At 52.9% G+C, this 121,896-nt stretch overlaps 2 protein-coding genes across 3 annotated transcripts; both read left to right on the top strand.

The window, feature by feature from the left end:
* The first annotated feature begins 45,963 nt into the window (after positions 1–45,963).
* On the top strand, positions 45,964–110,630 carry SRCIN1 (SRC kinase signaling inhibitor 1). 2 transcript variants are annotated; one of them, XM_030922466.1, is made up of 20 exons: positions 45,964–46,194; positions 72,897–73,198; positions 76,692–76,790; positions 83,602–83,625; positions 87,432–87,627; positions 88,206–88,404; positions 88,837–88,930; positions 89,429–90,297; positions 91,306–91,398; positions 91,634–91,677; positions 91,957–92,144; positions 93,316–93,491; positions 99,489–99,619; positions 99,750–99,897; positions 100,222–100,468; positions 100,965–101,199; positions 102,823–102,977; positions 103,270–103,422; positions 107,998–108,144; positions 108,817–110,630. In XM_030922466.1, exons 1-20 carry the CDS (start codon positions 46,071–46,073, stop codon positions 108,820–108,822), a joined length of 3,630 nt encoding a protein of 1,209 aa, XP_030778326.1. In that variant the 5' UTR covers positions 45,964–46,070; the 3' UTR covers positions 108,823–110,630. The 2 variants fall into 2 exon arrangements, with proteins under 2 accessions (XP_030778326.1, XP_030778327.1); XM_030922467.1 differs by lacking the exons at positions 45,964–46,194; positions 72,897–73,198; positions 76,692–76,790 and adding exons at positions 78,840–78,992; positions 104,082–104,204 and having other exon boundaries at positions 108,817–109,097.
* On the top strand, positions 105,244–107,159 carry LOC104674877. The gene is made up of 2 exons (XM_010379345.1): positions 105,244–105,507; positions 106,509–107,159. Exons 1-2 carry the CDS (start codon positions 105,244–105,246, stop codon positions 107,157–107,159), a joined length of 915 nt encoding a protein of 304 aa, XP_010377647.1.
* Positions 110,631–121,896: the final 11,266 nt, after the last annotated feature.

Below are 121,896 nucleotides of genomic sequence, written 5' to 3' on the forward strand. Positions count from 1 at the left end.
CCCAAGCCTGTAATCCCAGCACTTTGGGAGGCCGAGACGGGTGGATCACGAGGTCAGGAGATCAAGACCATCCTGGCTAACACAGCGAAACCCCGTCTCTACTAAAAAATACAAAAAACTAGCCAGGCGAGTTGGCGGGCACTTGTAGTCCCAGCTACACAGGAGGCTGAGGCAGGAGAATGGCGTAAACCCGGGAGGCGGAGCTTGGAGTGAGCTGAGATCCCACCACTGCACTCCAGCCTGGGCGACAGAGCGAGACTCCGTCTCAAAAAAAAAAAAAAAAAAAAAAGAAGATAAATCTAGGCCACGCACGGTGGCTCACGCCTGTGATCCCAGCACTTTGTGGGGCCAAGGCAGGTGGATCACAAGGTCAGGAGTTCGAGACCAGCCTGGCCAATATGGTGAAACCCCATCTCTACTAAAAACACAAAAAATTAGCCAGGCATGGTGGCAGGTGCCTGTAATCCCAGCTACTCGGGAGGCTGAGGCAGGAGAATGGCGTAAACCCGGGAGGCGGAGCTTGGAGTGAGCTGAGATCCCACCACTGCACTCCAGCCTGGGCGACAGAGCGAGACTCCGTCTCAAAAAAAAAAAAAAAAAAAAAGAAGATAAATCTAGGCCACGCACGGTGGCTCACGCCTGTGATCCCAGCACTTTGTGGGGCCAAGGCAGGTGGATCACAAGGTCAGGAGTTCGAGACCAGCCTGGCCAATATGGTGAAACCCCATCTCTACTAAAAACACAAAAAATTAGCCAGGCATGGTGGCAGGTGCCTGTAATCCCAGCTACTCAGGAGGCTGAAGCAGGAGAATCGCTTGAACCCAGGAGGCAGAGGTTGCAGTGAGCTGAGACTACGCCACTGCATTCTAGCCTGGGCAACAGAACAAGACTCTGTCTCAAAAATAAATAAATAAATAAATAAATAAATAAATATTAATCAGTCAATCAAGCTAGGCCAGACACGGTAGTTCACGCCTGTAATCCCAGCACTTCAGGGGGCTGAGGCAGGTGGATCATTTGAGCTCAGGAGTTCAAGACCAGCCTGGCAAATATGGTGAAACCCCGTCTCTACTAAAAATACAACAATTAGCCAGGTGTGGTGGCACATGCCTGTAATTCCAAATACTCAGGAGGCTGAGGCAGGAGGATCACTTGAACCCAGGAGGCAGAGGTAGCAGTGAGCTGAGATCGAGTCACTGTACTCCAGCCTGGGGGACAGAGTGAAACTGTGTCTCAAAAAAAAAAAGAAAGGCCGGGCGCAGTGGCTCATGCCTGTAATCCTAGCACTTTGGGAGGCCGAGGAGGGCAGATCACGAGGTCAGGAGATCGGGACCATCCTGGCTAACCTTGTGAAACCCCGTCTCTACTAAAAATACAAAAAACTAGCTGGGTGTGGTGGCGGGCACCTGTGGTCCCAGCTGCTTGGGAGGCTGAGGCAGGAGAATGGCGTGAACTCAGGAGGTGGAGCTTGCAGTGAGCCGAGATTGCACCACTGCACTCCAGCTTGGGCAACAGAGCCAGACTCCGTCTCGAAAAAAAAAAAAAAAAAAAAAAAAAAAAAAGAGCTCACACCTGTAATCCCAGCACTTTGGGAGGCTACAGTGGGCGGATCACCTGAGGTTGGGCTTCAAAACCAGCCTGGCCAACACGGTGAAACCCCGTCTCTACTAAAAATACAAAAATTATCTGGGCATGGTGGTAGGTGCCTATAATCCCAGCTACTTGGGAGGCTGACGCATGAGAATCACTTGAACCCTGGAGGCGGAGTTTGTAGTGAGCCGAGATTGTGCCACTGCACTCCAGCCTGGGTGACACAGCAAGACTCCGTCTTGAAAAACAAAACAAAACCAAACAAAAAACAGCAAGATGGTAGATTTTAAATCAACAGTTTAATGATACTTAATACATTTATACAGTTGTGCAACCAAGATGGTAGATTTAAACTCAATCAAATCAATAATTACAATAGATATACATAATCTAGACAACCCAATTAAAAGGCAGATGAAAAAGCAACACCCATCTATATGCTATCTACAAGAAGCTCACTTTAAAAATAAAGACACAAGGCCAGGCACGGTATCTTGTGCCTGAAATCCCAGTAGTTTGGGAGGCTGAGGCAGGCAGATTGCTTGAGCCCAGGAGTTCGAGACCAGCCTGGGCAACATGATGAAAACCCATCTTTACTAAAAATACAAAAAATCAGCCAAGAGTGATGGCGTGTTCCGATAGTACCAGCTACTCGGGAAGCTGAGTCTTGCAATTTGAGGTTGCAGTGAGCCAAGATCATTCCACTGAACTCTAGCCTGGGTGATGGGAGTGAGACCCTATCTCAAAAAAACAAGTAAAAAAAAAAAAAAAGGCACAAATAGATAGAATGTACAAGAATTTGCTAACACTAATCAAAAGAATGCTGGAGGCCAGGGTACGATGGCTCAAGCCTGTAATCCCAGCACTTTGGGAGGCCAAGGCAGGTGGATCACCTGAGGTCGGGAGTTCGAGACCAGCCTGACTAACATGGAGAAACCCCATCTCTACTAAAAATACAAATTTAGTCAGGCATGGTGGCGCATGCCTGTAATCCCAGTTACTCAGGAGGCTGAGACAGGAGAATCACTTGAACTCGGGAGGTGGAGGTTGTGGTGAGCCGAGATCAGGCCATTGAATTCCAGCCTGGGCAACAAGAGGCAAAGTCTGTCTCAAAAAAAAAAAAAGAATGTTGGAGTGGCTATGTTAATAGAGGATAGGCCATGCCAAAATGAATTTAAAGGACTCTTATCTTGTTTAGGTATAACATGCATAAGCAAAGGACACAAATCTTATGTAATAATAAATTTTCCCATAAGTATATGATATAACGTTTCCCAGATTCACAATGCAGAATATTTTTTTTTTCTTTTTTTCGTTTTTGAGACAGGGTCTTGCTCTGTTGCCCAGGCTAGAGTGCAATGGCACGACCTTGGCTCATTGCAACCTCTGCCTCCTGGGTTCAAGCAATTCTCCTGCCTCAGCCTTCTGAGTAGCTAGGATTACAGGTGTGTGCAACCACACCCAGCTAATTTTTTGTATTTTTAGTAGAGATGGGGTTTTGCCATGTTGGCCAGGCTAGTCTTGAACTCCTGACCTCAGCTGATCCTCTCGCCTCAGCCTCCCGAAGAGTTGGGATTACAGGAGTGAGCCAATGCGCTTGACCTAATTTTTGTATTTTTAGTAGAGACGGGGTTTTGCCATGTTGGCCAGGCTTGTCTTGAACTCTTGGGCTTAATCGATCAGCCAGCCTCAGCCTTACAAAATACTGGGATTATAGGCGTGAGCCACCCCACCCAGCACAGAACATTTTCCATCTCCAGAAGGCAACCCCATCCCAAACCTGTCCCTACAGGTAACTGTTTCTGTCTTCTTTTAAAACAGGGTTTTGTTGTTATGTCTGACTCAGTAGCCCAGGCTGGAGTGCAGTGTCATGATCTTGGCTCACTGCAATCTCCCCTCTAGGGTTCAAGTGATTCTCCTGCCTCAGTCTCCCAAGTAGCAGGAATTACAGGTGTGTGCCACTACGCCTGGCCAAATTCTATATTTTTAGTAGGGACGAGATTTCACCATGTTGGCCAGGCTGGCCTTAGCCTCCCAAGTGCTGGGATTACAGGTGTGAGCCACTGCACCTGGCCCACCATAATTTTGTTTTGTTTGTTTTGCTTGTTTGTGGTTTTCTTTTTTTTTTTTTTTTTGCCTGTTATTGAACTTCATAGAAATGGAATTATTATATAGTACATACTCTTTTATATCTGGTTTCTTTCACTCAACAATTATGTCTGTAAGATTCATCCATATTGTTGAATGTATTATAATTATTTTGAGACAAGGTCTCACTCTGTTGCCCAAGTTGGAGTGCAGTGGTGATGGCAGCTCACTGCAGCCTCGACCTCCCAGGGTCAAGCAGTCCTCCCACCTCAGCTGCCTGAGTAGCTGGGACTAGTTAATTAATGTATTTTTTTGGGTACAGACCAGGTTGCAGTTTTGTCATGTTGCCCAGGATGCTCTCGAACTCCTGGGCTGAAGTGACTGTCCCACCTCAGACTCCAGAGTAGCTGGAACCATAGGCATGTGCCAACATGCCCAGCTAATTTTTTTTGGTAGTGATGGCTTCACACTATATTGTCCAGGCTTGTCTCCAGCTCCTGGGCTCAAGCAACCCTCCTGCCTCAGCCTCCCAAAGTGCTGGGAGTACAGGCATGAGCCACTATGCCCCGCCCATTTTCAATGTTGTATGGAATTCCGTTGTGTGACTACAACACAATTTATTTATCCATTGTGCTATTGATGGACATCAGGTTTGTTCTAGTTCTTGGCTATACATGATTTTTGCTGGAAATATACGTTTATGTTTCTTGTGTACTTACCTTAGAGTTGTTAGATAATAAGGTAAGCTTATATTTATCTTTCACAGAAGTTGTCAAAGAGTTTTCCAGAAGAATGACACCAATTTACACTCCCATCATAAATTTTCAGTTTTTCACATTTTAGCCATACTTGTGCAGTATAGGTGTCTCACTGTGGCTGCAATTTGCATTTTCCTGATACCTGGTGATTTGAGTACTTATGTATTTGTTGGATATTTGGATATCTCTTTTGTGAAATGTGTTCAACTGTTTTGCCTATTTTTAAAAAATTAGATTGTTTTACTTTTTAAAATTAGTTAATAGGAGTTGTTTATGTATTCTGTGGTTTGATTTTTCATCTTTATGGTATCTTTTGATGAACAAAGGTTGTTTATTTTAATGAAGTCAAATATATCAACTTTTACTTATGGCTAATGCTTATTGTGTCCTGATCAAGAAATCTTTGCCTACCCCAAGGCCATGAAAATATCCTTCCATAATTTTTCTAGAAGGTTTATTGTTTTTATCTCTTGCACTGAAGTCTATTATACATCTCAAATTAATCTGAGTGTAAGCTTGAAATGGGAGAGCCAAGACTCAATTTTTTTCTCTGTGGATATCCAATTGCTCTAACACTATTTATTGGAAAGATCATTTCCCCACTGAATTGCAGATGGGTCTTTGATGTAAATTAGGTGATGATGTATCTGTAGGTCTGTTTCTGTACTCTATTCTGTACCAGTGGTAGTCTATTTGCCCATTCTTGTGCAAACTACTTATTTTTATTTTTATATTGAGATGGAGTCCACTCTGTCATCCAGGTTGGAGTACAGTGGATCTCCAATCTTGGCTCATTGCAACTTCCGTCTCCTAGGTTCAAGCAATTTTCCTGCCTCAGTCTCTCAAGTAGCTGGGATTACAGTGCACGCCACCATGCCCAGCTAATTTTTGTATGTTTAGTAGAAACGGGGTTTTGCCATGTTGGCAGGCTGGTCTCAAACTCCTGACCTTAGGTGATCCTCCCGCCTCAGCCTTCCAAAGTGCTAGGATTAGAGGCATGAGCCACCGTGCCCGGCCGCTAACTACTTATTATTTTTAACAGTTTATCCACAGATTCTACTGGATTTTCTTTTTCTTTCTTCTTTTTTTTTTTTTTTTTTTGAGACGGAGTCTCGCTCTGTCACCCGGGCTGCAGTACAGTGGCCGGATCTCAGCTCACTGCAAGTTCCGCCTCCCGGGTTTACGCCATTCTCCTGCCTCAGCCTCCGGAGTAGCTGGGACTACAGGCGCCCGCCACCTCGCCCGGCTAATTTTTTTGTATTTTTAGTAGAGATGGGGTTTCACCGTGTTAGCCAGGATGGTCTCGATCTCCTGACCTCGTGATCCGCCCGTCTCGGCCTCCCAAAGTGCTGGGATTACAGGCTTGAGCCACCGCGCCCGGCCTCTACTGGATTTTCTATATACAAAATCATGTTATCTAAATAATTATAGTTTAGCTTTTTCCTTTCCAGTCTTCATATCCTTTTCTTACCTAATTGCATTGATTAAAACCAATAAGATGCTGAGGCTGGGAGCGGTGGCTCACGTCTGTAATCGACAGCACTTTGGGAGGCCGAAGCGGATGGATCACGAGGTCAGGAGATTCAGACCATCCTGGCTAACATGGTGAAACCCCGTCTCTACTAAAAAAAATACAAAAAAAAAAAACTAGCCGGGCGAGGTGGCGGCGCCTGTAGTCCCAGCTACTCGGGAGGCTGAGGCAGGAGAATGGCGTGAACCCGGGAGGCGGAGCTTGCAGTGAGCTGAGATCCGGCCACTGCACTCCAGCCTGGGTGACAGAGCGAGACTCCGTCTCAAAAAAAAAAAAAAAAAAAAAAGAGATGGAGGATCAAGCGATTCTGTTGCCTTGGCCTCCCAAGTAGCTGGGATGACAGGTACCCACTATCACACCGGCTACTTTTTGTATTTTTAGTAGAGACTGGGTTTCACCATGTTGTCCAGGCTGGTCTTGAACTCCTGACCTCAAGTGATCTGCCTGCCTCAGCCTCCCAAAGTACTGGGATCACAGGCGTGAGCCACTGCCCCCGGCCTCAAATATCTTCTTTTGTGAAATGCCTCTTCAAGTCTTGTTTAACTTTAACTAACTTTTTTGAGACAGGGTCTTCTTGCTTTGTCGCCAAGGCTGAAGTGCAGTGGCACAATCATGGCTCAATGCAGCCTTCACCTCCTGGGCCCAAGAGATCCTCCCACCTTAGCTTTCTGAGTAGCTGGGACCACAGGCTCGCACCACCACACCTGACTAATTTTTGTATTTTTTGTAGAGATGGAGTTTTGCCATGTTGCCCAGGCTGGTCTCGAACTCCTGGGCTCAAGCAATCCTCCCACCTCGGCTTCTCAAAGTGCTGGGATTACAAGCATGAGCCACTGCACCCTGCCAAGTCTTTTGCCTTTTAAAAAAGATTGGATTATTTGTCCATTATTGAGTTGTGGAAGTTATTCATTTCTTCTATATATAAGTCCTACATCACATATATGCAGGTGATTATTTTCTCTCATTCGGTATCTTACCTTTTCATTTTACAAATGTATTATTTGATGAATGGAATTTTTAATTTTAAGGAAGTCCAATTGATCATTTTGTTTTCTTTTATGGTTGGTACATTTTTATCCTAAGAAATCTTTGCCTACTCCAAGGCTGCAAAATCTTATGTTTTCTTCCAGGAGATTTATAGTTTCAGCTTTTTACATTTAGGTCCGTGATCTACCTTGAATTAATCTTTGTGAATGGTGTAAGGTGAGAGTTGAGGTCTCTCCACTTGTCGGCACTTTCATTTCCCCGCTGAAGTACCTTGACTCTTTTGTCAAAAATGAATTATTATATATGTGGGTTTGTTTATGAACACGCTTTTCCACTGATGTATTTGCCTCTCCTACACCAATACTATGTTATCTTGATTACTATAGCTTTGTAGTGAGTCTTAAAATCCAATAGTGTAAGTTTTTCAAGTTTGTTCTTTTTCAGAATTGTTTTGTCTCTTCTAGGTCTTCTGTATTTCCATATAAATGATGGAATCAGCTTGTCCATTTCTGTTTTAAAAACCTGCTGAGATTTTGATTGTGATGGCATTGAATCTATAGATCAACATGGAGAGACATGACATCTTAACAATATCGAGTCTATTCTACGAACATGATGCATCTCTCTATGTGTTTAAGTAGTCTGTTATTTCTTCAAGCAACGTTTTTGTATTTTTATAATAGAGGTCTTGCATATATTTTATAAAACTATTAGTGTTTTATGTTTTTTGATATTATTGCCAATGGTGTTTCTAAAATATGATTTTTCAATTATTTGTTGCTGATAGAAATGCAATTGACTTTTTGGTATGTTGACAATGTTGCTAATTTCACTCACTGATTGTAATACAATAGTTTTTGCAGATTCTTCAGGATTTTCTCCGTATATAACCTTGTTGTACAAATGCAGACTTATTTTTCAGACTTTTTTTTTTTTTTTGAGACGGAGTCTCGCTCTGCCCCCAGGCTAGAGTGCAGTGGCGCGATCTCGGCTCACTGCAAGCTCCGCCTCCCGGGTTCACGCCATTCTCCTGCCTCAGCCTCCCGAGTAGCTGGGACTACAGGCGCCCACCGCTACGCTCGGCTAATTTTTTTGTATTTTTAGTAGAGATGGGGTTTCACTGTGTAAGCCAGGATGGTCTCCATCTCCTGACCTCGTGATCCGCCCACCTCGGCCTCCCAAAGTGCTGGGATTACAGGCGTGAGCCACCGCGCCCGGCCATTTTTCAGACTTTATGCCTGTAAGTTGTTTTATTTCTTTATTGAGCTAGCTAGGATAATGTTGAACAGAAGCAATTAGAATACACATCCTTATTTATTTGTTTCTAGTGTTAGCAGCAAAGCTCTCAATATTGTACCATTAAATACGATGTCAATTGTGGGTTTTTTTTTTTTTTTTTGAGATACCATCCATCAAGTAGAGGAAAGTGTTTTTTATTCTAGTTTTCAAAAATCATGAATAATGACTAAATTTTGCCAAATGCTTTTTCTGCATCTATTCAAGTAGTTGTTTAGATTTTTTACTTTATTTTGTTAATGTGATGAGTTACATTTTTTGGTATATTAAATTTACTTTGCCTTACTGGACAAAACTGCATTTGGTCATTATTATGAGTTATCTTTTTAAAAAATGTATACTGGCTGGGCACAGTAGCTCACACCTGTAATCCCAGCACTTTGAGAGGCCAAGGTGGGTGGATCACTTGAGCTCAGGAGTTCGAGACCACCCTGGACAACATAGTGAGACCTTGTCTCTGCAAAAAATATAAAAATTAGCCAAGGCTGGAGGATTGCTTGAGCCCAGGAGTTTGAGACCATTCTGGGCAACATAGAGAGATACTGTCTCTCTAAAAAATAAAAAAATTGGCCAGGTGTGGTGACATACTTGTATAGTCCCAGCTACTAGGGAAGCTGAAGTGGAAGGATTACCTGAGCCCAGGAGGTCAAGGTGGCAGTGAGGGGCGATCGCACCACTGCACTCCAGCCTGAGTAATAGAGTGAGACCTTGCCTCCAAAATAATAGTAACAATTTAAAAAACTTCAAAATATAAAAGTTAAAAATAAATGTATTGCTGAATTTGGTTTGAGATATATACACACACACACATAGATATTTATTTATTTATTTAATTTTTGGATGGAGTTTTGCTCTTGTTGCCTAGGCTGGAGTGCAATGGTGCGATCTCGGCTCACTGCAACCTCTTCCTCCTGGGTTGAAGCAATTCTCCTGCCTTGGCCTCCCTAGTAGCTGAGATTACAGGTGCCCACCACCACACCCAGCTAATTTTTATATTTTAGAATAGACGGGGTTTCATCATGTTGGCCAGGCTGGTCTCAAATTCCTGACCTCAAGCAATCCATCTGCCTTGGCCTCCTAAAGTGCTGTGATTATAGGCATGAGCCACTGTGCCCAGCCTGATTTGCTATATTTTGTGTAGGGTTTTGTATATATATTTATGAGAGATCCTGGCCTGTGACTTTCCTTTCTTTGTACTATCCTTGTCAGCTTTTGGTATTACAGTTATGCAAGTCTCAGAAAATGAATTGGGAAGTGTTCCTTTTTTCTCTGTTCTCTGAGTTTGTATAAGATGGTATTATTTCTTCCTTACATGTTTGGAAGAATTGCCTCAGTGAACCCGCCTGGGCTTGAAGTTTTCTCTGTGGGAAGATTTTATTTTATTTTATTTTGTTTATTTATTTTTTTGAGACAGAGTCTCATTCTGTCAGCCAGGCTGGAGTGCAGTGGCATGATCTCGGCTCACTGAAACCTTTGCCTCCCAGGCTCAAGCAATTCTCCTGCCTCAGCCTCCCACGTAGCTGGGATTACAGGCCTGTGCCACCATGCCCAGATAATTTTTGTATTTTTAGTAGAGACGGGGTTTCGCCATGTTGGCCAGGCCGGTCTCGAACCCCTGCCCTCAGGTAATCCGCCCGCCTTGGCCTCCCAAAGTGCTGGGATTACAGACGTGAGCCACCTTGCCCAGCCGGGAAGATTTTAAATTAATTCAACTTCTTTTCTTTTTGAGACAGAGTCTCATATTGTTGTACAGGCTGGAGTGCAGTGACGTGATCTCAGCTCATTGCAACCTCTGCCTCCTGGGTTCGAGCAGTTCTCTGCCTCAGCCTCCCATGTAGCTGGGATTACAGGCACCTGACACTACGCCTGGCTAATTTTTGTATTTTTAGTAGAGACAGGGTTTCACCATGTTGGCCAGATTGGTCTTGAACTCTTGACCTTGTGATCCTGTGATCCACCCGCCTCGGCCTCCCAAAGTGCTGGGATTACAGGCTTGAGCCACCGCGCCCGGCCTTTTTTTTTTTTTTTTTTTGAGACGGAGTCTCACTCTGTCGCCCAGGCTGGAGTGCGGTGGCCAGATCTCAGCTCACTGCAAGCTCCGCCTCCGGGGTTTACGCCATTCTTGCCCGCCACCTCGCCTGGCTAGTGTTTTGTATTTTTTAGTAAAGACAGGGTTTCACCGGGGTAGCCAGGATGGTCTCGATCTCCTGACCTCGTGATCCGCCCGTCTCGGCCTCCCAAAGTGCTGGGATTACAGGCTTGAGCCACTGCGCCTGGCCATGTTTCCCTTTTTATTCCTCTCCTCTCCTCCCCTCCCCTCCCCTCTCCTCCCCTCCTCTCCCCTCCCCTCCCCTCCCCTCCCCTCCCCTCCCCTCTCCTCTCCTCTCCTCTCCTTTCTTTTTTGAGACAGAGTCTCTCTCTGTCACCCAGGCTGGAGTACAATGGCGCGATCTTGGCTCACTGCAAACTCCGCCTCCTGGGTTCAAGCAATTCTCCTGCCTCAGCCTTCCTAGTAGCTGAGATTACAGATGCCCGCCACCACACACACCTAGTTTTTTTGTATTTTTAATAGAGATGGGGTTTCGCCATGTTGGCCAGCCTGGTCTCAAACTCATGACCTCAGGTAATCCACGCCTTGGCTTCCCAAAGTGCTGGGATTACAGGCGTGAGCCACCTCGCCCGGGCTTTTATTTCTAATATTTGCTATTTGTGATCTCTTTCCCTCCTTCTCTTTTTACCTTGATCTTTCCTGCTATTTATTACTTTTAGAGGTCTTTAGTAATTTTAGAGATCTTTCCAAAGAACCAGTATTTGTCTTTGTTGACTTTCTCCATTCTATATTTGTTTCCTATTTTGTTGATTTCTTCTCTTCTCTTTAACATTTTGTTCCAGGCCGGGCTCAGTGGCTCACACCTGTAATCCTAGCACTTTGGGAGGCCGAGGCGGGTGGATCACCTGAGGTTGGGAGTTCGAGACCAGCCTGATCAACATGGAGAAACCCCGTCTCTACTAAAAATACAAAATTAGCTGGGTGTGGTGGCGCATGCCTGTAATCCCAGCTCCTTGAGATGCTGAGGCAGGAGAATCGCTTGAACCCGGGAGGCGAAGGTTGCTGTGAGCTGAGATCGTGCCATTGCTCTCCAGCCTGGGCAACAAGAACGAAACTCCGTCTAAAAACAAAACAAAACAACAACAACAAAAAACAATTTGTTCCTTCTACTTTTGGGGTAAGGGGAGTGTTAAATGCTCTTCTTGTAAAAATTTCTTTTAATGGATGCTTAAATCATTGATTTTTGTTCTTCTATGTATTTAAGTCTATACATTTCTCCTTAAGCATGTTTGGGGCAATATTCCATTATCATTCAGTTCAAAATACTTTATAACTTCCATGGTGGTTTCTTCTTTGACCCCCATGACCTATTTAGAGGCGTATTAATTAATTTCGGAACATTTGGGGAGAATTCTCTAGTTATCTTTTAGTTATCGACTTCCAGCTTAACTTCACTGAGTCCAGAGAACATATTACGCATGATTTCAGGAATTGGAAATTCGTTAACACTTGCTTTATGGTCCAGCATATGGTCAATTTTGTTAAGTGTCAAAATTGGTACTTGAGAAGCATGTGCCTTCTGTAGTTGTTGGTTTCCTCCTGGTTTTTAAAATAATATCCTATAAATGTCAGTTAGGGAAATTTGTTTAATTACATTGTTCAAATCCTCTACTGACTTTTAAAAAATCTACTTGTCTATCAGTTACTGGGAGAGCTGTGTCAAAAATCTCCAACTATGACTGGGAATTTTGGGGATTTCCTATTTCTTCTTCAATTTTTTTTTTTTTTTTTTTTTTTTTTTTTTTTTTTTTTGAGTTAGGTGCTTGCTCTGCCACCCAGGCTGGAAAGCAGTGGCATGATCATGGCTCACTACAGCTCTGAATTCCTGGGCTCCAGGTATCCTCCCATCTCAGCCTCTTGAATAGCTGGGATTACAGGTGCATGCTACCACACCTACCTATTTTTATTTTTAGTCTTTTGTAGAGATGAGGTTCTCACTATGTTGCTTGGGCTGGTCTTGAACTCCTGATCTCAAGAGATCCTGGCACCTTGACCTCTCAAAGCACTGGGATTACAGGCATGAGCCAACACGCCTGGCCTGGTCATTAATTCTGTCAGTTTTTGCTTTATGTATTTTGAGGTTATATTATCAAATGAGTATTTAGAACTGTTATGTTTTCCTGTTAATTGACCCTTTTATGATCATGAAATGTCCCTTTTTGTTTTTGTTTTTCTTTTCTTTGTTGTTTGTTTTTTTAAACAGAGCCTCACTCTGTCACCCAGAATGGAGTGCAATGGTGTGATCTCGGCTCACTGCAACATCCACCTCCTGGGTTCAAGTGATTCTCATGCCTCAATCTCCCAAGCAGCTGGGATTACAGGAGTGCGCCACCATACCTGGCTAATTTTTTTGTAGTTTTAGTAGAGATGGGGTTTCACCATGTTGCCCAAGCTGGTCACAAACTCCTGAGTTCAGGCAATCCACCCGCCTTGGCCTCCCAAATTGCTGGGATTACAGGCATGAGCCACCCAGCCCAGTTCCCTCTTAGTTTTTAGTAATACTTCTTGCCCTAAAGATTACTTTGTCTGATATTAATATAGCTACAACAACTTTATGTTGGTTAGTGCTTGCATTATATCTTTTTTTCGTCCTTTAATTGTAGTATTTACTTATTTATTTTTTATTTTTTGTAGAGATGGGGTTTTGCCATGTTGCCCAGGTTGGTCTTCAGCTCCTGAGCTCAAAGTGGTCTGCCTGACTTGGCCTCCCACAGTGCTGGGATTATGGACATGAGCCACCACACCCAGGCCTCATCCTTTAATTGTAACCCTTCTGTATCCTTATATTGACCACTTGCACCCCCAAAACTGCTGAATTTATATTGAAGATGTGGCTCTTGTAAACTGCATATAATTGGATTATCTAATGCAATCTGACATCTTTTTTCTTTTAATTAGAGGATTTAGCCCCTTTAAATTTCATGTAAATACTAATAGAGTTGGGTTTAATTTACTATATTCTATTTGTTTATTTGTTCCTGTATTTGCAAAGGTCTCTGGTTGCATATGAAGATCTGACTGGAAGAACACACGCACAGAAGCAGGTTAAGAGATTGGAGCAGTTGTCCAGGTGAGTGAAACTGGCATCCTGTATTAGATTCATGGTGGTGAAGATAAGGAGATGTGAACAAATTCGATATTTGGGAGGCAGGAAAAATAGAACTTAGTGATTGTGACCAGGCACAGTGGCTCACACCTGTAATCCTAGCACTTTGGGAGGCCGAGGCAGGCAGATCACTTGAGGTCAGGAGTTTGAGACCAGCCTGGCCAACATGATGAAACCCACTACTCTACAAAAATACAAAAAGTTAGCCAGGTGTGGTGGCATGTGCCTGTAGTCCCAGCTACTTGGGAGGCTGAGGCAGGAGAATTGCCTGAACCCAGGAGGTGGAGGTTGCAGTGAGCTGAGATCGTGTCATTGCACTCCAGCCTGGGCAACAGAGTGAGACTCTGTCTCAAAAAGAAAAAAAAAAAAAAAGCAAAACGTAGTGATTGCCTTTAGAGCAGTGGCCTCCAACCTTTTTGGCACTAGGAACCGGTTTTGTGGAAGACAGTTTTTCCACAGATGATGGGGTGGGAGCTGGTTTTACACTTGATCTTAGCCAGAAGGCTGAGAAGCGATGGGGGGTGGTTTTGGAATGGAACTGTTCCACCTCAGATCATCAGGCATCACTTAGATTCTCACAAGGAGCACGCAAACTAGATCCCTCACATGCCCAATCACAATAGGCTTTCTGTTCCTATGAGAATCTAATGTCGCTGGTGATTTGACAGGGGGCGGAGCTTAGGCGGGAATGCAGGCCAGCCGCTCACCTCCTGCTGTGTGGTCCTGTTCCTAACAGGGCCACAGTCTGTGGCCCGGGGGTTGGGGACTCCTGCTTTAGGGTATAGAGTGAAAGAGTAAAGAATCAAGGAACACTCTCCTATTTCTGGTTTAAGAGGTTTGGTGGATGGCACCCCTATTTATTTTAAAAACCCAGGAGGAGAAACAGAACTAAGGTGAAAGATAATGAGATCGGTTTTGGACTAGTTGATAGCCTACTGGAGAAAGTCCTGGTATCCGTTTCAATATATAGGACTAGAATTTATATCTGAGCTGGAGATATTAATTGAGACCTGCTAAAATATGGGTGGTAATTCAGGCAATGGGAGAGTTAGGGAGTGAGGATAGAAACAGGCCTAGGACGAAAAACTGAGGAACATTTCATAGTTGGGTTGAGCCAAGGAGACTGAGAAGAGGTAGTCAGAGATGTTGAGAGAAGGAAACCAAGAAGGTACAGTATCATGGCCGGGAGCGGTGGCTCACGCCTGCAATCCCAGCACTTTGGGAGGCCAAGTCAGGTGGATCATGAGGTCAGGAGTTCGAGACTAGCCTGGCCAATATGGCAAAACCCCATCTCTACTAAAAATACAAAAATTAGCCAGGTGTGGTGGCACACGTCTATAATCCCAGCTACTCAGGAGGGTGAGACAGGAGAATTGCTTGAACCTGGGAGGTGGAGGTTGCAGTGAGGCAAGAGTACGCCATTGCACTCCAGCCTGGGTGACAGAGTGAGACTCTGTCTCAAAACAAAAACTAAAAACAGAAAACAAAGTACAGTATCCTAGAAGCTGGGAAGAGAGTGTTTTTGTAAAGAGGAAAATGGGTAACTGGTCTCTGCTGCTGAGAGGTCCTATTAGGTAAGGACTAAAACAGGTATGCCACAGCCTGAGGAAGAGTAGTTTGAATGGAGTTAGTGAGGTGGCACCAGGTGGAGTGGGTTATAAAGTAGGAGATGAAGAAATGAAGACAAATAGGCTGGGCCTGGTGGCTCACGCCTGTAATCCCAGCACTTTGAGAGGCCGGGGGTGTGTGGATCACCTGAGGTCAGGAGTTCGAGACCAGCCTGGCCAATATGGTAAAACCCCGCCTCTACTAAAAATACAAACACTAGCTGGGCGTAGTAATCCCAGCTACTTGGGAGGCTACAATTTCAGCTACTTGGGAGGCTATAATCCCAGCTACTTGGGAGGCTGAGGCAGGAGAATCAGTTGAACCCAGGAGGCGGAGGTTGCAGTGAGCTGAGATTGCACCACTGCACTCCAGCCTGGGTGACAGAGCGAAACTCTGTCTCAATTAAAAAAAAAAAAACAAAAGAAATGAAGACAAATTTAGATACTGACATTGGTAAGAATTGGCTAGGTTTTGCCGTGACAATAAACAACCCCCAAGTCTCAGTGGATTGAAGTAGGAATTGGCAAACTTTTCCTGTAAAGGGCCAGCTAGAAAGTATTTTAGGCATTGTAGGTCACAGCTATTGTCATAGACAACAGAGACTATAATCTCTGTCGCAGCTACTCAACTCTGCCATTGTAGTACAGCACTAGGCAGAGACAACATGTAAACAAAAGGGTGCAGCTGTGTTCCCACAAATACTTGTTTACAAAACCAGGCAGCCAGTTGGATTGGCCCCAGGTTGGCAGCAGGTTGGATTTGGGCTGCAGTTGGCTGACCCCTAGGTTAAAGCAACTCTGGTGGTCATTGAAATGTGCTGCTCAGATTTCCTTCAAGGGAACCTGCCACATGGGGCAGAGTGGACTGACAGCCCCGGCTGCTGCCCAGGCGTCCTTCACTGTGTTTGCGTTGAGGTCATGCTTGCCAGAGCTGGTCCTGGCCAGTACTGAGCATGGCAGGGAACAAGGGCTGGCCCATTCCTGTGGGACTTGATCTCCTGTAATAGGCAATCTTGGCTTGGAGACTCTCCCCATCTGCCTGTCTGAAAGTTTCTTAGAATTGTGGTGCAAAAACAAAAATAAAAATAGATAAATAAACGAATAAAGAGGCCAGGCAAGGAGGCTCATGCCTGTAATCCAAGTGCCTTGGGAGGCCGAGGTGGGTGGATTGCTTGAGGCCAGGAGTTTGAGACCAGCCTGGCCAACATGGCAAAACCCCATATCTACTAAAAATATAAAAATTAGCCGGGCTTGTTGGTGGGTGCCTGTAATCCCAGCTACTTGGGAGGCTGAGGCAGGAGAATTGCTTGAACCCAGGAGGTAGAGGTTGCAGTGAATCGAGATCGCGCCACTGCACTCCAGCCTGGGCGACAGAGCGAGACTCCATCTCAAAAAAAGAAAAAGAAATGATATAATGGATTTTGGAGACTCAGAAGCAGAATGGGTGGGGGCCGGGTGAGAGATAAAAAAACTATGTGTTGGGTACAATGTATACTACTCAGTTGAGGGGTCCACCAATCTCGGACTTCACCACTATATAAATCATCCATGTAACCAAAAACGACTTGCACCCCCAAAAGTAATGAATTTTTTAAAAAAGCATTGACCTGGAGGTAACACATATCACTTCTGTCCAACTTTCATTGACCAAACCAAGTTGCGTGGCCATTCCTAACTTGAAGGGAAATTGCATCTTGCTTTATGCCCAGAAGGCAGAGACACAGAAGACTGATGAACTGTCCTAATGACAATTGCAATCACTCCTTTTTTTTTTTTTTTTTTTTTTGGAGAAGGAGTCTTGCTCTGTCGCCCAGGCTAGAGCGCAGTGGCGCAATCTCGGCTCACTGCAACCTCTGCCTCCCGGGTTAAAGCGCTTCTCCTGCCTCAGCCTCCTGAATAGCTGGGATTACAGGCACCCACCACCACACCTGGCTAATTTTTGTATTTTTAGTAGAGATGAGGTTTCACCATCTGGGCCAGGCTGGTTTCGAACTCCTGACCTCATGATACACCTGCCTTGGCCTCCCAAAGTGCTGGGATTACAGGCGTGAGCCACCGGTCCCGGCCCCAGCAATCACTCTCTTTTAAACATTTTAAGGAAGGAGAAGGGGAGATGTTGGAAGTTGTCACTTTGAAGAGCAGGAAGGGAGTTAATCACTGAAGCATAGCCAGGATTGTCAAGCCACGTTCAGGTTCCATATAACATTGAGGACCACCATTTTCTTTGGTACCAGTCTTCTCAGCTATGTGCTTTTCTCTAGTGATGCTCAGCTGCCTGGATGCAGGCACGGTAAAAGCCAAGAGTTGGATTCATCAATTTTTAACACATTATTTTATTTTATTTTATTTATTTTTGAGTCGGAGTCTCACTCTATCACCCAGGCTGGAGTGCACTGGTGTGATCTTGGCTCACTGCAACCTCCACCTCCTGACTCCAAGTGATTCACCTGCCTCAGCCTCCCAAGTAGCTGGACTACAGGTATAAGCCAGCATGCCCAGCTAATTTTTTTGTATTTTTAGTAGAGATGGGGTTTTGCCATGTTGGCCAGGCTGGTCTCGAACTCCTGACCTCAAGTGATCCACTCACCTCAGTCTCCCAAATTGTTGGGATTACAGGTGTGAGCCACTGCACCCCACCTAGATAACATTTTAAAAATACATTGATGCCCCCTCCCATCATGAAAGCAAGGATTTTGTCCGTTTTGTTTAATGCTATGGCCTTAACCTAGAACAGTGATTGGTCAAGACAGGTCCTATTTAAATATTTGTTGAATGAATGATTCAATGCTCTTTAGAAAAATTCAGGCTGGGCGTGGTGGCTCATGCCTGTAATCCAAGCACTTTGGGAGGCTGAGGTGGGAGGATCACTTGAAGCACAGAGTTCAAGACAAACCTGGACAGCACAGCAAGATCCCATCTCTACAAAAAAGAAAAGAAAAGTTCAAATCATAAATATGTGTATAGGTTTAAAAATGGATTCCTTTGGGGCTGGGTGCAGTGACTCATGCCTGTAATCCCAGCACTTTGGGAGGCTGAGGCGGGCAAATCACTTGAGGTCAGGAGTTTGAGACCAGCCTGTCTAACATGGTAAAACCCCATCTCTACTAAAAATAAAAAAATTAGCCAGGTGTGGTGGCTCACACCTGTAATTCCAGCTACACGGGAGGCTGAGGCATGAGTATCGTTTGAATCTGGGAGGAGGAGGTTGCAGTGAGCTGAGATTGCACCACTGCACTGCAGCCTAGGTGACAGAGACTCTGTCTCAAAAAAAAAAAAAAAAAAAAAGCAACAAAACAAAACAAAAAAACACATACAATGGTGGATTCCTTTGGTTCCCATTGCCACTCCCTTAGGGATGACTACTGCTAATAGTGTGTGTGTGCGCGCGTGTGTGTGTGAGGCTGTGGGGTGTGTGTGTCTGTCTGTATTTCCAGACCTTTTCATATGCATAGACATACAGCAGTTCCAACCTTATCCACAGTTTCACTTTCTACAGTTTTAGTTACCCAAGGTCAGTCGAAGTCTGAGAATAGGTGGAATACAGTAAGTATATTGTTACAATTGTGCTATTTTATTAATTGTTGTAAATCTCTTCTTGTGCCTAATTTTATTTTTATTTTTATTTTTATTTTTTTTGAGACAGAGTCTTGTTCTGTCACCCAGGCTAGAGTGCAGTGGCACAATCTCAGCTCACTGCAGCTTCTGCCTCCTGGGTTCAAGTGATTCTGCTGCCTCAGCCTCCCGAGAAGGTGGGACTACAGGCATGTGCCACCATGCCCGGCTAATTTTTGTATTTTTAGTAGAGATGGAGTTTCACCATGTTGGCCAGGCTGGTCTTGAACTCCTGACCTAAGGTGATCCACCAGTCTTGGCCTCCCAAAGTGTGGGATTATAGGTGTGAGCCACTGTGCTTGGTCTCTTGTGCGTAATTTTAAAATTAAACTTTGTCATAGGTTTGTATGTACGGAAAAAACATAGTACATATATGATTTGGTACTATCTACAGTTTCAGGTATCCACTGGGGGTCTTGGTCTATTTTAAAATTAAAAACAAAGGCCGGGTGCGGTGGCTTACACCTGTAATCCCAGCACTTTGGGAGGCCGAGGTGAGTGAATCATGAGGTCAGGAGTTCAAGACTAGCCTGGCCAATATGGTGAAACCCTGTCTCTACTAAAAATACAAAAATTAGCCGGGTGTGGTGGCGCATGTTTGTAATCCCAGCTACTCGGAAGGCTGAGGCAGGAGAATTGCTTGAACCCAGGAGGTGGATGTTGCAGTGAGCCGAGATCACACCATTGCACTCCATTCTGGGTGACAGAGTGAGGCTCTGTTTAAAAAAACAAACAAACAAAAACGAAACAAAACAAAAAGTAAGTAGTATTTCCACATGGTTCTAAGAAACTTTTTCCCCCTCAAGTATTTTATTATTTATTTACTTATTATTTTTTAGACAGGATCTTCTCTGTTGCCCAGGCTGCAATGCAAGGGTGTGATCTCGGCTCACTGCATCCTCGACCTCCTGGGCTCAAGTGATCCTCCCACCTCAGCCTCCTGAGACTACAGGTACACTCCTCCATGCCAGGCTAGTTTTTGTATATTTTGTAGATATGAGATTTCACCAAGTTGCTCGGGCTGGTTTCAAACCCCTGGCCTCAAGCGTTCCTCCTGCCTCGGCCTCCCAAAGTGCTGGGATTACAGGCACGTGCCACAACACCCGGCTAATTTTTGTACTTTTAATAGAGACGGGAGTTTCACCATGTTGGCCAGGCTGGTTTCGAACTCCTGACCTCAAATGATCCGCCCACCTTGGCCTCCCAAAGTGCTGGGATTACAGATGTGAGCCACTGCGCCTGGTCATGGAGGGTGTTTTATTGGCTCATATCACTCAATTCCTAGGGACAACTGACTTCAAGTATAGCTGGGTCCAGGTGCCCAAATTTCGCCTTCATAATCTCTCACCAGCACTTGGATTTCCTTTGTTTTGGCTTCACTCTCAGATCAACTCTTGCATGGAAAGTCAAGACGGCCACACGCCACCTGCTCTTCTTCTCTGGGAGATTGGTTCTCACTTAGATCACATGCCCTACCCCAAACCAATCAGTTTGCTTTAGGTGGGGAATGGATACACTGATTGGTCAAGTCTAAGTCACAGAACTCACCCCTGTAACTGGGAGGCAGAGCCAGCCCCTGCAAACTGCTTGCCAGACAGTAGGAGAGAAGTGGTTTTGCAGACAATCTGCAAAAGGGAAGGGCAGTTGCCGAAATTCTGAAGGGATAATGGGTGCTGGGAAAGCTAAAACAACAGGTTTTTACTAAAAAGGAGTAGCTTTCTCAAAGGGTTTTAACATTTTGGTGAGTACAGATCAATTGCCTCCCAAACTGTCGTACTATTTTGTATATTCGCCAACAATGTTTGAGAGTTCCCTTGTATCTGCGCTCATGTGAACACCAAACATTATCAATTGCATTAATTTTTTACCAACTTAATGGACAAAAATATATCTCTACCAGGTGCAGTGGCTCATGCCTGTAATTCCAACATTTTGGGAGGCTGAGGTGGGAAGGTTGCTTGAGTCCGGGAATACGAGGCCAGCCTGGGCAATATAGCCAGACCCTGTTTCTACAAAAAATAAAAATACAAAAAATTAGCTAGGCTTGGTGGTGTGCACTTGTAGTTCTAGCTACTTGAGAGGTTGAGTACAGGAGATTAAGGCTGCCGTGAGCTATGATCACACCACTGCACTTCAGCCTGGACAATACACTGAGACTCTGTCTCAAAAAAAACAAAAAACATAAATTGTCTTGTCGTTACCTTTGCCCTTTGTCCTGTTGGATTTTCTGACCTTTTCTTACTGATCTGCAGGATCCTTTTGTATATTAGGGATAATAATTAGCAGGTAACTCTATCTGTGCTTTAAATACTGCAAAACTCCCACTTTAGCAGTCACTTTTTTGTTGTTTTTGAGATGGAGTTTCACTTTTGTTGCCCAAGCTGGAGTGCAGTGGCACGATCTTGGCTCGCTGCAACCTCCGACTCCTGGGTTCAAGTGATTCTCCTGTCTCAGCCTCCTGAGTAGCTGGGATTACAGGCATGTTCCACCACGTCAGGCTAATTTTTATATTTTTAGTAGAGACAGGGTTTTACCACGTTGGCCAGGCTGGTCTGGAACTCCTAACCTCAGGTGATCTGCCCGCCTCAGCCTCCCAGAGTGCTGGGATTACAGGCGTGAGCCACCGCCCCCCGCCTAGCATTCACTTTTTTTACTTTATGGTGTCTTTTACTGTAATCAAATATTTTGATATTTTTCATTATAGTTTATGAATTTCATGTCTTATGAAAGTCCTTCTTATCCCCAAATTACAAAAAATGCTCTCCTCCTTCTGGCACTGTCTGATTAAAACAAAACAAAACAAAACAAAAAACCCAAAAAACAAAAAACCAAACCCTCCTGTATTTCTTCCTGGTGCTTTTGTAGTTTAGTTCTTTACATACTGAGTTAATCCATCTGGAATTCATTTTTATGTATAGATCTGACTTAAGTATTTATTTTTCATAGATGGATAGCCACTTGTTCCAGCATGGTTTCTTTTCCTTGCTAGTTTGAAACGCTGTTTTTATCATGTGCTAAATTTCCATGTGGTGGGAGGTGGAGATTGAGAAGTATCTTAAAAGGTAAAACTGAATGAGAGAGTGAGTGGGAGGGAAAGGAGGGATCCAGGGTGACTACTTTTCCTGGCTGAGTGATTGTCTGGAACTGTAGAGTAGGAAGAGGGGCATGAATAGGAAGGTAGGTCAATTTGGGACATGTTGCTTTTGAGGGACTCATGGATATCCAGGACATATTTAATAGAAATACATTAAATACAGATGGCTCATGCCTATAATCCCAGCACTTTTGGAGGCCGAGATGGGCAGATCACTTGAGGTCAGGAGTTCAAGACCAGCCTGGCCAACATGGTGAAACCCCATCTCTACTAAAAATACCAAAATTAGCCAGGCGTGGTGGTGGGCACCTGTAATCCCATCTTCTTGGGAGCCTGAGGCAGGAGAATCACTTGAACCCAGGAGTCAGAGGTTGCAGTGAGCAGAGATCATGCCACTGCACTCCAGCCTGAGCAACAGAATGAGACTCTATCTCGGAAAAATAAAAAATAAAAACAATAGAAATACATGAAAAGCCTTTATGCTAAAATATTCACTACATGAAAAACGTTTTGGAAACTGTTTCTGTACGATGTGTTCTATTGTTATGTTTGCCTATTCATTTACTTGGTTATTTCATAAATATTTGTGAAATAGGAAAATAAATCCTATGCTTGCTGTAATAACAATTGTTTTATGGTACATTTGGATTAGTGGTAATGGAAGTAATTCCCACCTGGTCAATTATCCTTATTTTTAACTACTTTGTTGTTGTTGTTGTTGTTATCGGCATCCATTTACTCTTCCAGATGAATTTTAGAATTATCTTTTCCAGTTTTGGTTAAATAATTCCATTGGAAATTTAAACTGAAGCTGCATTGAATTTATAGAGTAATCTTGGGGAAAATGAGAGCTTTTCCAGAGTGTTCTTCCATTTTGAGAAGATGGCATAGATCTGTCTATTCAGGTCTTCTTGTATGTCCTGGGTAAAGTTTATTCCTGGATATTTCTTTTTTTTTTTTTTTTTTTTTTTGAGACGGAGTCTTGCTCTGCCGCCCAGGCTGGAGTGCAGTGGCCGGCTCTCAGCTCACTGCAAGCTCCGCCTCCCGGGTTCACGCCATTCTCCTGCCTCAGCCTCCCGAGTAGCTGGGACTACAGGCACCCGCCTCGTCGCCCGGCTAGTTTTTCGTATTTTTTAGTAGAGACGGGGTTTCACCGTATTAGCCAGGATGGTCTCGATCTCCTGACCTCGTGATCCGCCCGTCTCGGCCTCCCAAAGTGCTGGGATTACAGGCTTGAGCCACCGCGCCCGGCCATTCCTGGATATTTCATAGCTTTAATTGCTATCACGAATTAGATAATTTTTTCTAATATTTTAAAATTGGTTTTTCTTGGTAAAAAATAAAACTATTGATTTTTGTACATTTTTCTTTTAACTGGCCATTTTACTGAACCTGCCTGTGTGACCTAAATGGCTTCAGTTGAATCTTTGACTTTTCTAACTAGATAATAATGTAATCTGCATGTAGTGATGATTTTGCTCTTTTTGTAGTATTTATATCTCATTTCTTTTCTTAGATTAACTCTTTTATTCGATTCTTGCTTCTTTTTATTTGCTTTTTTATAGCTTTATTGATGAACGATTGACAATACAATAAACTACACATACTTAAAATGTACAATTTGATAAGTTTTCACATATGAACATAGCCTCAAAGCCATCAAGTCAAGATAATGAACATATTTATCACCCCAAAAGTTTCCCCATGCCCCTTTGCTCCCCCCACTCTCCACCCCCTCCCCTCATCTCTAGGCAACCATTGATCTGTTTTCCATCCCTACAGATTAGTTTGCATTTTCTTGATGCAATCATACAGTAGATACTCTTTTTTTTCATTTGTCTTCTTTCACCCTGCATAATACTTTTTTATTATGTGACCGGGCGCGGTGGCTCATGCTTGTAATCTTAGCACTTTGGGAGGCCAAGGTGTGGGGATCACTTGAGGTCAGGAGTTTGTGACCAACCTGGTCAACATGGTGAAACCCCATCTCTACTAAAAATACAAAAATGAACTGAGCGTGGTAGTGCACGCCTGTAATTCCAGCTACTCAGGAGGCTGAGGCAGGAGAATCGCTTGAACCCAGGAGGCAGAGGTTGCAGTGAACTGAAATTGCACCACTGCACTCCATCCTGGGTGACAGAGCAAGACTCTGTCTCAAAACAAAGCAAAACAGATTAGCCGGACATGGTGGCAGGCACCTGTGGTCCCAGCTACTCGGGAGGCTGAGGCAGAATGGCTTGAAGACAGGAATGAAGGTTGCAGTGAACCAAGATCGTGTCACTGCACTCTAGCTTGGGCAACAGAGCGAGACTCTGTCTCAAAAAAACAAAACAAAACAAAACACTGCTAAACTAATTTCCAAAGTGGTAATACCATGTTACATACCCACCAGCAGTGTATGAGTTTCATTTTCTCCTCATTTTCAGCAGCGCTTGATACTGTGCTGTTCCAATAGCGATATCTCATTGTGAAACCATAATTTGCATTTCTCTAATGACTAGTGATGGGCATCTTTCTGTATCCATCTGCATATCTTCTTCTTTGTTGAAGTATCCAAAACCTTGTGCTTTTTTTTTTTTTTTTTTTTCCTGAAACAGGATCTTGTTCTGTTGCCCAGACTGGAGTGCAGTGGTGCAAATGTGGCTCACTGCAGCCTTGACTTCCTTGGCTCAAGGGCTCCTCCCACATCAGCCTCTCAAGTAGCTGGGACTACAGGCATGAGTCACAATGAGCTAGTTTTTAAACTTTTTTTTTTTTTTTTTTTTGAGACAGAGTGTTGCTCTGTCGCCTAGGCTGGAGTACAGTAGAGTGATCTCAGCTCACTACAACATCTGCCTCCCAGGTTCAAGCAATTCTTCTCCCTCAGCCTCCCCAGTAGCTGGGATTATAGGTGCCCGCCACCACGCCTGGCTAATTTTTGTATTTTTTTTAAGTAGAGACAGGGTTTTACCATGTTGACCAGGCTGGTCTCGAACTCCTGACCTCAGGTGATCCACCTGTCTCAGCCTCCCAAAGTGCTAGGATTACAGGTGTGAGCCACCGTGTCCAGCTTAAACATTTTTTTTGTAGAGACAGGATTTCATTATGTTGCTTAGACTCGTCTCTAACTTCTGGGCTCAAGAAATCCTTCTGCCTTGGCCTCCCAAAATGCTGGGATTACAGGTGCGAGTTACCATGCCCGGCCCTTGTACCTATTTATTTATTTATTTGAAAAGGAATATCGCTCTGTCACCCAGGCTGGAGTGCAGTGGCACAATCTCGGCTCACTGCAACCTCTGCCTCCCAGGTTCAAGCGATTCTCCTGCCTCAGCCTCCAAAGTATCTGGAACTACAGGCGCACACCACCACGCCCAGCTAATTTTTGTATTTTTAGTAAAGACGGGGTGTCGCCATGTTGGCCAGGCTAGTCCTAAACTCTTGACCTCCGGTGATCCACCTGCCTCGGCCTCCCCAAGTGCTGGAATTACAGGTGTGAGCCATTGCACCTGTCTCCGTATGGCCATTTTAAATAACGGGTTGTTTTCTTATTATTGGGATTTTAGAGTTCTTTATGTATCCTGGATAAAAGTCCTTTATCCATATATGCTTGCAAATACTCTTTCCCAGTCTGGCTTGTTTTTTTATTCTCTTCCTCTTTCTTTCTTTCTTTCTTTCTTTCTTCTTTTCTGCTTCATTTCTTATTCTTTCTTTAACTTTCGTTCTTTCTTTCTTCTTCCTTCTCTTCTTTCTTTCCTTTCTTCCTTTCTTTTCCTGTCCTTCCTTTCTTCCTTTCTTTCTTTCTTCCTTTTCTTCCTTTCTCTTTCTTTCTCTTCCTTTCTTTCTTCCTTCCTTCCTTCCCTTCCTTCCGTCTTCCTGCCGTCTTTTTTTTTTGTTTTTCCGAGTCTCTCTCATCCCAGGCTGGAGTGCAGGTGCGCGACGGGGGCACTGAAACCTCTGTCTCCCTAGGCAAGGCCCTTCCTCCCCCCAAGAGCTGGATACAGTCACCCACCATCATGCCGGCGATTTGTGTGTTGAAGAGGACAGGCTTCACCATGTTGGCCAGGCTGGTCTTGAACTCCTGACCTCAGGTTATGTGCCCACCTCGGCCTCCCAAAGTGCTGGGATTACAAGCATGACCCATCGCACCTCGCCTTTCCTTTTTTCTTTTTCTTTTTTTTTTTTTAGGCAAGGTTTTGTTCTCTCACCCAAGCTGTGCAGTGGCATGATCGCAGCTCACTGCAGTCTTGAACTTCTGGGCTCAAGTAATCCTCCTGCTTCAGCCTCCTGAGTAGCTAGGACTACAGGTGCATGCCACACCAACCAGCTGACTTACTGTCTATTTATATTTTCTTTGAGACAAGATCTCGCTCTGTTGTCCATGCTGGAGTGCAACAGCATGATCACGGCTCACTGCAGCCTACTTCATGGCTCAAATGATCCTCTTGCCTCAGCCTCCCAAGTAGCTGGGACCACAGGCACATGCTACCATGACTGGCTAATTTTTGTATTTTTGGTAGAGACAAGGTTTCACCATGTTGCCTAGGCTGGGCTCAAATTCCTGAACTCGAGTGACCCAACTGCCTTGGCCTCCCAAAATGCTAGGATTCCAGGCGTGAGTCACTGTATCAGGCGAAAAGACTGTCTTTCTTCCACTAGATTGCCTTTACATCTTTGTTGAAATTCAGTTGAACATATATACATGGATCTGTTTACAAGCCTTGATCTATTTGCCCATCTTGATGCCAATATGACACTGTCTTGATTGTGCTGTCATTTTATAATCATCTTGAAGTAGTAGAAGTCCTCCAATTTGTCCCCTTCTTTTCCAAAATTGTTTTGACTATTCTGAATCTCTTGTGCTTGCTTGCCCTTCTGTCTGTCTGTTCTTTTTGCTGTCTTTATTTCTTCTTTCTTTCCTTTCTTGTCTTACTTTCTTGTTCTTTCTTCTTTCTTTGCTTTCTTTCTTTCCTTTCTTCTTTCTTTTCTTTCTTTTCTGCTTTCTTTCGTCTTTGTTTCGTCGTTTTCGGGCGCGCTTTCTTATTCTTCTGGTTCTTTCTTTGCGTCGTTCTGTCGCTCGGGTCTGTCTCTTCTCCCCTTGCCTTTGCTTCTTCTTTCCCTGTCTCTCTTCCTGGCTATCCTCCATTCCCTTCCTTCCTCGGTGTTCTTCTGTGCTTTCGCTCCTCCGTCCTTTCCTCTCTCGCGTTTCTTCTCTCGTTCTTCTCTTTCTTCTCTCTTCTTTTCTTTCCTTCCTTCTTCCCTGCCTCCCTCCCGCCCTCCTCTCTCCCCTCCCTCCTTCCTTCATTCCTTCCTTCTTGGACCTGCCGTCCTTCTTCCTTCCTTCCTTCCTTCCTTCCTTCCTTCCTCCTCTCTCCTCTCTTTCCTCTCCTTTCCTGCCTCCTTCCTCTCCTTCCTTCTTCCTTCCTTCCTTCCTTTCCTTTCCTTCCAAACGTCTCACTCTGTCACCCAGGCTGGAGTGCAGTGGTGTGATATCGACTCACTGCAACCTCCACCTTCCGGGTTCAAGTGATTCTCATGCCTCAGACTCCTGAGTACTTGGGATTACAGGCGTGTGCCACCGTTCTGGCTAAGTTTTGTATTTTTAGTAGAGAAGGGGTTTCACCATGTTGCCCAGGCTTGTCTTGAACTTCTGACCTCAGGCAATCCACCTGTCTCAGCCTCCCAAAATGCTGGGATTACAGGCATGAGCACTGTGCTTGGTCTCAGTCCCTTGCATTTTTATAAGAATTTTAGAATTAGCTTGTCAATTTCTAAACAAAAAATCTGCTGGAAGTTTGACTGGGATTGTGTTGAATTTATGGATCAGTTTGGGAAGAGTTCACATCTTTTTTTTTTTTTTTTTTTTTTTTTGTAGATGGGGTCTCGCTCTGTTGCCCACGCTGGAGTGCAGTGGGGGATCTCAGCTCCCTGCAAGTTCCCCTCCAGGTTCACGCCATTCTCCTGCCTCAGACCTCGAGTAGCGGGACACAGGTGCCCGCCACCACCCAGCATTTTGTGTATTTTTGTTGAACGGGGTTTCACTGTGTTGCCAGGATGGTCTTGATCTCCTGACCTCGTGATCTGCCCACCAGTCTCCCAAAGTGCTGGGATATTACAAGCGGAGCCACTGCACCCGCAGAGTTTGACATCTTACAGTCTTAAGTACTTCTGGATTCATGAGCATGTATGATTTCTCTATTTTATTCAGTGTCTTTGACTTCCTCTAAGCACGTTTCAATAGTTTTCTGGTATCAAGTCTTGTACATCCTTTGTCAGACTTATCCCTAAATAGTTCATATTTTTTGGATGCTACTATACAGGTTTTTTTTTTTTTAATTTCAATTTCCAATAGTTCACCTTCTAGTATATAGAAATGTAATTGATTTTTATATGTTGACAGAGTCTCGCTCTGTCACCCAGGCTGGAGTGCAATGGTGCAATCTTGGCTCACTGCAACCTCTGTCTCCCGGGTTCAAGTGATTCTCCTGCCTTGGCCTCCTGACTAGCTGGGATTACAGGTGCCTGACACCACACTCTGCTAATTTTTGTATTTTTGGTAGAAACGGGGTTTCACCATGTTGGCCAGGCTGGTCTTGAACTCCTAGCCTCAGGTGATCCACCCGCTTTGGCCTCCCAAAGTGCTGAGATTACAGGCGTGAGCCACTGTGCCCAGCTTCCATCAGATTTTCTGTGTAGAAATTCATGCCATCTGTGAATAATGATCATTTTGCTGCTGCCTTTCAAATCTGATGCCTTTTTCCCTTTCTTACATTGGCTGAACTACAATGCTGACTAGGGATGATATTCAGGTCTTTAATTCCTCTAAGCAAATTTCATAGTTTCTGGTATCAAGTCTTGTATATCCTTTGTTAGACTTATCCCTAAATATTTCATATTTTTTGGGTGTTACTACACAGGGTTTCTTTTTTTTTTAATTTCAATTTCCAATAGTTCACTTGCTAGTATATAGAAATGTAATCGATTTTTATATATTGATCTTATCTCCTACAATCTCGTTAAACTTACTTATTAGTTCTAATAGCCCCTTAACAAATTCCATCAGATTTTCTACACAGAAATTCATGTCATCTGTGAATAATGATCATTTGCTGCTGCCTTTCAAATCTGATGTCTTTTTTCCTTTCTTGCACTGGTTGAACTACAATGCTGACTAGGGATGAAGGGGGTGGGCATCCCTGCCTTATTCCCATGCTGAGATGCAAATCTAGGGCTCTTTGGGGAAAACTCACACTCTTAGTGGAGCCCTCTATGGTGTCATGGATTCTTCGTTAGGTTGTGCTATCAGTATAATCGAATCTGTTTTAAAACCCCAGGATATATTTTTTTGTGTGTCATTTCAAAGGGATTGTCCAGGATGAAGGGGCACACATGCATGCTCAGGGTAGCCATCTCAAATCAGAAGTCCAAATGTTCGGCTTTTGTCAGAGAAGTGTAACCCCGAAAGACAGAGGGTGGGGAATCAAGATGATCTGACAAATCAGGGACTCTGGGCTGACAAGAGAAGAGAGTGGGCTGGGCGTGGTGGCTCACGCCTGTAATCCCAGCACTTTGGGAGGCTGAGGTGGGTGGATCATTTGAGGTCAGGAGTTCGAGAACAGCCTGGCCAACATGGTGAAACCCTGTCTCTATTAAAAATATAAAAATTATCCAGGTGGTTGTGGTGCATGCCTGTAATTCCAGCTACTTGGGAAGCTGAAGCAGGGGAATCACTTGAGCCTACGAGGCGGAGGTTGCGGTGAGCCAAGACCTCACCACTGCACTCCAGTCTGGGTGACAGAGTGAGACCCTGCCTCTTAAAAAAAAAAAAAAAAAAAAGAGTGAAGGCAGAAGGGAGCTGATGGATAGGGACTGCACCTCTGGATCAGTTAATGGGAGATTGAAGAACAGTTGTATGACGAATCGTTGAATAAAGGGAGTGGACGATGCTCCAGAGAGGAAAACATGAGCACATACAGATGGTAACTGTGTCTAGATGGGAACAAGGCTGTGGGTACAGTGGAAAGTGATCAGGCATGTGAAGGTCACAGCACTGAGGGGCTGAGACTTTGAAGTTACCCAGGATATGCTAGGAATTGGAATGTCAAAAGGCTTGAACAAATGAGAGGCAGTACTGCGGGCTCAATGGACAAGGCCACTGTGGGTGGCACAGTGAGGGTGGCACAGATGGATAGAGCAGAGGCTTTTGCAAGAAAAATGACAGAATGATGTTTTGGAAGCAGCAATGGGGAACTAGGAAGGGCCTGATCCCACCTCCCAACAGTGGCCCCACTTCCTGACCCTGAGATTGGGGGTGAAGGAGACTAAGCAGCAGCTGTTCGTGGAAGGGGACAATGTGAGCCACAACGGCCATGGGGAGGTGCCAGACTCTTTCTCCCCAGTCCTGGGGTCCCAGCTCCCCTGCCTCTGGTTACACTTGATGACTGGAGTCCAGCTACGGCCTGGAAGTTGGACACACAGTCCAGGGACTCAGAGCCAAGTGTTTCCATCAGCCTGGAGGTAAAGAAGACAGGGGCTTTGGATGCCGCAGGCAAGTCAGTTCACTTTTCTGAGCCTCACTTTTATCAACTCTAAAATAGAGTTTTATACATGCAGATTGAATTAAATAGAATAATATCCTGAGTGACCCCAAGTATGATTACTTTATGTTCCTAGAGCTAGACCTGAGATTCCTTGTCCTTCTATGAGGAGCTCCTTGATTTTGGCCAGAAGCACAGCCCACCCCTTGGAAGTAAGGAGCTGGAGCCCGATGCTCAGGGCAGCGTCAGGTCCTCAAAGGTGTCCCTTGAACACCTTTGAACACCAGCCCCTTACGGCCTCCGACAGGATGATTTCATCCAGTTCAGGGCAGGACCTGGACGGGGGCTGGGCAGCTGTGAGTCTGCAACAGGACAAGGAGCACAGCTGTGGGTCCTGGAAGGGAGGGGACAGGAGGCAAAGGGTGCATCCGTCCGCCTGACCCAGATGTGGCCAAAAACAGAGCAGGGTTGGGAAGGGCTTTGCTGGTCTCACAGGGGTTGGAGCAGGACTGCTCACCATGGAGGCTGGCAGTGACAGTAATCCATAGCGGCTGCACACTGGGGAGCTTCTTCCGCCTTCTTCCCAATTTCTAGATCCACACGTAGACACACCAGAGAGACTTGCTCAAGCTCCCACAGCCAGAAGGTGGGACTTAGTGGGAGCATTTATGGGGCACGTTCCCTGTGCCTCTAGCCCATTCTCTCAATCCTCATCTTAATGTCCACTTTGGGAGAGCAGGAGATTGTTTCTGTTTCTGGTTGCACCTCAACCACTGAAAGATGACGCTGCTCCTAGTAGGTGCTCAATAAATATTTGTTGAGTGTTGAGAGCATACCAGGCACTGTGCTGAGTGGCTTGTATCTGTGCACTCTCACTAACCCTCCCAGGCCCATTTTACAGATGAAGAAACTGGGAAACACAGAGGCTGAGTGCTCTCAAACATGCCAGTTGCCCCCTCCTGACCAAATAAACTGCCAGAGATACAGGGCTGGAAGGCAGAGTGGGTAGGTGTGAGAAGGGACCTGGCTCTGAATTCTGCCTACATCACAAATTAATTTGTGTCGTCGGGCAAGTCACTTGATGCTCTGAACCTGTTTCTTTTGTTTTGTTTTGTCTTGGAGACAGAGTCTCACTCTGTCACCCAGGCTGGACAGTGTCATGATATCAGCTTACTGCAGCGTCCACCTCCTGGGATCAAGTGATTCTCCTGCCTCAGCCTCCCAAGTAGCTGGGATTATGGGCACCACCACACCCGGCTAATTTTTGTATTTTTAGGAGAGATGGGGTCTCACGATGTTGGCCAGACTGGTCTTGAACTCCTGGCTTCAAGTGATCTGCCCGCCTTGGCCTCCCAAAGTGCTGGGGTTACAGGTATGAGCCATTGCTTGGCCTCAGTTTCTTTATCTAGGTGTAGTTGGGGTTGTAGGGTTGCCATGGGGCCCTGAAGCCCTGGATCTGGTTAGAGACAGTGAGAGGGGGTAAAGGTTGGGGCCCTTCTTAGGAAGGGAGTCGTGGCTCTGATCTGGGAGTGGTAAGAGATGAAGGGGATGTACTGGGCTCTGGAGACACATGAACCCAAATTCTTATGCCACTTACAAGCTGTGGGACCTTGGGGATGGAACCTGAACTTCCTGAGCTTCTATTTCCACATCAATAGAAAGGGGGGAAGCATATGCACCGCTTGGGCTTGTTATGAGGTTACATAAGGCCATGCTGCCAAGTGCCTATAGCAGGTGGTGCTTAGTAAACAAAAGCATGTGGGTGCCCCCTGGGCCAGCCTTTCCAGGAGAATCCCCTGAAATGCATCCCTGACCTGACCTTGGTCCCCTTGAGCTAGTAAGTCTCTAACATCTCTCACTCTCTCTCTCTCTCTTTTTTTTTTAGACAGGGTCTTGCTCTGTGGGTCAGGCGCTGGAGTGCAGTGGTATGATCATGGTTCACTGCAGTCTTGGCCTCCTGGGCTGAAGTGATACTCCCACCTCAGCCTCCCGAGTAGCTGGAACCACCATGCCTGGTTAATTCTTGCATTTTATTTTGTAGAGATGGGATTTTGCTGTGTTGTCCAGGCTGTTCTCAAATTTCTGGGCTCAAGTCATCTGCTTGCCTCGGCCTCCCAGAGTGGTGGGATCACAGACGTGAGCCACCTCACCTGGCTGTCACTAAAACTTCCACAAGGAATTTATTTCTTACATTTGCCTCTCTCCCCAGTCAGGAGAGGTTACCCTGCTAGTGAACTGGAGAAGGATGTGGTCAGGGTGACTGGTGTTCAGAAGAGACATTTACTCAACCTCTGCATCCCTGCCTCTCCCAGGGTGACTCCTCCCTGCCCATAGCTACATGTTCTTCCTGAATCATGTCACTTAAAAGCCTCCGTGGGCACCTGCAGGGCCCACCCGAAGCTCCTTAGCTGGGCATCCACCATTCACAGCTCCTCCAACACTAGCCTGTCCCCTCCCAACCTCTCCTGCTGCTGCTCCCTGGGCAGCCCTCTACCCCTGAGCCATACCGGCTCCTGCGCGCTGACCCCGGCGCGCTGACCCCAGCTTTCCCAACATTCTCCCTTGGCCGGGAACACCCTCCTCCTCTTTTCCACTCAGCAAAATCCTGCTTTGCTTTCAAGGCCCAACTCGGATTTCAGCCACCTCTCCTATAAAGCTTTTCCAGATCCCTCTCCCTGAGGACTGATTGCTCCTTCCTCAGTGCCCCACCCCCAGGCTGGCAGGGCACACTGTTGCAGGGCAGCGGAATGGTGTCCGTAGGTCCCAGCTGTTCTGCTCCCGCTGCTCTGGGAAGAGGACAGACATAGCTGGTCTCCTGTCCCTCCCTATCCTGACTGCTGGATGCCTGGCCCTCCAGAGTCCCCTGTGTACGTCTCCAGCCCCCATCTGGGCTCTGAGCCCCAGAGGTAGCAGGTGTATTCCTCATCCGGCAGGAAGCCTCTGGCTCCACCCTGGTAGGCTGTGTGCGAAGCTATAGTACAGATGGGGTTGTTGAAAATATCCGTGACATATTCCAAACTGGCCTACTTTCCTATCACGAGAGTCTGAGACGGAGACGGGCGAGGACAAGTGAGATGGAAGTTTGGGACCTGTTCCCACCTCCTTCCTCCCTCAGTTCAGTTGTTAGGAGAGGGATTTGCAGCCTCTCCCAGCAGTCCCCACCCTGTTCTGGGGCTGTGTGGCTGGGGTGTTGGCGGAGAGGGTGGCATGGGGGTGTGGGGGTGCAGAAGGCCTAGGGAAGTTGATAGAGCCACCAAGAAAGGAGGCCTGAGTCCCATCTGGGAAGCTTCTGGCCCCAAGAGGCAGGGGAGTGGGGGTCATCTCACTGGACTTAAGGACTGAGGGTCTGGGCTCAAGTCCTGGCTCACCTGTGAGGCCTCAAACAAGTTTCTTAACTTCTCTGGGCTTCAGTTTTCTCATCAGGAAAATGGATTATTCCTAATCCTGGCTTGCCTCCTTGAAGCCTTGATTATGGGGTTGCTTTGAAGACACTAAAGCTCTGGGCCCTGCCTTAAAAATCTGCTTCTCGCCGGGCGCAGTGGCTCATGCCTGTAATCCCAGCACTTTGGGAGGCCGAGGCAGGTGGATCACGAGGTCAGGAGATCGAGATCATCCTGGCTAACACGTTGGAGAAACCCCGTCTCTACTAAAAACACAAAAAAATTAGCCGTCATGGTGGCGGGTGCCTGTAATCCCAGCTACTCGGGAGGCCAAGGCAGGAGAATGGTGTGAATCCGGGAGGCGGAGCTTGCAGTCAACCGAGATCACACCACTGCACTCCAGCCTGGGCGACAGAGCAAGACTCCATCTTAAAATAATAATAATAATAATAATAATAATAATAATAATCTGTTTCTCAGCCTCTCCCTGTCGGCAAGGCTCTGCCCTTGTATGGCAGCTTAAGTGGTCACCTGCTGTGGTCCTCTGCCTCCCAGCAGGTCTGGCTGGGCCTCCACCCTTAATCCTGGTTGAATGATCTCTGAATAGGGAGTCACCCAGCATCCTCCCCCTGGTGCCAGGCCTTCATCATCCTTCCTGCACTGCCAGGAGGTTCACACTTAGAGCTAATTTCAGTCTCTCTTGCTGACATGAAGCCCCTAGAGTGTTCCCTGGCTTGTCTCCTCCCTCACACACACGGTGATCATTATTTTAGTTTCTCCCTTTTCAGATGAAACATGCCCTCCTTCCCTCTGTTTCTCAAGGTGGGCACAATTCTTGAGGCATTTTTAACTCTGATGAAGCGGAACTACTTCTTCTTCTTCTTCTTCTTCCTCCTCCTCCTCCTCCTCCTTCTTCCTCTTCTTCTTTTGTTTTTGCGACAAGGTCTTACTCTATTGCCCAGGCTGGAGTGCAGTGGTGCATTCATCGCTCACTGCAGTGTCCACCCCCTGGGCTCAAGTGACCTTACTGTCTCAGCCCCTTGAGTAGCTGGGATTACAGGTGTGCACCACCACACCTGGCTAATTTTTTTTTTTTAATTTTTAGTTTTTAGAGACGGGGTTTCACAATGTTGCCCAGGCTGGTCTTAAACTTCTGGGCTCAAGAAATTCTCCAGCTTTGTCTTCCCAAAGTGCTAGAATTACAGGTGAAGCTGAGCTTCTTCCTGCTTTCAGGCCCAACTTTGGATTCTATGGAGGCCCTTCTCTGCCTCCGTTTCTCCAGCTGACGCACAAATAGAAAAATGTGGCCAAATCGAGGAAGATTGGTTGCTGTGGATCTGCTAATCAGGGCAAAACTAGAAATAATGATTCATTTGAAACACTTATGGGCCCGGCGTGGTGGCTCACGCGTGTAATCCCAGCACTTTGGGGAGGGCCGATCAGTGATCAGAGAGCAGCATTGTCGAGACCAGCCGGCCAACATGGCGAACCCCATCTCTATTAAAAATACAAAAATTAGCTGGGCGTGGTGGTGGGCACCTGTAATCCCAGTTACTCAGGAGGCTGAGGCAGGAAAATCACTTGAACCTGGGAGGTGGAGGTTGCAGTGAGCCAAGATCAAGACATTGCACTCCAGCCTGGGCAACAGAGAAACACTGTCTCCAAAAAATAAAATTAAATTAAAAATAAGCAAAATGTATTTTTTTTACTTTCCTTCTTTCTTTCTTTCTTTTTTTTTTCTTTGATACAGTGTCTCACTCTGTTGCCAGGCTGGAGTGTAGTGGCGCAATCTTGGCTCAATGCAACCTCTGCCTCTCGGGTTCAAGCGATTCCCCTGCCTCAACCTCCTGAGTAGCTGGGACTACAGGTGTGTGCCACCATGCCCAGCTAATTTTTGTATTTTTAATAGAGATGGGTTTCACCATGTTGGCCAGGATGGTCTGGATCTCTCGACCTCATGAGCTGCCTGCCTCGGCCTCCCAAAGTGTTGGGATTACAGGCATGAGCCACCACACCCAGCCTTTTTTATAGTTCTTAACATGTTAAGATGTCGTTAATTTTTGGCCCCAGTCATATACGAGCAGTTATTGCTGAGAGGGTTGGATCTCCCAGGTGATGAGGTGAAGTCAGGAGTGGGGCAGGGAGTGGGATGGCGCCCTTGCTGAGGGGAGCTCAGAGGGGCCAGCACAGAAGATGGGCAGACACAGAGGAGCAGCCACAGGAGAGGCCCGGGGAGTGGGGTACAAATCACGACAGCAATACCCGGAATCCATGCAGTGAGGTGCTGGACACCCCAGAGGGGGAGAAGCCAGGAGGCATCGGCAGAAAGGACCACAGCTCTGCCTTGGCTAGGAGACAGACGGCCACAAAGAAAGCTACAAGGGTGTTAGGAAAGCCCAGGGGAGTGCAAAGTTCAGCTAGAATATGTTTGTGTGTTTGCTTATGTGTGTAAGGAAGGAAGGGTCTGGAATTTGGAAAGGCTTTACTGAGGAAATGGAATTTGAGCTGGGCTTTGAGGCCAGAGTCAGGTGTCAACAGGTGCAGAGGAAGGAAAGGACAACCCCATGGAGGGGAACAGTATGGGCAAAGACATGGAGTGTGGAGGGAAGATTGTGTGTGTGTGTGTGTGTGTGTGTGTGTGTGTGTGTGTGTTGTGGAAGGCAGCCAGAAACAAGGCTGGAAAGATTAGAGGATGGGGTCATGGAGGACCTGGAATGCCAGTCCTAGTTTATCGAGTAGGTCAGCATTCTCACCAAAGGTGAAAGGGTCCTTAGGGTAGTGCTTCTCAAACTCTGTAATGAAGGACCAACCCTGCCTTTTAAAAAAATTTCCAATGATTGTATACCCATATTTTTGTAAAATACAGTAAAAGTGCTCATGTGCCTAGATGTACAGGCAATCGCTGTAAAGGTTTCTCAATGCTTACTCTCCATTTCTGTTTTCTTGCGAACCACCGGCTGGCACTGGTCTGTGGACCACACTTTGAGTAGCTCTGCCCTAGGGGTCCTTGGATGGGCTGCAGAGGTCAAAGAGGCCCACTTATTTCTTGTAGATGGGAACATATGTTTATTTATTTACAGAGAATGCAAAACTTTTGTTAAGACCTCAAAGGGTTCAGATTCCTATAATCCATTGGTGTGAGAATGGGGAGCCATGGAAGATCTTTGAGCAGAAGGGGCTATAGGAAGCTTTGGAGCAGGGAGGAGCAGTGAACAGCCTGATTCACCCTGGAATTCCTCCCCACTCTGCTGCACCCTGAGCAGGCAGCCCAGGGCCTGGCACGTGGGGAGAGCGCTGTGGGGAATGTGAGATTCCAGAGAGCAGAAGGTTCACTTATGGGGTGATTAAAACAATCTGTGTTAGGCCTGTAATCCCAGCACTTTGGGAGGCCGAGGTAGGCAGATCACCTGAGGTCAGGAGTTCAAGACCAGCCTGGCCAACATGGCGAAACCCCATCTCTACTAAAAATACAAAAATTAACTGGGCATGGTGGCACGTGCCTGTAATCCCGGTTACTCAGGAGGCTGAAGCAGGAGAATCACTTGAACTCGGGAGGCAGAGGTTGCAGTGAGCCAAGATCGTGCCACTGCACTTACAAAAGAAAAAAAAAATCTGTGGTAAAGAAAACCAGAGGACTTTGAAAGCTATGTTTGGAGCAAAGGATCAAGAAGGGGTGGAGCTGCCACTGGGGCAGATGGCACGATGTTAGCTGAAGATGCAAAGCACAGATCACCTGTCTGCCACCTGCTTGGGAGGCAGGAACCTGAAAGGGAAGCCCCCATGGAGTGAGGGCCAGGCAGAGGAAGAGGCTTCGGGGAGCAGCCTGGGGCCAGAAAACATCCCAAGGCCCTACGAGCATCTTCTGAGAGTCCTTGGAGCAGTACCCAGTGTTCCAGCACACCAGGAAAGCCTGTGACTCATGTGGGCACAAGCTCTTGTTCCAAAGAAGATAGGCTGAACTTTTCAGATGGTTCTACTCATTGAATTCCCTGGCAGACTCCTACTTTCATTATTACTTTGTTTTTTGAGGCAAGATTTTCATAGTATATTAATAAAAGTAACCATTATAAAGTGAAAAACTCAGTGGCATTTAGAGCTTTGTTTTTTTTTCTTTTGGGGGGGCGGGGGGGGACGGAGTTTTACTCTTGTTGCCCAGGCTGGAGTGAAATGGCGTGACTTTGGCTCACCGCAACTTCCACCTCCTGGGTTCAAGTGATTCTCGTGCCTCAGCCTCCAGAGTAGCTGGGATAACAGGCTTGCACCACCACACCCGGCTAATTTTGTATTTTTAGTAGAGATGGGGTTTCTCCATGTTGGTCAGGCTGTCTTGAACTCCTGCCTGCCTTGGCCTCCCAAAGTGCTGGGATTACAGACGTGAGCCACCACGCCCAGCTAGTGCTTTCATAATACTTTGCAACCATCAACTCTATATAGTTCCAACACGCTTTCATCACCCCAAATGGAAACCTCATACCCATTAACAGCTGCTGCCTGTTCTCCCATCTCTCCAGGCAAATCTCTGTGGATTTATCTATTCTGAATATTTCATATAAATGGAATCATACAATATATGACTTTTAATGACTGGCTTCTTTCACTTAGCATGATGTTTTGGTGGGGATTGGAGATTTTTTTGTAAAGATAGGGGCTTGCCACATTGCCCAGGCTGGCCTCAAATGCCTAGTCTCAAGGAATTCTCCTGCCTTGGTCTCTCATAACACCGGGATTACGGCCTGAGCCACAGTGCCCAGCCAGCATGTTGTTTTTGAGGTTCATCCATGTTGAAGCATGTATTAGTACTTCATTCCTTTTTATGGATGAATAGTATTCCATTGTATGGATATACCACAATTTGTGTATCCATTCGTCCACTGAAGGACATTTGGGCTGTTGGATCATAGGGTCATTCTATGCTTAAAGAACTGCCAAACTGCTTTCCATAGCTGCTCAACCATTTCACATTCCCATCAGCAATGCGTGAGAATTCTTCCTACTTTCAGCATTAAGTAGGGGAGTGCTATAACCTTGGAAGGCAAGGAGATGGTTACTAGGTGCTAGCAGGGGTAAAACAGATCAGGATAGTACTGGCTCCATTCCCCGCACCTTCTACCACAGTCTTCTAAGGTTGGTTGGTAGGCCTGGGAGGGCAGCTAGCTGGAGGTGGGAGGAGGCTTCCATTTTTTTCCCCAAGACATATGAATCAGATGGTGAAATCTAGAGCCTTAAAGTCAAGCTGGGTGTGGCCCTGCAGGAGTTGGGCTTGTGGTGTACCTGGGCCTCAGTGGCTCATAATATGTCCTCTTAAGGACAGATACAGACTGTACCTTCCTTCTCCTCTCCCTGCCCTGGCCTCATCTTTCTTCTTTTTTCCCTTTCCCTGTCCTAGGCCTTCTTTCACTCTTTCCATTTCTCCTTACATCTCTCCCTCTCTTCTTCTCTCTTTCCTCCCCTCCCACTGCTTCCCCTCTTCTTCCCTTTTCTTCCGTTTTTCTGCACATCTCACCTTCTCTTCATCCCACTTCTGTTTGCCCCATCCCCTCGTCCTCCATCTCTCCACTGCAGCTCCAGTCTCCTCTCTCCCTCCTCCCCCAACTATAGCACTAAGGTAGCAGTTCACTCACCCATCCACCCAGGCAATTCTTTTTTGGTTTGTTTGTTTTTTGAGAAACAGTCATGGTCTGTCGTCCAGGCTGGAGTGCAGTGGTGTGATCTTGGCTCATTGTAAACTCCGCCTCCTAGGTTCAAGTGATTCTCATGCCTCAGCCTCCCGAGTAGCTGGGCTTACAGGTGCATGCCACTACGCCTGGCTAATATTTGTATTTTTAGTAGAGACAGGGTTTCGCCATGTTGGCCAGGCTGGTCTCAACTCCTGATCTCAGGTGATCCACCCGCCTCGGCCTCCCAAAATGCTGCGATTACAGGCGTGAGCCACGGCACCCGGCCCCACTCCGACAATACTTTTTAATTTTTTTTTTGAGGTGGAGTTTCGCTTTTGTTGCCCAAGCTGGAGTGCAATGGTGTGATCTCAGCTCACTGCAACATCTGCCTCCCGGTTTCAAGTGATTCTCCTGCCTCAGTCTCCCAAGTATCTGGGATTACAGGCACCTGGCACCACGCCCAGCTAATTTGTTGTATTTTTAAGAGAAACAGAGTTTCACCATGTTAGCCAGTCTGGTCTCGAACTTCTGACCTCAGGTGATCCTCCTGCCTCGGCTTCCCAAAGTGCTGGGATTACAGGGGTGAGCCACTGCGCCCCGCCCCAACCCGACAATTCTTATGCCTAGGGGACCAAATGGGAAGGGAAGAGGTGGGGAGCTGCACGCATGCTCATGGACTGTAGCCACAAGCCCCTCTCCCCAGTTAGGCCCTGGGAGGTCACCCAGAGTGAGGTGGGTGCTAGGAACCCTCTCCCTTGCCATTATTCTTTCCTCCTACAGAGAAGGGAGATCCACTGGCATCAGCATCACAGAGCATGGATCTGGCACACAGCAGGGGATCAGGGATCCAGTTCCAGTCTCCAGCTTGGGCAACAAAAGTGAAACTCCATCTTAAAATAAATAAATAAATAAATAAATAAATAAATAAATAAATAAATAAATAAAATAATTGTCGGGGTGGGGCACGTCTGTAATCCCAGCACTTTGGGATGCCGAGGAAGGATCACCTGAGGTCAGGAATTCAAGACCAGTCTGCCCAACATGGTGAAACCCAGTCTTTACTAAAAATACAAACATTAGCTGGGCATTGTGGCAGGTGCCTGTAATCCCAGCTACTCGGGAGGCTGAGGCAGGAGAATGACTTGAGCCCACGAGGCAGATGTTGCAGTGAGCCGAGATCGAGCCACTGCACTCCACCCTGGGTGACAGAGTGAGACTCCATCTCAAAAAAAAAAAAAAAAAAAAAAAAAGAAAAAAGAAAAAGACAAAGAAAAGAAAGGAAAAGAAAAAAGAAATGCGAATTCTCAGGCCCCTCCTCAAATCTGTTGAATCTGAGACCTTGGAGGGCGGGCAGCAATCCCTGGTTTAACATGCCCTCTAGGCGACTGGGCTTTTCCAATCACTTTGAGAGCCACTGCCCTACCATAGGGGGAGCCCTGGCTTAGTGAGGGGGGCAAGGTGCCTGACTCAAGGAGCTCCCAGTCTGATGAGACAGATGGAACCTTTGCCATCAGACAGGGAAGAGAGCCTTGTGCTCAGGAAATTCCCACTGGGAGGGGAACACCTCGGCTTTTCACTCCAAGCCCCTACTCTGTTCCCTCCTTGCCAGAAGCATCAGGATAAGGTTCTCTGGAGGAGGCTGGCTACAGCTCCGACCCCAGAGAACCTGACTCCACTTTCTCTCTCCATTCTTCAGAAAGCGGGTTTGATGTGCTAATGAGGGCATCAATTAGGGAGCATCATTAGCATTCATTACAATAACAAGCAGGGAAGGGGGGGATGGTCTTTAGAAATTTACTGTCCCTCCCTCCTCTCCTATGGAGTGGGAGGAGGAACAGGAGGGTGAGGAATGTGAGAAGGGAGGCTTAGGGGCTCTGGAAGACCAGGCTGTGTTCAGAAACCCTCAGATGCAGGCCTGGGGCAGGGGGAAGCACCCTCCTCCTCCTTGGCTCCTCCCCCACCCCTCTTGTGCCCCAGGTGCCACGTCACTGCCCCTGTTTACTTGCCCCAGAATAGGACCAGGTCCCCAGGCCCTCACTGTCTGCAGGCCCCCCTTAGTGGAATGTGGATGGTTCCTTGGGGTCTCATGAAATGCCTGGCCAGACAACAGCCCCACGGACTGGGGGCTTTCTCAAGGATACTCCGCTGGGGGTGCTCCAAAACAGCACAGTGAGCAGTTTGGGGTGTCCCAGCCATTATTTCCACATCACCCTGTGCCTTCTCCTAGAGGCCCAGACGCCCTCTCTGCCCACCCCAAGGCCCACCTCCCTTTACTTGCCCACATGTTTTTCCAGATGCAATCCCTGTTCCTATTGCATCTTGGGGAAGGAGAGGCAAGGCTGAGAATTCTCTCCTCTGGGGTGCACCACCATAACCTGTCTCTTGCAGACTCCCAGGAACAGGTGAGGACTGGGTGGGACGTTTGGGGAGGCAAGGTGAGTGGTTAGGATCTGCTGTTCCAAGCCTCAAACATGCCAGCTGCCCTCTCCCAACCAAATACACTGCCAGAGGCACAGGGGAGGGGGACCAGAGGGAAGTTACCTGTTGAGGAATGAGAGCGGGGGCGGGGTGGTACCTGAGGCATCTCAGGTGGAGGCAGCTGGCAAATTGGTTGTGCCTGGGCACGATGCCAGCTTACAGGAGCAATTCTCGTCTCTCAGCTGAAGTAATACCTGTGTTGCTTTCGCCCTGATCAGTGGAGATGGTGTCCCCAGCCTTCTCTCTCCACCAGGAACCCCTCCTTTTGAGACCTGGTGGGAGGAGGGAAAGGCAACTATTTTTCTTGGGGTCAATGAGGGGTGATGGTACCAGGCCATATGTTCTCTGGCTCCACTTTCGGCCTTGGGACCTTGGGTTCTATTCAGGGAGCTGTATCCCTTCTCACCCCTCTGGGGGACCCATGGAGTCAGCTGGGTGGGGTGGGTGCGGACAAAGCATCTTTGGGGAGGAGAGGGGAGAAGGGTCTCAAATGAGCTGACAGCTATGAAGATGATCAGAAATGCTAAGGATTCATCATTAAAAGGTGAGCTATACAAATTAAAAATATTACATATATCTGATTTAAGCGCCTCACTACGGAGGTGGCCTTCATGATGAGCGAGCTCACCTTAGGGTGGGTAAAAATGGATGCTTCATTCTGCTGACACCTTTGGAACTGCTCCCAATCCCTGGGGGCTGCATCACAGAACATTTCCCACTCCACCCCAAGCCAGTGGGGTTGGGCAGGCAAATCTCCACTTGATGGCACAAGCATCTTTTCAATGGTCAACTAGAGGTAATGCCTCAGGTCATTCTCCCCACAACAGGACCAGACCCCTGTCTCCTTCCTGATTATGACATGGCTACACATCTTAACTCTCAGCCACATTCCTTATCCCAGTTCTCTTCTAACAACTGTATGGTTATGAGACTTTGTGTCCCTGCTGTGGCGGCCCACCGGGTTATGAGATGATGGTGATAGAAGACAGGCGGGGAGCTTTTGCGTAAGGCAGATGCGGGTTTGAATTTCAACTTTGCTGCTCTTACACTGGGCAATTGGCTATATCTCTCTGATAGGGGGTTGAAAGTGCTCACTTCTGTCAGGCTGTTGAAAGGGTTAAATTAGAGATTATGGGAAGAGCACCTGCTGATTTTCTTCCCCTTAGGCACAAAGTGGGGGATGGAAGAAATCTTGTTCCTTGGGGGGAATCTGAGTTGGGGGGAGGTGAAGGGCAGGAGTCCTGTGCAGTCGGTGGGTGGGGAGTCTGAATGGAGGAGCGACGTGTGCCAGAGCTCTGGGCTTCCAGCCGCTTGGGAGGTGGTGTCCGTGTGCTGAGGGGAAGCTACCCCTGCCTCCCCTCAGCCTCCCCCACACACAGCCTGCTGCCTCCCATGCCCATCCTGGGCAGGCAGCCAGGCAGGGCGCTGGATGGATGCCCACTGTGCTCTCAGAGGCCAAAAGATGGGCACCATCCAGTTGGCAGAGGGAGAGGCAGTTGGCCCAGGAGGGAAGAAGTCAGGGTGCCGGCCGCTGGGGTCGTGTGCCCAGACTGTGTGTCCAAGGACACAGCTCTTGGCTGTCTTCCTGATCTGTGCCGCTGGAGCTGGGAAGGGCCTCTCCTCTGGTCCTGGCCCTGGCATCTGAGTTACTGCAATTGGTTATTGATCTCTAAGGGGAATCTGGGACCTTGTCCCTAGCTGGGCATGTGGTTGGCTCAGGGGCAGGCTGGGGGGGTGGACAGGAAATTGGGAGAGCCCAGATTAAGGTTGCAACTGGGTAGACCAGGAAGTGGGGAAACCGGTTTGTCATTTGGGCCACTTGGGGTGGGGTCTCCTCTCCTGGGCTCTCTGCCTGCCTGCCACTCTGCCTGATGGTCCATAGTGAATAGAAGTACTCTGTTCCCTCTCTTGCTCACCTAAACTGCTTTTGGAAACGCCAGAAGTAAATAAAAGGGATAGGGGACTCAGCCCACCTTCTCCTCCCCAAGAAAGCTTGAGAGAGAAGGGACTGGTCAGAGCATCGGAGCGAGGGAGGGAGGGGGCCGCTGGAGCACGAGGTGTCTGTGCGGGCCTGGGTCTGGGTCTGGGTCTGGGTCAGCGCTGGAGAAGTCTGTGGAGCCAACAGGTAGGCCAACGAAGGTGGGACGCGGAGGGACGGGGGACGGCAGGGTGGAGCCGAGCTAGTGCTCTGCCAGCTGCGGTAGAGGCGGCAGTGGCGCCGCCAAGCGAGGCGTGAGCAGGGACCATCGTTGGAGCGTCCTGCCATGGGGTCTCACTGGCCGGAGGGGCGCGGACCACCTCCCTGCTAGCACGCGCGCCTGCAGTTCCCGCGCACGCCTGCAGGAGGGGCCGCAACCCGGAGCCGGGGCCAGGAGGCGGCCCAGCAGGCGGCGCTGGGGAGCCCAGACCCTCTGACTGAGCCGCTTCTAGGCGCAGTGGGGCGAGGGGTCGCGCGGCAGAAACAGAGGAGGATCTAGACGCTCCCGGCATGGGGCGGCTGTTGGTTTCCGAGGTCACCTTGGCTGAAGAGAGCCCCCAGTCTCGCCGCCCCGCCTCTCCACCCAGCCCCGAGAGCCTTTCCATCCCTAGGCGCGCCCGGGCTTGGAGACCCAGGAGTCCTCCACCCTCCAAGTGTTCCCGGTCCCTGGTCAACGTATTTGTCTCCATCGTGGTGCGAAGACTACTTGGGGTGGGAGAAGCAGGTGGCGCGGGAAGGAGAGTGAGCGTGCCTAGCGCCCGGCCCCGGCCGCGCGCTGCGGGATCCCGCCGTGCTGCTGGAGGGAGCGAGAAGGCGCAGTGCCCCTTCCCCTCCCCCGCCTCCGCCGCCCCGGGCGGCCCTTTGTACGTTCCGGCCACACGCGCGCGCCCGCGCCGCGCGCGCGCCCGCCCGCAGTGACACACCCGCGCCGGCCCGCGCGCGCGCACACACACTCACACACACACACACACACTCGCTCTCGCACACTCGGTGACACGCCCGCGCGCGCGCGCGCACCCACACGCCCGGCCGCCGGCGCCCTCCCAGCTGGTCCACCCCGGCGGGGCCCGCGCCCCCGGCCCGCCCGCCTGGCACCGCGCCCCGGGGCTGGGGCCGAGCGAGGAGCCCGCGAGGCGGCGAGAGGGCGAGCGCCAGGCAGGCCGGCCCGGGGCCCCCGCCCCCCGCGCCCCCGCCCGATGGGGAACGCTCCGTCCCAAGGCATGTCCCTGTCTCTCTCCTCCCTAATGTGCCTCCATGCTTAAGTGGAAGGTATTTCTGTTTTCTTTGTGTGTTTTCCCCATCGGCCGGGGGCGGGGGGCGGCGGCCGGGCCGGGGAGGCGGTGGCCGGCGGGGCGAGGGATGCTGGGGTGCAGGTGTGTGGGGGGCAGGGGACCGCTGTGCGCTGGGCTTGGGAGAAGGACCCAGGCGAGAGGAGTGCTGGGACCAGAGAAGGGGGCAGGGTGGGGAGGGCCTCACGACGCCCCGGGGTGGGGGCCAGAGGGGTTCAACTGTAAAGGGGCTTGTATGGAGAGGGGAGGGGTGAGGAGAAGAAGGGGGATGGATGTTGAGCAGGGTGGGGGGAGGGGAGCGTCCATCCGAGGTGGGGGAAGAAGAGGATGCAGGGGGAGGGGAAGGGAATGGAGAAGTGAGGGGTGCATCAAAGGCCTCCCTCCCTCAGCTCCCAGAATGGGGTGCACGGGCTAGGATGGTGGTGGTGGGCCCTTTGCGCCAGCCCCCAGGGACGGAAGGGGATGAGTGAGTTCTGGGGTTGACCGCGTTGCCAGGATACAAGCCCGTATTCCACACACCCCAGCTCCCCGCACCTCGAGGCCCTAGCCCTGGAGACCTCTGAGCCTCAGCAGCAGTTGCAGAAACTGGGGACCAGCTCCCCACTCTACCAGCGAGTAGGGAGGGCCACGAGAGGGAGGGGTTTAGGGAGGGGCTATTTAATCTTAACCCCTCCCCCCGCAGAGGCCAGAGGGCAGGGGAGGGCGCCCCCAGCTGGGGAGGGCATCTAGGGTGAGTGAGAAGATAGGGACTGCAGGCGGCTGAGGGGTGGAGGGTGGGGCTGGGAAGGGGACGCACCACCGTGGCCCACCCTCCCCTCCCACGCACCCCCCTGCTACGTCAGAAGCTCCTGGGCCAGCTCCGAGTCCTGTCGGTGGGGGCAGCAGGATGCTGGTGGAAGCAGAGGGGACAGGCCGGGTGCCTCCGCAGCTCGGCTGTCAGGGCCCGGCGGGGCGTGTGAGGCTGCTGGTGCGCGCCCCCCAGCCCCACGCCTCCCCATGCAGCCCTGGCAGTGCCTCCGGCGCTTTGCCCTGGCCTGGTGGGAGAGGACGGCGGAGGGCAGAGCCCGCTCTCCCAGGGAGGAGCCTGGACCGAGGGACCCTGGGGGCCGAGGGGAGCCAGGTGAGCAGGCGCGGGGAAGTGTGCAAGGAGGGGAATCTTCCCAGCCCCTCTCCTCAAATGTTGTGGGACAAGGAGGTCCTGCAGCACCCCAACTATAAGGAAAGTGGGCTCCCCGAGCTGGGATTGGGGGTTTCTGGCAGCAGCCTTTCAAAAGGAGATGGAGGAGCTGCTGTCTGTTTTGGGGAAGGGAGAAACAGGTGAAGCTTGGGAATGAGGGAAGCTGATCAGACTTCCAGGTTTGTGGGCCTGAATGTTCCTTTGGGTGGGGTTTGAGCACTTTTTGGGGGTCGTCAGGATACCTTCCTCCCGACTCTTGGTCTCTTGGTCTGCGTGACCTTGAGCCAACTGCTTTGCTGTCTAATTCCGTGCCTCAGTTTATCTTATTCCCGTCCCTTTCCCTCTTGTTGGTCTTTAAAAAATTGATGATGCATTTGATGGAGATGGAGATTGTGAGGCTGTCACCACTGGTGGCAGCTATGATGGTGGTGGTTTCTGGTGTGGTTGTATGTGGGGAGCAGCTATGGTGCATTTGAGGGGTTTTGCTGGTTCTGGTTGGTGATGGGCCACTCCGTACAGGTGTCAGGGACACGGAAAGGAACATTCACACAGGAAGGAGTTCTCCAGGCAAGCTGAGAGTTGCTGGGGACGGAGACTTAGCTAGTGGTCTGGGGTAGAAGCAAGGGATGGGGTGAGGGCTCTGGGCATAAGGGGAGGGATTCCAATAATAAGATCCACCACCACTACCCCCCACCCCGCCATCCCCACCCAGACTGCCTGGCACCCAGGCACCATTGGCAGCAAGTGCAAAGGCTTTGCCCTGGCTTCCTGCCACCCTGCCTTGGGGACAAGAGGGTCTTTGTCCAGTCCCCCCCACAACAATTCTTGCTCCTTCCGCCCTTTCCACGATGGTTGGTTCTCTGAGATGACCCTCAAGGCTGGGACGGAGGCACAAATCCCCTTTCTGGCTCCCACTCTCTGTGCCCTGGAGCTCTATCTGCAAAAGGCAACTGTGGTCCTCGGGGAGTGCTGAGTGGAGGGGGATACTCCACTAGGGGAAGGGTCGCTAGAATGAGCCTCTCAAAGAGCTACCCCCACCTCAGGTTTCCCCTGCCCCTCTACTTGCCTCCTTGCCTAATGCAGAGGGTCTGGGGTCTCCGAGGCCTGATCCCTGCTGGGTTCCTGGCGTCTTAAAGATGTGCAGAGTACTGGGTTGGGCACTGGGATGCAGGGCCTCTCTGATGCGCTGTCCCTGTCTCTCTGTCTCTCTCTCTCTCTCTCCCTCTTCCCTGTCTCTCTCCCTCTTCCCTCTCTCGCCAGGGACCCACCCTGGAAAAAGGGTTTAATTAGAACCATTGATTCCTTCTTTGGCTGTGGGCATCGACAGTGTGGTCAGAGCTAGAGGGTGGGGGTGGCATGGCTGCCGTCTGCCCATGCCAACCTTGGCATTCTCTGCCAAAACCCCAGCCCTGGAAGTGCTTGGGAGGGAGGGGGATGGGCTCTTTGAAGTACCCAGTTTGTTGAGCCCCCACCCCCACCCCAGGTTAGGTTTTGGGGAAAGAAGGGAGACAGTGTTGAGGATTTGAACAGAGGGAGCTGAGTTTGGGGCTCAAGGAAGAACAGTTCATGGCGTCTGTCACCCTGGGTAGGGGGCCCGGGGCACATGAAGAGGCAGATGTGGTGGGGGTCGCTCCTGCAAAGGGGCCTGTGGGTGCTGGGCAGGCAGGGAGTTCAGGGGAAGGATACAGGGCTTGCCATAAAAGCTGCTCTTTCGAGGAATCCCAAGCATTTATCTCCTCCAAGCCCTGGCAAGGGGATCTGTTTTCTTCCTTCATTTATGTCCTTGAGGCCCAGAGAGGGACAGAGACTGCCTCAGAGGCCCAGCAGACTTAAGTCTAGCTTTAAGTCTGGTTTCCTGACCTAGGGACCCCTGCTTGGATACAAGCTGCTGAGGGTGAGGCTCCTGGTAGCCGAGGCTCTGGACTCTAGGATTTGTGGGGGGTGGGGGACAGGTTGTGCCCCCCAAGTCCTGGCTGCCTGCTGTGGGTGGGCTGGTGCAGGTGCAGGCTTCAATGAGGCACTTAGATGCTCTTTGAAGAATCCCTCATTGGCTTCCTAGGGCCCATTCGAGCAAAGATAATAAAAATCTGGCCGTCAGCGGGTTTGAGGGCTGTACTCGCTTCCCCTTCTTTCATTCCAAGCTCTGAGAAGCGGAGATGAAGGATTTGGCTGGGAAGCAGTGCCTGCCCCGAGGGAGGAAGGGAGGGAGGCAGTGAAGGAGGGAGGACTGAGTTCCTGGCAGCCAGGGGAGTTTCTGGGGAGGTGGGCAGAGGGGCAGGGGCATGGTCCCTAATTCCTGCCAAGCAGCCTAGAACCTCGGGGTCAGGGTTCCTCTACCGGATACCTGGGCTCCAGAGTGCTCCCCTGGATGCCCTCAGTCTTCGCTCCTCCCCCATCTCCCCTCTGTGCCTTTCCATCTCCCCATTCCTCCCCTGCCGCTCCCTGCCCCTCAATTTCTCCTGCGCTGCCCTTCCTGCTGTGTCTCTCTCTAACCCTGTCTCCCTGTCTCTTCTTCTGCCTCCTCCTTCCTCCCTCTGACCGCCCCTCCCATTGTCTGCCGCCCCTTCCTTTCTCCAGCTCTGGCCCTGCTTTCGAGGACTGTCTGGAAGGTTGAGAAGCCAAGTTGGGGGCGGGGAAGTGTCCTTAGAAGGGATGGGCCTGGGTTAACTATTATGGTCTGTCAGGTGCCATAATTGTCAGAGTCCAGGAAGGGCTGCTGAGCACTTAGGGATGTGTGTGTGTGTGTGTGTGTGTGTGTGTGTGTGTGTGTGTGTGTGTATGTGTTGAGGGCGCCATCCCCCTCCCCACACCACAGCGGGCACCTTGCCCTGACATTGGGCTCTTCCTCCCCTGCCTCAAACACCCCAGGTTCCCTGCTCTTCTCCCCTGCCCCTCGGATTTCTCTTTGCCTACCTCCGGCCTCCCGCCCCTCCACCCATCGGCCCCCCAGGTGCTATGCTGCCCTTGCACTGCCCCTCACACCCACCAGACCGTCTCCAGGTGCAGAGGCGGTAAGGGAGGCATCCAAGAAAGAAACCTCTCAGCTCCATCTCCCACCCATGTCTCTGATGGGCCTGCCTGGAGCCCCATCCACTCCCTGGGGCCCCTTTGCCATGTTGTAAACCCCCCAGCAGAAAGACAAGACCCTGGTGGAAAAAGCACTGCACTAAGTCGAGAGAGCTCATTCTTATCCTTCCTCAGTGCCCAGATGTCTGCGTGACCTTGAGCAAGTCCCTTCCCAGCGCGGGCCTCTTTCCTCACCTGTGAAATGAGGGGGCGTGGGCTGGCTGATCTCCAAGGTCTCTTGTGACATTCCAGCGGTGTTGTGTCTCTCTTCTGGGTGATTTGCATATGCTTTGCATATATTAATGGTGCCTGCTTGAAGGGGGAGGGTGCCGCCCACACCCGGCCTAGAGTCCCACCCACCATTCCAACTCCCCTTGCCCATTGGCCCATGCTTTTGCTGCTCCGATTTCCCAGAGGGGTGAAAGCTGGGCCTGAACATTCCCTGGGGAGGTGAGTCTGGCCCCTATGTTCCAGCCATGCTGGGGGCAGGGTGGGGGGATGACTGTAGTGGAGGGGACCCCTGCCCTCAGCACTCCTGCTGCAAAAGGTCAAAACAGAGAAGCCATGTGGTGGGTGAATTCACCAAAGTTGCCTGTGGCTAGAATAGGGGGTGCAAAACCCCACGGAGGCCTGACCCTGCAGCAGACAGAGGGGCTTGAGGCTGTGCACCCTCCCAGGGCCTGCTAGCCCTCTGCTGGGAGCTTAGCCAGGTGTCAGAGCTCCTCCTCTGGCTTCACCTCCCAGGCTCAACCCATGGCAAGTCCTGCCCTTGTGCCCCTGCCTGCTTTTGCCCATTCCCCTGGGCTCTAGGGATGTGTGTGCTGAAACCTGAGCCTCAGAGATGGTTACTGAGAAGGACTAGGTCATTCATTGCCTCTCTGGGCCCTCTTAGCTACCACACAGAAGTTGGGGCCCAGACCCCCTGCAGGGGTCATGGACATTATGAGGGAGGAGAACCTGCCACCCCAGTCCTGCCCCTACCTCCAGCAGCCCCACCTGACCTCTTGGGGACCTCCCGCAGAGCCTCCTTGCATGCCTTGGTTCCTTTTACTTACATATCTCCCCACTCCTGGGGCAGGGCTGGGTAAAAGTTGATAGCCTGGAGAAGATCATGTAGGCCACTGAGTCATGAGAAGAGTCTCTGAAGACAGGAACAAAAATGCCACCAAGGAGGACTGGGCCAGGGGAAATGCAGCAGGAGAGATCAAGGTTAGACTTAGTCTTAAGGAAGGACCGTCTCAGGGGACAGATTCGTTTCTGATCCTGGAATTTTTGTGAAGATTAAATGAAACAACAGATGAAAACATCCCGCACAGTGCCAGACATATAATAAACAATCAATTTATTGTTGGGATAATAAACAATCAATTATGATGGGATAGGTGACAGACATCTCTGAACCCAGAGAAGATAATAATCCTTAGAGAAGTCTAAGTCTGAGACTTAGTTAGGATTTTGCAGAGGATGAGGACTTGGAGGGGCAATTCCTAGAAAAGCTGTTTCCCCCATACCCAGGCTGCTGCTCCCTCATCCCACCCTTCGGGCCCCACGCATGCACTGGGCTTGGGGCCCAGCCACCCAGGGACACCCTGCCCTCATCCTGTCTGCTGGGGGTGGGCAAACAGAAGGGTGTGGAGGCTGGAAACCTGCTTTTCTCCCCCTGCCTCCATCTCTGCATAGGACAGCTTGAGAGGAAGCAGGCCCACGCTGTAGTAGGAGGAATCAAGGTTAGATAGGAAGATAAACCTCCCAGCATGTGGCCACTCCAGGATGGGAGGCTCTGGTGGTATTTTTGCATCTTTCACCTCAATGACAGTGGTCTGTGAGCACCCGTAGACTAGTGTTGGACCTAGGGGCAGGGGACTGCTCAGCATGACCTTTCACATGACCTTTGGGCATCCTGAGGAGTGTGGCTGGTGTGGTTGCCAGAGTGCAGGGGGGCCCTGCTGGGGAGGGATCCAGTGCTGCGGGAGAGGGAGAAGGGGAGGAGACAGAGAAGCTGCTCCTCTGTTCCTTAGGGCAAAGAGGTAAATTGTAAAGAACAAGCATTGGGCTGGAGTCAGCTTGCCTGTCTCCCCTACTGCTGTGTGACCTTGGCAATTTAGTTGCCCTCTCTGGTGTTCAGTGTCCTTGGTATAAGAAAAGAGGGTGGGACTAGAGGACCTTCAAGCTCCCTTCCAGCGCTCCCAGGCTCTCTCTACCTCCTCTCCCTTGGATAATATTACTTTGCCACATGGAGGGTGGGAAGACTGTTTCCCAGCTTCAGCTAAGAAAAAAAAAATGGAGATTTGGCCCAAGAGAATATTGGAATACATACACATGTACGCACGTACACACACACACACACACACACACACACACACACACACTCATGCCTTACAGACAGTCCCCCTCCTGTTCCGAAGGCACACCTTGCCTACATCTGCCCTCACAGCCCAGAGGATGGAGAAGGGAGTGGCTAGAGGATTCAGCTGTCCTCTGAATTCTAAACTCATTGTTTTCCTCCCACCCCAGCTGAACTGGCTGTGCCACACTCCATTCCATTTGGGGACAACAATCCAGTTCGGGTTTTCTTCCACAAGGCACTTCAAGCTGGTGGCTCAGCTCCCCCACAGCCTTATCCTGGCTCCTGGTAGCCTCGGCCACCTGCCTCGGTTGCCTGCATGTCCTGGTGTGGAGTAACCCAAGACTGGAAGGGAGTTGAGTTTTCTCACCTCTGCAAACACACGCATTCCAGGGCACTGGCTTCTTTTCCATTCCAGCTGGCAGAGCATGCTGGAGACCCCAGACCCAGGGGCCCACAGAGGGGCCCCCAGACTCAGCTTATAGAGAGACCCCAGACCCAGAGACCCCACAGAAAGAGCCTAGCTGTTTCTGTTTGTGCAGAGCTGGGGAGATTGCCAGGGCACATGTTCTGCAGTCTCCCCTCACCCCTAGGATGCATGATAATTGCATACGCAGCAGACGTCACTCCAGGCACCAGCCTCTGCTTCTTATGGGAAGAATGAACGACCCCAGCTCATTGGGAAGGCCTTCCATGGCTCCTTGAAGCCCTTGGGATGGGCCTTGCTGTCTTCTCTCCTGGGCCGTCCCCTGCCTATTCCACCCCACCCAGTGACCAGGCTGGCCTGATGAGTCCCCCATTCTTGTCCCCAGCCCCCTTATCCATGGAAAGTTAGGGCTCTGTGGAAAGGTAAGGGCTGTGGGGACTGCCGCAGACTCTCACTTTGTCCACCCCAGAACTTCTGGGCTCTCTTCTACCTGGGCACTCTGGGAACTTCTGGTTGGTAAAACGAGAAGGGGCTTGTGTGGGGCTTCCTGGAGCTTCTTCTCTCCTGGAAGTGGGAGGGGCAGGAAGGGGCTCTTAGAGAGGCAGATGTCACCTAAAGATGAAGCTCAGGAAATCCCGGACCCGCCTGTCTCCTCAACCTGATGGCTCACTCCAATCCTGGTCCACTGGCAGCCTTAGGTTAGAACAGTCTGCCTCCCACTCTTAGGACAGGACAGAGACAGAAGAGAAATCTTCTCTTCTACCTTGCTGCCCATAGGAGATAATTTCTGCTGGAGCATCCAAAAGAAAGAGGTTAGACTTTAGGCAGAACTTCCCAGAGGCCTCCAAAAGGAAGACAGCCAATGACTGGGGAGGGTAGATAGGAGACAGTTTAGCTACTGGGTCAAGAGCTCAGGGTCTGCAGTCAGACAGCTCTGGGCTGCAATTGCAGCCCTGACAGTCATTTGCTGTGTGGTTTGGGGCAAGTAGCTTCACTCTCTGAAGCTCAGTTTCCGTCTCTGTAGATCGAGGGCATAACAGTGGCTTCCTCACAGAGTGGGTAGTAGGATTATATGAGGTAATTTAGGCAGAGTTCCTGGCACATAGTAGACATTCAATAAATAGTCACATCTTTATCTTCCTCCTCTTCCTGTGTCTGACTGAATGATTGAATAGGGTCCACCCTCCACTGAGGAAAGGGCATACATAAGAAACCTCTTTAGATTTTTCTAAGACCCAGATCCTCAACTCAGCCTGTCTGGGGCTGGGCCCCTGGAGCTGCCACTAAGGGCTGGTGGTAAGAAGGAAGCTGGAGCTCCTGAGCCTTCACTTCTGTGCCTCCCACTGCCTCATCCAGGAAGCCCTCTGGGGCTAGACACATTAGTGAGCATTCTTAATATTTTCTCCCAGTCTGTGTACCAACAGCTGTTTCTCCCTGGGATGTCGACGTTTTAGGTAATCGGTGGGAAAATTGGAACCATGAGATTGGCAGGGGGCTCTGAGAATGCTTGTAGCCAGACGTGTTGTGGGTATGGATGGGTCTGAGCCAGCCAAGGGAGGGCTGTGCCTGAGTGGGTGCGGGCCACAGTGTCTCCAGGCAGGAAAGGTCTTACTGCTGCATGCCTCAGGGTAAAAGGCTAATCGGTATTGCAGCATGAGGGAGGTGGAGTAGGTTTAGAAAGGACTTCCCTGCAGGGTGGGGCATGGTGGACAGCTGCAGGGGACCCTGCCGTGGCAGGTTGAGGGTTGGGGGCGTGGAGGCAGTAGCTAAGTGAAGGACTTCAGGCAGATCTGTGCTCCTAGCACAGTGTGAACCTGTGAGTGCCTTTTGGGTGGGAAATGCCTGTCTCCTCTACTGCAGGCAGGGGAAGCGGGGCTATCTCAGGGTTAGTGCGGACTGGAGCAGATGGGGGTCTCTTAGGCTGGGGAGAGGGTTGTCACCAGGGCAATTATGGCAAGCCTCTCTGACCCTGAAGCCATCAACCTTCCAGAATGGCATAACCTTGCATGAGGGAGGCAGGCGGGCTATCATTTGGGGTCTAGGTTGGGCACCCCAGTAAAGCATCTCCCCCTGTTTCTGGGAGGAGAACCAGGAGTGGCTTGTTGGCTGTCTGTCCTGGGAACCCAGTTCTGGGGACCCCATGTTTTCTGTGTTGTCCTGCTGTTCGTCCCCCTGTCTGTCTCGTACCAGTGTCTCTGCCCCCTCAGTCCCTGCTCTTCCTATGACACCCAATCTCTATCCTGTCTGTCCTGGGGGGCCCCAAAGGGAGAGCTCCTAAGGCTCTGCCTTGCTCTGTACCTGCTTCACCTCCCCCAACCTCATGGCCTGTGGCCCATGGCCCTGCCCCTGCCCCGGCCCACTTTGGGAGCCCCTGCCCTGACCCCTCCTCTCTCCAGCTCCTCTGCTGCAGCCGGGCCTTTCTGGGCATTCATTCACGACTTTCCTCCTTTCCTGTCCCTCACCCAGGGCTCCAGCGTGCGGCGGGAGGGAAGCCTCCAGGACTCTGTTCCCTCTGTTTAAAGTCTCCAGGTTAGTAAGCCAGGAGGAGGGAGGCCCCCCACGATTCCCCCTCCCGCCAGCTCTCTGTAGTCAGATGCTCCTCCCTAGCCTGGAGGGCCAGAAATGGGGAGGGGGCTATCCCTGGTGGGCCCAGCCTTTGCCAGGGGAGGGGGCAGCCGATACCTGACTCTGGGGAGGGCACTTTGGCTGGTAGAGAACATGTCTGTATGTGCACGTGTGTGCATGTCAGTGAGTGTGCGTGTACAAGCACGCGTGCATGTACATGTGTGTGCGGGCTGCAAAGCCACCATGTAAGTTAGGGTTGGGGTGAAGAGGCGGGAATCCTCTGCCGAGGGGGCTTGTGGTCTGGGGAGAGGGATCAGGAGCAAGGGGGCACCTCTTATGGGGGGATGTCCATGTTCCAGCGATGCCCAGAGGGTGGGGGATGGGAGAAGATGGGACCGTTTTGTTTAGCTTACAGTCACATGCAAACTTGTGATCTCATTTCATTTATTCAGTTGTTTGCTTGTTCATCCATTCATCCATTTATTCAATAAAGACTTACTGAAAGCCAGGCGCGGTGGCTCACGCCTGTAATCCCAGCACTTTGGGAGGCCGAGACGGGCGGATCACGAGGTCAGGAGTTCGAGACCGGCCTGGCCAACATGGTGAAACCCTATCTCTACTAAAAATACAAAAATTAGCCTGGTGTGGTGGCGGGCACCTGTAATCCCAGCTACTCAGGAAGCTGAGGCAGGAGAATTGCTTGAACCCAGGAAGCAGAGGTTGCTGTAAGCTGAGATTGTGCCACTGCACTCCAGCCTAGGTAACAGAGCAAGACTCTATCTTGGGGGTAGGGGGAGAAGACTTATTGAACACTTTCCCTGTGCCAGGCACTGGACTAGGCTCAGAGTCTAACAGCAACCGAGGCAGATAGGTTCCTGGATGCTTTGCTTAATTGTTGAGCAAGTAGAGGTTGAAGAGTTGGAAGATTTCCTGGCTGTGGGGGCCTGTCCTCTGTCTATCTGCCCCTGTTCCCCCTGCTGGCAGCTCTTTTGTAACTTTATGTCCCTGTGGAGTGTCCCCTCATAATGTGACCCTGCCAAGCAAGCAGTTACTTGGCCTCCAAGTCCCTGGTGACCTTGATGACTAAGGGTAACATTATTAGGCTGCTCCTGAGGCTGCTTCAGAGGACATCAAAGAGCCTGGCTGGAGGAGGGTGTATGGGCGGGGGAAGCCATCCCTGCCCCCAAATCTGGGCCCAGGACCAGCAGCCTGGAGCACTGGACTTGAGAGTCAGCCTGCCCTGGGTTCAAACCCCCCACTTCAGCCATTTCCTAGGTGTGTGAGCCTGGACGAGCCACTTTCCCTCTCTGAGCCTCAGTGTTTGTACCTATAAAGTGGCACAAGAACACTTCCCAGGCAGCATTTTGAGAAGAGTAAAGAAAAAGTAGTGATGGGGCCGGGCGCGGTGGCTCAAGCCTGTAATCCCAGCACTTTGGGAGGCCGAGACGGGCGGATCACGAGGTCAGGAGATCGAGACCATCCTGGCTAACACAGTGAAACCCCGTCTCTACTAAAAATACAAAAACTAGCCGGGCGAGGTGGCGGGCGCCTGTAGTCCCAGCTACTCGGGAGGCTGAGGCAGGAGAATGGCGTAAACCCGGGAGGCGGAGCTTGCAGTGAGCTGAGATCTGGTCACTGCACTCCAGTCCGGGCGACAGAGCGAGACTCCGCCTCAAAAAAAAAAAAAAAAAAAAAAAGAAAAAGTAGTGATGGGCCCAGACTTGGCCCACAGCAGGGGCTGCCTAATTGCAGGTGCCCTTTGCATCCCCACCTACTGCCCAGGGTTGGGCAGGCTGCACCCTGGGTCCTATCTGGGTGCTGCCCTACCTTCTTAGGAGAGGGGCTATTTTCAGGTTCCATGTCCTCCAGCCCTTCTCCAGTTCTCTGAACTGCTATTCAGCCACAATCTAGGTGGGCAGCTGGGGGAGGCAGCTCTCCTTGCCACTGTGGCTGCCACTGCCTTGATGGCTTTTTAATAACTTTGCTCTGAGACAATCTGCAGAGCGCTCGTTTGTCTGCCTCTTAATTAAAATTACCGTTTTCCTAAAAGAGCAACGACACTGCTCCCCTCCCTCCTCCATCCTCGGCTGCTGCCGGGAGAAGCCAGGAGAACGCGGAGAGACTTGAAATTGGAGCCCTTTTCCTCCTTGCTCGCGTGAGTTACCCGCTTCTCCACACAAACAGTAGAGAGGGCCAAGGCTCAGCCTGCGGGGTGGGCTCAGGGGCAGTGAACCAGGCAGAGGGGGCCGGGGCAAGGGCCTCTGAGATCTGAATGTTCTTCTCTTTCACCCACCCTTTTCTGGAATACCCCCAGTGATGGGAAGCTCAGTACCTTACAAGACTTACTTTCTACCTCTGCAAAAAGGTGAAGCAGCCCCTGTCCTGGCTTTATCAGCCAGAGTGGAATAAGACGTGGATGGCTTTTGAAAGAGTGCTGTGAAGGATTATTGAAATGCCTATTGAGAGTGTAGGGGGTGGGAGTTGGGAGGAGGCCACCATGGTAGTGGACACCAGGGTCAGTCCCTCACTGTTGATTCTGGTTTTGGTTAGAAGAGACCTGTGCTCCCTCTGTGGGCTTTCAGGGGATGGGGCTCATTTAGTCATTGCTGAGTTTTGAGAAAAAAAATCATGACTGGTAATAATGAAAACACTGATGGCCAGTATTTATAGGGTGCTTCCTCAGAGCCAGATGCTAGGTTGTGCACTGTACAAGCGTTAGTTCATTTCACCCTCACAACTGTCCTGTGAGCTCACTGCTGCTGACTGTTTTGTGGGGGAAGAGCCAGACAGACCTGAGGGGTTAAGTAGCATGCCTGAGGTCAGAGAGAGAGTCCCAGTCTCTAACAGGGCAGCCTCAGCCCTACACCCTCCCTTCCACCCCTCGCCCCCCGCCGCCCCGCCTTCACCTGAAGCTTTGTGTGGATCTCACCCCATTCCCTCGTGCACCTTTGCCTCCCTCTGCACTCCGGCAGCAGGGCTCCTCTGTGGCCCAGCGCCGTGGAGAATTCACGCTAAGATTCATCACCTTCCTTCCCCACCCTGTTCCTCCTGAGGAGTCCGTGCTGCAGCCAGGTGGGGGCCCCAGCAGCTCCCTTGGGTCTGGCCTCTTCCCCTGTGGGCCTTTGCCTCTGCGGCTCGGCTCCTCTTCATCACCTCCCACTCCTGCTCCTCCCTGAAATGCTCTTCCCCGGCAACCGCCTCTGGGCTCGCCGCTCTGATCTCCCGGAGCACTGTCAAACCTCTGGTGGCTCCTAATGTAACCTTTCTTGAACAGTCACCAGTTCTGGACATAACTAAGCCCACTAGCCTACTTTTGCTTGTGGGGGCAGCAAACTCAGTACCTTCAGGGGCAGCAAATGAGGGAAGCAATGCATGAGGATGATAGGGAATGGTGGGGACTGTGGTGAGGAGAGGGGTGCCTTCCTGCCTCTGCAGCCTGCTCTTCCTTACCTCACTTCCTGTGCTCCTTAGAGGTATTAAAATTCAAAGAAATAAAACCAAATACTATTAGCCATCCCTGCCTCCCGACAAAAAAAAAAAAAAAAAAAAAAAGCCTGTGCCTCAGTGTAGCCACAGTGTGATCCTTGCTAAATCATCTCATTCATCTTGGCATCCCCATATTGCCTAACACATTAAAGTAGCTGTGTATGAATTGCTTGTTGAATGACTACATGACCACACATGTGCCAGGCACTGTGCTATTACACACCTTATTTCTTCCCGTCTTCACAAGGGAGGCACTATTTTCTCCATTTTGCCATTAGGGAAACTGAGGCCTGGAGGACTGAAATGATTTGTTCAAGGTCACACGTATGGGAAGTGCCCAAGGTGAGATTTGAGCCTTGCCTTGCTGTGTCCTTCTGCCTGTTCTGTTTGGTCATGGGGATGCATACATGGGACACATGGCACCTGCTTTCAGTACCTGCCTCGGGTAACAGGGAGCACTTGTGTGGCTGGTACCACCTGGTTGAAGTCACTGCTCACCTTGGGGAGGCAGGGAGGGGAAGTGAGGACTGCAGAAGCAGGAAGGGTGCAGATGCCCCTCACCCCAGCACACCCCTCCTCCCTCAGCTTCCGGTCCCATCCCAGCAGCCTGGGGATGGTGGCGTGGTGACAGGTGCTGAGCTGCAGAGATGACGGCACTGCTGATTCCCCCATAATTACTGTCTGATGAGACACCAGAATTAGCCACTGCACAAGCATGGGATGCAGACATGGGGCACTTGCAGGGAAGCAGCTGAGGGTGAGGGAGCCTCTCTTTCCAAGCCTGGGGCCCTCTGGCAGCAGAGCAGGGGAGGAGGAAGTAGGTTAGCAAGGAGGAAGCACTGTGTGGTTAATATGCCTCAGATATTATCATGTGGGCTTGTGGTTTTCCAGTTCTCAGAGTGACTGGCTGCCAGACAGGGGCATCCTGGGCCTCAGGCCACTAGCCCGAGAATTCCAGGCAGAGCAGGCTGCCCACTCAGACTCCCGGGCACACCCTTTGGTGTCTAGAGCTGGGGCTCTGAGGGACATAGTTGCTGGGAGATGCTAAGATTCAGACCAGACCCCTTGAGTGACATTAGCAAGGCCAGGCACCAGAAGGTGAATGGAAGTGACTGGAAGGAGCAGTTTCAGCCAACTGGGCCAGGAACTTCACCCCTCCCAGGAGGGAGGAGTCAGGCTGGCCCCTGAGGTCTAAGGCTGGGGGAGGCCTGAGAGTTAGGAGCAGGGGCCGAGGAAGGTACGTTCTGGCCCTGGAACAGGGCTCTTAGGCCCTGAGCATTTGTTTTTCCTGGCAAATGTGCTGTGTGGGCAGGAGGGGCACTAGCGAAGACACTTTAGTAACAGAAGCAGACAGGAGTCACCTGTGCTGCTCAAACCTCATCTGGATCATTAGAGCAGTTCTGAAGGCCACCAGCCAAGAGAGGTGGTGACATAGGGCTTACCCAACAAAGGGCGATACAGATGGCCAGCGGGGCCGCCACACAGGAAAGACCTGAGGGCTCATGACAGAAGGTTCCAGTTCAGGAGCCTCCACTCTGCTCCAAAGGGAGAGGTCATGACCTTCCCCCAGGTTCCCCTGAGGGCCATGGGCACAGACTGTGGCTCATTTTAAGGAAGGAGAAACCCCACAAGATGATTGGTGCTTTGGATGTAATGAGTTCTCCATTCCTGGAAGTATCCAAGACCTGACTGGCTGGAGCTCCTGATTTGCAGTTCTGTCTCTGCACAGCCTGTGGCAGGGGCTGGGAGGGCTTCATATCCAGCGCAGGTACAAGAAGGCTCCAAGGAGGTCTGTGGAAAGGTGGGTCCCCCAGAAAGTCTTTCAGGACTGTGGGACCCCCACTTCCAGCCTGGGTTTCTGTGATCTGGGGGTGGCTCTGCTTCCTCCCTCTCCTCCAGCCCTGGGGAATAGACTCCCCCTAAAAGGACTGGGCAGATGGCGCCCAAGATTAGCTGGGAAGGAGGATTGTTTCAGTGTTCTCTTCTTAGGGTGTAGGACGGACAGAGGGGACCTGTGGGACTCTGACTGAATGGCTTAGATGAGTACTCACAGATGACCTGGTGGCAGAATCCGCATCTTCCTCAGGGGCAACAGGGTGTAGGGGAAAGAAGAAGGACCTGGGCTAAGCACTCCTGCAGTTGAGACCAGCCTCTTCCACTTAACTCTGACCTTGGACAAGTCACTCCTTCCTGAGCCTCAGTTTCTTCACCTGTAAAATAAGGGGTTTGCAACCTCACAAGGTGACTGTGAGAATGAAGAGGATGATGGCTGCACGAGCCCTTTCAGATCATCATGAATATGTGTGGGTGTTCAAGGGTTGTTATAATGGCTGGGCACAGTGGCTCATGCCTGTAATCCCAGCACTTAGGGAGGCCAAGGTGGGCGGATCACCTGAGGTCAGGAGTTTGAGACCAGCCTGGCCAACATAGTGAAACCTTGTCTCTACTAAGAATACAAAAATTAGCCGGGTGTGGTGGCACGGGCCTGTAGTCCCAGCGACTCAGGAAGCTGAGGCAGGAGAATTGCTTGAACCCGGGAGGAGGGGTTTGCAGTGAGCCGAGATTGCACCACTGCACTCCAGCCTGCCAACAGAGCAGGACTGTCTCAAGATAAAGAGTGGTTATCATTTCATGGCTGGTCCATATTTCCCACGGGTTCCAGCAAGCGCGATGCTGGGTTTAAACCTCGTCACTCAAGATGGATGTGTGGATTGGAGAAGGGAGGATGGGAGTCTTTGTGTCTTTCGCAGAAGGGGAGATAGTTTATTTTTCCCCTGCCTTGAAGCCTGTGCTCCACCTTCCCAGATGCTGCTCTGATGGGAGGGCTCAGGTTAGACAACAAAGAGAACTTCCACAAGATGCCCCTGGTATCTGACCAGGCCCTGGCTTCCAAAGACTGCCTAGATCCAGAGTCCAAGCAGGAGACTTGCCAAGTCTCCTACCTTCTCCAAACTGTGAACCGGGCTGCCTTCGCCCCATCCTCCAGAGTCTCTCGGGATACTAATGGGGTGTCCCTAGGGAGAGAGAATCATGGACTGCAGATTCGGCTGTTTGTTCTTAGCTAGCTTGCAGGGTGGCAGATAAATTAACCCATGAGGTGAGAGCTAAGCCTTGGGTCCCAGCAGTTCTGTCCTTCCCCATCAGCAGAGCTGGAAGCTGGGCAAAGGCCCTCCAGCCCCCCTTGCCCTGGTGGAGGCGCTGAGCACCTATAGAGGTGGGATGAGGGCTGGAGGCACCCAGGTCCCAGAGGAGGGTCTCACTCATGAACATCACCCCGTTGGCTAAGCATTGGTCAGAGTGGGGTGGCCTTAAGGTTACTGGGCCGACTCCTCTATTTTAAGACATTGTGTAAACACCTCAGCAAGGGAGCCCCGAACCTAGCAAAGAGGAAAAGGAGCTGGAGATGTCGCCTCCATGAGGGACTCAGGATGGGCAAGTCCCCACTGTCTTTCACCCCAAGCTGGAGATGTATCTACCTGGCACTTTAGCGGGCCCCAGATGCCCTGCATGAGCTGTGTGGACTGGCATGGCACCCTCCCTGTCTTTGTGGCATCTAAGGTGGCAGAGTGGGGCACCCTGGTGGGCCCAGGTATGTAGACCCCTGCATGTAGACTGTCATGAATATGTGTGGGTGTTCAGGAGTGGTTATCATGGCTGGGCACGGTGGCTCATGCCTGTAAGCCCAGCACTTTGGGAGGCCGAGGCAGGTGGATTACCTGAGGTCAGGTGGAGGGTGCAGGTGAGGTAGGCTGTGGCTGGACCCATGTCAGTGAGCAAGTACTGGGCAGGCAGGCGAGGTGCACAGGTTTGACGTAGAAGCATGAGTGAGCAGATGTGTGTGCCTGGGCGATGTGTATGACTGAGGGTGTGCTGGGAACCTGGAGGAACCCTGCTGGTTCTAGCGGCCGAGGGAGCTGTCTGAGTGCTAGGGTCATGGGGCTGGGACAAGGCCTCCTAGGGAGAGCCTCTCCCCATGAAAAGTGGTGTCTCTGAGGAGTATATCAAGAGCATCTGGGCAAGGCTGGGTCTCCTGCCCAACACTGATGAGCCTGTTGATGAGTACTTGGTGTTGAAAATGCTTCCCTATGGGGAGGCAGGGTGGTGGGTGGGGCTGCTACCACTCACTTCCAACAGACTGGAGTCTCTTCCCCTGGAAACAAGATGCTTCCCCCGGGCATGCTTTCAGCCAGAGGTAGCTGCAGGGTGGGGGAAAGATCCCTTTCACACACAGAGGGGCATAGCACTCAGGCTGGAGTGCCCCTTGGGGAGAAGGCGCTCTGGCAGCCTCCTCAGAATGATGGCAGAGCTGAGGACAGGCACCGGCTCCCCTCCCTTTCCACCCTCCAGTGTTCCCTCCTCCCCTCCCCCTTGGCCTGTGTTCCCCTTGGCTGTTTCTCCAAGGAGATGTGGAGCTGACAGGACACCTTCCCTGGGAGCGTGAGCAGCAGAGTTGCCACACAGGAGTTAGCTGGTTAACATAGCGCTGTGTGGGCACATGCCAGGGCTGTTCCCAGCCTTTCCAGCTCCAGCTTCAGACTGGGGGTGACATGCTGCCCTCCATATCTCTGTCCCCTCCCTTCCCAGGGAAGCCAATTAGCCAGATCTTCATTAGAAGCCAAAAATCACAGCCCCACAGTCCTGGGTCTGATAGAACTCTGACAGTTGGTGGAAGGAAATCGGGCTCCGGGGTAGATCAGAAGGAACTGACTGCGCTCACCTGGGGTCTGCAGTCTGCATGCCTGTTGCCTGTTATTAGCTTCTGTTTCTCCTCCTCCTCCTCCTCCTCCTCCTCCTCCTCCTCCTCCTCCTTCTCCTCTTCTTCTTCCTCTTCTTCTTCTCCTCCTCCTCCTCCTCCTCCTCCTCCTTCTCCTCTTCTTCTTCCTCTTCTTCTCCTCCTCCTCCTCCTCCTCCTCCTCCTCCTCCTCCTCCTCCTCCTCCTCCTCCTCCTCCTCCTCCTCCTCCTCCTCCTTCTTCTTCTTCTTCTTCTTCTTCTTCTTCTTCTTCTTCTTCTTCTTCTTCTTCTTCTTCTTCTAGCAAATGAGAGGACTGAGGCTTGAGCGTCCCCTGACCTACTCAAGGGCACATAACTAGTCAGTGGGTGCAGTGGTTTTTGGTAATGTCACAGCTTTGCATGCTGTGTGTGAGAGAGGAGGGATGGGGGGAAGATGGGGGATTGTATCTCTGGAATTCTGGGCAAGGGGCTGACTTGCACATTTTGCAAGGATGGGGAGTCCTGTCTGAATGTGCAGTTGGGATGCCCTGCGGGGACCCTGATTTCTGTGTGGAGAGCATCCCCCTGGGCTGGGGGCATCACTGGGCCGTGGGCCCCAGCTTATCTCCCTGTTGGCCAGCCTGCTGCGGTGTTTCTGTCTTGCTGCTGATCCTTCCTAAGGAGTTTGTTAGTCTATGTCCTCCTGGGGCCCGTGGCCTAGAGAGGGGCTCCCCAGGCAGCTGCTTTCTGGAAAGTGGCATCGTGGAATGGAAAAATCCTTGTCCCTGAGGGCCAGGACCCCTGGGTTCCACTTTGGGCTCTGCCTTCAGCTCCTACAGATTGGGTCAGGCTTATTCTCTGAGCCTTGGTTTCCTGCCTGGGAAAGGCATCTGGCTGGAGAGAGAGCACTGTGGTTTCCCCATCGCAGTGACGGGTAAGGAGGGGGCCACCGCTTCCTGAGAGATGAGAGCTGAGGGGAGGCCCCACGTTACCACCAGGGTCTGAGAGTTGCTGTGCTGTGTGGCCTGGGGCCCTGGGGAAGGGACAAGCAGAAGGAAGCGAGGACTCCACAGTCACGCAGAGCCAGTGCAGTCGGTGGAGGTGGCACCGAGGCCAAGCCTGGGATCTTTGAGTGTCTCCAGAACCCCACCCCACTCCTGATGTGGTTAGTGGGCCTCCTCACCCCACCCAATTCTGCCCTTCTGGGTGGAATGGCCCCTCTGCCATCAGGAGGCCCCAGTCTGAGAGGGGAGGTGAGGGTCCTGCCCTGGGAGTGCCCTGTTCTGTGCAAGTGGACACCGTCAGCCTGGGATGGAAGAGCTGGGCCGGGGAAGGATCCGATGCCCACCCCCCCACTCCCTGGGTGCCCACCCACAGGGAGCTTGACCCCCTCAAATCTGCTCTTCCCATGGAAAGCCCCAGCAGCTCTGCCAGTAGCAGCCAGGGCCCAGGCCACCAACCTCACCGCTCTTCCTAGGCAGGTGTCAGCGCCTTCCCCCAGCCTGGAAGAGGTCCTTTCATTAGATTCCGACTCATTTACCAACTAAGTGACCTTCAGTAGGTTTCAAATCTGCACAAATTGGTTTGTGTTTTTCTGCCTGCACAAAGCTGTGACTGGCAGTACCCCGCACCCTCCCCAGCCTCCCTTTGTAGCCCCATGTCCTGTGGGCTTGTGAGCTGGTGTCTTGACCCTGAGCGCTTCCTGCCCTCCCTTCCCACCAGGGCTATACTCCAGCTCCTACCCCTGCCCAGACAGTGGGTCAGGGGCACACATGTGACAGCCTCTCAGGTCCCCAAGGTCCTCCAGGGCTTCATCATCCCTCATCCCACCTGGATGCCCAGCTTCTGTGGAACTTGGGAAGTGGGTGGCGGGATTCCCTGGGCAGGGGGATGGAAGAACCACAGGGTCATAGGCCACAGTCCTAGTCCCCCTTCTTACCACCACCCCTGGGGAAGGGAGTCCATATGGTGACTCAGGTTAGGTCACTCAACCTCCCTGAGCCTCAGTTTCCCTTGCTGTATGGTGAGAAAAATCGGCCTGCTCCAGACCCTTCTCCATGGTGGCTTTATAGATCAGGGCTGGGAGGTGAGGGGGGGGGCAACAGGTGTGTCACCTGCCAAGAACCACCTGACACCTCCTGCCTTGTCCATCTCCCCCTGCCCCCGTCCACTACAGTGCCCAGGGAGTGAGCAGGGCCCACGCTGGGAGGATGGCCTCGATCCCCCCGGCATCGACCTTTTTCTCTGTCCTACTTGTCACCCTTGGTGGGGAGGGGAGCTGGCGTTCCTTGGAGACAACTTGCCTGGCCTTGCCCCGTGTCCCTAGTGCCCTGCCCCAGTCACCAGGAGTCTTTATTTTCTAGCCATCTCCTCCACGCCTTCAAGTCAGCTCCTTCTCCCAGGCCCTGTCTCAGGCCTTCTGTCCAGTGGGCTCCCTTCCCCCTTCCTCTCTGTCTTCCCTCCTAGTCCAGGCAGACTCTTCCTGAAGTGGAGCCTGACATTCAGGGGGTGGTGCTGGGCTGGCAGGGAGTGGAGATCACTGTAGGGAGGTGCAGAGTTTCTGGCCGCCCCCCCCCCCTTGCCAGGAGCTAGGCAGGAGCCCCCTGTCTCCCATCCTCAGTCCAGCTGCCTCCTTCCCCCCATCGCCCTTCCCCCATCACACGCCTCCATCTCCGAGGCTGTAGTTGGAGTGACAGGGAGACTCAACAGGGCACTGGGTATTAGCAATTTGGGGGGGATATTACACAGGAATGTTTACAGAAAGGCAATTGCCCGGAAAATGACTTTGGTTGCTGTGGTATGGGGCGGAAAAGATGGTTTTAGAAAGCAGACACAGATGGGCTTCTGCTCCAAGGACCCACAGCCAGCCAGCCAGCCAGCAGAGGCTGAGGGGTATGGGGACATGAGGAAGGCAGAGCCAGGGAAATCCAGGGACGGGGAGGCCGATTCCTTCACTAGCAGGGGAAGCAAAGGATCCCCTCCCCTGATCCGGGTTCCCAGAGCCTCTGTCAAGCTTGAGACATATCTAGTCCTGGTTGACCTTTGTCCTCTGGCCTCCAACCTCCAAGCACACAGTGTGCTTCCCTACTGCAGCAGGCACCAGCAGGATGGAGTTGTCAGGCACAATCGAAGGTGGCAGTGCCTCGGGGCTCCTCCTGGGTGACTTGGGCTCCTATAGCATTGGCTGCAGAGGAGGGACTGGGGGAGCCTCATGCTGCCTCATGTGTTTGTGTGTGTTCATGGGTGTGGCCTAAGGCGGGTCCTCCACCCTTCCAGCTGTCTTCATGCTCCCCTCCTGCTGCCCTGCATAGCCCCATGTCCTGTGGGCTTGTGAGCTGGTGTCTTCACCCTCAGCGCTTCCTGCCCTCCCTTCCCACCAGGGCTATACCCCAGCTCCTACTCCTGCCCAGACAGTGGGTCAGGGGCACACATGTGACAGCCTTTCAGGTCCCCAAGGGAGGGGTTTTGTCCAGCCTCCTGATCTCCACAGAGTGGGTTACAGGGACCTGATTTCCAGATCTTGAACTTGGGCCTGGGGAGGACTCATGTCAGGGGCCCCAGAAAGTCCTCTTCTCCCTTTCCTGAGCTGGTGGCTTCGTTCTTCCTCTACTTTGTCCCTTTGCCTCTCTCCTTCCTTCTCCCTCCTTCTCCTCTCCTCTCCCCCTTCTCCTCCTCTGCAGATGACATCATGTGTGCATGTTGCCCAGGGGCGGCCAGAGGACAGAGTAGAGGGTTATATCTGGGGTAAAGATGCCAGTTGGGGACCGGCTTGGTGGCTTATGAGATGGTGTCACTAAGATGTTGGGATCTTAATTCTCATAATGAGTTACAGTGATCTCATGTAAAAGAATGTGGTGGAGGATAAAAATAAATGAGGCTCATAAATAAATGTGGAATTTGGAGTTGTTCAAACAAATGACAACGTCACTCTTCCCAAGCACCTGTGCCGTCCTCCCAGCCGGCCACTGGGGGGCGCCCGCCACTTCCCAGCCACCCCAGCCTCAGGCCACTTTTACCTTCCACGTTTCCCAGACGGGGCAGGCTGAGCCCAGGGTGGCAGAACCTGCCTTCCTCACCCTGCCCTTCCCCTCATTCGGATTCTGGATTTTGCCAGTTCTCGGCATCTTCCCTGTGGCTTGAATCTCGGACTCAAAAAATTTAGTCAGCCTTGCACACTGAGGTTCCTTGGAGAAAGGAGAAGCCCTGAGCCCCTCCTTTATGTCTCTGGCTTCCCCACCCCCATCCCTGGGTTGCAGGGAACCTTCAGCCCAACGCCCCTCCCCCAGGGTACCCTAGCCTTGCTTCCCTTCCCCCAGAGTTCCCTGTCTCCGTATCTCTGTATCGCAATGCCGCATCCTTCTCCCAGGAGAACCCAGCCCTGCTTAAGACCCCTGCCCGGGTCTCTCACGCCCTTCCTGCCTGGAACAGGATGCATTGATCTGTGCAGGGCTGGCCGGTGCCTGGATCTGCTTGCTAGATTGGAATCGATCCCTGTGTCTTTTCCCTGGGCTGCTCAGGTTCAAGGAAAATCAGGGCCACTCCCAGGACTTGCTGGTGGCTGGAACAGGCGAAGGGGTAGCAGAGAGGTCAGGCTGCTGCGGCCCAACAAGCCTATTGCTGCTCAGGAATCTCTTTCATTGAAAACAACCTACTTTCACCCAGCGCGGTGGCTCACGCCTGTAATCCCTGAACTTTGGGAGGTGGAGGCGGGTGGATCACCTGAGGTGAAGCGTCGGAGACCAGCCTGGCCAACATGGTGAAACCCCATCTCTACTAAAAATACAAAAATTAGCTGGGCATGGTGGTGGGCGCCTGTAATCCCAGCTACTCGGAAGGCTGAGGCAGGAGAATGGCTTGAACTCAGGGGCGGAGGTTGCAGTGAGCCAAGATCACACCATTGCACTCCAGCCTGGGCCATAGAATGAAACTCCGTCTCAAAAAAAAAAAAAAAAGAGAAAAAGAAAAGAAAACAACCTACTTTCTCCACCATTGTCTTGCCAGCCTCTCACTCTGTGCCCAAAGGCAGAGTTTAGACATTAACATCCCCATTTTACAAATTAGGTTCTTAGGCTCTGAAAGGGAAGAGATTTGTAGACTGAATAAATGCCTAAATTAACGAGGCTGGGTGTGCTGGCTCATGCCTGTAATCCCAGCACTTTGGGAGGCTGAGGTGGGTGGATGGCTTGAGCTCAGGAGGTGGAGACCAGCCTGGGCAACATGGCAAAACCCCATCTCTACAAAACAAAACAGACCCCCAAAATAAGTTGGGCATGGTGGCACGTGCCTGTAGTCCCAGCTACTCAAGAGACTGAGACTGGAGGATAGCTTGAACCCAGGAGGTCGAGGCTGCACTGAGCCATAATCACGCCACTGCACTCCAGCCTGGGCAACAGAGTGAGACCCTGTCTCAAAAATAAATAAATGGATAACCTGGGATCTCAGAAAAGTTGCTAAAACACCCAGGGTGTCTCTGGCCTGGGTTTTTCTCTCCCAACGTTGATTTCAAGTGCCTGGCCTGCTGAAAGAGTTAAAATCATTCCTGAGTCTTCAGAGCCCCCCAGAAGGCTGGTCACTGACTTCCCTCTCCTAAGGACAGGATGTTCCCCCACCCTCAACCAGAAGCCCAGGTTCATCCTCCCAGCTCAGCTGGGGCCCTGCAGAAAGAAGTTAAAGCTATACAAAGTAGGAAGCCAGGACAGCTAGGCTACCCAGGCACTCCCTTCTCCCGGAGCCTCAGCTTACTTTTTGTGTTATATAAAAGCCAAGGATCTCAAAGGTTCTTAAACAGATTCTAAAGCTTTTCACATCAAAGCTCCTCCTTGCCACCGCCCCTCAGAGAGAGCAGATCATCTCTTCTACCCCCTCCCCTCTCTCTGCCACCCCTTAGTATCTAGCTCCTGCCCGCCTCACCCCAATGGCCCCAATGCCAGAGCACCTGAGGGCTGAGCGGCGGCCTGGAGGAGGCAGTGAGGGGTAGTCCCTGCTCCCCTGTCTGTGCAGGCTGCTCACTAGCCCCTCCCCACTGCCGACTGTGAGATTTGTGGGACTGCAGTCATAAAGTGCAGCTGTGAGCTCCATGCCCTACCCTCTGCCTGCTCCAGCAGCTGGGAGCTGGGACCCCTCCCTGCCATAATCTGCCTGGGAAAACTGGGTGACCTGGGGACCCTCCCACTCCACAGTCACCACCCATCTCAGACTGGTACACTGTTTGCTCCACCTCAGACACACTGAGATCCCCCAGGAGGTAGGGAAGGAGGTGCTGGCATAAAGAGGGGGTAAGAGAGGGGATGAGGAGCTCTTTTGGCTCCAGGAAGGAAGCAGCTGGGAGATGATAATTGGAGACCTGTCCCAATGTTGTCCTAAGCCCTAGGAAGGCAGAGGAGCCTGGCTCTCTGGCATAAGGGGGAAGGGTCCTTCGGGCTCAGGCAGGACTAGGCCTGAACTGTGGAGCTGGATTCCAGCAGCAATGCTATGGCAGAATCCACAAGGCCTGGGCAAATGGAAGGCTCTTGGCATCAGAGGGTCCCCTCCTTCTCACTTGCACCCAATGGACTGCAGACCTCTGGCTGGTGTTGAGGGTGAGTGGAGGAGGAGGAAGGTCAGGGGTTACTGGAGGCAACCCTCTGACTTTGGTTGGAGCTATTTCTCCAGTGCCCAGGGAACCCCCAGCCTTCTCCTGGAAGCTTTATTCAGGCCACTCTCCTTTAGCCACACTTCTGGCCACTGTGGGTTGCCACAAGTACTTCAAGGGCAGGGACTGGGCCCTCGGGAAGATGACCCCAGTGTCCCCAGTCTCACTTAGTCAGGGGTTGTTTCACAAATGGCCATCATATCACGAAACCTTTTGTACTGTACTAATGCAATATATATTTTTGTGGCCGGGCGCGGAGGCTCAAGCCTGTAATCCCAGCACTTTGGGAGGCCGAGACGGGTGGATCATGAGGTCAGGAGATCGAGACCATCCTGGTTAACACGGTGAAACCCCATCTCTACTAAAAAAATTACAAAAAACTAGCCGGGCATGGTGGTGGGCGCCTACAGTCCCAGCTACTTGGGAGGCTGAGGCAGGAGAATGGCGTAAACCCAGGAGACAGAGCTTGCAGTGAGCTGAGATCCGGCCACTGCACTCCAGCCTGGACGACAGAGCAAGACTGCATCTCAAAAAAAAAAAAAATATATATATATATATATATGTATTTTATATATATATATATATATATTTTGTTAGCTCACTTTGAACTTCAAATTTACTTAAAAGGAAACTTTATTTCACTACCATCCCAAGGAACTATATCCATGAAATCACTGGTTTGACCTTATAGTTGGGGCTTTTTCTAATCCTTATGAAAAATAAAGGTTTTTTTTTTTTTTTTTTTTTTTTTAAAGACCTGCGTGTGGTGGCTCACACTTTTTTTTTTTTTTTTTTTTTTTTTTTTTTTTTTTTTTTTGAGGCAGAGTCTCACACTGTCTCCCAGGTTGGAGTGCAGTGGCAAGACCTCGACTCACTGCAACCTCTGCCTCCCAGGTTCAAGCAATTCTCCTGCCTCGGCCTTCCAAGTGGCTGAGATTACAGGCGCCCGCTATCACGCCCAGCTAATTTTTTGTATTTTTAGTAGAGACGGGGTTTCACTATGTTGGTCAAGCTGTCTCGAACTCCTGACCTGCCTTGATTCACCTGCCTTGGCCTCCCAAAGTGCGGGAATTACAGGCATGAGTCACCGTGCCCGGTCCATGGCTCACACTTTTAATCTCAGCACTTTGGGAGGCCAAGGTGGGAGAATCACTTGAGCCCAGGAGATTGAGACCAGCCTGGGCAACATAGCAAGACCCCATCTCTAAAAAAAGGAAAAAATTCACTGGGCATGGTGGCATGCACCTATAGTTCCAGCTGCTTGGGAGGCTGAAGTGGGAGGATCTCTTGAGCCCAGGAGCTTGAAGCTGCAGTGAGCTATGATCACACCATTGCACTTTAAGCTGAGTGCCAGAGTGAGACCCTGTCCCCCCAAAAAAAGAAAAAGGAAGGAAGGAAGAGAAGACATAAAATAATGTTCTTCCCAAAATCATCTCTCATGTACTTGGACCTTAGTTTGGGGAGCACAACAGAGGATGGTGACATGGTGAGAGGGACCACCCCAGATCCAGGGCCATCATGGGGATAGCAGCAGGTCAGTGAGGAAGTCCACACATGCCATGTGGTGCTGTCAGTGTTCACTCCAGAAACAGTCATTGCGGAGAGTGTGGCGGCACATACGTAATAAATACTGAGATCAAATCAGACCTCTACCATTCAGTGTTGCTTTAGGCTTGTCAGTGGACTTCTCTGAGTTTCGGTAGCCGTTTCTGAAATGGGGACCATGATAACATCCCCCTGATGGGGTATAGGGAGGCACGCAGCCATGAGGCAGGTGGTCAGCCCCTGGTGAGCTGCAGCTCTCATGCCCATGGGAGCCCTTCTTCCCTTGGTTCGGTGCAAGGTGCTGGGTTCTCACAGACTCTGTGCCCCTGATGGACACACCCCAGCACACCCAGGGAGGGGTGTGTGTGTGTGTGTGTGTGTGTGTGTGTTGGGGGCAGGTGGCTTTTCTTGAAACCTGGCTGAATCTCCTCTTTCCTCTGTGGCTGGGCAAGGGGTGGCAGACCTGGCAGCTGTCCACAGACCTCCTGACAGTGGATGCTTGGCAGGAGGAAACTTGTGGCAAACCTGGCATTTCCAGCCAGGTCCCCTATTGCCTTGGTCTGCCCTTGGAGGGGCCCTGTGCGTCAGGCCACACAACAGGCAGGAGTGCATGTGTCTGCTGCAGCGCCTGATGCCCCAGTCCTAGGCCACACTTGGAGTGCTGCTTTGGGGCTGGTGGATTGTGGGGCTGGTGGATTGTGGGACTGGGGTGTGCATGAGAGGCTGTGCTTGTCTTCCTATGGACTGACTACTGAGGGGCACAAATCTATGTTTTATGCCCAGGAATATGGCTGAAGTAGGCCCCCAGCAACTTCTTCCACCCCCAAGGGCATGGGTGACCTCTGGAACCCCTGGCCACTGGTCGTTGAGGCTGGAGAGTGTGGGCCAGCAGGGTGACCTCAGGGCTGGTGGGCATTTGGGAAGGGGATTCAGAGTTCCGCGTGGGACCTCAACCCCCGGCCTTCTCTTTCTTTCGCTTCTGTGCTGTCCTTTGTCCCCTGTACGTCTCTTATGGGTCTTAAGCTTGTGTCTGTGTCGGGAGGAGAGACTGAAGAAGGGAGGGGAGAGGTGGGGGGAAAGTCCCTGGGAAGGACTTCAGCTGTTCTGTCTGCTTCCTTTCTCCTTTAAGTTTGTTCAAAATCCATCTCTCACTGTCCTCTCTGTGCCCAGCCTCTCCTGTCTGTCTATCTGTCTGTCTCTGGGGAGGGAAGGGAAAAGGGGTCCCACTGCCCCAGACCCTGGGCTTCCATCTCCATGGGAAACCTCAGAGCGATTTTTGCCCTCATTCTCCCCATGTGTTCCCGCCCTGGCCCTTTTCCCAGCCGGCCCCCAGTCTTGAGAATAAGTATGTCCTGGACCTATGCTAGTCTGAGGGAGGAGGCAGGGCCCCCCCCTACCCAACCTCAAAGGAAGACTACGAGCTCCTTTTCACGTCTTTTAGGGAGCATCTAAAACGCACCCCTCCTTCCTTCACCTGCTGGCACCAGCTTTAGGAGGGGAGGGGGGTTGTGTGGCTGGAGAGGGTCTCAGGTTACCTTCTACCACTTTCATCCAAACTCCCTCCCCTTGGCCTCAAAGGGCGGTACTCCCCCCGCGGTCATTATCGCTCCAAACCCACGGAGGAACAGGAGGTATCCAGCCCTTGTTCCTCACCCCTCCCTGGGGGCCGTAGGCTCACTTTCCACGCCATCCACCCACCTCCCCCTTCAGTCCCTAGTGGGGTGCGGGGCAGCCCCTGCCTCGCGCCAGACGCCTCTCCACTCTCCTTAGTCCCAGGCCCCGCCCCTCCCCGCAGGGACCCCCGGTGGGGGATGGGCAGCCCCAGGCCGGGCGCGCCGTGACCCCGCCATGCCCCTCTCACCTCTCGCAGATCCGGAGCGGAGCAGCCCCCCCATGCTGTCTGCGGACGATGCCGAGTACCCGCGGGAGTACCGGACCCTGGGGGGCGGGGGCGGCGGGGGCAGCGGGGGCCGGCGCTTCTCCAACGTGGGGCTGGTGCACACGTCCGAGCGGCGGCACACGGTGATCGCGGCCCAGAGTCTGGAGGCGCTCAGCGGGCTCCAGAAGGCGGACGCCGACCGCAAGCGTGATGCTTTCATGGACCACCTGAAGAGCAAATACCCGCAGCACGCCCTGGCCCTGCGAGGCCAGCAGGACAGGATGCGAGAGCAGGTGAGTGGGCTCCTGGCTGCGGCTGCGTCCGAGGCCAGCGGGCAGGGGAGGGGGCTGACCCCGTGCTCCGTGCCCCCAGGCTCATTCCAACTCTGGGAGGCATCTGGAGCAGATAGAGAAGGGGAGGAGCTGGGGAGCTGTCCCTCGGGGCAGTGGCTCTGGTTGGCCTTTTCTGGAGCCTGGGGAGGAAAGGGGTGGGGGCTTGACCTCCAGACCTCTGCCTGCAGTCCGGAAAATTGAGAGCATGTGATGGGGCAGAGAGAGCCCAGCCTCTTTGACTCAGGCTGTTCGGGCAGAACTCTTCTGGGAGGAAAGGAGAGGAGGATAGCCTTGGGGACTTGTTCTGTGCCGGAGAGAGTCCATCCTGTGGTGCAAATGAGATGCTGGCCAGGGTCGTCGGCAGCTCTGTGATATGGACTCTAAGAGAGGGTCGGGCTTTGAGAGCCTCAGTGGGCTGGGTGCCGATGTGTCTCCAGTCCCTGCAGCCTGCAAGAATGGAGCCCAGAACTGGAGCATTTGACCTCTTTCCTCCCTGTTCCACCCCGTGGCTTGCTGGGTGACTTGGAGCTGGAGGCCTCCTCTCTCTGTGCCTGGGTATCTCTCCTGCCATCAGTAGGGCTTAGAGAGGAGACACAGCACCTCTCTCTGGACCAGGACCTGTCTCCTTCTATAGCGGATGGGATGGTTCCTTTTTAAACCTCCCCCAGAACCTCGGGGTCCTGAATGCATCTCTCCACCCAAGTATGAGCTTCTTGTCTGTAAGAACATGCTTTCTGGGTCTAGCAGCCTGTGTACAGTTCTGCATTGGTGAGGCGCCTGCATGGTTGATGCATATTGGCTTCTGAGACTCAGCCATTGTCCCCCTGGGTGAAGGGACTGAGGGGAGGGATGCACATCCCATCAGCAGCCTTTCAGTCAAACCTGGGGTTGCGTCAGTCCCTGTCTCCCTTTTCCGGGTTCTACTGGATGTAGTTGAGGATAGGGAGGAGTGTCTCCACTCCCATCCTCACTGCAGGGAACAAGACACATTGGCACATTTCTGGTACCTTATCTGCCCCCTAGTGCCACCTCCAGTTCTGTCTGGCTTTTGCCTTTTCCCAGCTCCAAAGTCCTTCTGGGAGCAGGATGCAGATCAGGATTAGAGAGAGTTGAAGATGAAGATGTGGCCCTCACCCTCAGGGAGCCCCTCTCATTGGGTTCCTGCTGTGTGCACTGGCTTGAGGAGAAGGGCAGGGGCATTTGTCATCTAGCTGGGGAGGGGAACAGTCAGTTGGGAGGTGGTTTAGAGGAGGGAAGATCATAGGCAGGCCTGATCAGGGAAAGCTTCCTGCACTAAACTGGGCTTAGAAAGATGAAAAGCATTTGCATAGGCCTAGAGGAAGAGAATGTTGTTTTAGGAGTGGTGGGGGGGGGGGGCGGTGTGACATGGGCATGGGCCTGAGTTGGTTTGGGAACTGGCCCAGAGGTCCAACTGGCTGGCAAGAAGGCTCAGGTGGGAAGTAGTGGGATGTGTGGGGGCTGAAAAAGTGGGGCAGATGGTGGTGGCTAGGATGGCTGTGGTTGCTTTTGGATGGTGAATAGGAGGGGAGAAGCGGGGCTGGAGGCAGGGGAAGGAGAAGAGGAAGAGTGTATCAGGGATGATGAAGGGGAAAGGGTGGACAGATGGGGGTTGGAAGAAGACCAAGTGTAGGTCTACGGCTAAGCTGCCTGGGCCTAGAAGGCAATGACAGAAACACCTGGGGGACAGGGTATATGCCTTGGAGAGAAATAGGAGGGTTGGAGGGAAATGTTTGGGGGTGGGGGAGAGGAATATATGGAGATGGGTTTGAGGAGTGGGTAGGGCATTCTTGGGGATGCTCTTAAGGCACCAAATGCACTACTCAGGACTCCAGAGAGGCCACAGCTTCAGGAGAGAGTTGAGCACGGTCACAGCAGATATAAAGTGGACCTGGGATGCTGAGTGGCCATCAGGGAGGAATGGGGTCTAAGAAAAGAGAAAGCCCATGATGTTTGGGGAAAGGGGACCAGGAATGTTCTACATCCACGAGGAAGTCCCAGGGGAAAAAAAGCGCTTGGACAAGGGGCCAGCAGGAGGGTGACCAGCCCTTCAGACGTCCAAAAGGATGGGGAGAAACAGACATTGCGACTGACAGGGATCCGTGGGCACAGAGGGTATTGAGAGCTTGTGTCTTGTGATGTGGTAAAGTAATGGTCAATTTCAGGGGTTAGGAAGACTGGGGTTGGTGAAGGATCAGGAGCCCTAGCCACAGACTTACTTTGGGGAGATTGGGCCAGGAAAAGGATGAAAACAGCTGGGTGGAGCTTCCAGGGACAGCAGGCCTGGGAAAGAAGGCATGTCTAAGGGCCTTAACATGTTCTAGCATGTTCACCAGCACAGAGTGTGGAACTCAGTAAATACTTAGGAAATGAATCAAAGCCCAGCCACCCTCAAATTCATTCCTTTCTTCTTTCACTCATTCGTTTCCCCACTTAGAGTGTAAGTGGGCAGGATCTATGGCCCATTCACTTGCAATGGAATGCTTGGTGCCTAAGCATGGTGCCAGCTCAGGCAGTGTTTGTGGAATGAATGAGAGAATGAGGGAGGAATGAATCTAAGGATGCCAAGGGGAAAGAAGGCCATGGGAAACAGGTCCTAGAGGAATCTGGAAGGATGGTCTTAGGTGTGGGGTGGTCTTGGGGAACGAAGCGGGTGGAGTCACTTCCACTAAGATACAGAAAAGAAAGATATGCTGTGGGATAGAAACAGGTCAGGGCAGGCTTCTCCTGCCCAGCGGTTCCTATTTCTGTGAGGTAGGTGTGACACCTTCAGTGAGGAGGGGACGAGAGGTGGGGAAGGGGAGATGGTAAGGAGCAGCTTCCTTGCCAGTGTGCAGAGGGGCATCCAAGAGTTGGACACAAGGCCAGGCACAGTGACTCATGCCTGTAATTCCAGCACTTTGGGAGGCTGAAGCAGGTGGATTGCTTAAGCCCAGGAGTTTGAGACCAGCCTAAGCAACATGGCTATCTCTTAAAAATATATATATATTTTTAATTAGCTGGGCATGGTGGTTCGTCCCTATAGTCCTTGCTACTCAGGAGGCTGAGGTGGGAGGATCACTTGAGCCCAGGAGGTTAAGCCTGCAGTGAGCCGTCATTGTGCCACTGCACTCCAGCCTGGGAGGCAGAGTGAGAACCTGTCTCAAAAAAAATAAAGTGGAGATGAGGATTTCAGGAGTCTGATAGGGAAGGCCCTGCCCTGGGCTCAGGGAACCCCCGGGTCTAACAGAAAAGGCAGACATCCAGAAACAGAGCAGGGCTCTAGTTAGAGAGATACCCAGCCTAAGGAAGGGACTTGCCAGCGTCGCTAGACCCCTCTGCAGTATGAGCTCTGTGCCAAGGCTTGCCCCAGGAATGCCCTTCCCTCCCAGTCACAGTACCCCAGCGGCTCCTGCCCGCTTCCCCTAATGGGGTGTCCCCCGCTTCGCACACACAGGTTGGCGGCTGGACCGTGGACCCCGTGTGCCTCCTCAGCTCCCTCTGCTCCCACCTCCATGGCGACTCCGCCCCCTCCGGGTCTGGCCAGCCGGCCCAGGTGAGTCACCCACCTCCACCCCACCCCCCAAGCCCACGGTGGAGTTTGGCTTTGGGGAGGATTTTTTTTTGGAGGGGGGGTGTTCAGGATTTTTATTTAGCAACATTTTCTCTTTGGTGTAGAAGCCCCTACTTTCAGGAGACTTCTATGCCTCGTACTCACATCTGCCCGATGTCTAATTCCCTGTCACTACCTCCCCAAGCCTGGTTGACTTTGGAGAAGGAATTTTTTGAGGGAAGATACTCAGGATTTTTAAAAAAGTTTTTGTATCCCTTTCTCCTTTAAACGAAGTCCCCTGACCTTGCTCTGTGGGTTTTATGCCCTCCTCCCACTGAGGACCATCTTATTCCCCTCTCTACACCCTCCCCTTCCGTTTCTGAGCAGATCCATCCTTCTCCAGATGTCCCACCATCAGGAAGTTCTGCATGAAGTCTCTCTCTCACCCTTCTTGCTAAGTTCATGGCTTAGTCTCTAATTTTTAAGAAGACTTGGGTATCAAGTCATCTCTTCTGAACTTATTCCCCTCTTCCTCATCAGGCTTCGATGTCCGTTATGGGAAGATAGAACTTAGCTTAGACAGGGGCACGTGTAGGCAGGATACTAGGGGCCTGGGCTCCCAGCTAGGCCTGGACATTGCTATGGGAGAAAAATAGGCATCTGAGGCCCAAAATAGGCATCAGAGTTGCAATGGGGAGGGGACAGCCCAGGGGAGGTCTTGACTTGAGGATGTTCAGCTGTAGGAGGCAGAGGAGGGGTAGTGGCAGGGAATCCAGTGGAAGCAGAGTGCTCAGGTCCTTACACACCCTGCTTCCCCTAGAGGACAAAAAGGCTTGGCTTTTTCAAGGAGAATGAAGAGAAAGAAAATTGTGACCACCTAGGAAATGACAGGCCTTCAGAGGGAGGATGTTTTAGCCGACTGTAACTCAAGTCTAGTAACAGATTGGCATGCTTGGCATCACTCACAGGGCATTCAGCCCAATTTCTTTCCCAGTTCCCAAGCCCCATCTTGGCTGAACTTTGGGGAACAGGAATGTGTCTGCCCTCAAGGCTGGATGGCAAGTGGGACAGACTTGTCCTGAATGGCCAAGTGCATGGTGGAGACCAAAGTGGGGCTAGGACAGGGATGACGATAGGACAGAGGACGATGTGATATGCACAGGCAGGGTTGGGGTGCCTTGGCTGCCCAGAGATCCTCCCCAGATGGAGCATCTTGGGGCTGTGATAGGGGCTGGATGATGGACAGGAGTGAGGCTGGACTGGGTGAGCTCAGTTGTCCCAAGTCAGGGGGCTAGGGGGCTGGGGATTTTGGCCTGTCCACATCTGGGATCTGCTCTGATGGGGGAAAGGGGAGCGCTTGAGCAGACCTTCTCCTGGGGCTCTGTAATTAACCAGGAAAGTGTCTGTGCATAGGATCTTGTCATCACTTGATGCTTATCACACTCCCTGCCCCTAAGGCTGAGTCTGAGGTTCCCTTTTGGCAAGTGCAGGACCAGAGACTTTGGAAAGGCCAGAACCACACAACAGGGCAGGATCAGAGGCCATCTAGGAAACTTAGGCATACTAGGTCTCCCAGACTTGGCTAGGGATTAAGTCAGGGGAGAGTTAAAGGCCAAAGGTGCACAGCGAAGACCCCGCTGGGGAGAAGCTGTGGGCTCTGAAGGTTGAGCAGGAGGCAGAACACTGTCCCCTCCCTGACCCTCCACCAGGCGGGACCTTTAGGGATGGGGGCAGTGAAGAGGATCCTGGGAGGGGACCAGAGGTTGGACTCCAAGCCACAGCCCCTCCCCCGGCTTCCACCAGGCTGTCTAACCTCCCTCCCTCCTGCTGCAACCCGAGTCCCGGGCGCCGGGCCGGCGTATCGGGTGACCGCGGCGACGCAGCCACCAGCCTCCGCCGCTCCTCTGCGGGGCTGCGCCGGCGGGGCCGCGCCGGGGGAGGGGACCGCGAGAGGGGATGTGCACGGCGGCGCGCCGCGCAGCGCCAGGTGGAGTCGCGGTTACCGGGGCGACCGGGGCCCGGGCCGGCACGGCGGCGGCCGCGGCGGCTCTCGCATTGCAGCAAAGGGCACCAGCGGCGGCGGCCGCGGCTGCGGAGGCGGCCGGGGGAGAGAAGAGCCCGGGCGGGTGGGAGTAGGGGCCCTCCCTCCCCCGCCGGACGCAGGACCTGGGGCTAGGGACCCCCCGCGTACACCTGTGGCCGCAGGTAAGGGGGAGCGGCTGTGGGGGCCGGGATCGCAGCCTCGGGTTGGGCGGGGGGCGGGGACACGGAGATGGGGGCCCGCTTCGCGGCACCGAGAGCCATCCAGGGGTGGGGGATGCCCAGGCCATTGCAGGTTCCGGATCCCTGAGAAACGCCTCCTCCCCTCCCCCACTGCATTAGGTGCCTTCGGCGTGGGCCGGCCCCCACTCCAAAATCAGGCTGGCGCCCCCTCCCCCAACCTCGGAAAGTCATGACCTTCCCGGGGTGCGCCCTCGCCCCCATCGTCCCACAGCACCACCCCCCCCCCCCACCCACACACACACTCTGCATTGGGAAGGAGATGAGAGTGTCATCCGCACATCTGGAGGAGAGGGTCGTGCATATACATCGCGGTGGGGGCAGGCGCCCTATGGGGGGCAAGTGGCTTAGCCCCAGCCGGGGGGACGAGTGTTTACACGGATTCGTGTTCATGGGAGTTGGGAGGTGGGTGTGTGCACCGGTGCAGCAGAGCCAGGGGATTAAGGAGCCGGTGCGGACCCGTGGGTTGCTCTCCCTCCTTGGAAGATGCGTGGTCGGGGCTTGAGGTCAAGAAGGGGTCATGCGCTCACTGAGCCTGCTGGGGATGCCTGCCCAGGGGAGGAAAGAGACCTCAGCTGGCTGGGCCAAGCCTCCCCAGGGGCCCTAGCCCCTCCACTCCCAGGGCATGAGGGCTGAGGAGGGAAAGACCCGCAGCAGGGGAAGTAGGAACTCGGCTACCAGTGGCTAGGATGGAGGAGAGAGGAAGGGAGTTAACTCCTTAACTCCCAGAGGGAAGAAGCTGTTTCCTCTTCTCACCAGGAGTTTGAGGACTCCCTGGCCTGACTTCCTGGGGCCTTGAGAGACACTCCCCTCTCCCGTTTCTCAAAGCCTGGTACCTAGGGTCCTATGCTTCCATCTTACCCTCTTAGAACACCTCTCATTTTGCCCCAGCTCCTTTTAAGATTCCTCCTCGGCCAGGCACGGTGGCTCAAGCCTGTAATCCCACCACTTTGGGAGGCCGAGACGGGTGGATCACGAGGTCAGGAGATCGAGACCATCCTGGCTAACATGGTGAAACCCCATCTCTACTAAAAATACAAAAAAAAAAAAAAAAAGATTCCTCCCCACAAGTGGTTGCCCCTGCTGGGGTCTCTCCTACTCACCCCTTTATTTATTTCCCCCTTTCACTGTCTTTTGGGAAGGTGAGACCCCCTCCCTGACTATGGCAGAGGGGGCAGCTTTGGTACTGGAAGATTTGGCTTGGGGTGGACAGCCAGACCTCTCCTGACCCTCCCTGCCCTCTGCCCTCCTGACTGGGGGGTTTCTGGTGTTGGGAAATTCCCAGGGAAAAGGCCCAGAAGGCTGAGCAGTGCTGGGTGCCAGGAGATGGAGGGAGTGGTGCCAGACCTGAGCATTCAGAGATCCCACCCTCCACTCATGGCTCGGTCCTATTTTATTGACATTCATTCATCATCACATACTTGTTGAGCACCTGTATCCACCAGGTACTGTACTGGGCACAGCAGGAGGAACAGACACCCTGGAAAGGGGTGAGGAGGTAAAGGGCGCTGGAAGTTGGAAGGAGAGTGACTAGGAATGTCCCACCTTAAAGAACAGGGGAGGAGCCCTTTGCTCTCAGTCACCCTAGTCTGTCCCATGGGTTAAAATCCTGGAAAGAGACAGAGAAGGGGATGGGTGATATCCCCGGAGGCCTCCCCCACCTCAGTTTATCTCACCAGAGACACTGAGTTGCCAAGAGACTGTGTCTCGTTCCTGGTGGGGCCAACATGAAAGAGGATCATTCTTCCCACTTTCCAGAGGGAGGACAGATGATGGAGGGGCAGGATTCACTCACGTGCTCTACAGATCAGAGCCTGAAGCTCCAGATTTTGATCTCAACATCTCTCATGCATCCAAGTGACCGCCACAAGCGCAGCCCCTCTTCCATCTTTATCCTTTGAGGGGCTTGACTGGTCTTTCCTATGGCACTGATGCCACTCAGTCCTCTCCCTTGGCTGCTGCTAGTGATATGTCCCTTCCAGGTGACTGCCCCATGGATGTGCACAGCCTTGGGACCCTGGGGCAGGCCCACGTGGAGGCCATAGCCAGTGTGGCTGTGGTAGGCCCTGTCCTTATCTCCCTCCCAGGACAACGAGGTGGGCCCCAGTCATCCGAACAAGGTACCCTGAGTCTGATGTGTTGACATTGGTGGCAGGGTGGGAGACAGGACATCTTCTATCTCTTTTGCATCAGAGGTCACCTCCCTGACTCATGATATCTGGGACATGATAGGCATGGGACAGTGACACCCTGACCAGGGGCTTTCTCTTTGTACATGGGTGGCTCTGAGGCCGTGTGTGTGTGTGTGTGCGCGTGGTGTGTGCATTGCTTTGTGTGTGTTTCGATAGCCGGGGTGCATGTCTCACTGTGGGTGGGCACTGTGTCTCTGTTTCTGTGGCTGTGGTGTTTTGAGGGTGAGTTGAATGCTATCAGCACCTCTTGTCCTCTGTGACTGGCTGTGGTGCTTGTGAGAGTGTGTAAGCGAGGCAGGGGCCTGGAGGGAGGGGAACACGTTTGTGTATGAGTGGGGGCGGTCTATGTGTGAATGTCTCTGTCTCTGAGTTTCTGTTTGTTTCCAGGGCTGTTTCTGACTGGGGAGCCCCTCTCTCAGTAGGGGTGTGTGTGTGTGTCGCTCTGGGTGTCTGTGGAGATGTCCTTATCAGAAGATGTGTCTAAGAGTCTGTGCTCAGCTGTGTGTGAGCCTGCATATTGCAGGGAGCTATGGGTGGCCCATGTGTGTGCCACCCGTGCCTGGTGTCATAGTAGTGGTGGGTGAGGGACTCGAGACCTTCTCTGCAGAGCGGTCCATCACCGCTGTCTACAGATGTGACTGTCCTCATAAACCTTCCGGTGCCCTCTGCCTGCCCACTCCCTTTGCTACCCCTCCCCTTCCCCAGGCCACAGTCAGCTGCAGCTGGAGCCTGTTACTTGGCCTCTGGTCTCCCATACCCTCAGTACCTGTGGGCATCCCCTAGCACCACTGGGGGTGGCCTCAGTCCAGAGATGATTCCAGGCATTGGCTGGGACACAGACTACAGACTTTGTTGTCCCCTTCTCCTGCCTGGTATGTGACTGTTTGTTTGTTTGTTTGTTGTTTGTTTTCCAGAGTGAATGTTGGGGGAATGATGGGGATGATGGCGTAGGAGGGGGTCCTGGCAAATGACCCTCTTGGTCCCAGCCCCAGCCCAGTGTCACCCCCACCCCAAAGGTCTGCCTTAGGTAAAGCCTCCAGCCAGAGTGCCCCTCGACTCAGCCCCTGCCACCTCCTCCCTGCCAGGAAAGCATTCAGGTGGCCCAGGACACCCTGTCATGGTGTTTCTTCCCCCACGGGTGCCCTGGATGTCCCTGTCCTCTGCCAGTGGCTCTAAGGCCTGGGGATCTTGTCTGCTCGTGCCAGGCACCCCCGGGCCAGGCCATCTGCTGCCTCCATCTCCCTGCTGAGGCTGGCACCGGTCAGCAGGGTGCCTCGGCTTTGCCAAGAACCAACCCAGCCCCAGGGCTGCTCCTTCCTTGTATTAAGCCATCTGGAAGGGCCTTCTGGTCTCTAGGGAAGGAAGGGCAACCCTCGGTTACTGCACATGAGGGGGACTCTCCAGCTCCCCATTCTAGGGATGCTAAGAGGGATGTGAGGAGCACTCCTCAATCAGCCAGCCAGCCACCATCCCCAGTCTCCCCAACTCCCTTCACTGCCCCCAGCTCCCCAGCCATTGATTGCCCAGTGAGTGAGGTTCCTGGCATCTGGCTGCTCTGCTCTGTAAACTAGATCCATCATGCTGTATAGGCCTCTCTCTCTTGGCCTTGGCCCCTAGTCCCCCTCCTCCGACTTCTGCCCCATTCACCCTGATCCACCCGATCCACCCCTGCCCCGGGTCTAGTTCTCATCCCACTCTGCTCCATTCAGACACTTTCTGCTTGTCCACCCAGAAGTCTAAATACTTTCTCTCAGCAGTTATGGCCACTCATCCTCTGGCCTCAGCCTCCCACTCCCCACCCTTTGCAGCCTAATCTGCTACTTTCCCAGCTGCACCCCAGCCAACGTGGACTAGCGACTTCCCTCAACTCTGTCTCCACTTGTCTGCCCCTGGGCACTTGCCCACACCATACCCCCTGCCCAGCAGGCCTCTCCTCCCAGTCTCCAGCTGCTCATTTTTCCAGACCCATCTCAAATGCCACCTCTTCCAAGCACTGTTCCCTGGCCTGCCATTTCTCTGACCCCATAGCTCAGCTTTGTCACTGCCTCTCTTGTGACTGCCTCATGGGTTTGCTCTATCACCATCCTCTGTGCCTTTTCCCACCGGTAACTCTGTGGGGAGTCACTGTAGCACCTGCTTGGGGCCATCCTGGGTATACCATGGTGTTCCAGGTCTCAGCAGAGAATGGATGTATCAAGCATGACTTCCTTCCTGCTCCTGGGAGGGTGGAGGGCCCTTGTCCTAGGGCTCAGTGCTGAGTTCCAAGGGTCTCTAACCTGCCCCTGCCCCTCTTTTCCCCTCCTGGGCCCCCTCATAACCATCTCTTCTCTTATTTCCATCAGCAGCCAAACTACTGGAGTTTCAAGGTCAGTGTGTGATGCCTCTGCTCCCATGACAACTGCATGTGCTCTCCCTCCCCTGCCGCTGCCTCTCCCTTGCACAGGCTTTGCGCTGGGGTGCGCGTCTGCACGGGCACCTTCTGGTATGGGCGGTGGGCCTTGGGGCTGCAGGCTGTGGCTGCTGCTTTGGGAGAGTCTGGGTTTGCCTGTCAGGGGCTTGGGGATGGAGTGGGAGTTTGGGCCACCCTTGCTGGGGGTCTGAGCTAGAAATGCTCAGTCCCCAGGCATCCCTAGCCCCTGAGGGGCATTTTGGAATGGCATACATTTTCCCTAGCCTGGAGAGACTGCTGGCTCTGAGTTAGGGACCTAGACCCTTGTTGTGGGCCCTCTTCTTTGAATTCATATCTCACCTCCCAGGGAGGCCCTGTAACTGTGATGGGTCCCTCTTCCTTTTCTTACTCTCCACCATGGGGGCTGGTCAGTGCTAAGCGGGAGACTCATAGTCCTACACCCTCAAGCCTTTTATCTAAGTGGAGGGCTAAGCTCAGGGATAGGTACCTTCCTGCCTCCTCCTGAGCTCTGGCCTTTCCAAGCTGAGAGAGCTGTCTGCCCCTCCCAGGGTATCCTGCTGACCCCTTGGGGAGCAGCCTCAGGCACCTGCTTGCCTCCTGGAGTCTCTGGCCTCCCAAGTCCCAGGCATCATGACCGGGTGGGAGGCATCCCACCCAGACTCCCCAGGTGTCTTACTTGCATGCATTCTTCCTAGCACTGCAAGAAGTCCTTGAATCAGAGAATCACGGAGTCAAAGTCACGGTGTCAAGCATAGCCTCTTTGGAGGAGGCAGTTGAGGGTAGTGGTTAAGTGCATGGACCCAAGAGCCAGGCTGCTTGGTGGTGAATTCCATCCAGTGTGCTGCTAACTAGCTTGGTGATCTGGGGCAAGTTACATATCCTGTCAGCCGTGGTTTCTCCTCTGTAGAGTGGAACGACAATGTCTGCATCATGTAATTGTTGTAAAGACAGGAAAAAAAGGCCGGATGTGCTGGCTCATGCCTGTAATCCCAGCACTTTCGGAGGCCGAGGCATGTGGAACGCTTGAGCCCAGGAGTTCGAGACCAGCCTGGGCAATGTAGTGAGAACTTGTTGGCTGAGGAGAGAGGCTGAGGTGGAAGGATCACTTGAGTATGGGAGATTGAGGCTGCAGTGAGCTATGTTCGCACCACTGCGCTCCAGCCTGGGTGACAGAGCAAGGCCGTATCTCAGAAAAAAAAAAAAGAAAGAAAAGAAAGAAAGGAAAGAAAAGAAAGAGAAAAAAAAGAGGGGATGCATGTTCCTGGCAGTGCCTGGCTCCTGGTGAGCCCTACATGGTAGCTCACCTCATTAGCTACTGAATCATGGACTCTGCCTTGATTCTCAAACCTAGAAATCAGAATCGCCTTAGGAACTTGTCAAAAATCTCGAACCCCAGGCTCCAATCCCCAGAGATTCTGGTTCAGTGAATATGGGGTCCTGGAAAGGGTATTTTAAAAAGCTCCCAAGTGACTCCTAGTCTATGGACAACCTCTGGGAATCTCAGATCCATGAGCACTCACTCCCTGAAGCACCCTGGTGATAGGCGCTCTCTACCTCCCATGGCGACCCCTGTCCTATCTTTGGAGAGTTCTGCTTGACTCACTGTTTTGTTCTTCTGCCATCTCCCTTACAGTGGGGAAGTCCTTCTGGATGTTTCACTTTCCTCTGCCCTATTGTCTCAGCCCAAGGATGGAGAGAAGTGGCAGCAGGTTTTCCCTCCTCTCGAGAGGGTTTTCTGTACAGGCTGTGAGAATGGAAAGATGCCCATGGGGCCAGGAAGTGGTGGAGCAGGGAATGTGGGCATCTCTTCTTCCAGGGTTTTGGTTTCTGCCTTCTTGGCAGGCAGCAACCCCCAGGATCCCTGCCCTGCCTCCCTTCATTTGGACCCCTGTTCCACCTCCTTACTGGCACCTCACTGGTGTCCCCCCTGCCACCATGGCCACCCCCTACTCTTCATCATTGCTGGCTGCCTCATGCTGCCTGAATTCTGTAGCCCCTCATCTGCACCAGCCTGGCAACCACTGACCTTTTAGTTGCCAGGCAACCCCATGACCACTAGACCAGACCTGGTTCCCCACACTGCTGCAGAGCTCCCCGCCCTTCAGCTGGGATGAAGGTGAGACAGAGGGGTGTGGGCTGGCACTGGTGGTCAGCCTAGAGCTGAGCCATAGCCTCTCGGTCACAAGCACAAGTGGCCCCTCCCTGCTGCCCCCAGCCTGTTTCTATGCTGCCTTCCTCCTGCCAAGACCCACACCCACCCAGTGGTCAAGGCATTGTGCCTGAGAGGGGAAGCTTCCTGATCCTCACATCTGATCTATTATGGTCCCCAAACCCTCAAGGCCACCTTGGGTACAGCTGGGATACTGCCCATCAGAAGACGATGCTCTCCCTTTAAGAGTGCTAATCCAATTGGAACATTAAATTGAGTTAATATGAAGATGGAGATTAATTAGGGGTAAATCAGGAACTGGGGAGAGAGGGAGCTGAAGAGGAGAATAAATGATTCCTTTTTAGAGATATTTTATTGTTGTCTTTTTTTTAATTATAAAAGGAATCTATTCACACAGTTTTGTAGAGAAATCTATAAAGTAAAAAAAGAAAATTGTCAACCCTGAGATAACCAGTGTTAATGGTTTTGAGTGATTTGTTGTTAAAAATAGACAATTTGTTTTACAAAAAAATATAATTGGGCAACATTATTTCTTGACAGTATATGTATATGTAATACATATGTGTATATAATGCACATAACATGAAAAGATGTAGATCGGATTCATTACCTCACTCCTTGTATCAGTTTCTGTACAACCACCAGATTTCTTGCCCAGGGACTAGGGCAGAATGTCAGGGGCTGTGGTCCTGAGTGACATCCCCAGGTTTCAGCCAAAAGTAGGCTCTTAAAGTGTGGTTGAAATAATCCTGACTCCTCCTCCCCCACGGAGAGAGCCATCAAGCTATCCTTTGACATCCTTCCCTACCCCCAGCCAGATACCAGCCTCAGCTACAGCTTCAGAGAAGTGGCTGCTGTCTCTCAGAGGGTCCTGGGGGAGGCTGGCTGGCTGTGTGGCAGCATGTGCCCTGCAAGGAGGGGCTGAGGCCTGGCACATGTGTCATGTGTGCATGTGTGTCACATCAGACTTAACATGTGCATTGTGGGCACTGGGCAGGTCATCTCAAATCCAGGTCCAGCTGGCTTTGAGGAGTTTGGGATAGTTTTCTCAGTCACCCTAAATCAAGGACATTCCCTCTGTCCAGCTCTGTCAGGGTCTGCATCCCCTCAAAGCTGGGATCCTGGGGTCCCAACTCTCTTTGCTTTCTCCCTGGGCCCTGCTTCCCACCCCCACCCCCACCCTCTGAACTCCATGAAGAATAAATTATCCGCTCACAAACCCACCACTTAATTAATGTCTGGAACTAATTCCCCAATTTGCTCAACTATTCTGCTGCTCACCTCGGTAACAAATTGGTGTTGTTGTTCTTCGGAAGCCTGAAATAGCAGCCGTGCCCATGACTCCCACTCACATGGCCTCTTGTCTGTCTTCCCAGGGTGCCTGGGTCCTTTGCCCACTCCTTACCTGCCAGGTGTCCCAGGGAGGCCAAGGCTGGGAGAGACTGGGGAACTCTCTTTTGGCCATGCCAGGAGTCTGTAATCTGTTTGGGTGTCGCTGGCTGGCAGGACCTTCCCAGGCCTGGATATGGGCAGTGACAAGTAAAGGGGGGGTGCTCATCCTTGATTCCTGTCGCCCTGCCTGGCCCCTGCAGACCCGCAGCTCACGCCACACTCAGGGAGCCCAGCCCGGGCTGGCAGACCAGGCGGCAAAGCTGTCCTACGCCTCGGCCGAGTCGCTGGAGACCATGTCGGAGGCCGAGCTGCCCCTGGGTTTCAGCAGGATGAACCGCTTCCGACAGAGCCTGCCTCTTTCCCGCTCCGCCAGCCAGACCAAGCTGCGCTCCCCAGGTACTGCCCGCCCGGTCCACCCTCCCTCCCGGCACAGGCTCCTCCCTCTGCTCTTCACTCCCTAGAGCCCCCTCCTCCCCTGCAGCATGCCACCTCGCCTCAAGCTCTGCTCTCTCTCCACCAGCAACCCCAGCTCTCTCCATCTCTCTCTTGCCCTCAGCACCCCCACCCGACCCCTTTTCCTCCAAGCCTCCTGTCTCCCTCCTGCTTCCTTTTCTGTCCCTTTCTTTCATCCCTCCCTTCTCTCCCATCTCCCTTCTCTAACTCTCTCCAACCTCTCTATCAGCTCACTTCCTCTCAGTTTCCGTCCCACCTGCTCCTACCCCCACTTCCATTTCCTTGTCCAAATTCCTCCAACTGCTTGGAGTCCAGTGAGTGCCTTGAGAGGCCGGAGACCCGGCCTGGCGCCCCCGCCGGCAGCATGAGAGGTGCCTGGGTGCACCTGCACTCGGGGGCGGCGTCTGGCCTCAGACCCTGCCGCTGCGGGGCTGGCGCAGCTCCCGAAAGCTCCCCGAGTTCTCCTGGAGGGCGGCGTGGAGACGGCGGCAGTGACAGCGAGGGCGGTGTCTCCTTCGCAGGGGTGCTGTTCCTGCAGTTCGGGGAGGAGACTCGGCGCGTGCACATCACGCACGAGGTCAGCAGCCTGGACACGCTGCACGCACTCATCGCGCATATGTTCCCGCAGAAGCTCACCATGGGCATGCTTAAGTCGCCCAATACCGCCATCCTCATCAAAGACGAGGCTCGCAACGTCTTCTACGAGCTGGAGGACGTCCGGTGGGCGTAGCCCCAGGGGGATGCGGGAGGGCTTTCCCACACTCCTCCTCTGCCGGGTGCTGGACCCCGCCGGCCCTTCCCCAGCTCCTTCCTGACCGGATCTCAGCCTTTCCCCTCCCCTCCCAGAGCCCTACCGCCCCGCCCCCTTCCTGGGCCATCTCATCCCCACCCCCTCTCTAAATCATCCACCCCCGCTGGTTCCCTTTGCTTCGAGCTAACCTGAAAATGGCGCCTGAGACCAGGAAGAGGCCGGGGTGGAGGTTGCTCGGGGTGTGTGCTTGTGGCAGGCAACCTGAGCAAAGGATTTAGGAAAGAGTTGGGGCTCCCGGTGCCTCTGGCCACCCCTCTTCTCTTGGCCTGGAGAAGCCACCCCTTCTCATTGTGCACGGCTGGGGGAATGGGTGGTGACCCCTGTCTCCCCGCCTCTCCTAGGGACATCCAGGACCGCAGTATAATCAAGATCTATAGGAAGGAGCCCCTCTACGCTGCCTTCCCTGGCTCACACCTCACCAACGGGGACCTCCGGGTATGGCTGGGCATGCCCAGGGCATTGGGGAGGCTGGGCACATGGGGTCCAGGGGAGCAGGGTCTGGGGAGTTGTCATCGGGAACCAGGGCCAGTTTTGGAGAAGGGAGCATAGGGGCTGAGGGATTAGGGAAGAGCCGCTCTCCCACCTGCTACTTTCCTCTCCATTCCGGGCCTGTCCACTTGAGATTTTGCTAATTTGCCTCCAGATATTCTAAGGCCTCTCTCAGGAGCTGGAGCCACCGCTTCCCCTTCTACTTCCCACCCCTCACGGTAGCTGAGCTGAAGGTTACCCCTCTGGTGCCTCTTCATCAGCCACCTTTTCCGCCATGCTGGAAACCCTGATGGGGAAGTGGCCCTAGACGCAGCAGGATGGAGGGAGGGCTGAGACCTGAAGGGACTTCCTAAGCGTCAGGGAGGAGATGCTGGCTGCTCAAGCAAGGGGCAGGGGTGTTCTTGGTGACCAGCCCCGTGGGGTTCCGGGCTGTCTTCTGCGCAGAGAGAGATGGTGTACGCGTCGCGGGAGTCGTCGCCCACGCGGCGCCTCAACAATCTGTCGCCAGCGCCTCACCTGGCGTCAGGCTCGCCGCCGCCCGGGCTGCCGTCGGGGCTGCCAGCCGGGCTGCAGTCCGGCTCGCCGTCGCGCTCGCGTCTCTCGTACGCCGGGGGGCGCCCGCCCTCGTACGCCGGCAGCCCGGTGCACCACGCGGCCGAAAGGCTGGGAGGCGCCCCGCCCGCCCAGGGCGTCAGCCCCAGCCCCAGCGCCATCCTGGAGCGGCGCGACGTGAAGCCGGACGAGGACCTGGCGGGCAAGGCGGGCGGCATGGTGCTGGTGAAGGGCGAGGGTCTCTATGCCGACCCCTACGGGCTACTGCACGAGGGCCGTCTGAGCCTGGCCGCGGCCGCCGGCGACCCGTTTGCCTACCCGGGAGCTGGCGGCCTCTACAAGCGCGGCTCGGTGCGCTCGCTAAGCACCTACTCCGCCGCCGCTCTGCAGTCCGATCTGGAGGACTCCCTGTACAAGGCTGCGGGCGGCGGCGGCGGCCCGCTGTACGGCGACGGCTACGGCTTCCGCCTGCCGCCCTCGTCACCGCAGAAGCTGGCCGACGTGGCAGGGCCCCCCGGAGGCCCCCCGCCGCCGCACAGCCCCTACTCGGGGCCGCCCAGCCGCGGCTCGCCAGTGCGCCAGTCCTTCCGCAAGGACTCGGGCTCCTCGTCCGTCTTCGCCGAGAGTCCTGGAGGGAAGACCCGCAGCGCGGGGAGCGCCTCGACGGCCGGAGCTCCCCCTTCGGAGCTCTTCCCTGGGCCTGGGGAGCGCTCGCTGGTTGGGTTCGGGCCGCCAGTGCCAGCCAAGGACACGGAGACCAGGTGAGGGACGTTAATCAGGCTTCAGGGACTGGGGTTGGGGGGTGCGCTGCGGAGAGGGTGCACGGCAGAGTCCGTGGCAGGTGTGTGTCCTGGACTGAGATCCCGGAGTCCTTTGGAGACCTTGAGTAGTCTTGAAGGGTCGCCAGAAAGCATCTTGGATGTGGTAGGGAGGGCATTGGAAAGACCAGCTTGTCATTTTTCTCCCATCCGCAAGACTCAAGGGGGTAGTTGAGAGGTCCCCAGACGAGGAGTCTGGAGACTTGTGTTTGCATCCATTTTTTAAGCTTCGGTTTCCCCAACTGTAAAATTGAGGGGCTGAACCACTTTTAGTGGTTTTCCAGCTTAAGAGTTTGCAGCAGTGAGAGCTGTCCAGCACCGGGACAGCTGAAGTCCACTGGGGAGGAGGGTGCTGTTGAGAAATGGTGACGGGGAAAGGAGCACATTCGGGTACCTAGCCTCCAGGCTGAGAAGCCCCTGCCCATCACTCAGTCCCCTCCTAAGGGTGCAGGGCTGGAGAAGGTAACCAGGGCAGTAGGTAACCTGTGCCCTCAGGCAGCACTGCTGAGCAGTGAGAAGCCATTGGCCTTCACACAGCTCTTACATGGCCTGTGTGCCAGGCACTGCACAGGGTACTGTCAATGCCAAGCTGGGCAAACCCAGTTCCTGTCCTGGTCTAGTGGGGAGACCAGGGTGGTGTGGAAGGAGGGGATCCTTGGGGCTCCTGGGGTCTGTGGAATGTTTTTGGGAGGGGGTCAGGAGAAAGGCAGAGCAGGCAGGGGAAAGCATTGCCAGGCATGGAGAGATCATGCAGCCTTTAGGGAGGGAGTGAAAGGTGAGGTGGGAAGCTTTGGACTTGATCCTTAGGCACTGGGGCCCTTTGCATTGTCTGTGTTTTGGCAGCCAGGGATGGGACGGTGTTTCTTCTGGTTACCAATTTAGGAATGGGGGGCTGGGCAGGAGAGACCCTATGCTCAGAGGCGAGGTTGCCCAGACCCCCTTCCTCCCCAGGGAGCGCATGGAGGCTATGGAGAAGCAGATTGCCAGCCTCACAGGCCTGGTGCAGAGCGCCTTACTGCGAGGCTCTGAGCCTGAGACCCCCAGGTGAGGCCCCTCTCCCAACACCACTGCCAGGGCCTGGGGGTGGAGCAGAAGGAAGGGGAAATGGGCATCGGCCCTGCCAGTGTCTCACTGGGTGACCCTGGGTGAATCCCTTCCCTTCTCTGGGACTCTATCCTGATATCAGAGAGCTGGAGGAGATGACATCTAAGGTCCCACCCAACTCTGGAGGTCTGGGGCTGGCCTGGACCCCCTAATGGCTTTTTTCCCTGTGCCACAGTGAGAAGATTGAAGGCTCCAACGGAGCAGCTACCCCCTCAGCACGTGAGTGACCCTCCCCCACCCCCATCCTTGTTCTCTCAGAGCCTGTTTCCTAATCTATAAAGTGGGGATTAAGCAATAACTACATCACTGGCCTTAGCCCAAGAGGTCTTTGCCCTGGCACTTTGGTCCCCACCCTTAGGGCTGGCCACTTGGGGCAGGTAGTCAGAGCCACGGGGTTCTCTGGCTATGTGGCGGAGAGTAGGGAGGACCCCGTCCCAGCCCAGTCCTTCCCAGGCTCACAGTTTGTTCACTTTCTCCCATCCTCGTGGTCCTCTGCAGCCTGTGGGTCAGGCGGCCGGAGCAGCGGGGCCACCCCCGTGTCCGGCCCGCCCCCGCCCTCGGCCAGCAGCACCCAGGCAGGGCAGCCTACCGCCGTTAGCCGGCTGCAGATGCAGCTTCACCTGCGAGGCCTGCAGAACAGCGCCAGTGACTTGCGCGGCCAGCTCCAGCAGTTGCGCAAGCTCCAGGTACCGCCCCGTCCCGGGCACCGCCCCACCAACGCCCACCTACTGGTCGAAGCCCCTTGCCACAAGTCCCGTCCCATCCCCTACTACCTCATCCTTTTCCCAGAGCTCCCACGCCCGAGTCCTTCGCCGCTCACTGATCTCTCTCCGAACCCTTTCTCCCCTTCCCCTTTCTTGAGCTTCCGCCCCCTCGCTGAACCTCCGCTTCCTCACCAAGGCCCTACCCCTCGCCCGTATCCCCCTCATTGAGCCCTCCTTCTCCTTCCCCGAGTCCCCATCGCCCTCCTGGATACCCAGTCACCCACTGAACCCCTCCTTCGTCAGTATCCCTCGGGGCAGTTCCAGTTCCTTCCTGCCCTGCAACCCTTTCCCTAAGTCAGCGAGAGCCCTTCCCCCAAGTCCCCTCAGCTCCTCCCTCCTGAGCCCTGACAGTCTCCCCCGGCCCTGCCTGGCAGATGGTCCCACCTGTCAGGAGCTTGGCATCGCCGTGTCCGCTCCTCAAGCGGGCCCAGGGCCCGTCAGGTGAGGATAATGAGCAGAGACAGGCTGGGGAGGGGGCAGAGAATTGCCATCTGGGCAAAAGATAAGATCTTGCCCACTCCCGCCATTCAGGCTTGGAACTGGGTTGGATCAATGGTTAACTTAGTCTTCCTGTCCCAGCCGTGGAAGCTCTGTCAAACGCCAGCGCTTGAGTCCTTCATTCCAGTCCCGTCCCCATTCCGAGATGATGGAAGCGACAACCATGCGGCCGCACTGTCGGCAGGGACCTACATAGGGCCACACCCTGTCCCGCAAATATTCCCAACCCCTTCTCCTGCCTCATATTCCCCAGAACTTAACCTTGCCCTCCTCCCCCTGCAATAACCACCCCGTCACTGCTGCTTGCGGCCACAGCCATGCAGCTGCCCCTTTGCATGGCCCATTTAAACGTTCCCCCCTCCACGATCCCCATCCGTTCTCCTCCTGCCTCTGTTCTTCCCTAGAACTTAGCCCTCTGCCCCTGCCCTTCGCCATCCCACCCCTTCGCTGCTGCCTGAGGCGGAGCCAAGCAGCTGCATCTTCTGCCGAGCCCCGCCCTGGATTGGGCAATCCTCTACCCGCCTTCTCCCGGCCCTTCCCCTGCCGCGCGCCTCCGCTCCCCCCACCCGGGTCCATCCGTCCGTGCGTCCCGCAGCTACAGAACCAGGAGTCGGTGCGCGCGCTGCTGAAGCGCACGGAGGCAGAGCTGAGCATGCGCGTGTCGGAGGCGGCGCGGCGGCAGGAGGACCCGCTGCAGCGGCAGCGCACCCTGGTGGAGGAGGAGCGGCTGCGCTATCTCAACGACGAGGAGCTTATTACCCAGCAGCTCAAGTGAGGCTGGGCCCGCGGGGGAGGGAGCGGTGGGGGTGCGGCCGGAGCGACCCGCCACCTGGTTTCCCTGGGAGGCGCAGCTGCCTTCCCTCTGAGTCACAGGTGGCGTTGGTCTGTTCTGAAGCCTGATTTCCTTCTCTGGCCTGATTTCTGTGTGACCCACAAACCTTTGATCGGCTGGCATTATTCCTGATTTCTTTTTTTTGGCTTGATGCCTGCTTTGCTATGGTCTTACTTCATAATGATCCACACTCAGGCTTCCTGTGGCCTGCAGCTTCACTGTCATCTGGCCAGCTGCCTGATTTCCCTCTGCCCTCTGCCTACTTTCATTTTGGCCTGTGACGCGTGCAAAGTGACCCTGGGGTAGTGCGTTCAGGTGGAGCGTTCAGGTGCCGCCACTGCTGTAGCCTGGCGCTGACCAGCCACCATTGGAGATCTGATTCCCTGATCTCTGAGTCCAGATATAGCCAAGGAAAACCCACCTTCCTTCCTAGTGCAGCTGGAACAGGGCTGAAGTGTTTTCAGAAGGAAGGAGGAATCATGAACACTCCGCCTCCACATGCTTAGGCATGGAGGGGTTAACAGAAGACAGTCTTCTGATCCAAATTTAGCAAATGGCTGTCTGGCCAACCATTCCATTGTCTGGCACCTTTGAAGGGAGATGCTGCCTTTCAGTGTCCATTCAGGGAGTGAGCACCCCCACCCTGCTATCCCTCGCCAGTGATAGGGATCTGAGACAAGAGGCCCTGCTCCTTCCTGTGGACCCCCTCTTGGTGATACAGGGCACTAGGGGACCTGGAGTCCAGTGCCAGCCCTGAGGTGCTGAGTGATCAGGGCAGTTCCTGCCCCTCTCTGTGTCCCAGTGTCCTCATCTGTACCCAGCATTAAGCTTTTCACCTCTCTTTTCAACAAGGGGTTGAGTTGTACTGGCTGGGGACTCCGGGAGCCAGGAGAGGCTGCTCCTTGGAGCCCAGCTTCCTCACTAAGTCATAAATGAGCCTCTTGCTAGGAGCTCCTTGAGATGGGTCGCTGCTCCTCAGTCTGGGGCCCACATAGCCTAGTGGTACATGTGCATTTCAGCAAGACCCAAGGCAACAATTCCCATGACACCATGTGGCTGAAATAGGGTAAGGGGCCACCCCATGGGGACATAAGCCAGAAGCAGCCACCCCATCACTCTAGGTGTGATAACTTAGTGATGACTCCGGCCAGATCTCCAAGCAGATTGGTAGGTACCATCTCTCCTCACCCAGGGAATTCCATTTCTCCAGATTTTCTATCCTTTCCTTGTCTCTTTTCATTCAGCCCAGAGGAGGGGGGTTGGAATATTCAAAAGGAACTTTACCGAGACATTAAAGGAAAATTAAAGGAGATCTAAAAGCACAGAGCCAGAAGATACGAAAGGACAGATTTATGCCACTGTCATTATAAGTGTTTGGTCCTTGGCTCCCTGAGAGCCTTGGTTCTCCAGGAACACAGACTCCACACCCCCTGCCCCATTATCAAACCAATTATTCAGAGAGCTTGAGACCTGCAGTACTGTTTCTGGCAGGATTCTCCATCCTCCTGAAAGGGGGCTCCTGCCTCTTCCGGGTTGGGCAGATACTGGGCTCCAACTTGGCCATGAAGGCCCTCCCTGCCCAGCTCCCATAGCCTTCCCAGGCTTTAACCCTGCAATCCCCCTACCCCATACTCTGGCCATGACCCCTGCACACTTACTCTTGCTCCAATTTGCTGTGCCCCTTCCTCTTTCCTGGCAACTTGCTGGAAGTTAAAACTGGTTCTGTTTCATTCAGCTTGACTCACTCATCTGTTCATCTAGCCCAGCACTTAAGGTCTGTCTGGGCATTGCCTTTAGGTGCAGCCTCTGCTGACTGAGACCTTTTAGGTCCTGGAATCCACCTTTGCCTTACCCAGGGCGAGCTTTGTAGGTATGCCACCTGTGCTGTCATTCAGGGCCCCACGCTTGGAAGGGTCCCATGCTTGGTATAATGCTCTGCTGTTGCCATCTTGAAATTCTTTTTTTTTTTTTTTTTTTTTTGAGACGGAGTCTCGCTCTGTCGCCCGGGCTGGAGTGCAGTGGCCGGATCTCAGCTCACTGAAAGCTCCGCCTCCCGGGTTTATGCCATTCTCCTGCCTCAGCCTCCGAAGTAGCTGGGACTACAGGCGCCAGCCACCTCGCCCGGCTAGCTTTTTTTGTATTTTTTAGTAGAGACAGGGTTTCACCGTGTTAGCCAGGATGGTCTCGATCTCCTGACCTCGTGATCCGCCCGTCTCGGCCTCCCAAAGTGCTGGGATTACAGGCTTGAGCCACCACGCCCGGCCTTGAAATTCTTTCTTTTTTTTTTTTTTTTTTTGAGATGGAGTGTCGCTCTGTCGCCCAGATTGGAGTGCAGTAACCGGATCTCAGCTCACTGCAAGGTCCGCCTCCCGGGTTTACGCCATTCTCCGGCCTCAGCCTCCGGAGTAGCTGGGACTACAGGCGCCCGCCACCTCGCCCGGCTCGTTTTTTGTATTTTTTAGTAGAGACGGGGTTTCACCGTGTTAGCCAGGATGGTCTCGATCTCCTGACCTCGTGATCCGCCCTTCTCGGCCTCCCAAAGTGCTGGGATTACAGTCTTGAGCCACCGTGCCCGGCTTGAAATTCTTAATAATTTTTAAACTAGAGGTGACATTTTCATTTTGCATTGGGCCCCATAAATTATTTAGCTGGTTCCATTTTGACTCTTCCCTGTTGATCCCTCCAGGACTAAATCTGGGTTTGGAAAGCCTAGCCACTTTTTCCTCCAGTGTCTAGACTAGCTGGCCTGGGACTTATTTGCAGAACTTGCCCAGGTTAGAGGCCCCACAACTTTGGCAGATTGGATGATGAGAAAATCAAGTGGGGAGGCCTAGTCCCTCCTGCCTGGGAGTTGCAGTGTTGTCATCTCCTGAAGTCTTATTTGAGTCCTTTACATGACAGTCTCTTCCTCTTCTGAGTGATGTTTGGGAGTGACCATTTTATAAAACTGGCACAGCTTGGACCAGTCAGGTATCACACATATGAGCAGGGGAGTTGTTCTTTCCCATGTAGTAGGGCGAGGGCTGGGCTAGGACAGTGTATGGATTGGGGGCAGCATGGGTGATGTTGGTGTAGTGTGGAAATGAGATACAGCAGAACCAATGGCTGATGTCAGATGTGAGTAGATCCTGCTCTGCCACAAAATGGCTGTATGACCTTGGACTAACTAGTTAATCTCTTTGAATATCTTTTTTTCCTTTTTTTTTTTTTTTAAATGCCAGAGTCTTAGTTAGGATAGCTAATTAATTAGGGTAGCTTGCTATAACAAATAAGCTCCCAAATTGTTTAATAATTCAAAAGTAATAAACATATCTTTTTCATGGAACAGTATTGGGTGTGTTAGGCGGGTGGCTCTTCTCCGTGCAGTCATTCAGGGACTCAGGCTGATGGAGATTCTGCTGTCTTCAACATGTGTTTTCCAAGATCACCCAGAGAGTTTCCAACTAACGAAAAAAGAAAAAGGAGCATGGAGGATCTTACATGGGAGGTTTTTGTGAGCCAGGTCTGGAAGCAGCATGTACTCCTTCCACTCATCTTCCATTGGGTAGACTTCAGTTAAATGGCCACTTATCACTGCAAGGCGGGCTGGGATGTGTAGTCTAGGCTCTGAGCCACTGTTTGTCTGTGTGTAAGCTGGAGATAATAACTGTTCCCACCTCCAGGATTTGTTTTGAGGATTAATCAAAGTAATGAAAGCCAAGGCTTGAGTGTGGCACCTGGCATACAGTAAATGCATAATACAGGATAGCTCTTTAACTGGTAGTGCTGCTAAGTCACAAGCTTTTGCCCTTGACTCCAACCCAGTCTGTCTTTTCACCTGTTAGTTGGATGAAGATGGGTAAGGTGTGCTGATAAGATTTGCTGATGACACGGAGCTTTAAGCGGGAGCAAATCTGTTGGATGATAGAACTGAAATTCAAAAGTTGTTTGCACCTAGATTGAGCTGAAATCCAACAGATGGGATTTGACAGGAATGTATATAAAGTTCCACATTTGGGTCAGAGATGTCAGCGACTCAAGTACAGAACTGAGATGACCTACCTGGGCAGCAGTTCCTTCTCTCCCTTGGTCGTTCATTCCACAATTATTTCCCAGAAATCTACTCTGCACCAGGCACCATGCCAGGTGCTAGAAACCGGAGATGAATCTGGAAGGCATGGTCCTTGCCTGTCTGGGGTTAGTAGTCCAGAAGGCTGCACAACCCAGCCAATAGGAGCTTCAGCAGTTTGGAGGGCAGGAAGCAGACCCAGCAACCACAAGGGGAAGGGCTGGAGGAGAGCTTCCCATTGAGACCTGAGGATCAGTGGGAGTTAGCACGTGTGTGTGCGTGTATGTGTATGAGTGAATGGAATATTCTAGGCAGAGAAAACAGCATTATAAAGAGCCAGAGAGGGCAGCACATGTAGCACCTCAGAGCAGTTCTGAAGGGTTCTAAGCAGAAGCCAGATGGGACGAGGGGTACAGCGGCATGGAAAACAAGAGCAGCTCCCAGGCACTGAGCCCTTGCCGCCTGCATTAGCTCATCCAGTCCACCTGATGGCCCCCATGAAGGGGGAACTCTTTTTCTTTTCTTTTTTTTTTTTGAGACGAAGTCCCACTCTGTTGCCCAAGCTGGAGTGCAGTGGCACGATCTCGGCCCGCTGCGACCTCCCTTCCTGGGTTCAAGTGATTCTCCTGCCTCAGCCTCCCAAGTAACTGGGATTACAGCCACATGCCACCATGGCCGGCAAATTTTTGTATATTTAGTAGAGACGGGGTTTCGCCATATTGGCCAGTTGATCTCGAACTCCTGACCTCAGGTGATCTGCCCGCCTTGGCCTCCCAAAGTGCTGGGGTTATAGGCATGAACCACCACACCTAGCGGGGAATTCTTACCATCCCTATTTTTTAGACGAGGAGGTTGAAGTCCAGAGATATTAGGTAACTTGCCCAAGATCTCTCCTCTGCCAAGGGCAGAGCTAGGATTGGAGCTTGGATCAGTCTGACTCTAGAACCAAGTTTTCAACTACCATCTTCCTGCCCTTCTTGGCTGCACTGAAAAGTTTGGATGTTAGCCTCAGGATGATGGGATCCATTTAAGGTTCAATGGCAGGAGGGATGACCTGATCTGATTTACAGTTTAGAAGAATGTAGGGTCTTAAATGACACAAGTTCAGCATACACTAGCTGAAAATCTAAAGCAGCTTTGGCCCTCAGGAAAGAGGCTGTGTGGCTGGATCATTTGGGAGAAGGGCAATGAACATGGCAGTTTCCCCCGAAACAAGAGACCTCCCCAGGGGCACGTGCTCTGCCTCTGGTTCCCTGAAAGGCAACCAAGTTCTCTCTGCTTCCTTGGCAGAATAGAATCAGGGGATGCAAGTTACAATGAGAGATGCTTGGGCAGATATTGCTGAGGATCAGAGCTTCCAAGGGGTACAGATGGTACAGGGCACCTCTTAGGGAGAGCTTCTGAAGTCTCCTCATCTCTGAGATTTGGCATTGCAGATTTTACTTGAGCATGTGGTCTGGTGGCTGGCTTTTATGTTTGTTTGTTTTTGAGACAAGGTCTCCCTCTGTCACTCAGGCTAGAGTGCAGTGGCACAGTCACGGCTCACTGCAGCCTCAACCTCCCAGACTCAAGCGATCCCCCTGCCTTAGCCTCCCCAGTAGCTGGGACTACAGGCACCTGCCACTACACCCAGCTAATTATTTTATTTTTTTGTGGAGACGAGGTCTCCCTATGTTGCCCAGGCCGGTCTTGAACTCCTGGGCTCAAGAGATCTGCCTGCCTCAGCCTCCCAAAGTACTGGGATTCCGAGCATGAGCCACCACGCCCAGCCTCCTGCTTTTACTTTTGATCCAACTGGTGGCCTGATTTCTTTCCAGCTGCCCAATTTCAGGGGGCTGGGCTGGCATCTCAGGCCAAAAGAGCTGAGAGGGTCTCTCTGTGGCTGCAGTGACCTGGAGAAATCGGTGGAGAAGATCCAGAGGGACGTGTCCCACAACCACCGGCTGGTTCCTGGCCCCGAACTGGAGGAGAAGGCACTGCTGCTGAAGCAGCTGGGGGAGACGCTGACGGAGCTCAAGGGTGGGTCTGGGGCCTGCGAATGCAGCATGTTGTCCAGGGCGGGGCAGTCTGCCATATTCCAGCCACCATCCCCTCCTCCCAGTCTGCGGTGCTTTCTCTGGCCCCGGCTCATACCTTCCTGTCTCCGAAGCTCACTTCCCGGGCCTGCAGAGCAAGATGCGGGTGGTGCTGCGCGTGGAGGTGGAGGCGGTGAAGTTCCTGAAGGAGGAGCCCCAGCGCCTGGATGGGCTCCTCAAGCGCTGCCGCGGGGTCACGGACACACTGGCCCAGATCCGAAGGTCATTCTGTCCCTGACCTCTGATTTCCCATGGGGTCACACACTGGGCCCAGACCCATAGGTCAGACTGAACCCTTACCCCAACTCCCCCAAAGGTCACTGACGTGCCAACTGAACTGGCACCTCAGCTCTGCCTTGTGACCCCTGCATGCTGTAGACCTGGCTTCCTCTTATACCAGGGGCAGTCACTCCTCCCCAGGCCCTCCCACCTCTCCTGCAGCATCCCAGGATGCTGCCTCCCACCCCATCTCCCTCAGGCCAGCCTTCCCGCAGAAGGGTCATTACCTGCTGGCCTCACAGCTGCTCCCAACTCTCCCAACCCCAGGCAAGTGGATGAGGGTGTGTGGCCACCCCCCAACAGTCTCCTGAGTCAGTCCCCAAAGAAGGTGACGGCAGAGACTGACTTCAACAAGAGCGTAGACTTCGAAATGCCACCCCCCAGCCCCCCGCTGAACCTGCACGAGCTGAGCGGACCAGCTGAAGGAGCCTCTCTTACCCCTAAGGGGAGCAACCCCACCAAAGGCTTGGACACTCCTGGCAAGAGAAGTGTGGACAAGGCTGTGTCTGTCGAGGTGCTGGGGCCAGGGATTGTGGATGGGGCGGTGAGCCAGGTTCACACATTCTTATGACCATCCTTCCTAAGGTGGGGAATGCCAGTCATGTGGGTCTTTTTCCTTGGGGGAGGAGGGCCAGTGCCCTAATGGAAGTCTAAGAAGCATAATGAGGGTGACATTAGCCCTCCTAGACAGAAAGCATATTACGAAGCTGCAATAATCAAAGCATTATGATGTTTGCCCAAGAATAGACTATGTAGTCAGTGAAATAATAGAATACCCAGAAATAGATCTAAGTTTATCATGAACGCAGTATATAATGAGGGTGGCATTCCTACCCATGGGGATGCCATGTCATACCCACGAGAAGTCAAAGAGTCTTCCTGAAGGTGGGATCAAATATGAGGCTTCCTTTTCTATTCCTTGCCTCTGTGGCTTGGGGGAGGAGGCTGAGGCCCCAGAGTTCCTGGAGCAGGAGAGCTACCTTGGTCCTGACCCCTGGCTCCCTCTTAAGGCTGCAGAGCGAGACTGGGAGGAGAAGCGGGCAGCCCTGACCCAGTATAGTGCCAAGGACATCAACCGGCTGCTGGAAGAGACACAGGCAGAGCTGCTCAAGGCCATCCCTGACCTGGACTGTGCCAGCAAGGCCCATCCAGGCCCGGCTCCCACTCCAGACCACAAGCCCCCCAAGGCCTCCCATGGCCAGAAGGCAGCGCCCCGAACGGAGCCCAGCGGGAGGAGGGGCTCAGGTATGGGGAGTAGTAGGGCTGGTGAGGAGCCCAGCATCGGGGAGTGCCCTCCTCGGGAGCTCAGGCTGATGGGGGAGGCACTGGGGACTCAAGATCATTGTGGCCGGGCTGCCAGACAAGGGAGGCCCTGGGACATCAGCCGCCACTAAAGGGAGACTGGGACCCAGAAAGACAGGGCCAGCTGGATTCCATCCCGGCTTTTCCCACTGTCCTGGGAAGGGAGCCGCTGAGAGGACCAGGCAGGGAGGACAAGCAAGTCCAGGCAGAGTCATCCGCCTCCACAACTTGGCTGGGTGCATGCCACAAACCAGGCTGTGTTGAGGGTGGGTTCCAACGCTGATACTGACACAGTTCCCATGGTCCCCAGCCTGAGTCATGGTCCCGGGGTAGGCAGAAATCCAGACCAGAAGTGGCAGTCATTCCTTCATTTTATTCATTCCTGCAATGCATATTTGTTAAGCACCTACTGTGTGCTAGGTGCTGGAGATATGGAAATAAGACAGGGCTTGCTTTCAAAGAGCTCAAAGTTTAGTGGGGGAAATAACGCTGACAGTTGTGTGTATCAAGCACTTGCTCTGTGATAAGAACTGTTCCATTGCTTTTAATGTATTCATCCTTACAGTTTTATAACAAGCCCAGGAGGCAGGTACGGTAGTTATTCCCATTTTACAGAGGAGGACATAGGCTCAAAATGATTAAGTAATCTGTGCTGGGTCATGCCTACTATGTAAACCAGAAATAGAATGCACATGTTAAATGTAGTAGCAGAAGTGAATGCCGGTACTGTGCAGTCCTGGTGGAGGCCCTAGGAGGGCAGGAAGGCTTCCCTGAAGAGGTGACTTTTCACTGAAGTCTTGCAAATGAGTGGGCACTTCCCTAGCCAGTGAGAGAGGGTACTCCAGGGTGAGGGAACAGTGTGTGCAAACGCCTGGAGGTGTGTGTGTGTGTGGTGTGGCCTCAACAGGGTCCAACCTGGGAAGCAGCAGGCAGAGCTGAGGCTGAAAGCCTGGTAGGTGCAGAGGTGCTGGCCTAAGGAGTTTGGACATCGTTTGGGGTGGTGGGGAGCCACTGCAAGATCAAAGGCAGGGGAATGTCATGGTTAGAGTGACCTCTCTGCAGGTTACCCTGGAAACAGGGCTGGAGGACTAACTGGGGGAAAGGAGAGCCCAGTGGGAGGGGCCAGGATCCCTGGAGGAGAGATGGAGAGCTGAGCCAGGGCAAGGGTGAGGGGCAATGGGAAGGAGGTGGTTAGAGCAGCGCCTCTCTAACTTGAATGTGCATCCGTCACCACAGGATCTGTTCAACCAGATCCTGATTTAGCAGCCCAGGAGTGGGGCCTGAGCTGCAGTTCTGACAAGCTTCGAGACGCTGCCAGTACTGCTGGTCCACAGACCACACTTGGAGTAGCAAGAGTGCTGTCAGGAGAGGGACAGGGCTTGGAGCTGGCGTGCAGGAGGAGATAAGAGAAGGAGGGGGCCCTGTGTTCTTGCCCCCAGGCTTTCCTCTCACTTCCTCCTGGTCCTCCCTGGAGGAGGAAGCAAGGTTTATCCCCTTCAAGTTAAATGTAGTGCACTGACTCCAGGGTTGCAGGCCCGCTGACCCCCAGCCCCTTGGTGCCTGCAGATGAGTTGACAGTGCCCCGATACCGCACAGAGAAGCCCTCCAAGTCACCCCCGCCGCCCCCTCCCCGCCGGAGCTTCCCCTCCTCCCACGGCCTGACCACCACACGCACTGGAGAGGTGGTGGTCACCAGCAAGAAGGACTCAGCCTTCATCAAGGTACCACTCCCACCTCAGATAGAGGGCCGGGGGACTGAGTTAGGATGAATCCTCAGATGACTTCTGGAGACCCTCTGGGGTGGGAAAGAGACCCCTTTCTCAGAGAACATGGAAGGAAGAAGCGGGTGGCTGGTGGCAACTTTGTCCTGCTAGTTTGGGATTCCGGGTATGTGTATTTGCCTTAATTCCATGCTAGGCCCCTGTCCGTTGAGGGACACCATGGGGCCTGGGAGGTGAGCTGGTGCTGAAGCCGGGCAGAGCCTGGCCTTGACAGGGGTCCCGGGCCTTGCAGAAGGCCGAGTCCGAGGAGTTGGAGGTGCAGAAGCCCCAGGTGAAGCTGCGCCGGGCCGTGTCGGAGGTGGCCCGCCCAGCCTCCACACCACCCATCATGGCCTCGGCCATCAAGGATGAGGATGACGAGGATCGCATCATTGCAGAGCTAGAGGTAGGTCAGGGCACACCTGGCCCCCAAGGTCTCAGCCAGGCCCCCTTCTCTGCCAGGCTGCCCCCAGGCCAGGTGACAGGATGAGACAGAAGATGGGCTCTTGGGCTCCCTGTGGAGCACTGGCTGTTCAGACCTCAGCCTTTTGCCTTCATTTCTTCTCCACTGTGAAATGAGGGGTGGGGGTCTAAAGTCTTCTCTCCTTGCAGATTTGAGTTTTTAAATTGTAGTCTCTGAGTCCCCCCAAGTATCCCCAGACCTCCTGCACTCTGAAAACCCCATATCCTAAGATTCGGAGATCACCGAGTTTGGAGACCCCCCATCCCCGAGTGTTCCGAGATCAGCTCATGCTTGAGACCCCATACTTGAGTATTCTGAGGACAGAACTCTGAGACTCTCATGCCCCATGCCTCGACTCTCCCAGCGGTGTCAGTCACCACACTCAAGCATTCTCAGCCACCCCCAGCCCCAGTGCGGGGCCTCTGGAGGTGACCAGATGAGAGCAGAGAGGGCCGGCGGCCATGGCAAGGGACCAAGGGGTGAGGCTGGGGGCCGATGCCATCCCAGGCCACCCTCCCCAAGGATGCCAGGGCCACAGGCCAGCACCCCCCTCCTCCCTGATGTCCCCTCCTCCAAACCTGCCCCCACCTTCTGCTCCCCAGGTGTTTGAGAGAAGCTCAGTGTCTTCCCTCCCCCCCACGCCCCGCCGCCAGCTGATCCCCACCTTGCTGTCCCCCCAGGACCTGGGGCCCCCCGGGGGCTCAGCCCCAGGCCCTACACGGAAGGTAACGGGGCTGCTCCCACTTCTCCCAGCTTTCTCTCTGCCTGTGCCCCCACAGCTTCCTCTCCTCACCTCCCACGCTAACCCGCTAAAATGCCAGTCACCGTCCCGAGTCCCGCCACCGCCACAGCCACTGCCACAGCGTTACACGTGGACTCACCCCTCCCCCACTCCAAGGACAGGCGCATAACCCTTCCTCCCTGCTGCCTGCTGGGGGGGCTCCCCGAGACTCCAGCAGCCTGGATGTCTGATGGCCCCTTGTGTCTGCATTTTCTCACGGGCTTGCTGATGGAGGCCTCAGTATTTTGTTCTGGTTCGCAGTCTGAGCTTAGGTCTGGCCCAAAGGCTGAGTGTGGTCTTGGGCCAAGATTGGAGTTTGGATCTTGCTCACAGGATGACTTTGGGTCCAACTCAAAATCTGACCTTGTCCTGAGCCCTTGCCTAGCCCCCACCTCCATCTTCGCTGCTCTGCTGCCTGTGCCGGGGAGAACTCTGTTTTTCCCACTAGAATCTATGCCTTGCGCTGGGGGCCAGGACGCCACAGGGGTAGGCTCTTCTACAGCCTCACCAGCCCATGGCCCACGTTGCTCTCTTGGACAGAGAGCCTGGGATGGAAGAAAGCCATGCCATTCCTTGGCTGCTGGTTCTTTTGGCATTGGGAAGTTCTTCCTTCTCTCTAACTTCAGTCCTTGCTGCTGTCCTGCTGCACTTATTTCCTCTTTATTCTTTCCTGGGAATTTGGGGGTGAACCTGCTGTCTGCACCCCACCCCTGGGGACTGTGTTTGGGGAGGAGGGGAGGGGGAAGGTCTGGAAATCTCTCTCTCTGCCAGGTCAGGTTAAGGCCGGGGCCCTCCGCTCTGGGGAAGGAGAGCCTCCCATGTGCACACATTCCCTGTCTGGGGCTCCCTGGCCCACAGCAGGCTCTGTGCTGATGGCCACCTGATTTCTGGCCTGGCTGGAGGCCTGGTGGCACTTTGGTTTCCTGGTAGGGGAAGAGCAGAGGGGCATCAGATAGTGGACAGTGCCTTCTGCTGGGCAGGGGATGGGCACAGAGCAGTGTGAGGAACCTCTAGGACGAGCTCTATGGAAGGGGCGCCTCCTGGACTGGCCGTGCCCTTGGCACTTTGGCCCCTCCCATCCAAGCCCTGCCCCTTTCTGGCTCTGGGAGCCCATCCTGAGGGGCCCAGTGGACAAGGCCTTTTGCCCCTGGCTGACCCTCTGCATCCTGCGGCAGCATCGGGCTGTGGAGCCGGGCGAGCATGAGGTCGCCCTCTCTGCCTCCCCAGTCAGCACCCCCCGCTTCCAGGTAAGCAGATGGCAAGGCTGGGTGGGTTCCTTTGGGAGGGGGTGGTTGGGGGTCCCTGCTGCCCCTCCCCATCTCCCCATGGCTCCCTTTAGTGGAAGGAGCACTGGCCTTGGAGTCAGACTATCTGGGTTCAAATCCAGGCTCTGCCACTAACTAGCTGCGGGTGGGTGGCCTTGGGTGAAGCATGTAACGTCCCTCGCCCTGGTGAGACCAGCAGTCACTTCACGGGTTAAGGTAGGCACTGAAGGTGAGGAAGGATGTGACGGCAACTGGCACAAGCCTGGTGCTCAGAGTTAGACCAGGATTCACTCATGTCGGGGAGTGGTACTTGGGGCTTCCCTCTGTGCCCTCACCGAGGCCAGGGCCAGGGATGCTGGCACCGGAGCAGGTGCCCAAGGGAGCTTTGCCCGAGTGTGTGTGCAGCAGAGGATTTGGCAAGGGGCAAGCCCCACCCCTTCCAGCTGTGAAGCTCTTGGGGAGAGCACACAAAGCTGGGGTTGGCCAGAAGTCTCTGGTTTGAGATGCCAGAGGCTGACATGTGGTCTCTGCCCACACGGGGCCAAAGGTTTCCATCATTCCATTCATTCCAACAAATAACTAATATTTATGAAGCACTCACAACATGCCCAGCGAGCTCACTTCATCCTCCACCGGCCCCACCTTGGTGTTGAGTCATTGCACAGATGGGCATACTCACAGGAGCAGCCCTGAGACCGGCTCCCGCAGGCCCACATGGGTGGTGTGAAGTAAACGTGTGCCTGCCCTGGCCAAACCGGCACCTTTACTGGAAAGTAGGAGGCCGTGGGGTATGGTGGGAAAGACCTGAATTCTGGTCCCAATTTTGCCTCCAACTTACTGGGTAGCCTCTGTCAGGACCCTCCCTGCCTCAGTTTCCCTATCTGTAAAAGAAAGTGGCTAGGCTCACCTAACTGTAACCCCCATTTTAGCTTGGGGTTTGGTTGTAGGAATCATACTCTTCCTCATCTTCCTTCTCCCCGCAGGCTGCCCCAGGTCCCAGGGCCTTCTGCATCCCAAAGATCATCTTGACAGAGTGTGCCCCTAGCCCTCCTAGCCCGCCAGAGGCCAGACTTGAGGAACTGGGACCCAGAACAGCTCCCACCCCAAGACCACGGACCCTGGCTGACAGCGGGAGGGGCTGGGATGGCCCACAGGCCCCGCCAGGGGTAGTGGGAGAGACTCCTGGGCCGAGGAGCAGCTTCGTGCCCTGGAAGGAGGGGGCAGCTCTGAGGAGACTGGGCAGAGGAGGCTGCAGCCTAGAGGATGGAGAAGCCAGGGTACCCTGTCCTCAGGGACCAGCCCAGGATGGGACTCCGGAGACCTCTACTGCTGACCCCTACCCAGAGGAGATCCTCAAGGACTCTGGACACGATGCCCAAACCTGCAGTAGGGAGCACCAGGGCCAGGCTGCTGCCAACTCAGGCTGTGCCACATGGGGCACCACTGCCCAGCGGATGGACAGCCTGGAGGAGACGCTCCGGGAGCTGGAAGCCACCCTGTGCAACATGGGCACAGACCCTGCCGTGGGGTCCCCTGGCAGCCCCCCACCCCTACCCCTCGGCCCCCAGGTGGCTGCCCCCTCTTCATCCTTCCCTGCTGCCTTCCTCCTCCATTTCCAGAGTCGGACGGAGTAGGGGGCGGCAGGAATGCCAGGCCAGCCCCCTCCTCCCACCAGCCTTCTCTCAGCTCTTATCACTCTCCTGGGAGCCTGGTGTCAAAGCAGGGTTTGCAGGCAGAGTCCGAGGGAGGCTGGGAAGCCGGCCTACCCAGGGGTCGGCCAATCCCCAGCCTTGGCAAGAACCAGGGCCTCTCCCCTTCTGCTCTGTATCTGTAAACCAACAAATAAAGTTCTCTCCCCACCTTCGCTCTCCACGCTCCCCTCCCCCTCCTGTCTGACTCTCTGTCTCTGTCATCTCTCTGCTTGCGCCTCTGGATCCCCAGTGCCCCGTGGGCAGGACTGGTACTTGGGGAGGTTCATGGGAGCCAAGCTTGCCCATCCCTAGGGAGACCTCACCTCTATCCTCCCCTTAGGAGTAGAATGTGGGCCTGGGGCTGCCTCTCTGCTCTGTGTGCCATTATAGAGAGCCCCTCGCCGGCATGTGCACTCAGGTCCAGATGGTGCCCCTTGCCGGGAGTGGGGTTGCTGCTGGGGACCCTCACTTTAGCAGAGGCTCCCCAGGGAGGGCATCAGCTGCCTCTGGGCTACTCAGGGAAGCCACTGAAGAGCTCTCCCTCAAGAGCTGTTGGGAACCTGGCTGGGGCCCCATCCCTCTCCTGCAGGGAGACCATAAATGGGTACTCAGAGAGTAGACCTGGGTTCTGGACTGGGATGTGGAGCCAGAGAGGGGTCTCCAGGTCTCAAAAGGTCCCACTAGGGAGGTCCTAGCCCCCAAACCCCACCCAGTGCTAGGGTTCCTGTGTGATTCATCCCACGTGCACCCAGCAACTGCAACCCTGTTCCTCTTCTTGCAGAGTGGCGGAGGCAGCGTACCGCCCATGAAGGTGGTGACTCCGGGGGCCTCTCGGCTGAAGGCGGCCCAGGGCCAGGTGGGCAGCCCCGACAAAAGCAAACATGGCAAGCAGAGGGCCGAGTACATGCGGATCCAGGCCCAGCAGCAGGTGAGGGCAGGGACTGTGGGGGCCACCCAGGCCCGCTCTGCTGCATGCCGCGCCCCTGCCCAGCTGGGCATCTCCTGCCCCTGCTCCCGTGACCAGCTTTCCCAACCTCTGCCCAGACAGACCTTCCCTGCCAGGACTGCCCCACCCACCCCCTGTGCCATCTTCTCTCTCCTCCTCCCGATCCCAGAGCTTTGGATCTGGGTTGGCACATGAGTTCTCAACCAGGCACCTCCCTTCTCAGGAGTTCCCTTACTCAGACACAGAGAAGACTCATCTCCAGCTGCCACTGCTGGCTCCTGGAGGAGGGAGCGGGTTTGTGACTCCAGCAGCCCCAACGTCTGGGTCCCTGGCCTACCCTGGGGTGCAGAAGGGGGATTTTGCGGCCCTCTGCTTCCTGCCATTCTGTTTCTCTCTCCGCTTTCCTCTCCCTCTTCCCAGGGCTCCGCCTGCTATTCAGGGCCCCGCTCTCACCTCAGCCTCCCTCTTAGCTCTTAGGCCACCCCTAGTCAAGGGAGAAGCCAACTTTGCATCTGCTTTTCAGCCTTGTGTTTGGGTTTCGGTGGGGTCACCTCCCATCTTTGCAAGGTGGGGTGGGGACAGGGCGAGGCACTTTGGCCCTTGGGAAGGGTAGGGGTGCAGCAGGAATTGCAGGGGTGCCGCAATCTCTTTCAGATCTAATGAGCAGGCGCGGGGGCTGTGTGGAGAGTAGACACACCTCACCCGTGGGTGTTTATTGCCCATGTGGTCTGGTCAGAGGCTGCAGGGTGGCTCCTGGACCTAGATATTGTGAGAGACCCTTAGTGCACTCGTTTGATTCGGTGAATATTTATGAGCAGCTCCCGTATGACAGGCCCATTCTGGGTGTGAGGGTGGGGGCTGTGATGTGTCCAGGTGCTCTCACTTAAAGAAGGTTCTAGACTCAGAAGCAAGATGTTAGAGAAGGTTCTAGACTCAGAGGCAAGAGGTTAGAGATGGGTGAGTCCATCTCTTTTTCAGATGAGGGGACAGCTCAGAGAAGGAGAGGGGCCTCCCAAAGGTGCACAGCAAGGTGGCATCACAGCCAGGATCGGAACCGTGGGACCCAGGCCCTGGGCACCTTGGGTCCCTGCCTCCCTACTGGCTCCCAGGAGAATCTCTCAAAAAGCATCCCTCCGGCACCTCGAAGCCTATCCACAGCTCCCCAACTGCCTCCTCATGGCCCCCAGACATTCTGCGAGCCTCATCTCCCGTTGTTTTTCCTGCCACTGCCAGGGATGAGTTCCCCTTGTCCTGTCCAGGCTGGACCCTCCTGGGTGCCCAGCAGAGCAGCTGACATTGACAGAGCTTTCACTGGGGCCAGGCACACGCATTATCTCATCTCACACTCACCACACTGAGGAAGGTCTATTACCCCCCTATGGCAGGTGGGGAAACAGGCTTAACCCAAGGCCACATGGCTGGCAAGTGGGGGGCAGGACACAAGTCCAGACTGCCTCCCTCCCTACCACAAAGTGCTTCAGCCTCTCCAGCAGGCCCTTCCCTTGGCTCTAATTATGCTCCACTGTTTCCCACCCTAGTTCCTCGCTCCCCAGAGCCCAGCTCCTCGGCTGTGGTGTCAGCCTCACGCCTTTATGGCCCAGCCTCCACCCCATCTCCGGGCTTGCCTGGGTCTCCAGTGGTGTCCAGATGGGCTCTTTTCACCCCGCTCCCCCACTGCTCTGCAGCCTGTGGCCTTGTAGACCCCCCACACCTGCATAGGGCTGTGCAGACCCTCTGTTCCACAGAATCCTCTCTCCAGCCTCCACCCCGAGCTTCCGGGCTCCTTTCTGAGCAACTCCCTCTTTTTTTGAGACGGAGTCTTGCTCTGTCACCCAGGCTGGAGTCCAATGGTGTGATCTCCGCTTACTGCAGCCTCGGCCTCCTGGGTTCAAGTGATTCTTGTGCCTTAGCCTCCCAAGCACCTGGGACTACAGGCTACCTTACCACACTGGCTAATTTTTGTATTTTTAGTAGAGACGGGGTTTCACCATGTTGGCCAGGTTGGTCTCAAACTCCTGAGCTCAGGTGATCCTCCCACCTCGGCCTCCCAAAGTGCTGGGATTATAGGCGTGAGCCATCGCACCCTGCCTGGGCGACTCGCCTTTGCCCGCCTCTTCCCTTTCCTGTGCCCCATTCCTCAGCCTCTTCTCCTCACACCATGCCTTTCTCTCCTCAGGCACCAGGCACTGCTTAGTCCCTGCCCCCACCCGCATCTCCATTCTGAGCTCCAGTCACCCACACACGCTTCCCCGGGCGTCCCCAGGCTCCTCGCAAGTGTGCATCCAGACACAATGCTCCCCCGATCCTGCCGCCCCAGCCTGTACTAGGCTGCCCCAGCTGCTGTCCCCATCAGGAAGGGTCGCCCACACCCAGCCTTCCTAAGCCCCTCTGTGCCCCTGTCTCACTTCCAGTGCTCCAGTAGCCTTTCTTACAAACATGGCTTCTTTCTGGTAAAGTAATACATGTTTCCTGGTGGAAATTTTATTTTATTTTATTTTATTTTATTTTATTTTTTTGAGACAGAGTCTCACAGTGTCACCCAGGCTGGAGTGCAATGGCACGATCTCGGCTCCGTGCAACCTCTGCCTCCTGGGTTCAAGCAATTCTCCTGTCTCAGCCTCCCGAGTAGCTGGGATTACAGGCACCCACCACCATGCCCAGCTAAATTTTTCTATTTTTAGTAGAGATGGGGTTTTTCACTATGTTGGCCAGGCTGGTCTCAAATTCCTGACCTCGTGATCCGCCCGCCTCAGCCTCCCAAACTGCTGGGATTACAGGTGTGAGCAGCCGCGCCCGGCCTCCCTGTGGAAATTTTCAACAGTGAAGTATAGAGAACCAGGGGAAAACCATCGCTATCTCATTACCAACATGCATGGTCTTCTAAGAGCTCCTTGTGACTTCTGTCACCTCTAACTGATTTCCCAAGACCTGGGGGTGGGGAGGGAACTTTGTAAAATGCAGATTTGATTGTCTCTGTGTGTGTGTGTGTGTGTGTCTCTCTCTCTCATACACACACACACACACACACCCCTTCCAGCTTAAAATCCCTGCCCCGGCCCCTGGTAGATGATAAACCCAAATCCTTCGTGTACGACCCAGGGCCCTTCACAGCAGCCTCAGCTCACCCTGCCCCTCCACCCCACACCCTCGGTGTGCTCCAGCCACGCGGGTCACTGGCGGGACATGCTTCACACCAGTTCAGCCTGTGGGCTTGGTCAAAGCCCTCTGTCCTCTCAGGCCCTTCTTTCACCTGTACAATGGGGACAGAAGTACCCAGCCTGGTCCTGAGCTCACATAATGCCAGGTACAGGTGAGAGCTTGGAAAACCACAGTGAGCTTTACGGCAGTGGGCGGGGGGAGGGAGGGGGCAGCGCTCAAGGCCTTTCCTTCATCCCGTGAGTCTAAGCTGTCTTTGACAATGTTGAGGTAGAGTAGACTAGAAGTGCCGGGATCAGGGACACAGAAATTGGAAGTAAGAAAGTTCTAAGATGGAGGTGCATTGCAGCAGGGCATGACCCCACAGAGTAGTCAGAGGAAGTGACTGAGAAGAAGCCCGTGAATGTTGTGCTTAGGATCCCAGGGAGGGACAGGAGCCAGGTTTCCAGGCAGGCAAGGATCAAGGGCTTGGTGTAGACCTGAAGCTATGGATGCCCCCTCTTCTATTAGGGCTAAGAAATCTGCTGAACACCTGCTTATCTTCTCAGATGGCTCAAATGAAGAGGATTTTTTTTTTTTTTTTTTTTTTTGAGATGGAGTCTCGCTCTGTTGCCCAGGCTGGAGTCCAGTGGCGTGATCTCGGCTCACGGCAACCCCCATCTCCTGGGTTCAAGCAATTCTCCTGCTTCAGCCTCCTGAGTAGCTGGGATTACTGGTGTCTGTCACCACGCCCAGCTAATTTTTGTGTTTTTGGTAGAGGTGGAGTTTCACCATGTTGGCCAGGCTGGTCTCGAACTCCTGACCTCAAGTGATCCACCTCCCAAAGTGCTGGGATTACAGGCATGAGCCACCACGTCCAGCCCCAAATGAAGAGACTTGAATGGAAGGACCACAGCAGAGGATTCAGGGAGAAAACAAGGGATGCCAAGGTACCCATGGACATCTCAGAGCAGGAGGCTGTGACTCCCTGGTCGAAGGGCAGTGGGGCAGGTGTTTAGCGAGTCCCAGAGGGCAGGAGTAGCAGAGCTGTGCTGTGGAGGGCACAGCTGCTGCCTGTGACACAGCTCCCAGGAGGGAGAGAGAAGGGAAGGAACTCTACCCTCTGACACTTTGGGAGGCTAAGACAGGAGGATCACTTGAGGCCAGGAGTTCGAGACCAGCCTGGGCAATATACTGAGCCCCCCCAATAATTGGTTCTGGGGCATGGAGAGGCAAGTGAAAGACAAACAGCATACCTGTTAGGTACCAAGTTTACAACTTTCATACCTTAAGGTAAATCTGTGTTGTCATGGCTGCATCCCCATAGCACCTAGAATAGTGCTTGGCATACGTAGGCACTCAGTAAATATTTGTTGAGTGAATGAGCGAATGAGTTTGCCATTGATGAGGCCCAATCCAGATGGAAACAGACAAAGCAAATCTGAAAGGTTAAAATGACAATCGCTATAATGGTTACCATTTGTTGCATGTTTACTGAGGGTGTTTGGTGCTGGGTCTTACGCCCAGTTGGCATCATCTCGTGGTGTGCATCTGGTGCTATGAGGCCTGTTATCCATTTGCAGGTGAGGACATGAGGGCCCAGAGAGATATGCAATTAAGGTCACACAGTTAAAAAGTGGCAGAGCTGGGACTTAAACCCAAGTCCACCTGCTACAAATGCTGTTGTCTTAGTACTGGATTCTGTTGCCCCACCAGGGAGCATAACCTCGTGGGTGTGAGCAAGCCTTGATGAGATCTTTGCGCTTGTGACGAGAATTCTAGAAGGTGATACGTTAACAAAAAACAAAGGTTGAATAGAGCAATAAAGCAACGCTGGGCTTCACATGTGTCAGTGAGAATGCTTTCAGCTGCAAGGAACAGGAACCCTGATTCAAAATGGCTTAAACAATAAAGAAAGGTACTCTGTAACCAAGAAGGCTGGAAGCAGGGAGATTCCAGGGTTGGTGAATTCAGCAGCTTGAGGATATCAGGACCCAAGTTTCTTTGCATTTGGTCCTGTTGTCATTTTTATTATTTTATTATTATTATTATTATTATTTTTTTTTTGAGACAGAGTCTTACTCTGTCACCCAGGCTGCAGTGCAATGGCGCAACCTCGGCCCACTGCAACCTCTGCCTCCTGGATTCAAGCGATTCTCCTGCCTCAGCCTCCCAAGTAGCTGGGATTACAGGTGCCCACCACCACGCCTGGCTAATTTTTGTATTTTTAGTAGAGACAGGGTTTCACCATGGTGGTCAGGCTGTTCTCGAACTCCTGACCTTGTGATTCACCCGCCTCAGCCTCCCAAAGTGCTGGGATTACAGGTGTGAGCCACCACACCTGGCCTATTTTATTATTATTTTCTTTCTTTTTTTTTTTTTTTTTTTTTTGAGATGGAGTCTCACTCTGTCACCCAGACTGGAGTGCAGTAGCACGATCTCGGCTCACTGCAATCTCCGCCTCCTGGGTTCAAGCAGTTCTCCTGCCTCAGTCTCCCGAGTAGCTGGGATTACTGGTGCCTACCACTGCACCCGGCTAATTTTTGTATTTTTAGTAAAGATGGGGCTTCACCATGTTGGCCAGGCTGATCTTGAACTCCCGACCTTGTGATCCACACGCCTCAGCTTCCCAAAGTGCTGGGATTACAGGCGTGAACCACCGTGCCTGGCTTTATTTTATTATTATTATTTTTGAGACAGTTACTCTGTCACCCAGGCTGGAGTGCAGTGACATGATCTCTGCTCGCTGCAACCTTGACCTCCCCAGGCTCAATCGGTCCTCCTGTCTCAGCCTTCCAAGTAGCTGGACGGCAGGTGGCACCACCACACCTCACTAATTTTCTGTATTTTTGGTACAGATGGGGTTTCGTCACATTGCCCAGGCTGGTCTCAAACTCCTGACCTCAGGTGGTCCACCCACCTAAGCTTCCCAAAGTGCTGGGATTATAGGCATGAGCCACCATGCCCGGCTTCACACAGCTGTTTTTATTTATTTATTTATTTATTTAAAAAAATTTTTTTGAGATAGAGTCACCCAGGCTGTCGCCCAGGCTGGAGTGCAGTGGTGTGATCTCAACTCACTGCAACCTCCACCTCCGTGGTTCAAGCCATCCTCCTGCCTCAGCCTCCCAAGTAGCTGGGACTAAAGACGTGTGCCACCATGCCTGGTTAATTTTCGCATTTTTTGGTAGAGTTGGGGTTTCACTGTATTGGCCAGGCTGGTCTCAAACTCCTGACCTCAAGTGATCTGCCCGCCTAGGCCTCCCAAAGTGCTGGGATTACAGGCCTGAGCCTGGCCTCACACAGCTGTTTTTAGAAGCCGGAGAATCTTTCCCAGAAGCCCCCAACAGACCACACCTCTTATCTCACTGCCCATTCCTAAATCAGTCACTGGCGAGGAGAAAGGAATTTCTCCAATTGCCATAGATTTTGTCATGATCCCCACACCCCGCACTTGGGGCTGGGGAAAGCCCAGCTTCTCCTGATCCACGCAGGGCTTAGCAAGGAAGGAGGGCGTGGGGGCTAGGGAGGGTGGCCCTGGGAATGGCCCTGGAGGTGGAGCCAGCAAGGTCTGTAGAGGCAAGAGGTTCCACACTTGTCTTGACATCTGGGCTTCTGAGTGTGAAGGGCCTGGGGAGCATGGACCCAGCGAGAGCAGGCGGCCGGCTCTGATCCCCAGGCAAGAGGGAGGGTGCAGTTCTCCATGCCTCCCCCAGCTGAAAACTGGACATGTGTGAGGTTTCTGCCTTGCCACAAAGGTGACAAAGTTCTGCTTCTCTGGACATAATTGGAACCAGCAGGGGAGGATGATGGGTGAAAGGAAATGACAGGAATCTTCAGAGATAGCAGCTGTGTCACCTGAGAAGGGTTAGCGGCACAGGCTGGGGTCACCAGGCACAGCTGGATGTGCTTCCTCAACTTCGGGAGAGTGGATTGTGGACGGTGTGGCCAGAGTCTCCTGGGAGGGAAGATGGCCCGAGAGGATTTTAGAAAGCACATGCTTGCAGAAGTGGTCTCCATGAAGAAGCGGGACAGGGATGAGGCATCCCCATAAACTGGTGAAGCTGGATGTCTAAAGGTCTTGCACTGGCTGTTGTGGGGAGAAGAGGGACCTCGACTGGGTGAGGGCACGTCACCTGCCTGAATATAGGAGCCAGGTGGTGGTGCCGGAAGACAAGTGTTCCAAAGACCAAAGCTTGAAATAGAACGAGGCTCTTGAAAAATGTTGAAGGGGCAGGAGCAGAAAAAGCAGCTTTTACCTAGAAGATCAGTTCAGAGGGAAAAGGACAGCCGGGGAGAATCAACACCTTGCCAGGGGACATAGTGAGGTGTGAAGAGATGTCAGGGGAAACTGGGCAGTGCTCCTCTCCCATCTGGCTTTGGGGGAAAGAAATTTAAATGGGAAAGGCTAGAGCAGAGGAGAGGCAGGACTGAGCCCAAGGTAAGTGACACAACGGTCAGAGAGCCTCTGGTTCCCTTTAGATGAATTTGTCTCCAGGCCCAGGTACTGGGGGCACAGAGAGGGCAGGGGCTATGCCCGACACATGCTGAGGACTGCGTGAGTCTGACGACCCTGTGGCTGGGCCCTCCCTGGACCGCCTAGAACTCCCTTGAGTAATGGATGAGCAGAGGAGAGGGGTTAGAAAACCCAAACAGGGCTGGGCGTGGTGGCTCATGCCTATAGTCCCAACCCTTTGGGAGGCTGAGGTGGGCGGATCACCTAAGGTCGGGAGGTCGAAACCAGCCTGACCAACATGGAGAAACCTCATCTTACTAAAAATACAAAATTAGCCAGGCGTGGTGGCACATGCCTGTAATTTCAGCTACTCGAGAGGCTGAGGCAGGAGAATCGCTTGAACCCGGAAGGCAGAAGTTGCTGTGAGCCAAGATTGCGCCATTGCGCTCCCGCCTGGGCAACAAGAGCAAAAATCCGTCTCCAAAAAAAAAAAAAAAAAAGAACAAGGAAGAAAAGAAAAAGAAAACCCAAATGGGGAACTTCCGCTTTAACTTAAATAAATAGATAAATAACAAAACTGAAAAGAAAACAAGGCCTCATTCTGTCTCCCAGGCTGGAGTGCAGTGGTGCAATCACGGCTCACTGCCACTTCTACCTCCTGGGCTCAGGCCATCCTCCCACCTCGGCCTCCTCCACAGGCACACAACATCACACTCAGCTATTAAAATTTTATTTTTATTTTTATTTTTAGTAGAGATGAGGTCTCGCCATGTTGCCCAGGCCGGTCTTGACTTCCTGGGCTCAAGCAATCCTCCTGCCTCAGCCTCCTAAAGTGCTGGGATTACAGGTGTGAGCCACCACACCCGGCCCCGGTTTTGATTCTCATAAAAGGGAAATGTAGATGACAGACTATACTGTGGTGAGCAAAACCCAGGTGTATCGTAGAACCAACCATCTGTGCACCTGTAAAGGAGAAATGGTGAGTGCAGCCAGCGCTGGTTCTTCACTGTGAGCCAGGCAGGCTGCTGGAGACAGGGCTTGCTTTAGACTCTAGCTTCTCCAGCTTCTCCGCTGCAAGGCATCTGAGAAAATCCCCTAGCAGCAGGGAAGTACAGGGAAGTGAACGACCCTGCCCAGACCTAACCTCAGGGTGGTCTCTGGTGGCTTGCCACAGCACCCTGTCTTATCTTTTGGATCTTTTTTTAAATCTGGGTGATTCAGTTCTCACACTAGTAGCTAAGCAAGGCCAGGAGGGACAGTGATTACAATTACAGAGAGAAACCCGGGTCTGTGTAGCCTTAACCCAGTGGATCTCAAAGGTAAGTGTGCAGCAGAGGCACCTGGGGCGCCTGCTTAAAATGCACATGCATGAGCCCACACAAGAGATGGATTCTGGAGGGGAGCCCAGGAGTCTGCATTCACGATGCATGCCTGGAAGTGATGAGGTAATGCATGTAACTCTCAAACTGCACTTTGGAGACCGCAGCTCCAGAGGACAAGCCTCCAGGACCGGTGGAGACACGGGAGTCCACCAAAGGTGGGAGGAGGATGAGGGGTCAGTTCTACTGACCAGTGAGGGCAGGACGAGTCATGAGGAAGTAGCCTCCTGTTACCAACTGGGGTGACAAGTGCTTGCAGGATGCACAGTGGGGCTTCCTGCACTGGGCCAGAGCCTGGTGCGGTAGCACCTTCTTCCCAGATTTCCAGGTGGTGGTAGTGGAGGTGGGCGTGCTTGAAGTGTTTATTCCCCACTGGGAGGATAAGCACCCTCCTCTGTTGCCACCAGGATGAGGCTGGAAGGGGCTCTGGCTGTACAACAGGCCAGTTGGGACTAGGAACCTTTCCCCACCCTGCCCCCGCTCCCCCGCAGGGCATGTGCCCCTGTCCCAGCTAACGTTTCACTTCTTCTTCCTCCCCTCCCCTACCCTTCCCCATTCCCACCTCCCTGTCTGCCCGTCCTGGGCGCGGCCTCTCCTGTGCTTCTCTGGTCACTCTCTGCTTCTCTCTGCTCTCAGTAACTGTGGGCCTGCCCTCCTGCTCTGACCACCTAGGCCCTTTGTCCAACCTCGTGCCCCCTCCCTGCCTTTTCTGTCCCCACCCCTCCCCATTCAAGGGACCTCTCTCTCCAGATGCCCCTCTGGCTTCTTCGTTTTGCAGTTAATTTCCTTGGATTTGTGGAGGTTTTCCACTTTTAAAACTTCAGCTGGGGGCCAGCATGGAGGTGCTCCCTTCTGCTCTCTGACCCCTGACCCCTGTTTTTGTTCCAGGCCACTAAACCATCTAAAGAGATGAGCGGGTCGAATGAGACCTCGAGCCCAGTCTCAGAAAAGCCCTCGGCTTCCAGAACCTCTATCCCTGTATTGACTTCCTTTGGGGCAAGGAATTCTTCCATCTCCTTCTAGAAGCCCCTCACCCTGCTGCCCCGCCTGTCCCCCTCCCTCACTCCTGCCATTTCTCCCCTCTCTTCGCTTCATCTCCACCCCACCTACTCTCCAGACCCCCTGAGGGGTGCGCCCTGCAGAGGAGGGTGTGGCCCTTCTCAGCTCCCTCTACCCATCCTCTGTTGGTGTTTTTGGTTTTTTTTTTTAACGATTCACTTTTAATTATCTTTTTTTTAAACAGTAAAACTAAAAACCAAACACACCACCTTCCTTGATCTGTTTCCAGCTGGCCTCTCACTGGCCGCACCTGTCACGTCTCTCCCTCTTCTCTTTCACCACTCTTTCCCCTAGTCCATCCTGACACTCCTGCACCCCCTTCCCGCCTTCCCTTCACTTCCCAAGAATACTCCAAACAAACTCTGAGCCACGGAGACTGGGAGCAGTGGGAGACCCCTCTCCCGTTTCTTGGTACTTTCCTGGAGGAACGCGGGGACATCGGACCAACCCATACATCAGGCCGGAGAGCGGGGTGCAGGGAGACTGGCCTTGGAGACGCCCCACTCCCTGTCCAAGCTCGGACAAGACTGCGACCTCCTCTGTGGCTGCTCTGCCTCCTCCCACTCACACCCCAGTGGGCCTGGAGTAGAGACGGACAGGCTGGAGACTAGGCCGGAGCTTGAGAGGCCTCAGGGTGGGTGTGAGGCCATGGAGTGGAGGACAGAGGCCCTTTGGTCTGCTGGCTGTGGAGGGTGGGTTGCATGGACAGCCGGACATCGGGGACACTGCCTTGGGAGAGGGCGGCCCGGACGGGTATTTGTTACTTTTAGTTTCCTGATTTAGCACTTTAAATGGCATTAACTTATTTAATGAGGGTGGGGTGGGCAAGAATGAGGGGCCTAGAAAACCAGGTTTTGTGGCCTGCAGTTGGGGGAAGGGTCTGGTTTGAGGGAAATGGGAGGGTCGAGAGGGGCTTGATGGAGAGCAGTGAAGACACCTGGGACCCCGAGGTGGGGTGACTTGACCTTCAGTCATCCTCTTGGTGATTTGAGGGTTTTCCGGGAAAGGATGAGATGTAGTTTTTCAATGGGGCTCTGGTGACCCTGGTGAGATGTCTGAAGGTCCCTGAGGCCTGACCGTCCAGCCAGTGCCCCTGGCCTGTGGACGCCATGCCTGCCCTGCAGAGGCGGTTGGCAGTGCCACCTTGCTTTTGGCCGGGTTCTGGGGAGGCAGAGAGAGGCCAATTTTGGTTCTCACTCCTGGCCGCCCAGAGGGCACAGTGAGGAGCCAGTAGGGAGAGGATGGGAGAAGAGGAGGAGGAGGAGTGGGGTCCCACTTGGAGCACAAAGTGAAGCAAGCACAGGGGAGGGGGACTCGAATCAGTTCCCCCAGCAAGCACAGAAAGGAGGAGCTGCGCAAGAGGCAGAGCCCCCCAACCCCTGGGGCCTGGCTGGGGAAAGCCTGCACTTGGGGAGCGCCGGAGCTGCTGAAGGTTTGGGGGGAGGGGCACTGGGGTTGTGTTTCTCCATTTCTTTTTCCGTTTTTGCCTTTGTTGGTTCATCCTTGTTTTCTAGCTTTGGATCATTTTTGTACCAAGGCGAGCAAGCCTTTTTGAAAAATAACAAAAGAGGAAAAAAAAAATCCCTCCTGAAAAAAAAAAAAAAAAACACCCTGGAAAATAGAAAAAAAAAAAAAAAAAAGGACCTCATAAATGATGCAATTACTTTTAATTGCAGGCAACTCTTTACATTTAAGTGAAGTGTCTTAACATTTTATATTGTTTTAAAAATATATTTACATATTATATATATAATATACGTAATATAAATATATATAAATATTTAAAAAAGAAAAAAAAAAGAAAACCACGGCACTCTCTCCCTGGCCGCTGTTTTGGCGGGGGAGGGGGCTGGGGGGCGGGCACGTCGGCCTGGCTTCTGTGGTCCCAGTGAAACGGTCTGGTTTGATTTGGCTGTACAGAGACCCCCTGACTTGGGAGGGGAGGGGGGAGTGGTGCCCCCTCCTCCCTCCACTCCATTACTCTCTGCTTGCTACTTCGCTTGCCCCCAGCTCCCACCCTCAGCCCTGTGACTGGAATGTGTGCCCCACCGTCATTGTCCTGAGTTGAATGTCCCTTTGTGGGGGAGGTGGGGGGACAGTGTCCATCCACGAAGGGGCAGAAGGAGGGAGGCCATGTGCCCCGCCCCACCCACTCGGGTGAAGTCCAGTGGGATTTGCATCTTTCTTTCCCTTTGGTTCCTGCACATTTATGGGCTGGGAGGCATCCGTGTAGAATCACGTGCAGCCTGTGTGTGTGCTGGCGTGAGCCCATGCACCGTGTGTGCAGACGCATGGGGCCTGCATCCACAGGAATGGCCGAGCACATGTGTGGCGGAAGGCGTAGGCACATAGGTGCATGTAACCTGTTTGGGCATTGGCACGTGCCTACCTGCATGTTAGCGTGAGAGGAGCTTTGTGTGTGAGAACATGTGTAATGTGTGTGCAGACATGCCTAGTGCCAGAGACTTGTGTGTGGGCCATGTACATGTGGACAGAGACACATACATGGGGGTGCATGTGATCTGTGTCTGCGAGTGTGTGTGTGCACGTGTGTGTGCTGGTGCAGACCCAGGTGTGTGGGTGTGCCTCTGTGTGCGTGTGTTCCATCATCCCTGCACCACTGGCTCCGGCTCCCTTCCCAAGCCCCCGTCCCCACCGGCCCTCTCACAGCCCGCAGCACGTCAGTGCCCCCAGCTGCATGCGCCTCGCTGCTCTGTCCATCAGTGTGTGCTTGACCAAGAGAAAACTAAGACGTCTCGGGGGACCCCTGTACCTGGTCCTCTCAGCCCCCGCCCACTGTGCTGTGTTACTCGCATGGGGGGTTTCTCTCCTGCCCTTTCCACAATATGCTGTTTTCCCAGGAGCCTCAGCCCTGAGGCTCTGAGTGGGGTCCCCAGGGGGTCCCCTGGGGTGAGTCCCGGCTCCACACCCTGCCCCGTCCACCCTGTAGGGCCCATGTTGGTGTAGCAGTGATGGCTTCTGTGGATATTCTGTGACCTCTGTCGGTGTAACTTGACAATTTCTAAATGGAAAAGGGTTGCTGTGTTTTCTCTGTCTCTCTTTTTTAATGTCCTTTTTTCTTCTCCCCACCTCCCTGCTCTCTTTCCTTTTCAGTTTTTCTAGCCAAGTGTTTGGGGCTTTAATAAAACTCGTTTCTTTTTCCTCTCCTGGATCTCCTTCCTATAGGCTGATGTCTCATTATTTCTCTGCTTCACCCTGGAGGATCTGGAAGGTGCTGAGATGGGTGGGGTGGCAGGTGGGGAATCCCTGGCAGCCATTGGTCTTCAGCTGGCAGGGCATGAGGGGGAGGACAGAACAGGGCCCCTGAGATTAGCCAGGTGGGGTGGTGTACATACCTGTAATCCCAGCTACTCGGGAGGCTGAGGCACGAGAATCTCTTGAACCCAGGAGGTGGAGGTTGCAGTGAGCCAAGATCGCACCACTGCACTCCAACCTGGGTGACAGCGAGACCCTGTCTCAAAAAACAAAAACAAAACAAAACAAAACAGCTCTCGGCTTGGCACTCCAAGAGGTGCCCTGCCTAACCCTCACAACCGTTGGTGAGGTAGCTACCAGTACCTCCTACTCGGGCGAGACAAAGCTCAGAGATGTTGGGCATCTTACCCAGAGTCATACAACTGGTAAGTTGTAGACAAACCAGTACGTTTGAATCCAGCTCTGCCTGACACCAAAGCCCACGATTAC

The sequence above is a fragment of the Rhinopithecus roxellana genome, chromosome 19 (genome assembly GCF_007565055.1).
Source record: "Rhinopithecus roxellana isolate Shanxi Qingling chromosome 19, ASM756505v1, whole genome shotgun sequence".
In the NCBI taxonomy this organism is placed as follows: Eukaryota; Metazoa; Chordata; class Mammalia; order Primates; family Cercopithecidae; genus Rhinopithecus; species Rhinopithecus roxellana.

Excerpts from the sequence above, each read along its gene's own strand:
- SRCIN1 (XM_030922466.1), top strand. The coding sequence starts at position 46,071 with ATGCAGCCCTGGCAGTGCCTCCGGCGCTTTGCCCTGGCCTGGTGGGAG. Across the intron at positions 73,199-76,691 it reads AGGACAGGATGCGAGAGCAG|GTTGGCGGCTGGACCGTGGA; the intron begins GTGAGTGGGCTC and ends TCGCACACACAG. Across the intron at positions 88,405-88,836 it reads TACGAGCTGGAGGACGTCCG|GGACATCCAGGACCGCAGTA; the intron begins GTGGGCGTAGCC and ends CGCCTCTCCTAG.
- LOC104674877 (XM_010379345.1), top strand. The coding sequence starts at position 105,244 with ATGGGCACAGAGCAGTGTGAGGAACCTCTAGGACGAGCTCTATGGAAG. Across the intron at positions 105,508-106,508 it reads TCAGCACCCCCCGCTTCCAG|GCTGCCCCAGGTCCCAGGGC; the intron begins GTAAGCAGATGG and ends TTCTCCCCGCAG.